Source organism: Bacillus rossius, chromosome 7, assembly GCF_032445375.1.
Source record: "Bacillus rossius redtenbacheri isolate Brsri chromosome 7, Brsri_v3, whole genome shotgun sequence".
NCBI classification, from domain to species: Eukaryota; Metazoa; Arthropoda; class Insecta; order Phasmatodea; family Bacillidae; genus Bacillus; species Bacillus rossius.
In genome coordinates, this window is record NC_086335.1 from 56,421,113 (window position 1) to 56,535,559 (window position 114,447).

At 37.2% G+C, this 114,447-nt stretch overlaps 5 protein-coding genes across 7 annotated transcripts; 3 read left to right on the forward strand and 2 right to left on the reverse strand.

Annotated features, from left to right (window-relative positions):
* Positions 1-7,089: 7,089 nt before the first annotated feature.
* LOC134534080 (uncharacterized) lies at positions 7,090-26,410 on the forward strand. 2 transcript variants are annotated; one of them, XM_063372108.1, is made up of 8 exons: positions 7,090-7,209; positions 12,703-12,924; positions 13,259-13,396; positions 16,061-16,177; positions 17,425-17,538; positions 20,019-20,328; positions 21,723-21,968; positions 22,372-26,410. In XM_063372108.1, the coding sequence occupies exons 2-7, from the start codon at positions 12,781-12,783 to the stop codon at positions 21,965-21,967; spliced, it is 1,068 nt and encodes a 355-aa protein (XP_063228178.1). In that variant the 5' UTR covers positions 7,090-7,209; positions 12,703-12,780; the 3' UTR covers position 21,968; positions 22,372-26,410. The 2 variants fall into 2 exon arrangements, with proteins under 2 accessions (XP_063228178.1, XP_063228177.1); XM_063372107.1 differs by lacking the exon at positions 7,090-7,209 and adding an exon at positions 7,306-7,479 and having other exon boundaries at positions 21,723-26,410.
* Positions 26,411-30,192: 3,782 nt separating this feature from the next.
* Positions 30,193-66,107, reverse strand: LOC134534081 (caspase-2). The gene is made up of 9 exons (XM_063372109.1): positions 65,560-66,107; positions 62,943-63,082; positions 59,529-59,743; positions 57,556-57,736; positions 56,403-56,573; positions 54,392-54,615; positions 50,392-50,534; positions 42,511-42,620; positions 30,193-41,774 (listed from the first exon to the last, which is right to left on the reverse strand). The coding sequence occupies exons 2-9, from the start codon at positions 63,072-63,074 to the stop codon at positions 41,646-41,648; spliced, it is 1,305 nt and encodes a 434-aa protein (XP_063228179.1). The 5' UTR covers positions 63,075-63,082; positions 65,560-66,107; the 3' UTR covers positions 30,193-41,645.
* Positions 66,108-66,394: 287 nt separating this feature from the next.
* LOC134534082 (uncharacterized) lies at positions 66,395-73,940 on the forward strand. Its single transcript, XM_063372111.1, has 2 exons — positions 66,395-66,778; positions 67,034-73,940. The coding sequence occupies exon 2, from the start codon at positions 67,509-67,511 to the stop codon at positions 68,658-68,660; it is 1,152 nt and encodes a 383-aa protein (XP_063228181.1). The 5' UTR covers positions 66,395-66,778; positions 67,034-67,508; the 3' UTR covers positions 68,661-73,940.
* Positions 73,941-74,861: 921 nt separating this feature from the next.
* On the reverse strand, positions 74,862-94,145 carry LOC134534083 (S-adenosylmethionine-dependent nucleotide dehydratase RSAD2-like). Of its 2 annotated transcripts, XM_063372112.1 has the most exons (6): positions 93,759-94,145; positions 92,298-92,459; positions 91,034-91,263; positions 85,255-85,404; positions 83,173-83,205; positions 74,862-81,170 (listed from the first exon to the last, which is right to left on the reverse strand). In XM_063372112.1, the coding sequence occupies exons 1-6, from the start codon at positions 94,036-94,038 to the stop codon at positions 81,006-81,008; spliced, it is 1,020 nt and encodes a 339-aa protein (XP_063228182.1). In that variant the 5' UTR covers positions 94,039-94,145; the 3' UTR covers positions 74,862-81,005. The 2 variants fall into 2 exon arrangements, with proteins under 2 accessions (XP_063228182.1, XP_063228183.1); XM_063372113.1 differs by lacking the exon at positions 92,298-92,459.
* A 500-nt stretch (positions 94,146-94,645) lies between these two features.
* Positions 94,646-101,976, forward strand: LOC134534084 (cytochrome c oxidase assembly factor 8). Its single transcript, XM_063372114.1, has 3 exons — positions 94,646-94,880; positions 100,427-100,639; positions 101,734-101,976. Exons 1-3 carry the CDS (start codon positions 94,842-94,844, stop codon positions 101,974-101,976), a joined length of 495 nt encoding a protein of 164 aa, XP_063228184.1. The 5' UTR covers positions 94,646-94,841.
* The last annotated feature ends 12,471 nt before the right edge of the window (positions 101,977-114,447 follow it).

Consider the following 114,447-nt stretch of genomic DNA (forward strand, 5'->3'; position numbering starts at 1 on the left):
TGGAAATTGTTTCTTGGAACAATAAAGTGTCAAGACATTGCGTGTACCATCGGGCGTGTCACCACAGCAGCGGGACAGACATATAGCCTCAGTCGCCAACATCTTAACGTAACTTCATCCCAGCTATCAACGAGAGGGGGCAATAGCTAGTCTATCTTACGAACATATCACTAGACCACTGGAGTAGCCTGCACTAGGCGCCTGCCCACCGAAACATGTGCAGCCGAGCATCACTCCGCGGAAGGATGGTGTTGTGTCTCAGGTAGTCTCATGTAAAGAGACTGTGTGAGGAATTAATTAAACAAACTGTACCCGAACCTGCAAACTTTTACTGGTAGTGCGGATAGGAGTTGTTTTTTCCCCTGCCACAAGGCCTGAACCCCGACCCTAATACTGAGCTCGGACAAGCATCGTATGGGGGGTTATATCCGCGACTACGACAGCTTCAGTGAAAGACAAAGGTTCAAATGCCATAGTTAGCCGATACAATAAATTATAATGCCTGCCTGAATGTCACAATGGTATGATTCTTATAGAATGATGTAAGTGGGTTTGACCCTGCCACAAAACTCCTGACACCATATGCAGGGAGCCCAAAACATAAATAAGGTTGAATAAAATAATTAAGATCAGTTAAGTAAACAATTTCTGAGGAGCCCTGTGAACTGTGAGGTCGTAAATGCCTTCTCTGGTGGGTCGTGCTGAATTCAAGTAGAGATTACATGGATGCTTTTTTCACTCGTCTGGAGCAGAAATAGCATCATCAATAACTATGCACAAGCTGGTCTCATGCAGAGTGCAGAGGTGTGGCTAACATCCCTCAGTAGCATTATTGTTAGTTGTAATCGACACCAGCTCTTTCAGTAAGAGAACCATCCCACAGGAAAATGTAGACCATTCGTAATTTTGGCTTTCCATGGGATGTTACCCGCACTGTGGATCTGTGCTATGCATCTTAACCTGAACCCTTACTGATCCATGATTTGCAGACCCGTGGATATGCCCTTAGCTAGGCTAGACTCTCTTGGACTTTCAATGGGACAGGTTAATGATTGAGTAATCAGTACTCACACATCGGGTAGTAGTCACGTCCCTCTTTAATGCTGCCGTTGTCCGGGGTCTCGGGCTCGAGTCCCGGTGCGGTTCCTAGCGGAAGTGGCTGCTGTGAATGTAATGTGTTCGGATGGGCGCCAAACTAGCTCTGGTGCTAGTCGGAAGGTGGGTCGTGGGATCGATTGCCCTGCGTGGCCCACTAGGACCGTCGGCGATGTTGCGTGGGTTTAAGGAATTCCCTACTCGGCGGTGGTTGGGGATCGTAGGTTTAAATAATCATACGCTGAAATGAGGCAATAAATGATGTGCGTCATTTATTCAGGCGACTGTGGCCTGGGTGTAACGCTGTTGGTTACACGCCATGTCGTACAACAGGTGACGTCACAAAATACAAAAAACTACACAATTACACACAACTAAGTCTGAAAGTTACTTAATAAACGTGGCACAAGTTTACAAAAGAAATGTTACACGAGGGTGCATTGCACAGGTTTATGAATGTTACGTGGAGGTGCGTTGCACAAGTTGACAAACGAAAATGATCAGTTTCAAGGCGCCGTACAAAGTCACTATTACTTATTAGCATGGCACTATGCGTTTCTGAGCCTGGTTACTCACACGGGGGGTGGGGGTGATTGGAGGCGGCCAATCCCGTAAGTCTACGTATCGAGGCGGTGCTCGCGTCCACGGTAGTGGAGCGCGGACCGCAGCTAAATTCGTTCAAAGTTCCCTTACGGGCGGTGTCAGTGCCGGAGCGACTGATTTTAACTAAAGTTCTGTTCCTCGGGAGACGGCCCGTGCCGGATGCTGAACCTACCCCGCGGACCAGGTGTGGTGCAGGGGTTTTTTAGATTTATGCGGCCGGATTAGGTCCTGGACCGAAAATTGGACCGGGTACGCACGGAGAGATTAGTAAAAAAGAGGTTTTAAGAAGTGACTATATTTACCAGAAGTGAACTCGGTATGGACAAAGGATGATGTCTCTCCGTGGGATGTGCGTCCGCCCCGGTCCACGAATCGCGCTGTACTGTCGTCATGTCATGGCGCCCGGCTGAGGCTCGGTGGCCCTTGCGCCAGGGTTGACCTCATTACGTTAGTTTCTGATGTGACATGTTAATAATAGAATTTAAGGGCGTTAAATTCTTACGTTAATTATTAAAGCTGAATCAAGATCACTCATCCCTTCTACAAATTGCAGTTAGTATGTTTAAGAATTATTATATTTAAATTTTACGTCACACCAGTGACTGTTTGTCTCTTGCCGGATTGCTCTGGTGGGGGTAATAACGTAACACAAGGGGTGCATAATTATGTCACATGGTCTAATTGACTAATTCAGGCGGAAGGCCGCCAGGGGAACACTCACACACGTATCGCCATATTACACACGTGAGTGCCCGGGCACTCCTACGTCGCACTTTCGTTAACCAACTTTAAATTAATACGCAATACTGTTTACTAATCTGTGTTTGTTTTTATAACGTGGTTGGTTGTAATGACGGTCTGTTTAATTGGGGGGGGGGGGGGGCCGAGTTCTACCTTGGTTGCTGGTGGCTCGCCTGACTCGGGTGGGCCATGGCTAGGGGCGCGTTCCGTTAGCGGGGTTTAATACTGGCGGTTGCAGGTCGGGCTTTAGGGTGGCCTTCGGTCGGACGACGTCAATGCAAAACCCACATGCATTTACAAATATGCTGTCCGCCGCGGTCTCGTGTTCGAGGTCGGGCACAGGTCCTAGCGGGGTGGCTAGCTTTCTTAGAGATTTCTGTCCCGGGAGGGCGCCAGGCTAGCTCGGTGTCTAACCGTGTGATGGTCGTGGGTTCGTTGCCCCAGCGTGGGCCGCTAGAACCTTCGGCGGTGATGGAATTTGTTTCCTGATTAGGTTGGGTTGTTTAGGTTAATTTACATACACTGTTCTGGTTGTTCTACGGGTCGCACGTCGCGCACTGGTGGTGCGGGGTGGACGTTTTATTGTTCACGATTTACACTGGTTCATTACATTGGGCGCGAGGTCTACTCGGCGGTACATGACTGCCAATGAGACGTCGGAACACGTAGAAGTTTTGATTACACTATTATTACAATTACACTTGACAAAACGGCACCCTGTGGTGCTCTTACGTACACGATTACACTCCACACGTTATCTGAGAGGGACACCTGCGTGCCTCTACGTGTGTTTACTTATTAAGCCCTCACGCCAGTCGCAGTTGAGGGAGAGCGTTCGATTAGCGTCGGCTAATCTCGTAATCGGTAAATTGCAGCGCGCGGGCCCACCTGTGTGGACCGCGGCTCGCTACTAAATTAAAAACACGTTTAAGCTTGGATGTAGCCTGTACCTGTGCACTGGGCGATTAACTAAAGTTCTGGGGTGGCGGGAGACGGCCCGTACCGTATACTGCACGGCCCCACGTAATGCTTTGTGTGGGGCGTGTTAAATTGACGCAGCTGGGTTAGGCCCTACTTCGGAAAAGGACCGGGCACACACGGGGAGTATTTAAAAAAAGGTTTTGGTTGTGACTATAACTACCAGATGGACGTTCGGTGAAACAAAGAAATGCTGGCTCCCCGTGGAACCTGCGTCCGTCCCGGTCCGCGAGTCATGCTGTACTGGCATCTGGCTCTGGCGCGAGGGGAGGGGTGAGCTCCCTGTCGCGCCAGAGTTTCTAAAGTTCCGTTATTCGTAAAAAATTACCTTAATAATAAAAAGCAAGTGGCTCTAAATTCATACAATAAAACTTAATGATTAACTTAATATCTATATATGTTTTAGAATTGGCATTTAATAAGTTTGTCTAAAATAAGTTTGAATATTAGAGTCAAGCTGGAGACTGTGTGTTTCTTGATAACTACTCCAGTGGCGAATGATAATGCTAATTTGGGGTGGTTTGCGTTATGTCACACGTTTCACTACTGAATTTAGGCTGAAGGCCGCAAGGGTTGCACTCACAGCTGTTTTAGTAGAAAGCTACACGTGAGTGACCCGGGCACTCCTACGTCGCACTCTATTAATTAGGGGCTTTAGTTTGTTTTGACATCGTACCGACCATGGCCTTTAAGCCCGTGCTCCGCACCGCCAGTACCGTATCCCGTTTTCGGAGCGCGCCCCTTGCCTAGCCGGATTGAGTCAGGCGAGCGCCCCGGGCGTGACCTCAATAGACAACAAACCTCATTAACAGTCACCGCGGCCACTGGCCTTAATTAAAATGCCCGTGACTATGTTCGTGTCAGATTAGAAGAAATCCAACTAAAACAGCTAACAGTGAGACAATATGTTGATAAATTTACAGTCGCCAACTTGATGCCACAATTCAAATAATTAAATACTACTATAAAAAAGGCCTTAAGCACACAATTACCAGGTGCTACCTTTTAATTGAGCACCTGGAACGTGTTTTTAGCTTATAATAGAGCAAATTAAGTTAATATAAGTTTTTTGACGCCGACTCACAAAGAAGAGAAAGTTTCACTTCCTTGCGAGGCGGCCATGTCCGGCAGTCTCGAACCACTCCGCGCCGGGAACAGACGTGTGTCCGTGGGCAGCATCCAAGTTTTCTTTCTGTGATCATTTTATTCTGCACTAAATATTTAAATTTAAACCTCTTATTAATTCATAAGCTGCCCACGTCGACTCGGCACGTATTTTACGGAACCGGGCCTATCCCGACCGTCTTCATCGTGATACCGCGCTGCAGATCGTATCACTCACGTAAGTGTTTCGCCGAATTTAGGAGCCCGCTGATAGAGCTCCCCCTGCACCCGTTAATGTTCGGCGCTGGCCGTCTCCAGCGAGCATCGACCCGCGTCCCGCGAGACTGCCGCGGTAACTATTAGTGTCGCATAGTGTTATGTTTTTTCTGTGTTAATTGTGTAACAGCTAGACGTCGCCAAGTGTTGGTGAGAGTGTTTTGTAGCGGGACTAGATTAAAGGTAATTCTCACCAACTCGTGTATACTAATTTTCCGGAGTCTCCCGTCCTCCACACGGCCGTGCGGCCTTCACAATCAAGGGAGAGCCATTTAGGGTAGATTCAAGCCGTGTACCTGGCGGGACACGCGGGGGCAGAGTACCCACGACCCAACACCAACGGCCTAGCAGCCCACTAGCCTGGCGCCCCTCCGGACAACAAGAGCACCGCGACGCCCGTAGCGCCCGTCAGGTACCCCCCGGGCCTTTCACAAAGTGTCGGGTGACGGCAGTTTCTGATTATTTTATTATTGTGTGGGGAATTTTGTAGGCACGGGGAGTGCATTGCATGCGTAATTAAAATGGTTCGCTATTCTCTACCTTGGGCTGCGGTCCGCTCACTTGACTCAGGTGGGCCATGGCTAGGGGTGCTTTCCGTTAGCGGAGCCGAGTACTGGCGGGTGCAGGTCGGGCTTTGGGGTGGCCTTCGGCCGTACAATTTCAAATACAACTGCACAAAATTCCACACAGTAACTTAGTGAACTGAGGATTGTGTGCAAACCAGATCATAATGATGGAAACGAGATGACAAACTACTATTGATCGAAGAATATTGGGCAAAATAGGTAAAAAATTAAAAATCGGAATGGAGCATTTCCCGAGTGTGACTGGCCTCGGTGGTGGCCCGAATAAGACTGCCTGCAAGGATTACAAGGACACTTTTTCTGCTTCCTGGTTGTGGAAGAAGCATCTACACACACCAACAATTATTTATATCTGAATTTTGCAAGTCTGTGCTTGGATGGTTGTAAAAAAACACGAAAACACTGTAAGTAGTGACACTATCTGTCTTGCCAATTATATTCCTAAAACAATATATCTGTTACACAGCACAGATGGTGATCTTTCATGGTCAGGTTTACCAGGAAGAGGAAGATTGTCAGGAGGGAATATCGCTGGAGGGGAGACGTGATAAGTGAGGCCGACAGTTATAAATATCTAGGGGTGGTGCTGCAGGGTAACCTGCGGTGGGGGGAGCATGTAGACAAGGTAATGAAGAAGAGCAGACAGGCCCTGGGCATGCTGGGCCGAGTGCTCAGGGGGGGAAGCAGTAGCATACGTGACAAGGCCTATAAAACTATGGTCCGCCCCATGCTGGAGTATGCTGCAGCAGTTTGGGACCCATACACGGCATACTTGAGAGGGACCTGGAGGGGGTGCAGAGGAGAGCAGCTAGATGGGTGAAGGGCAGGTGGAGGAGAACGGACAGAGAAGGGAAGGGGGAGTGCAGTACCACAGATATGATGATAGGAATCAGATGGGAGAGCCCAAAGGATAGAAGACAGAAGGAGAGATTGGTCAAGATGTACCAGGTGCTGAGTGTAGTGGGATGATGGGGAGAGCTGGGGGGAAAAGTCAAAATGGGAATGCCTAGAAGTAGGAAGGAAAATACTAGGAAGGTTTTCAAAGAGAGTAGGAGAACAGAAAGGGGAAAAAATGCGATGTACGTGAGGACAGTAGGGGAATGGAATAGGCTGGAGGAGTGTGTGTCGGCTGGGAGTGTGGACCAGTTCAGAAGGAGAGTGAGGGGAAAGTAGGGAGAATGCTTGCCACCGGGCACTTTGTACCCAATTGCAGCTATATATATATTAAATAAAGTAAGAATAGCATGTTTCGACTGTGGCGGATTATATAATCAGGGCTGAGTCCCAGGCTTAAAATAAGGACCAAGGAGGTACTACATCAAAAATTATTCAAATTTGAATGCTGCCAGTTTGTATTTGTACAGTTGAAAAAACACATAACCAACTTTTGAATTACTATGCCATTGTTTTTCTTATTATTGTCTTTAAAGAACATATTATGCAGAAAGTAAAGCACAGGCAGTGGTTTATTGCCATGACGCCACAGGGCTCTCTCCGACATGGGTGTATGGTTGAGACAGGATTGGGTCCCGGTCTTAAATTAATGGCGAAGGAGGTTTAAGTATTTTTTTTTCTCATTTATAAAATTCTCAACAAGTTTTAACATACGAAAAAGCAATAATAAGTTTTTTCCTAGTTTCAATGAAAACGTATCTCTTTCTAATACCTATGTTCTATGATGTATTTGTCTTTGTCAATATAAAAAATATTTCATATCATAACAAGAAACATTTGACTATAGCTGACTTTTGATATCTGATATGAATCAATTGATAATGCGGGTGATAGAAGTTTCACTGAATCGTTCTCTGCTGTATAATCAGAACAAGTAAATATTGCATCTTAACTTATGCCTATTTTTTTTTATATTTTCAGACTTATATTGTCAAATTGATAATATTATTAAGTTTAAAATGGTGGTGGTTATAGGAGCTCGTGTGCTTCATGTAAATGTGTAAATAACGGATAATTCCGCTGTGGAAAGATAGTTATTTTTTGGGTGGCTGAGAGAACGATTGATAGAAATGTTCAGAAAACACGTGGTTGAAGCACAAGGAATAGGGGTCAAACTCAGTAGCAATGAGATTTGACTTCTATGGTACGTTGCAGGGTGTGTGAGAAAGTGTGGAGGGGAAAATAGCAGGGAGGGAAATTTGATGGGTGTGGAGTTTGGTTTCACCTGAAATGTGAAGGAATCAGAGCTGAGTACAAGCAGTTGGGAGAGGATACGGGCGAGTGGAAACTTAGAGAAATGTTATGGTGAGGAAAATAAAGAAGGAGGAGGCAGACAAGGGAAAAGTACAGGAAAAGGAGGTGAATGAAAGGAACACAGAAATAAATATGCTTGTTGGGGAAGAGGGTGCTATGTAAGGGCAGGAGATAATGATGTTAGGGGGAGTAGTGAAAACCAACTGGAGGGAGTTTTAATGACTGGCTGAGAGATACTATAAATGGAGAAATTATGGAGGGAGGAAAGGAAATGAGCCAGGATTGGAACAGGGGAAAGGGTAAAGTGGAAAAGGAGCTATCTGGGAGAGAAAGAAATCTTGAGGGGCTGATAAAGGGTATCAGAAGGGAAGTGGACTTGTTGAAAGGGGCAAAGGAACAGTGGGAAAAAAAAAAATGGAGGAGGTTTTGAGAAAGCTAGGGCATATGGTGAAATTGTTAGAGGGTAACTTGGCTGACATCCAGAAACAAGTTCAGGATGAAAACGGAGCAAAGAAACAACAGAAATGTGGGCATGGATGGAAGATGAGTATTTAACACAGTGTTAGACGAGCTGCAGGAGAAGGTAAAGGAGGAAAGACTAAAGAGATTGCAGGCTGGAAGAGACAGAGATAGGGAATGACAGAAACATTTGGAACTTGAGAAACAATTGAAATTGTTGGAGGAAAGGGGGCAAACTAGAGATAGGTTGTATTGCAAAGTGGTTAGGACCTGGCAAAGACAGGGTGAGCAACAAGGGAAGGGGAGGGGGACCAGAGGTGTAGGAGAAGGATGGTGAGTCAGTAATAAGGGGTTGGGCTAATTGGGGGGGGGGGGGGGGGTAGAAAAGGGAGGAGGGAAAGTGACAGAGCAGGAGTAGAGGAGAATAGTAAAGGTGGATCTGAGTTAGTGGGAAGGTGTGTAAGGGGGAGACAAATGGGTGTGAGGTGATTTTCGGGCAGGGGTGTAGGGGAGGGGTGACAGAGGCCTGCAAGAAGGTATGAACATTAGTAATAGGGGTCAGGAAAGAAGGAGGGAAAAACTTGTAGCAGAGCTGGAGAGGAGGGAAGTGTGGGGCTTCCAATAGAGATGAGGGAAACATAGCTGGAGAAGGGAAATTGGAAATTCTAGGAGAAAGGGCAGAAATGAGAGACTGAGGAAAGATATTTATAAAAGAGGGAGAAAGTCCCTAAAATATGGGGTATTGTGGATAAAGTGGAGGCAGAAGCATATCTGAAGAGGGAGTATTGTAGATGGGTAAAGGTTACGGGACTTGATGAAAAATGGGCTGCCTTTGAGAGACTTAACTATAGCAGATGGTGGAGTGTTTTGTGCCTGGATATAGGGTAGGGCAAGGGGGTGATCCTACCTTATGGGAGGGAGATAAGGGTCTTAAAGAGAAAGTGTAGGAGGCTATGTGCAAGGGCCAGGAGGAAAGGAGGGGGAGAAATAAAGTCAGAGATGAAGAAGAACCGGGGAGGAAAACAAGGGAGGCAAGGATGCGTACATGGAAAGGCTAATGGGAAAAGGGAGGAAAGGAAATGGGGCAGACCTTTACAGCGATGTGCAAAGGGTGAAGGTAGAGGAAGGAATAGCGGGGCTCAGGAGAAGAGAGGGGCAGGAATGTACGGAGAACAGGGAGAAGGCAAAATTTGCTACAGGAGCTGTACCTGTGTTTGTAAGGGGAGAGGTATGGGAGTATCGGAAAGTAGCAAATACAGTAAAACAGTGAGGTTTGCACCTGGTCCGAACGAGATAGGGAACAGTCACCTTAAGTTGGGGGTGAGGAGGTATGTAGATACTTACCTGTGATGCTCAAACAAATGCTGGAGGAGGGGAAGTTGCCAAATCAATGGAAAGAAGCAGTAGTGGTACCAATTTACAAGGGGGTAGGGATAAGAGTAACCTGACGAACTACAGACCAGTCAGCCTGACGTCCTGTGTAGGGAAAGTAATGGAAAGGCTGGCGGACAGTTACATGGTGGGAGTAATGATGACCTTGGTTGGGTGGGCAATAGACAGCATGGAGTCAGGAGAGGGTTCTCATGTAAAACCCAGATGGCGGGGCTGCTGGAGGATCTGGTGGAAGTGGTGGATGGGGGGAAGCAGATGGATGCAATTTTCACAGACTTTGAAAAGGCATTCAATAGAGTACCTCACAAGAGGTTAATGGAGAATGTAGAGAGAGATGTTGGTGGAGGATGAGAGGGTAGTTAGTTGGGTAGGAGACTTCTCTAAGTATAGAAGGCAGAGGATTAGGGTGGGTGAGGTAAGTTCTGAAGAGGGGGAGTGACGTCAGGAGTTCCGCAAGGGAGTGTGTTGGGGCCCCTGTTGTTCACTATAATGGTGAATTGGAGAGGGGTTGGAGGCCAGGATGAGAGTATTTGCGGATGATTGCGTAGTGTATGAGGTGTTAGGGGAAGGGTTTCATCTGCAATGTGACTTGAGCAGACTGGAACAATGGACGTTTCAGAATGAGATGGCGCTGAATGTTGAAAAGACGAAGGTGGTTAGGTTAACAAGGAAGAGGATTGTTAATGAGGGAAGTGTATTTGAGGAAGGGGCAGAAGATAAAGGAGGCCAAAGAGTATAAGTACCTGGGGTTGACCTTGGATAGGCAAAACAGGTTGAGCGGGTGGTGAGTAAGGGTAGGAGGGCGCTGGGGTTGTTTGGCAGGGGGCAGGGAGGTGGGTAAGGGACAAGGCATACTCCACATTGGTCAGGCCAGTGATGGAGTATGGGGCTGTGATCTACCTAGTGACTGAGGTAAGGGAGCTGGAGAAGGTGCAGTGTAGAGCAGTGAGGTGGGTGATGGGTATGTGGAAGAGATGGTAAGGGCTCGAGGGGGAAATGCATAGTCTGACTTAGATGATAAGGAGCTAGGGAGGAGAAGGGTGGAAAGCTTAGTGAGACTGTATAAGGTGACTAGGATACACAGTGGTAGGTATAAAGGGCGGAGAGATCACGGGTGGAAGTTCCAGAGGAACTGGAGGCGAACGGAACGGAGTAGGAACGCTTTTCTTGGCTGGACAGGAAGGGGAGGGGAATGGGTTGGAAGAAGAGATGCTAGGGTTGAAAGATGCAAAATATCTGAGAAGAATTGGGGGGGGGGGGGGGTTAATTGAAAAGGGAGGACTCCTTGCAACCGGGTGAAAGCTCAATTGCGAGCGTAATAGTCAATTAATTTCAATTTAATTCAATTCATGGTCAAAGTTTGACAGGTTATTTCACATAATATTATTTATATAATTTCTAACTCAACATACGAATGTTCGTTTACGATAGTAACTACCATCTTCGTTTAGTCATGCATTTTGCTTTTGGTTAATTTTTTAGACTAGTCTTGTCTAGTATAAATTTTTGATTTGATAGTATTTTTTAACTTAACTTGAATTAAACAGTTTAGGGCTTGTGTTATTCTTCCCATAAATGACTTGCAACTTAATTTTGGTACCTATTGATGTATACTCATTATTGCTATCAAGAAGCCACAAAAATTGGTATGTAAATAGGGTAGAAAAAATATTTCTGAAAATGTTATTTTTCGGCAAATATTCCTTGATTGTTCCACAAAACAGCTTCTAGTATGTTTAATGTCGCTAATGCTTATCCAACCTCTTATACCATTTACAGTATTTTTAATGTATAACTTAACCTAACCAACCATCCATGTTATTTGACAGTATTTTAAATTAACTCATTTAACCTAACACAGTTTTAACTGAAAATAACTTTAAATACTGCTATTTTTCTTTAGAGGACTATCAGGATAATTAGGGGAATCATGGAGCAGCCACACTTGCAACAAATTACCAAAAACAGTGTTTACATAACTTGGTAAAGAAAAGCTGGGAGCATTCCTAAAAAAGAGGAAACAAATTTTAAAAGTAATGTTCTTGGTTACTGAAAATGTTGGTTGATTATTCTGCAAAAGTACTTTTGGTATAGTTCCTAAATGGTTATGCACTATTTCACCACATTGTCATTTCCTCAGGAAAAGAAGGATCTACTGAATATGAGAAAGTGAACACGAACCCAAAAGTACCATAAATTTTATCATAAGACAACAAAATAAGTCAGTGGTAGTGCTCAATTGGTTTTTATATTCTTGAAGAAAAAAAAAAGCCTTAATGGTACCGTACTTATCTCCTTTTCATTGTCATTGCCTCAATTGTTATAGTTATGTGAAATGAATGTTAATATTATATTAATTTGTGCTTTTTCTTCAGACTACATTTCCTGTTATTAAATTATTTGACTGTCCAAGCAATGGGCACAAAGAGCAAACATTCAACCAATCAAATTCACATAGGTGTTTGGCTTAACACATTACCGAGTCTGCTGCCTGCAGATAGTGTGGCCTGTATAAGGCATAAGTACTAACACGAAAAATGGCCTTTGGCTCTAAAGTGTTATGTCATCCCTGTTAAAACCATGTGTTGGCTTTAAACTGGACTGCATCTCAGAGTCATCTTGGACTGGATAGTATCAGAATTTACAAGTCTCATACGAAGCAGTGGCTTCTTTGACAAGGCTTCAGAAAAGTATATTAATACTGTGAATATGCTGCATTGTGGCCTGCAAGTTTTTTGTGTGTTATTTTATGTAGAAATTGTGTTATGGTTAATAATTAATTAATTAATTACTAAGCAATGTACTACTATTTTGAGAGTATCTGTTGAAAGTAAAATTACAGTAGATTCGTTGCTGTAATCAGATGTTTTTGCAAGCAGTTGTAGGATAAAGTAAAAATAATTGAAAAATGTAATATGTGCCTAGTTCTTGAATTTGAATCAATCCAGGAATTAATAAAATCCTTATTTTTTTAAAGTAGAATAAAGTAAAAATAATTGAAAAATGTAATATGTGCCTAGTTCTTGAATTTGAATCAATCCAGGAATTAATCAAATCCTTTTTTTTTAAAAAAATAAATAGTTTTATTTTCATTATTTTTGTATAAGAAAAATAGAAAATTATATAACCATCCATGTATTGCATTAGCTAGTAGGCCTTCAAGTGTTCAAGTCATTGTACGCTAGTTGCTAGCTCACGTTAGGCACAATCTCATGACATTCCTAACTTAAAGCTAACGATTGTTTTCTTCTGTGATTTGCAGGCGATTTCTCAGCTTTATTTCTCGATGGTGGGTATAGATTAATTTTTGATACCTACAATCCGGATATGTTACTGACCAATGAGGACCAAAAGTTTTTTCTTGTTCCTGATCATTGTGATAACGACAAGTGTAATTCTTATTCTTGTTGGGAACCAGCGCCCCTCCATCGAGACCATAGTTTCAGAAACACACAAACAGATCAACAACTTAAAATCTTTCAAAGTAAGTATGCATGAGTTATCATAACAGTATCGAGTAGTACCCACTGTGTCTGTGAAATGTTGCAAAGTTGGTCGAAATGCTATTTCTTTAAATATTAAGAAAAAGCCAATGTTTTTCTTAAAATGATTTTATAGTTGTATAATGTAAATATGTATTAATTAGTTATTTTGTATTTATTTTTTGTATGAAAACTTAAAACATAATTATTAATTTCACAGGTTATAACATATGTGTGGATATAGCACAACTTAGGTTTTAAATTTTCTTGTCCTTAAGAAATTTATACAATTTTTATTGTTTCTTTTCTGGTAATAATTGAAGGGTTTTGTTCCAGGAAAATTTGGAGAAGGCAGAAGAAAAGCACTTAGTAGCAGATGACAAGTACCTCAATGTTTTGGGATTTACAACTAAGCCTCGCTTGTACCCATCAGATGTTTGGAAAAACACTTCACTCCCGATTATTGTCACGTATGTGAGTATCAGTGGTTCGTCACTCGAGCAAGCATTTCCACATTTTCCTGTCATGCAGTCAGTTGCCTGACCCGCTTCTGAGACAGCCCGACTTGCAAAATGTGGGTGGTTTTGACCGTGTCATCTCTCCCTCACGCCCGGTTGAACACGGGTGCAGTTCACCGATGTGGCATCTCCCGCCATTTAGGTTCAGACAGTTGCTAATGTTAGTTGTGTTTTAGTCAAGGGAATGAAATACCAGGTGCTTGGTCGCCACAACACTTTTTTACTTGCCTACTTTCTTGCTAGGAAAGCGCTCGTTTTAAATTGTTGAATTGTGATAAAATAATACTTGAAAATTTTCGACCAGTACACTGGTTCTGATTTGCCAATCATAATTTTTTGTACGTTATGCAAAAAAGGCATATGCATACAGATAGATGATGATTTTTATAGTACTTAATGGAATAAATGTTCTGTAGAGTCACAGAGGAAAGGCAAAACTTGTGATAGGCAGACCAATCAAAATTAGTGGACGGCACCACTAAGCACTTGTTATGCACTTCAACTATCAACGGGAAATAAAATATTTCTGTAGGGCCTATGCTGTTTTTAGTGCATTCTATACTGCATTTTATGGACCCATTTAGCATGGGAAGATTTTCCGTCCGCCACATTAGATTTCATAGTGTTAATGGTGTTGTGGTATTGTGCTGGAACAAAGTACGAAGAATAATCTGTTTACACGTGTCTTGTCCATCGTTGCATTGTGACACCAGCTTATGAGCTGTCATTGTACTGAAGCATGGTGAGTATGATTGTAACTAAACCAAAGCCATTAAAATTTTTGGTACTCAATAGTACACACATTATTAGCAAGGTTGTTACATGATTTTATTTAACTACATAAAAATAATATTATTACTGTTTGAAATTAATCTGTTATGAGACGTAGAAAAGACCAGTGGTAATATACTGAGACAAAGTGTGAATGCTTTTGGGTTAACTGAGTAAGACATTTTTAATTCAGAATTTATTGATCTGTGAGATCACATAAATAATAGAAAAGCACAATTTGGAAACAAAAACAGTGAAATATTCCATTCAAATAAAGTAAAAAAGCTTTTGATTCTATTTTAGTTTACCTACCTAATTTAATAGATATTAGTAAAAGCATTTTATTTGGAATCATTGGAAATGTTGAATGGAAATGTATATGTCTGGTAAATATTGAAGGTGTCCATGTTTTATGTCTTACTGTGTTTTATAAAGTCTGTATGTTATTTAATTTATTGTGTTGTGTGGATTTGTTTAGGTTATTAAAATTCTTTTGTTTTTCATGATAATAAATTTAAATGTGATAATTATGTTTTATTTTCCTAATGAATCTTATTCCAGAGGTGTTATATACTAATAAAAATATTGTCATTATAAGATAAAATACTTCAGACTGGCTTAATAATTTGTGGCATAACATAAAATTTAGATGATTGATTATTCAGAATTTTCTTTCACCGTATATTCTGATTTTGATTTTCTTTGGTTTACTGAAATCACTCCAGAAAAATTCTTTAAGTATCCTATTCTATAGGCCCTGGTTGATTGCTTTCCCAATATCCCCGCTCTGTGTTGTGTGTTTAACAGTCTCTAACTACCTCACTATTGACGAGAAGTTAAGCCCAAATAAAATATAAATAAAATACAATAAAGTGTGCAGTTGGCCAGTAAGCATGGCACATAGTATAGCGTGTCTCATCCGTAGTTTGCAGCGTGCATTTAAGTGTGCATTTACTCTTTCCAATTTCTGACATTAGTGCTCTCCTTGTTCCAGTGTCCTACGTTGCCAGTTTTACGCCATAGAGAAAAACAGTTTTAGACAACTTCATGATGTAATGAGAATTTTTATGAAAAGTATCTGCAACATTGTGTTTTGTAAAACCAAATTTGGAATGAAATTTATTGGAAATACATTTTTTTTTTTTTTTTGTATTTCATCAATAGCATAATCTGATGATATTCCATCTTTACTTCTAAGGAGACATAACTGAATGATGCCAACAATTTTTTTTATATTATTTAATATACAAATAGTAACTTCTGCCAGATAATAATTGGTTTTTTGTTTATAGCATTGAATTATTATTTTTTCTTTCATGATGAATGCAACTGGAATAATACCGTCAATAGACACTACTTTATTTATATTAAATTATGTATATTTAAACTTATCACAATTGGTATACAGAATGAGATTTGTAATGTTGACAAGCCAGGCAGGGGCATATCCAGGGGGGGGGGGGGAGGGGGGGGGGTTTAGGGGTTTTCAAACACAACCCCCCCCCCCCCCCCCCGCTTTAGCACCAAATCTTTAATTAATTTCTTATTCATCACTCAAACAAATTTCATATTAAAATTAATAAAAATTTTACCAATTACAATGTTTAAATTTAAGTACCGAAAACTGCTAAAATAGCACTATTTTACACCTTAAAATCCAAATTTTCCCGGGGGAGGACCCCAGGACCCCCCCGCTTTAATGCTTCTTAACACCCCCCCATACACAAATCCAGGCAGCATCAGTCTGGGGCGACAGTGGGCGAACCGACAGCGAGGCACTACAGTAGCACACACGCCTCGGCCCGTGCGATCGGTGATGCGCGAGTGCGTGTCTTGGTCGGAATTGCAGGCGCTGGACGGGCAGGAGCAGCACGCCGCTGCGTTCGCCCGCAACACGGCGCACTTCCTCCCCGGCCACACCACTGTCATCTACGCCCTCGGCCTGGGCCAGTACGGCTTGCAGACGGTGAGTCGCACTCTGCTTCGCCGGTGCGTCCGTACAGGCGAACTAGGCAACCGCCCAGGGCGCCAAGTAGCTGGGGGTGGCGCAGCGCGACACACAACAGCTGATATGATATGTTTAACGATTATTGAAACTAGATGAAAATGGATTTTTTTTTAACAGTTTGGAATGTTTATATTGATATAAGTAATTATTTTAAGTCCACGGTCACCTGTTTATGATTTGTAATAAGTAAAAAAAATAGTAAAAAAAAAACACAAGCCTGCTTATATTTCATTGTTGACAAAATCTTAGGCTTACGTGATGTATTTTGAGGCAAGGAAAATTTTTATGGCGGTGTCCGGCGGGGGTGATGGCAATGAGGGTTTTTCGCCTAGGGCGCCAATTTACCTTGCATCAGCCCTGCGCGCAGAAAATAAAATACTTGACATCATGTACAATTTTACATATTTTCGATATGGATAGCACTAGATCAATGGTTCTCAAAGTGTGCTTCTAGGGTGTGCCCTGTGATAGTGCAGAGAAATGTGTGTCCCGATATAAAAATAAATATAGCTACGCTATTAAACTTATTTCATTACCGATATACCATTCTTCTTATTAACACCACATTGTTATGTGTTATTTGAATGACTACTGATTCATGTTTCTTATAAATACAAGAACGACTAAACTTAAGGTATGTTCATTTTTTTCTGTAAATATATGTCTTAATTATTATAATAACATATTTCTCAGAAATTTATATATAGTGTGCTTACAATTATTTTTAGGATTTTAAATGTGTCCCGAATTCCAAAAGTTTGAAAACCAATGCATTAGAATAATGTTGCATGGCTTTTGGGTGTAACCATGTGGAAGATGACGATTTTGCAGGTTTTTGGTTGGCATTGCCATTGTCATCTTCAAGGTAGCATTGGAAGACCAAAAACCTAATTAGGAAACTGCTACCTTGAAGATGGTGACTTCACAGTCCACCGAAACATCTTGTGAATTCTTCGTCTTCGACGCAGCTAGGACCCACAAGCTAAGCAAACCTCAGACAATGGCTACGAAATCCTGCGATCATATCCTTATTAACTATAGGGTAAAACTTAATAAAAAAATTTTTTGTTTTGTTTTATCAGTATTCATATGTTGAAGAACCAGTGAGGCTACTTTTTCTGTTTGTTGTTGTAGATAGGCTATGTGAGTTTATGAGCATGCAGTTGGTTGCCAAGTGACTAAGATTTACAGTTCATCTGCTGCAGATCCAAAACCACTGCAACAGCAGCCGATGCGTGGTTGTGAACTTTGACCTAAGTGTTTTCCCATCGCATGTCGAAGAGGAGCGACTAAGTGCGTACCGGCCTCTTATTGTTCAGGTAAGTTTACAGCTTTCAGCTCACCCTTGACTTGGAACTCTAATTGAAAGTCTAAGTGCTTGCAAATGTTCCCCCCCCCCTCCCCTCCAAAGGCTGAGCTACAGTTGACACGAACAGAATGGTTTATAATTGAAACAAACAGGATAGTTATAACGATAAGTACTTTGTAAAGCCAACATTACCAATAATTGCCACTTTTGTAAATTGAGCTAGGTGTAGTGACAGTGTATGTATGTGAATGAGAGAAGGAATTTGTAAAAACTTAAATATTGTAAAATGGAGTTATGTGGCACAGTGGTAAGCCACTGACCCTACTGGAAGCAGTGGGTCTGGATTCTGCTCTGGCTGTCCTGAATGTTACTGGTACTTCTGAAAAACATTAACATTCCACAGCCTGTTTTTGCTGTTGTGATTTGCCATTAGGTGGAGACAAGATTTAATGGTTTTATTTTCAGGCTAATTTAGTTTTTAAAACAATAAATTCCTGTTGTTTTTTTTAAAAAATATAAATTATGTTTATTTATAAAGATAGTGTCTTAAAATGTGTTTTAAAAATGGTTTCGACAAAATGATGTAATATTGACTGTGATACATGATTAATTTTTATAATAAAATAATTTTTAATTATTTTGTCAAGGACAGAATTACATACAACAATAAATATAAATTCTCAAGCATTTGCATGTTTGAAAATTTATCAATGTCAGTAATGCAAACATCGGTTGATAAAAGATACCTAGGATAGATCATGAAACAAGGTAAAATAATTTTTTCTTATCCTTTTGATCTTTACATATTGGTGCAGAAGTCTTGTTAAATAAATCAAATTAAGTGTGTCCTTACGGGGGTGGGGGGGTTTCGGATAGACTGAAATTGCGTAACTTGGGCGCCACCACGTGTAGGGGCACGTGGACCCGGCCGTAGACTCCTTGCTCGGGGCCGTGACGTGACCCGTGTGGGGACTAGGCTCGATTCCCCCTTTGCGCAGTAGCACTAGTGGGCTCTTAAGGCGTCCCACACGCCTCGGGACTCAGAAGATTCCACACGCGACTGCTCAGTGAAACTCACAGAAGTCTAGGGAAAGCTCTTTATTGATGTCGAGCAGCACAAAGAAATAAAATGTTACATAATTAATTACATGAAAAGAGTTATTCACTGATACACTGAAATAACATGGCAACAGGAATATTACCCCGGCTTAAAGGCTGAGTAGGTCACCTCGTGGCCTGGCCTCGAAAGTTCGTTACGGATTAAGAAATAAAATATCTAACTAGATTTAAATAATTTTGTTAAAGAGCCATCCTCCCGGGGTAGTCCTCGAGGAAAAGAAAAAGGTTTAAGAAATAATTATGGAGCGACGGATGTTACCAGATCAGTGAAACTAAAATATTGAAGTCGACGAGGCGCGCACAGGCCTTCTACCCCGGGCGGCGAACGGAAGCTGACTGACGATGCCAGGGCATCATGGCTGCCGGGAAGCGTTAAGTTCCCGTTATGTTACCGGGTATCCACCTGGTAACATATTGACATAAAAAACCCTCTTAAACATTAAGCAAAAACTGACCACAGTGATTTACCATTACCAAACTTAACTTATTTTTAATTTATTCGTTAAAGTTCAAAAAAGTAATTGCGGGTAGTTCCGGGGTTGCCCGCCTGGGGCGCTGCACCGTCCTTACTAACTACAACTTAAAACATAAACACTTAGGAATTTAAAAAAGATGAAAATAAAAGGTTTGCATTACAATTACTTATTATTTTAATTACGTTTTTACGGGAACGTGGCACTGAAGCTACTGCCTCTTGCAGGGCCTAGGCTCACACGCACACCTGCACACGGGGCGGGAGGTTTGAAATAGAGGGTGGTGATGGGAGGAGAGGGGTGTCGACTGCGTGAGGCACATCGGGCTTAGGGAGGGCGTAGCCGCGGTCGACGTCAAGTGTATTATTAAATGATTAACTTTTGGTGATGTGAGTGTAGTCGGATTAACTTAATGATTTTAGTTGCTTCTCGGTGCTGATGTTACATTAATTTGTATTTTTGGTGTAATAACAGTGTATTTCGGTTTTGATGCGATTCACCGTAAAATCTTGTTCCTGGACACAGTCAATATCAAGAACCACACAGATGATATGCCAGGAATATTGAAAAGTGTAGGAAATCACATGCAGGGCTGCAACTAGAGTCTCGGGCATCCGGGGCGTGAATGGATTCATGCGCCCCCTTCCCCCCCCTCTTTTTTTTTGCACATACCACACCAATAAAGTGGGCCGGGGGGGGGGGGGGGGGGAAATGGTGCTACGTTGAGACGTTATTTTGTAAATCAGATTAGACATTCTTGGCGTGCAAGTTAAAAAAACTTTTTACCAGTTACCAGATGTAGTAGGAAGGAATTACAATGCCCCCACGGCTTTGCGCCCGGGGCGTGTGGCCCGCTTGCCCCCCCTGATCACGTGTCGACGGGACACCGCGGGCACAGGACGCGCTCAACAAGGCCGGCGCGGTGCTGTTCCTGGAGAGCGACCAGCGGCTGGTGAGCGGGCGCGTGGACTCCCTGGTGGGACGGGCCCGCGAGACGGGCGTGGCCAGCTGGGCAACGCGCCACGCCACCTCGTCGCTCACCCACCCCAAGATGTTCGACTACTTCCGCACCTCGGCCGAGAGCTTCCTCTTCCTGCCCATGGTGGAGGCGGGCCGGCTGCTGCTCTTCAACACGCCCGCCGTGCACTCGGGCGTCATGCTGCCCTGGGTGCAGTGCGCGCTCACGCACGACTGCATCCTGCCCATCGGTAACGCTCGTGTGCTTGTCTCCGTTGCCCAGAGCTGGACGGTCTCCGGGTAACAGGTTACAAGTCACATTTTGGTGATTTTTAGAGAACAAGTCACTTAAACTCTTAAGTACACTTAGAATATGTAATGCATTTTTAATCATTGACAACTATGTTGGTAAATAAAAGACTAATGCAGGAAAAATTTAGTATTTAAATTCAATTTTTATCTTAAGAGTTTTTTTTGATTCTTTCTGCAAAAAAGTGAATTCTTGACTTGTTACCTTTTACCCGGAGACCGTCCATTTATTTCATCACCCGTTCAATTTATTTTCAGTGTGATTTTTGTGGAATTTTTTTTTTACTTGTTTTACCTTTTTTGTTTTCGTTAATCCATATATTTAATTTGTATTCTACGACCGGTAAATGCTCTGCAATGTTGTATCCATTAATTTTTCACCTAAGAATCATTATGTAAAACACATGTTCCTGTTAGAGAGTTTGTAATTTTTTAGCAAATAATTTAAATATGTAATTTTACAGAAAATAATATAACTACAGAGAAAAGTTTTTAATTTGGTATGGCCATGGCAAATTAGGGATTTTGTGGATTATCGAACGTAGAGATTTATCCGTAAAATGTGAAATGTAACCGGCTAGAAAAAACAGAAAATAGAAAACGCTGTGCTGAAATGAAAACCGACAGTAACGATAAACTCTGCACTAAAAAGGCAGGCAGTGCACTAATGCAACCTGGAAGCCAAGGTCAACAGCCACAATTCACCCAAAAATAAAATTCTAGGCAGGCTGTATTTTGGACTGCAGTGACCAGGGGTTTGTTTCACGAATTTCCATCACGATGAATGGGATGGGAATTTTGTGTATGAATTAAATAATTTAACAAAATTGATATTGCTTAATTATTTTTTTTTTACGTAAATTCAGTTAACATCTTACTTGACGGGCGGATGGCCATGCCAGAAAAAATATGACATCAAAAAATTGCTTCTGTTTGGGCAATTTTGCTTATTTTCTTTCTTTTCTCCAACATAACCTGTATTTGCTTAGGCATTTTGCGATTAATTGCTGCAAAACCAATGTTTGTAACTTTATAGTTATTCCACTCAACCAGCACCACTCATCTGCTCTAAGATATATTTACTTCAACTCTGTAGCTTTCATATTTTACGAGTTGTAAGTGGTGTCGAATCCTCATTTGAAGCGACACGCAAACCCGAGATTTAAAGACATTCATATTCGTATTAGAAATTCATGTAAGAAGTCTGAACCTGAGCTGCTCCATGGGTGCTGGATTACATGCAGTGCCGAACATGGAATGTCGGATTGTCAGGGTAGTTCTGGTTGGGAATTTTTGTAAAATCCAAGTGGCACTGATGTCCATGGGTGCCCAACAGGAGCGCAGTCCGGCGGCTGTCGCTTCAACAAGAAGCCGCAGTATCGCTACGCCGGCTGCCACCGCTACGACGAGTCTGCCCTCAACATCGTGCTGGGGCTGCATTTTGACTTCGACGAGAGGCGCTACACGTACCGCGGCACCGAACCGCTGCTGAGGAAGCTCGGTCCAGAGGCGGTGGCCGCGGAGTTCGCCAGCCTGGAGGGGAATGCCACCGAGGCAGCCGACGGCCGGGACGCACCGTGAGGTCCGTGTGTTGTCGATCCTCTTGTGAGAATGTTACCGTTCGTAGCGAATAATTGAGGCGGTCCGCAGGGAAAAAAAAAAGGCATTGCTTGCTCATTAAATGAGTGGGGAAACAGATCATTAATAACAGCACCAATTTCATCTTCTGTAATATCCAGGTTTCATACAAAAAGACCATGGGTATTTAAATGAACCATTCTGTATTAAAAGGCCACATAGGACCCATGTGCTCTTTTTTTTTTCCTATACACCACCTAAATTATGTTTCCCATTATATGTGTGATACGAAAGTTGTTTTTCCTTTGTTGCATCTTCATTGGTGTGTGTTGTAAGTGAACTCTTGTTTATTCCAGTGTGCAGACTAAATTTTTATTTTGTCAATGTACAGTGCTTTGTGATTATAGGGATGGATGGCAACATTTTCAGCCATTGAGCTTCATAGGCTGTAATTTTTCTTGTAGCTGGAATTCATGGTAAGCATTCTTAAATGCTATTGCATTTGAGTAATATCGCTTGCAGCTTCATATTTATGTGCATTAATTCTTTCCGTTGTTCAGGCTGGCAACATTAAATTCTTTATGTATTATATTTTTTGATATTGTCAACACTATTCATTTGTACATAGTATGAATATTCATGCGTGACCATTAGATTTTTAATTGATTAGAGCCTTCGAATTGTTGGGCACCTAGTTTGCTTTGGCCCAGTTATAGTGTCTCTCATCTCGTCACGTGTAAAGTTTCATTTTTAGTCATGCTAGTATGATACAATTTCTTACAAATTAAATTAGCAGTGTATTCATGTGATGGTGCAAGAGGAGAACTAGGCTAAAGAGAATCAAACTGTGTGATTCTATGGATCCTTTATTGTTGTTTTTTAAATACCTGCATTCTTTCAAGAAAATGTATGGTATTTAATTTGAAACTCAATAGTATTGTAGAAAAAATGATATTTTTAAATTGAGAAGTAGAACTTTTGCCATTTGGGAAAAAAGTATCAAATGTAGGAGTAACTCATGTTCACGTACATGCATGATATTAAGAGTCGAGAATTTTCGTTTGAAACCTCAGAGCAACCTATTTCAAAAAGTTAAAATATTAATTATGTTATTTGTGAGTAAATGAAGACTCAGGTTAAGTATTTAAAAAATTGTATATAGTACAATCAATATTGTTGTAATAACCCCCAATTTGAATTCCCATTACTGGTAAAACTACAACTGATAACCATGTAATGAATACAGTAAACTTCAAGAAATTAACATTAATATGAAAGTTACATAATTCCTACCAAACAACATGTTATGTATTGACTGATAAAGAGAAAATATTTGGGTAGCAAGGATGCACATATCACTTGTCTTCTGTCAAGATGATGCAGCATCACACAAATATTTCTCCGAGTACTTCAGTTCCAGTTCACCCATCACGTATATTCCATTAATGCTCCATTTTTAAATTGTCACCTATTGAGTTAATTAAAAATTGGCCTTTTTTATAAACATGAATTGTATGGGTAATTCTCATGGAAACTAGAAATTCCTGTCCTAGCAATTTTTACAATAATCCTAAGCGATTTAGGATGGTATTTTTTTTTCCGGAAAGAATATCATCAAGGCTAAAAATGTTGGTCATAACTTAGGAACCGTACAGGCATTTGTGAAGAATAATAAATATATAGTACTCTGAAAATCATTCCCTCACTATGTCCCAAACTCCAGATTAAAACATTGTCTAAAGTTTTTATCGAAAATTTCTAAAAAAATCTGTTTGCAACTATGGCTTGTCTATTGTAAATACAACAACTTTTCAAAATTTCTCTGAGTTTAGGATCATAAGTCATGAACAAGTTGTCTAATGTTGACTTAACATGTGTCCCATGAAAAATTATCATTCCCTCACATCATTACCAACAGTCGATAAGTATGTATATTCTTGAGGACTTTAGTAGTAGTCTCATTAGTTTTTGATAGTTGGTAGTATGGTCACTTGTTCGAAATGGCAAATTGACTTCAAGCTTGTTAAAGTACTTGTTGGAAGAAGATGTCATTGTAATTTTTTAAAGATTACATTTTAAACAATCATTCCATCACAGCGAAGAATAAAGAAGGTAATTGTAATATTTGAATTTTGATGACGTAGTAAAGTATGTTTATAAGGTAGAAAGCGTAGAGAAAAGTTAGATGGTTACAAAAGGTTATGTTGCGAGATTTTGTAGGTTTTGGTTTATTTTGTCATTACCTCACATTTGATTATTTTCAGTTATATTATAAGTTTGTTCAAAGTAATGTTCAATAATCTCACTAGAGATTTTTAAAATCTCTAAAGAAGTACAACATTTTTGGTAATTTTATATTGATAGTTTATTGTTGTAATTGAACTGTGATTACTACTACGATAAGAAAAAGTTTTGGTTTAAGTATTCTTTTACTCATCTTCAAGTTGCAGTATGAGTTTTAATTCATAATTTTTAAGTTAATGTAACCTAGTAGAATTCTAAAGATATTTAAAAAATAAATAATACGATTTCATATGAGAAATGAATATAAACATCATTCCCTCACATTTGATTATTTTCAGTACTCATAAATTCGTTCAAAACTCATTTATTCTGGGGACCACAATATTTTTCACTTCTAGTAACATGAGTACTACAAATTTAAGAGAAAACGAAGATGAATTTATTTAATTATTTTTCGTTAATTTATTGATAGGTAATTTCGGGATTTCATGAGAATTACCCGTATGCTTTATGGTTCAATCCAATTTTGTTTGTGTCTGCATAATTTACTACCACACTGGCTCTGTGTCTGCTGAAAGGAGCTTGCATGACTCTTAAGTGGGCCAATGAGAATGCAGTTGTTGAACCATGTGACATCTACTACCTGCCCGAAGGATTTGTTTGAAAAGTAAAAGAATTAAATTTGCTGCCTCACCCAAAGAACTTAACAGCGCAACTCAGTTGTACAGGTACTTCGTAGACGCTGATGATGAAACAAGTGATTAGCTTCACACCACTTCATTTCTTAAGATCCACCTCTCATATATTGGAAACATTTCTACTTTTTACACTTAAAAATATATAAAATGGAAGCTAAAACAGCCCCGGGGGGGGGGGGGGGGGGGGGGGGGGGGAAGAGAGAACACGCAACATAATAATGTTCAATTTTTGTATGCTTGAATGAAAAAAAGTAAATTGAGGTTCAAAGGAAGCATGAATTAGGACAGCGGGAGATCACATTGACTGTGTTTTACTATATATAATTTTTTTATATATTTTTAACCAGTATAATTAAATTCTACAGGAAGCAACATTCCTCAGTATTACTGTAACAAAACCAATTAACTATTTTGCTTCTATGTATTATGCTTGAAATAAAACTGTTATAACTTGTTGCAGCTTAATGTAAGCATTCAGATTTTGCGCTTTTGTAAATGCATCATGATGAAGAATAGAATTATCGTTTAAAAGTAGCCCTTAGAGAAAAAATTTAAATCCTCAAATGAGAATAAAGGTTTTGAAACTTTCTTTGTGAAGTACATATTTTACAATGTTTCAAACCACGACTTTATGCTCATTTAAAATGCCAAGCTAATAGTAAATGAATGAGAGTTTTATGTAAAATGAGGTGGAAACATTGATGTGAGTTGGAACTGGTTCTTAAATTAATGTGTGTGTATTTATGTGTAATCAGACATGACAATGCCCTCTCTTATGTTGAGTCAAATGTTTGTGTTCCTTATTGCTGTTTTCTCACCATATTTACTTTAATTTTGTGTTTAATATATTTTGTGTGTAGTAAGGTTGAAGAGCTAAACAGGTGAGAAGGAATCATAAATTGTGTTCATATTTTATTTTGTAATTTGTAGATTTGTAAAATATAGTAGTAATATTATTTGTCAAAATGCCAAACTTTGCCAACCAGTTTTTTTGTTAAAAATTTTATTTTAGATTTACTGTAGGATCTTTATGTAGATGTTTATTGTTATTGTTCTTGTAAGACTTAAAATGACAAAGTTGTGTATTGTGGAGTAATGATAGAAGAAATATGAGAAAGACATCTTTAAGATCTATGAGAACATGATTGTTGTATGAGTGTATAAAAACAGATGTTATGTTAACTTCTATGTTTAACAGTTATACAAGACTGCCTGATCATTAATGGCAAAATTTTGACCAAAGTGATATTGTGGGAACAAGTGTGTTGGGTTAGTTTTATTTCAGGAAGATGTGAGTAGTCTATTGAGAAAGTTGTTATATTATCACAGTAACTTATTTTTTTTCCGGAACTGAAATAGGCATTAACTTTTTTTGTCAGTGTAAGTCAAAGGATTTTTAGGTTGCTGTTTTACTGCAATATGTTTAAAATTATTGCTAATTTGAATTGTACAAGTCCTAGAATACACAGAAACAGCAAAATAAATCCTTAATTATGTTTGTGGACATGCATTTTTCTGTTGAAATCTTGAAATTAAAATATATTTTGTCAGAATATTAAATTACCTAAAAAATGTAAATGTATACCAAAGTAATCTAAAATACTGAAAACTAATTAATTTCATAATTGTATTATTTGAACAGAATTTCTACTATACTATTAGAACAAATTTACAAAATACATATCTATTTACAATCCAAGGGAAGATTGTTTGGACATAAATACATTTCTCTACAAATACTGCCATAGTTATTTCAATAATTAGGTTTTCCACCAATACAGGCTACAAACTGAAACAAATACACCATAGTACATATAGGATAAAAAAAAGTTATGTTCGCGGATTGAGATTTTTTATTTTATAATTCAAGCAAAATTAACTGGCCAAACTTTAGCAGTGACATTAAAAGCATCCATCTATAGAAAATCAAGGTTAAGCTGAATGGTGGAACACACATCAGAATCAATCAACTTGTTTGGTGAAACTGGACCTCAGTAATTAAAATATTTCCAAAAGTTATCAAACACACTTTATGTTGAGATCTGAAATGCACACATTGCTGTTCCATTATTAGGTTTACTTCCAGAGCATTTTCCACAACACCTGGTTTTTAGGATTAAAGTAAATGTTTAATCCACAATTTTTCTCTTCCAATTTTACAAATCCACGAATTTGTGTTTTTGTGTAAAAGTCTTGCGTGTTGTGTTTACACGCTGACCATGAGATGCTACTGTCTGTCTATCATGATTTAAATTCGCAATAGATTTTATAAAGTAAGCTATCAGTCACTGCAAATTTAACATCAATATGAATGTAAGAACAGTGCATTGACTACAACAATTTGTTTATATATGGGCAGCAACATGTTATGCACAAACAATAAATCTTATAATTTAATTTGATGACTTTATAAGCACATAAATCCAATTTCAAACTAACTTCTTTTACATAAGGTACAGAAAATATTATATTTACATGTGAAGAAAGCTGCTACGTTAATCTTCTATTTACGAAATAAAGTTATTATATTGAAATGAGGTTACAATGTTTTCCCACAATACAGAAAATCTAACTGGTTAGTACAGTGTTACAGATTATAGGTGATTGTGGTTGTAACCTAACTGGGGAAAAAAAAAAGAACTACCTTACTTACCCGCAGAAGGGTCACCCCTTTGTATGGGTCACACAATTTTGGGCAAAAAAAAAATCAAACATTTTCATTGTAAGGGTCACCCTCAAATATGATTCACGCAATGTAACTGTCTCCAGTAGAATACAAGGAAAGTCTTTATGGTCAGTGTCTCAACTTACTGGCACTGATGTCTTTCAGCCTTCCTCCCCCTCCCCCTCCCCCCTAAACAACAAATACAAACGAAAAGAATGCTATTTTTTATACCCATGTTTCCCTTCCCATCTTCCCCAAGAGAGAAAAGACAGCAGGCTTTGTCAGTTCCTTCAATAAAAACACATATGCCCGTTACGGCAGTTTAGTCATGAATGAAATGATGCAGTACAAAACAGGAAATCTCATGCAAAACAATGTTTGGACACAGTTGCGTCACAAAAACCTGTCGAGATAGATGTGATAATTGTGTACGGCGTCAGTTCACGAGAGGGGGAGGGAGAACCATAAACACTACTACTTGGCCACACACGCACTCCCTCCACCTTCCTTCTCTCTCTCTCTCTCTCTCTCTCTGGTTTATTATTAGATTCCCCCCCTCTTGCCGAGTGCTGGCTAAGTAGCTTAACGACACAGTCCATGAAGCTTTACACACTCAGCTGAGATATTTTAACTAAACAATTAATATTTACTAGTGACATATTTATTAAAAACCAATATAGGCTAGTTATTTAAGCATGCAGTAAAAAAAAAAAAAAAACTACCTACCCATACATGGGTAAATACTGTACGTATTTTGTATATTAATGCTAGGCGAGTTGTACTAACGTTGTCAGCTTACTGGCAGGAAAATATGGCAATTACCGCAAGAATCAATTTATGTGAATCTATTTTACATCCAAATTATCAACAATTCTTACGACTTACCATACATATGATACGATTCCTTACAGCTTGCGAATCAACGGTTCCGATTCCAGGTAGAATCGGTAGAACAGAAGCATCAAAGAATCAACATGCCCCCATCCCTAATGAATACACAGCACAGAAAATTCCAAAGAAAGGAATTAGAAAAATATCACAGCCAATACGTACACAGTGGGGTTATAAGGATGTTGTAGTAACAATACCCTCTTTTATCGCATAATCGTCGCACGCGCGTAATAGTCGCACCCATATTTTAGGGCGTCAAAATTTAGATAAAAAAACCTCTCGCGTAAACGTCGCATGATGTTTTTGGTCCCGCTATTAGATGCCGAGCGCTTTGTGTAGGGATTTTTTTTCTATATAAAACGATGTATTTTAAAGTATAAATATAATATTTATTCAGAAATTACTGTGTACTTATTTAAATAACGGAAATACGAAGCTGTCTGATGATTAATTTTCTTTTAAAGACTTTTTAAACGTTATAATCTTCATTGCTCGTCTGAGTCGCCGCAGTGTACCGCTTACAAAAATGTAGCCAGCGCTCGTTGCAATCATTAATGTTTGGTTATGTTGCTTTCCCTATAGAGCGCGCACATGTAGTCAAATATCGATATATCGCTGATTGTAGGTATCTTTTCCGTATAAAATGATGTATTTTAAAGTATAAATATAATATTTATTCCGAAATTATGAAGCTGTCTGAAGTGTAAATTTTCTTTCAAAGACTTTTTAAACGTTATAACCTTCATCTGTTCCATCTGCGTCGCTGCGGTGCATCGCTTACAAAAATGTGGCCAGTGCTCGTTGCAATAATTACTATTTGGTTATGTTGCTTCCCGTATAGAGCGCGCACACGTAGTCGAATATCGATATCTCGCCGAGTGCATGCAACGCGCGCTCTCTATCCGGTACAGACTTGACTACATTTGATATCCCGCACACTCGTGGTGTTTACTACGGTAGTTATGCATTCGTACGGCTTGCATTTTGATCACAGATTTTGTTTTTCTATTTAAAGTTGAAGAAAGAGTTTTGTTGCATGAATTATTAAATTAAATTGTTTGGCGTGCTCTTTTATACTTCACTTTGTAAATAAACCTGTTTTCCATGAATGGGTTTTGTGTTTATGAATACTTTATCTAACAAAAAAATTTTTTTCCTGCATAATTGTGGCACCCCTACTTTTCAAACTTGATTTTAGAATAAAATGTGCAACGATTATGCGAGAAAGCACGGTAACAGTAGAATACAGAAAAAGACCTTGGACAACTAGATGGCGCACACACGAACCCCACAATGAAACTGAACAATAATCTGGACAGCACAGATGGACACAGTAGGATTTGAGGTATTTATGTTTCTTGGTGCAACTGTCTTGTCATCGCTGTGATATTTTTCTGTGTGCGTCTATGCATTTACCTAACTTTTGACATTGGCTGATTTTGGCTTGTATTCTGGGTGCTTGTGTATTATTCAATTTGTCAGTTCTTGAGGTTTCTCTATACTATGACATAACAGTGTAAACCAGTAAACAAGTATGTTGCTTAATCTAGTGCAAGCTGTTTAGCCATTTAGTCAATACAACCACCTTGGTTACTCATTTTATGTAGTCATACTCAAGGCACATTAGATTTTGGTTTGTCAATGTGCAACATGATACTTTCCCACATGCATTAAAAGATATCATTCCCAAAATTTAACAAAAAAAATAGGTATTGTAGGTTATGAAGGATTTAGCATAAGAAAAGACACATAAAAATGCTTAACACAAATATTATTAACAAAATTAAAACGAAAAATCCAAAACATAAACATCACATACACAATTAAAATATAAATTTACAATTGGATGTTTAATACTAATACACATATAGTATGCATGTACATAATGTAAATCACATAAAGAGAGCTAAGTCAACCATAAAACTACTACACAGAAAAACCAATCACAAATAAAAAAAAAACTTTTTTTTTACATACGTTTTACGTAACGGAGCCGAAGGAATTTGCAGATTCATGTTACAACAGGCTGAAACACTACAGCCTTTGTGCTGCTGTTGCAACTGGCTCTCAGTTCATACGGAGTTGTCTGCGCTAACAACAAACCTGCAACCTGAGCAGTGCCACATCACTGTGACCAAGTCGGACACACAAGAGCCAACGAGCCCACAATACAGCAACAAACTATGCATAGGACTGTCGAGACTAACTGAAGTTCACTGAACACACGTGGACCCTTAATGGAAATACTGGGTTGGGGGTACGGGAGTACTATGAGGAAACCCACGCCAAGTTTCCCACTGAAGACATGTCCGAGTTTGACCCGGATGGGAACAGAGCCGGAAGGTCTTGGACGGGACCACCTCTTAGCCATCACTTCAACTGCAAAATTAAGTCTCCCATTTCAGGACAATGGAATCTCATAAATTATGTGCTGATGAATATTTTCCTTTCGAAGTTTCCTGAAATTTTCGAGGCAAAAATTTCACTAAGCGAATACTATAATAAACCAGAAAAATAATAATATCGGAAGCACCATTTACGTACCATCAGTGTAAATTACCTGTCTCTTGTGCATAATATTTTTAGGATCCAACATTTTTCTAGCACGTTCAATTTAATCAGTTCTGTTCTTGATGATTCTTGGATTATTACAGAAGCAAAATTTCATGAGCACAATGACATTTTTCACTCGGTTCAGTGTCACACATAACCAAGTAAAAAGACAAAAGAAAGTTCCTACAACCGGAAACCTGCTTCACGATGCTGCACCATTGACGCACCTGGTGGACACATTCATGACCTCAAAAATACTTGCACATTCTGTAACTTGTCGGGAAAACTTACGCTACCATGATTTGAGATCAGAAATTTCACTCTGTTACTTACAATTAAGAATGTCGAACAAATAACACAATGGCGACGGAATACAATACAATATAAAGGACACTGTATCAAAAAAGAAAAATAGGAGCAATGTATAAAGTACTGCAAATTGCACAGAGAGAACATGTCACTTGTGAAACAATGGTAGCATCAGTAGCTGTAAAATAAAACAAACTATAAAAAAGTTAAGTTAAACGCACATTTCAAGTAACGGCAGCCCTCACACAGCATTGAAGTGAGTTGTTTACACGTGATGGGCAGAGACAGTGCTGCAGCGAATGTGCACGAGGAGGTGAAGGATAGAGGGAGGGGTGAGGAACACCTAATAAAGTAGGCACTTTCCTCAGTACTACCAATCATAAAGTAACAGAACACAACCACAAACCTCCACCACTGTCCACACTATGGTGAAGTTAATACAGTAGTTTCCGGCATATAAGACGCGAGGCCACCTGGTATAAGCTTGCTTTATCCACGTGCGATTGAAATACATTTGAGCAGGAGTTTACCAAAGACAAGTTAAAACGATTTTAGAGGAATGCCTAGGACTAGACTGCCGTTACAGATGGAGTGTAGGGAGAGCGTACAAGCAGAATTGCAGGAGGGAGGGTCCGTTAGAACTACCTGAAGAAACCACATGAGATGGTTAGAATCAAAGGTGTGTAAGGGACAGAATATAGATTGTTTAGTTGAATCGTAATATGAAACTGTCTTTAGGCAAAGGGAAATTGTTTGGTCCCAAAGGGATACACGTGTACTCTTGTTTCTGTTGCCATGTAGCAAGTTTTCATAAACTATCTAACAAAATGTTATTGCTTTTTATTTATGAGAAAATAAGCCCGAAAGTCTCCCATCATATATTTACTTATACCCCTTTGACACTGTCCACTCATATCAGAAAGTAAAGTATGACATAAGCTCCTTTCACACAATCCGGTTTTTATGCCGTCTGGTTCCTGGACGGCAGTGAGATGGATACATTGAGGGGCAAGAGTGTGTTCACACAACGAACACCCGGCAGTTTCGTCATCTGACTACCTGATGACTCTCGCCGGAATGCCAGTACAAACGCCCGGTCGCCGGACGGTGAAATAGCCTGATAATTGCTTAGTAGTATACTGCGCAGTATTAGTGCATTCACATTTCCGGCAGTTTACCCGACGGTTCTTCCGGCGACCTTCAACACGAGTGAACTTGACATTGATGTCGACAAATTAATATATGTAGTTTACGAAAGGTCTGACTTGTGGAATAAAACATTGGAGACAGAAATCTTACAAAAGAAGCACAGTGTCAATTTTGAGTCCAGTTTGTTGAAGATTTTAACGGTAAAACACCTACCAAAAATAAGAGTATTTGTAAGTTAAGTTCGCCATTATTATATTTTTAAGAGAGATTGAAAATTAGAAATGAGTAATACGTAGTCTTTAGATATGAAACTTATGTAGCCAACAATGCATTTCTGAAGGTTTTTAAATTTTAACAATTAAGTTTTCTCAATAGTAGTACAAATCTCTTCTGAGCATTGTTGTAGGCAGCATATAATTTTTATAGGCTGGTATTGATGACATCTGATATATTGTAGTTTTTTATTTTAATACAATTAAATTTTAAAATTTAAAATGCTAACTATGTTAAAAAATAACTGTTTACAGTTGATATAATTAATGTGAGGCTAAAATTTGCAATGTATCATTTTTTTAAAATTAAAACAAAGAAATGTTACATAATTAGACATACATGTAAATAAAACTTCTTAAGTATAGTACAGTATGAAAACATATGAGATGTCTCATATAGTCAGTCTATATCTTTTTCATCAGCCACGATAGTGCACCATAATCCATTAGGAAGTAATCAGTCAGAAAGTTTTATAGCATGTTCGTCTTTATTCTCCTCGAACCGGAGCAGATGCAACAACAGAACAGCAAATAAGGCCCACTAAAATAACCAAGCAAAAGCAAAGTAATGCAGGAACTTCTGTAAATGTAGAAACTTCCACGGCTCAAGATAATAAGGAACGAAGAAAAACGAGGCTCAATAAATTTGAAACATGAATGCTAAAGGCTGTAGAAGAAACCCTCAGTCTCGAAGACCCTAATTTAAGTTTTTTTTTTAAAGGATTTTTGCCATCAGTGAAAATGTTAAATGAACAAGTCATTGAATTCCAGATGGAAGTATTACAGGTAATGAAGGCTGTTAGTTCCCAAAATGATACTATGACTGTTCTTCCTCCTAGATAAGTTTTGGACATTCAAGGAGTACCCATTTATCATAACTATACCCATGTGAATCCAACTAATTTCCACCATTACCCTCACTCATCCATTCAGTTTTCCCAGCCTCAAGCACACTTTGAGCCTATCGTCACTCATCTGACCCCTCGGCAGCAAATGTCGCAAACAGTCATTCCAGTACAAACCTCCCGCTTTGTTGACTCGGCAGCTAAAAAGGAGTCCACCACACCTAAATGGCTACATGGTACAGCTTCTTCAGCCTCGAAGACACCTTCACCTGCTGATTCGACTAACAGGTTTGTCATAAATGCAAGATATTGATTTTTATTGTTATTTTTACCTAATTATGCTATGTAATGATAAAAACAGCATTTAAGCAGAAACTTACATCAATATTTTATAAAAACATTATATTTATCTCAAAGTTTTTGAACTAACAATAATAATTAGTTGATATTTTTTTCTACAATTTTTAATTTTTATATAATTATTAAGGTTCTCATAAAATTTTGTTTCCAACTAGTTTTTTTCTCATTCAAATTTACTGAAATTCTTTTTAATGCTTTAAAAAAATATTTTGTTTTCAAATTCCCATTCATTACTTAAAAATTTTTTTTACACAAACATATTTTAGGATTAGTTTGCAACAATACTCACCGGAGTGATACAGCTAGCATTTCTATGGGCTGAATACAGTACCTTAGCTCTGTGTTTTGACGATGCAAATGAACTTAGAGAAGGCCATGAATTTCATTGAAAGCTGTCACTGACACATGAAAATAATTAAAAAATTTCGCTTCACCATGTCCCAGTTCTTGAAACAGATGAAACACTCCTATTTAATTCCTTTTTACTAAAAGAGGATGCACCCAAATCCATTTTTTTTATGCCTTTGGACCAAACTTAGCACAGCGCATAATTTCTTTCTTCTGTCCATGGCTGCAAAAACTATTGAAATCCTGGACAATTATGTTATAGTGCAAAAGAAACAAGAAAATTTTCTTTTGCTGACAATACTTCTGCCCGGTTCCCAGATTGTGTGTGTGTGTGTGTGTGTGGGGGGGGGGGGGGGGGGGGAAGGATAGCGTGAAAGGAGCCGTAGAGATCTCCAAAATGTGGAAGTTGTACAAGTGTGAATATATATATAAAGCCAAAGATAGTCAAATAATTCTAAAAATAGCTCTTCCTTACCTTCCTCCAATGACAGGTGTGCAGACCCTATGTAACAGCAACGTAAGAACCATTACATGAGACACCCTATCATGCAAGACAAGTAGAAATTTTAAGCTCTTCCAATTTGCATTATAAAATTTTCGTCTTATATGCCAGTAAACATTCACATTATACACATCAATAGGAACTTATGTACACTTCTTGTAACTCTATTAAGATAAATGCAAGTAATATTACACACACCCTTTAAAATATAAACAAAAATAATAAAACCCTAGCTACAAATATTTCAGCACCTTTCTATAAACTGGTAGAAAAACATTACAATAACACATTTGTGACTATAATAAAGTTAAAATACATGAATATAATTTTTTTATATTAAAAAACTAGTAACATAAAAATGCAATTTACATCACTTTAGTTTTTGAGCACTTATCTTTAACTACTAATAATACACATCAATAAAAATACACCCTTTGACTGCTGCAGAATGTCAAAATTAAAACCAGGGATGTAAATGGCACACTATCATTGCTATGCGACTTCTAATATTAATACACGACTATCTTCATCTCGGCATTTGTCATATCTTACAACACTTTACAACAGTATTCTAGCATGAAAAGGTACTCAGGCAACCTTGATTAGTGTGAAACAGGTGACTAATGTGCACTGATAATGAGTGACTTGTGATTTGGTAAGCAGTGACTGCAAAAGGTAAATGTGCGAGATATTCATAACTGAATCTTGTCGAGCCATAAAACGTCTGTCGGTAAAACTGCTCGCAGGAAGTTAAGCAGAACAACAAGGTGTGGAACTCACCATAAATCGACGGGCTTCCAAGTAGCTATTCTTGGGAGATTTCCAATCCTAAGTGACATGGAATCAAACCCCGTGACGGAGTGCCAACCGAAACAGTGGCGCTAAGAATGAGAATAACCCGCTGACCCACCTCTGACAAACCTGATACTTGTTCAGCACATCCAGGCTCCAATTTCCAGCCCAAGGGTAAAAACCAAAATACATAAGAAAAATAAGCAAAATTTATTCCATATCATCAAGCTAATCTGGAAAACTTGGAATTGACTTCTAACAGTCATTTCTGTCCAAAAACTATACAAAAGTTCCTGTATCTAACCTATCAAAACATTCAAGATTCAATTTGTGAAGTCTTCTTGACAAAGAAAACAATGGGCAAGAAATGAAATACCAGCATGATTATGTGGAATACAGAATGTGCCCGATTAAAGGCCTTTCACAGTACTGAGTACAGACAGCACTACCGTCTTGATGCGTCCTAAGCTTTTGAAGTGATCATCCTAACACCCCCAACTGTACCATCCACAATATCATTAGTGCCACAAAAACCTGTTTTACCATCCCTTATCTCCACAACTACTCCTCAAATAGAAAATGCTGTTAACCTCATGAAGCAGGCCTAGCGGATGGACAACTGGCAACCCATGACATTGTTTCGATGGCACGCCTCGAGAATCTTACAGAAAAATATTTTTAGCTACTCTCTCATGTATAGCCATCTTAGTTTGCCTAATGTAGGATAATGTATCAGCAGTTACGATTAGGAAGCCATATTATTCGCAAAAATAATTAAGAAAATAAAACTTTACATATTTTTTATAATCTATATTGTAGTATTGCTTTGTGGTAATTCTTCTCAGAAGAAAAAGTTTTTCTTTATTATTATCATCATTATTAATAATTCTATTACTATGTAAAAAAATTATTCCATTATTTACAACTTGCCATGTATTGTATTTATTGGTTACTCTTCTGAATAATATGACAATAAAAGATAGTTGTTAGAATTGTAATATTTATTCATGTGTCTGGCCCTCAGTTTGGTTTGAAGAATATCTGGCCCTTGAAAATAGTGAAGTTGTTGTACCGTTACATGCCTAGACATTTAACGTACAGAATATATTTAGTTATTTTCCATGCTTATGAATAAGAATATTGTATTTTTATTATTTGTTTTAAATATTGTTTCACCCCACAGGACTTGATTACCTGAGTTTGTAACTTAAGTGTTTGTCTACGAGAGCTATGCTCTATGTAGAGGGGAAGACATATGTGGACCGGCAATTAGATATACCCCTCTAAGGACCAATTGAACAAAACGTATAAACTGTCTTATTATACGTGTTATATACGAAAGATGTGGCATTGTTGGAAATTCTGTTTTTAAATTTAATTCAGTTTTGTGTTTCCAACTTTGTTAATACCTTTTGTTTGCAAGATGAGATTTTGTAAATTTCGTTAGCATTCCGGCCCGACCAATCAGAGGCCATGTTTCAAGTAGAAGGCGTCTGGAACGTTTCTATTTGAGAAAGAGTTATGTAATAATTGGTGTCCCAGTAAGATGCAAAGGCGCGGAGCCTGTTAAAAATTCAAAAAGAAAAAAAGATATTAGCTATTTCAGACCATCCGCAACAAAGGATGAGTTTTTTTTCGTCGTGTTGTAAAATGTTTACTAGTTTGTTAGGGCATATTCTGACGAATATGTACCCAGGAGTGATTAGTTTATGTAAGTAAAAATACTCCATACCATGTGAAACAGCGCCATACTAAAGTTGTTATAGCTACGTACTAATTGAAAGAACATTGAGTTTAAATTATATTATAAACATTTTAAAAGACTTTAAATAACCAAAAACAGTAAAGATTATTGTAATTGTAAATAATCTAATTTATCAATTTTAACCCAGAGGTGAAACGAGAGAGATAGTTTTGTGTCCTACCAATCGTAAAAACTGAGCTAAAGCCTAGGTACACGAACTCTACAACAAACTGAAATTATTATTTAAATACTTGATTTTGTGGATTGCTAACTCGTTGATAACGCAAAAGTGCAACATAATATTACGTATTTTTGAATGGACCTAAATGAACTGTTGTATCGTAATCATGTGTGCGACGTAAATATCCAGATGATTAACATAATAGTCATTCCACAACCCAGTTCAGTAATTTATTGACAATAAATTTTATTTAAATATTTTTATTTAATAATTTTTGCAATAAATAAATTTTCAACGTACAGTAAGTCCTCTATTTACAACGTACCGATTTACGTCGTTTCGGATTAACGTCGCTAATGTTTGAGTACTCATGTTTCAGTTTAAGTTGTCGCCGATTCACAATAACGTCGTTTACAATGACCGTAAATCTTTATTTTAACCAAAACACTGTATATAATTAGTTTATAATTCTTTGTTTCCTTCGGTAGTTAATTTATGCTATGTAGCATAAGCTACACGTTCACCGCCTTATCTTATCATACATCATGAGGGACGCTTCCTGCTCTTACGTACAATATGTACTATATATCTGTTTTTATATTTCAATCAATAAAAGTAATAAAGCAGCTGGTTAAATAACCATTCTATAAAGCTGAGAAGTACTAGTTGGACTTGTTTCCCACGCTGTCGGTTGTCATTTGCTGATAAAATTGCCCGTTGTCACGTCTGTATGCCAGCGCTTCCAGCCGACCTTGGGCCGTGGCCGGCCGGTGGCATGAAACATGGCTCATTTTGCGTCGTTTCTATTTACGTCGCGGTTTTCAGGAACTTAACCCCGACGTAAACCGAGGACTTACTGTATGTTAATTTTCCTTACCAATTTCCAGAGTTATGAATGAACCTGTCATATAAACCTATGCTTTGTGTTGGGTCTAATACTCATTTGTGTTAAGTGGGTTAGGCCCTTGTGTAGCAATAGGCGCCGATGTAATAATTGCCACACATGTAATTAAATATTACATATAATTACCAGAACCTGAATAATATGTGTTGTTTGACCTACCCTTATACACTAATACAAATTATATATATATATATATATATATATCGGCAGAAAGTATTAGTAACCAACAGTCAAACCTATCTAGCATAATAATAGTAGAAAGTAGCAGAGTGGGGAAGAGCACATTGTATAGTACAGACGACTGACCAAAATACAACAAACTTGCGCAAGGGGGAAAATAAAAGATTAAGAAGTAGGTGAGAAGAACAGGGTAATGAGAGGATATGAGCAAATCAGGGCAAAGGAAAGAGGAACGGTTGACCAATAGAGCCTAGTTGTAGACTCAAACCAGTATTCTAAGATTTTTACGATCATCAACTACATCTGGTAGTGAATCGAAGCACTTCCTTGTTTCTACTACCCACACCATTCAATACAATAGCGTCCCAGCTCCAGGATTTAACTTATAGATTATGCAACATACTGAAATTTCATTATTTCATGTACATTTCTAAATCAGCAAGCATGTTTGTCAACATATAAAACTTACATTACATACATCCCTTTGACAATGTTAACTAAAATAGATGGTAAACTAACTGTTTCACATTTAAACCAGTTTGCAACACTAAAAGCAGCAGTCAAAAGGTTAAGGCTGGGACTGTCAAATTAAAAATTTCCATAACAGCAACCGTTTACCACAGTCAACCAAAATACGCTAGTTACGTGTTGAAAATTCTGTAATTTTTAGGCTATCTCATGTACATAATTATCGTCCAACCTTCAAATCCATTCATTCATACTTCTATAAGTCACTCCCATTCATCTCAGGGAAAGAAACACACTTAAAATGAACTCTGCTAATATTAAGAGTTTCTGTAGCTTTACACACTGACTTAGGCATTTCATTAATAAATAAAAATCTTTATTAAAATGAATTTACTTCTGTTTCACTGTAATTTTGATAAGAGGTTTGCACGAGGAAAAAAAGCTGCCATTACTTCAGTACAAGATTGCTTTAGTAATGTTTAATGGAATTTTGATGTCTGGAACCTATTCCACTAAACATAAGTTATTTGTAAATGATTCCATAAATTGTAAAAGAAAAAGAAATCATGTTATACTAATGCAAATACTTAACTCTTTCTGAATGTGTGTATTAGCTAATATTGACATTTGTAAAGTTATTTTGCAAGTTCATCCACTTCAAACCATACCATATGAAATTTGTGTTTGTAATGAAATACCTTGTAAGAAGAGCATTATCTTGACAACTATAATTTCAACAGGTATTTGAATAGTAATTTTATATATATATATATATATATATATATATATATATATATATATATATATATATATATATATATAAAATATGTGTGTGGCCCAACCGTTCTCTTTTACCTGCAGGAAAATTCTTAGTTTGTTGCTAAACAAATTACAAACCAAAGAATGAAAACCCAATATGTATTTTTTATAATTTTGAGCCTACTAGGTTGAAAATTTCCACCAATATTCCACTTCTGATGAGCAATAACAAGTGATCTACTGAAATTGGACGGATGCAGTACTGCCAGCTTGGTAACGGGGTGAGGGGGGGGAGAGAGACCTAGATATTTGAATTATTCCAGCCTTAGTTCAGATCTCACATATACATATAGCCACAAAATTTCAATCAAACTATAATTTTATCTATCAATTTAAAAATGCTATTTAAAATTTCACATCATAATAGGGATGATTCCTGTAATTTTTTGTTCCATTAAACTGACCAATAATTTGTAAGGGCGTAATTCTCTTTGCTTACAACCAAGTATAACTTGATAAAAATGAATTTAAAGACATAGTAAAGTTTTGCACATTTAAGAATCCTAACCTTTTTTGTATATTATTAGAAATTTGATTAAAAATAAATAAATTAATAATCATGAATTAACAAAATTATTAGTTACTTCAACATAAATGCTCAGGATATCAATAATTATTCATCAGTCAATAATAAATATTACTCACTGTTGAAATACACCTTAAAAAAAACTGTGCATGTTACTGTTTCTTCAAACAATTCTGCCATTTGGAACATGCCAAATCTCTGAACAAAATATGAAATTCATAACAGGAAGCACTTTCTAAGCGGAAAATGAAGGGACTGTTTTAACAGAGCTCTCCACGCTGCTGGTTGAACAAGGAGGAACACAATCACGCTGGTAGCAAATATAATATTCAAGGCATTCACAGCTGACTGGATATGATACCTAAATCTATCTTCTGTTAAAGTTAATGTGCACACACACCGTCTTATTGTTTTGTTCATCTATCTCTCTCAGGTCTATTTTTTTTTTTTTTTTGGGTGGGGGCACATCATAGCACAAAGAGATCAAAAAAAGCCCAGCATCATATATAAAATTGTGCTCTCTTTATATCTGTTCTGCCCTTTTCATGTCAGAAACATTTCATGACAATGTTTCACGAAAATGTTGCATTAAAATTTGGCTTTGTAATTTTACTCTCATTGTGCCCAAAGAAGTTTCACTTCAAAAATGTTTAATAGGGTAAAATGTATTTCCTTGGATTTTTGCCCTTCATAAATGATGTGATTGTTAAATTTACGGTATGATTAGTATGGAAAAAAGCACATAATTTTATTCATTGACCATCCTTTTCTTTCAGTTCAGATCTGGTGTTAAGTTGTGTTATCGATAGTATAACCTACTTTCCAATGAATATTTACAGAGTATTATTTACCAAAGCACACTTGTATTTTTAAATTCAAAGGCAACAACTTTTTCCACTTGTTATCACTTTACTGCGAGGGTTATGTCTATGCATTCCCAGTCTCAGGCTATACCAAACAAGGATTGCTTAGCTCCAAGCGTTATGATGTCACAAATCTGTAGTTCGCTAGAATGAAATTAATTTACTATGAATCATCCCTATTGCGTGTGAGACACAATACAATGGAAACCATGTCGTTGTGGTAACAATTACCATATTACAAGATATCACAAGTCATTTAAAACGTATCTTCACAAATGATAAAATCCTACATATGTACGTATTTGTTTCTACATATAAAATTTGCTATTAAAAATAAATTATATTACAAAGTATAAAAAAGTTTAGTATCAAACAATTCTTATATCATCCACGTAGAGACCCGGATTGAAGAAAAACTTGCGGAAGCCCCTGTTTTCGTAACAGGAGGTTTGCATGGACTGGTTTTCCGAGAAGCAATCTGCCAGCAACTGATCCACCTGCAAGAACCAACAACCTCCCAGACACAGCCACGATGCCAGGTGGCTGACTTACAATACCTGTTTGGCCACAGGGCCACAGAGAGAAACCTAGGGCCCAGGGACACATAAGTTTGTCGGGCCCTCTCCCTACTACTGAATGTACAACTTTTCAAACACAACAATTCTGAATTATTAAACATAATATAATAATAATAAAAACACCTCAAAATTCAACTGGGGCCAAAGGAAATCTCCCCCCCCCCCCCCCCCCCCCCCCCCGGGGGCCGCCACAAACCAGTCGTCTCCAGTCATTCTTGATTCGGCTGGCCAATTAATTCCTTTCCTGACATCCTTTTGGTTCACAGGAAGGAAAAAGGGAACACATGCACATTTTCACAACATACATATTTATTATACTGATGAGTAATGGTTACTGCAAATACTGGCAAAAATATAAATAAACGAGATCTAATGATTTATTATGGCACTTTAAATTTTTATTAAATTTACGAAAACATGTAAAATTAAGTAAATATTGAGATAGCGAGATAGAGAGATAGAGATATAGAGAGATAGATAGAGAGATAGAGAAAGAGAGGAGAGAGAGAGAAAAAATAAACACTGATTTGTCTCTGATTCAGAAAGAAAGTTCTCCCAACTCTTGCAACTCAAAATTATCAAAAAGAGACTGAGAAAAACAAATCTTGTGTTCTTAACATATATAAATTTTGAATATCTTCTTATTTGAACTTACCATTTTAAGCATATCCTCTATATCTGTGTCATGAGAATGATGCATGAATGTTTTACATATTGCTTGAACGAACCAAGTGCCTTGGTAAATATCTCTGTGGGAAACATAACCTAGAAGAGAACAAAGCAAAGTAACAAATCACCTTTCTCTTATTTGATCTATTATACACTATTTGTTTCCACAGCCATTGTTTCTTTTTCTTTAACTGCAAAGCACAGCAGAATAGTGAGTAAGGATGAGGAACATAGAGTACTTTGTTTCGAATGCTGCAGTCAATGATTAATATCACACCATATAATTAACAAAAAATATCATAAAAGAATTAGATGGTTGATGACAAGTTACGGACAATTTTTAGCTCTATTTCACTTTTAAAATGGTGGTTAAAAAGTTAATGGTGTTATTTATATATATATAAAAAAACTTTCAGTGTTTTCTCGTATAATTGTAGCACATTTTATTCTAAAATCAAGTTTGAAAAGTAGGGGTGCGACGATTATGCGGGAAAATTTTTTTTTTGTTAGGTAAAGTTATTCATAAAAACTAGTGATGGTTCGAATCCCATTTTTCTCGAATCCGAATCCCATTTTTCTCGAATCCGAATCTTGAATCCGAATCCCAAAAAGTACCTCGAATCCACCCCTCGAATCCGAATCCAGTTCTCAAGGGTTAATAATAAAATAATTTATAAGTTAAGAGAAAAAAATTAAACATTATGCAGAATTATTTAACCCTTAAAATTTTTATTTAAAAAAAAAAACAAGGATTTTGACACGGTCTGGATCAAGACGATTCTGTTTTTGTTCACATGTTTCCTGCAGTGCTGAACAAACGTTCAGAGAACACTGTCGCAGGTGGTGAACACAAATATTTTTTGGACAGTTTATGTAGCCTGGGTGAACACGCAGACTGAGTTTTCCAGTATTCGAGAATGTTTATTTCTGGGTTAACTGTAGGATCATGTAAGAATCTGGTCACTTCATCAATTGCTGTAGAATCCGACTTGGTGGATTTAAGGCATTCAGGTATTATCTGTGAGTACAGTGATTCATGTATCCACGGAAATCGGAAAACGAAATTCAACATCCGATGCAACAATATTTTGTAGTTACCAACTTGACATTTGTTTAAAGTCCCAAATGAAGGTAAACGCTTTCCTGAAATATTTAATGGAAAATGAAAGGCGCCATCTTGGCTTCAATGGTTTTAGGCCATAAGAAATATTGTTGTGTGTCTTTTAAAATTAAGCCTCACTAAAGCATAGTGATTAATATGCCCAAAGTTAAAAGTGACGGGGTGTGTTCTCTAGTTTACCCATTAAAATTATTTATATTAAAATTAGTTATTTTTTATGTTGCTCAAAATGATTGGCTAACAAATTCATTTGTTGGCCATCATGGAATTCTCAGATAATACATATTTTAACGTTGGTAGTCTACACAAACCAAACTTGGTCCTAAAAAAATTCATAAATAGAACGTGTATCAGAATATTTAAAATTGAATTGCGATTAAAATAATAATTGTATAATGTATTAATTTTTGTCATTCATTATTTCATTGTTATTACTACATGTGCGACTGTAACTTGTGATGAAAGTCGGCATTATTGTTGTATTACTAAGTAACAGATTTCTCGGTTTAGTTATTTAAAAAAAAAAACAAATGTCATATTTAGTCTAGATCCTAAATGTGCTTTATTTTATTTTTTAGCATATTCTGAGAATACATATGTGATTTATGCCTTATTTAATGCCAATGTAGCGACAATGCATCCATGTTCATGAATATAAAGTAAGTTTCCCAAATCAGTACACGCTTCATAATTTTTTTTATATATAATAACGAATTAAAAGTACCATACAGTAGAACCTCGTTAATCCGTGATGCGCTAATTCGGGAATCGGATAATCCGGGACGATTTAAAAGAGAAGAAAAAAAAGAGAAGTAAAAATTGTCAGCGCTTAAAATTAACGTCACGCGGGCCGGCGGCCGGCAAACACTACAAGCCATGGCGTGTAGGGTTCTGCGAATATTCGAAATTTCCGAATTCGAGTTCGAATTTTTTGATATTCGATTCGTAATTTCGAATCGAATTCATTTTACTATAATTCGACTTGGAAAGTCTGGCCCGGGTACACTAATATAAGACATCCCCCTCCCCCATTTTTAAAAGAAATGTAAATGGGCGATTACATCTTCCACTTACAAAAAATTATACATCGAAACCCCTTATTTACGTCACCGTTATTTACGTTTTCACGTTATTTAACCATTTTATTTCTGTCCCGTTTTAACTTCATTTGATGTAATGCAATGAATTCCCGTTGTTTACAACGCGCCTATTGCTTTACGCAGTTTACGCCGTTCGTTCTGATAAAACTGCTTACTAACTTTATTAATCTTATTACAAAGTAATCTGATGTGTAAATCGTGTTTTAAAGACGTTTTTAAAAGTTAAAAACTTCATCTTTAACGTCTCGGGAGTCACTTTATACCGCTTAAAGAAACGTAAGCAGCGCCAGTTTGGTTGTGTGGATTCCTGTATTACCTTATAGAGAGCGCGCACGTAGTCTAAGATTGATATCGATAGCTCGCAGACTGCATGCACGCGCGCGCTCTGTCAGGAACCGAGTTAACCCGCACGATCGTTATGCGTATAGTTACAAATCACGTTCTTGTTACGGGTTTCTTTTTTTTTTTTACGTTGAATAAAATGGTTTTATTGCATCACTCATTAATTTAAATTATTTAGCTTGCTTTCACAAAGTCTACTTTTTAAATAAACATGCTTTCTATGAATATGTTTTGTTTTTATGGATTACTTTACATTTTTTTTTTGCATAATATAATTCTCCGTTCACATTTACCTGAGTTTTGGAATAAACAAAGCCGCTTGTAAACAAACATTTTCATTGGCTGCCGGCCGCTGCGCACATTATTTGTGCGCACGAAATAGTTCCTTGGTTACGTACCAATTGTAAGTATTTTTACACTACCTTTTTTATAACAATTGATGTTATATAGCATTATAGTGTTTCACCATTAATATCCAATACAGTTTAATGTGTCAGCAAGTATTTACTTACAATTATGTTAGCAGACGCCGCGTGTACAGTTGATGCCCGGCGCAACAACTGTATTTAGGATTCGCGCGCGCACGGTTTGTTATGGCTGACGCCGGACTGAGTTTTTTAAAGCACAGAACGGAAAAGCCTTTGAAAAGTGCACAGAAAACTATTGTGTTGAATGTTTTTAAAACATTTTCAGACAAATATCCGGATTGTTGTGTGAACGATATCGCGAGTTTAACTGCGGAATTTACGAGTGTTTCGAAGAGCAGTGTGCTTCGTGCAAGGAAAGAATTACAGGACACTGGGACATTAACAACTCCCGGGAAGAAAAGGAAACTTGAGTATCCTGTTATCAAAACTTATGATGATTTTGTAAAGACGGCTATTAGGCGTAAAGTGCATAGTTTTTTCTTCGCAAATGAACCACCTACGCTGAACAAAGTGCTACGGTGCTTCCTGTTATATTACTTCTCCGCTATTTTATTAGCACCGACTGTACTGAAGTTAGTGTGTTGCAACTAGTGCTTGGCGCGCAAGATTAATTCAGCCTATCACTTGATGACGCGGCGCAGTGATACGACAGTGTTTGTATATTTCAAAACTCAGCTAAGAGTGAACCCACGGTCTCACCCCTAAATTATAAACTGGATTTTAGAATAAAATGTGCAATGCTTACACGATAAAAACGGTAATTTTTTTTATTTTTGTACCACTTCCTTATGCTGTGAAATTTTTATTAATATTTTTATTTTTTATCCTTGAAAGTCAAACATGCTAAATAAGGTGGCAAGTGAGAGAGTTTTCTCTACAGCAGGCAACATATTTACCAGCCGCAGAGAATTGTTGTTGCCGCACCATGTCGGTGAACTCACCTTTCTCCATGACAATTTGAAATAATTTGCGAAGTGATTTATGTTAGTGCTATAGACATATAATTTTTAATTTTTTTTTTTTAATTTTAGAGAATCTGGTTGTGCACTTCAATATAGTCTCACTTTAATTTTAGTTACTTGATTTAAACTGTGAATTATGTGACAAGTTGGTATGTTAAAAATGTTTTAATGATCTATGTTATTTTAATAAATATTCCCAAATTCGATTTGAAAAAAATTCTAAACTCGTGAATTTTTTTGAAATTTGATTCGAACAGAAAAATCACAATTCGCAGATGTCTAATGGCGTGGGCCGCCAAACTCTGCATCTGCAACGCTGTTTGTACCGACCCTTTGTGTCGCCCCCCCTTTCAGCTGTCACATTTGTCATTCTTTAAACTTGAGGGGGATGTCCTGACTTCTGGTTCCCGTCTCCCTTTGTTTGTTTCCACCAGCCAATGCACGGCAGGCGCCTGGCGAGTGACGTGTCTGGCTGGCATTCGGCTGGACGAAGAGTGGGAGGGGGGTGCAAGGTCAGCACGATCTTATCTTTCTCTCTTAGGCTGTTGTAAATGACCGTGAACTAATGGCTAGGCAGTGCTGTATTTTTTTAAGCCGAGACACTAATTTGAAGACGGCCGGCCCTTACCGTGAACGGCCTTAACCCAGCTGCACGCCTGTGTCTGAGAAGCTTGACAAGACCTTCCGGGCTTTTAATCGCTAGTCCGTGAAATTCGGTAATATGTGATTATCTCGGTCCTGACCATCACGTATTAACGAGGTTCTACTGTACCTCAATAGGATGTGTTCCAAGGAAAACGTAAACAGGCCAAGTAAATTGTAAGCATTTAAGTTTTTAAAGTACTACATTTACATCAATATTTTTCCTCGAATCCCGAATCTTTTCCCTCGAATTTCGAATCTTTCGAATACTAGAGATTCGGTGGGATTCGAGGATTCGACCGGCCCATCCCTAATAAAAACAAAACCCGTTCATGGAAAGTACGTTTATTTAAAAAAAGGTCGAGTATACAAGAGCACGCCAAACAATCTATATTAATAATTCCTTAAACAAAAACCTTTCTTCAACTTTAAATAGAAAAACCAAAACAATAACGCGAACGCAAGCCACTTGAATCTGACGTGAACTAACGAGTCATAGTACACACTTGCCACGAAAGAATGCGGGCTAACAAATGTAGTTAACTCGGCACCTGACAGAGAGCGCGCGTTGCATCCAATCGGCAAGATAACGACATTTGACTACGTGTGCGCACTCTATACGGGAAGCAACATAACCAAACATGAATGATGCGCTGGCTACATTTTTATATGCAGTACGCCGCGGTAATGCAGACAATCATATAAAGGAAATAACGTTTAAAAATGTCTTTATAAGAAAATTTACACGTCAAACAACTTTGTATTTCCGTTAATTAAATAAATAAGTGGTAATGACCGAAATTAAATTTTAGATTATACCTACACCACGGCGACGCAGACGATCAGATAAAGGAAATAACGTTTAAAAACGTCTTTATAAGAAAATTTACACGTCAAACAACTTAGTATTTTTCCGATCATTTATTAAGTAAGTGGTAATGACCGAATAAATATTAAATTTCTACTTTAAAATACATCGTTTTATATGGAAAAGATACCTAAACAAAGCGCTCGGCATCTACTAGCGGGACCAAAAACATCATGCAACGTTTACGCGAGAAGTTTTTTTATCCCAATTTTGACAGCCTAAAATACGGTTGCGACGATTACGCGCGTGCAACGATTATGCGATAAAACACGGTACTACATGAAGATAATGCAATGTTAATGTTCATAAAATGTTTTCTAATACATAATAATTTCACTATAACAGTCATTATGATTGTGATACAATCTCAATTGTTGAAATAAAATATGTCATATTCAGGGCTCGATTTTAGCGCCTGTCCGCCTGCCCGGGACAGGCAAAATCTCGTTCGGGCAGGCAAAATAAAAAAGGCAACTGTCCGGTGGACAGGTGCAACTTGTGACGCCGAGGTTATTCGCACGCATTAATGCAGCAGAGGTGATTAATAACATTTATGCGACCACGACCGCAAATAAAACGTCTTTGACAATATCTATAAATAAACAATAATGGCTGCTCTTTTGTGACGGACGACTCTGGCTATTGTATACCGCGGGAAAAACAAGTAGGTTATGTACAAACCGTACTGAAATCTTCTGAATCATAATTCTTAAAATCTTACGTTCACGTCATGATTTACGTAACATAGTCGTATTCGTATGCTAGAGATGCAATACGTCTCACACCGATGATGTTTGTTTTTGTTGCCATGTTTTAATATTAATTTAGTTTCAGTGCAGCCAACAATTACGTAATTTACCGTTGTTTACTTTCAAAATATAATTTTTTAAATTTATTGTCTTTATAAATCGCGACTTTACTAATTCTTTGCTCTACTTTAACATCGTTTGTTAACAGAAAAGCGTTTTTGCGTGGTTAACATTTCACGGCGTACTCCAGATGCAGCTGACAGTGGCCGCAGTGACTGCGACTGCTTGAAAATTCGCCTGTCAACTGTTGCATCTAAAAATAAACATTACTTGTTTACAGAGGACACTGTAATCTTTTACAGTTTATCTTGTCACGGCGATTGTTAGAGTATTTAATTAACTGCGTTACACAATGTGGAAATTCATTACTGGTACTTCAAAACCACCAGAAAAGAAAAGAAAAACGGACGAGGACAAGTCAGAATATAATGTTAAATATGACAAAATCGCCCGGTCCCGTACCTTTTTAACGTCTTGGTGTTCCGAGTTTCTTTGGCTTCGTTACGACACAGAAACAAAACAAATGTTTTGCAAAGTCTGCGAAACACATTCAAAATCATCTGGATCAATTTTTATTACGGGCTGCTCAAGTCTGTAAAGACTGAAGTCTATAAAAACAGACTGGCGAAACTGTCTAAATGATGATACACTGTCTGCCCTCATGCGTGTTCAAATACAGTCACCTTATGAAAGTGAGTTTGATCCAGCACCAACAATAAATCTCTGGTATCATAATGTTCAGAGAAAACGTTGACCCTTTCAGCCTCCTTATCAAAGATGTTCAAGAGAGAATCAGCAAAGTAATTTGTGCAGTGACTCAAGAGACTCGTCTGAAAATGATGATTAAATAAGGATGTTAAGTGTGTGATAAAAATAGGTGCAAAATATAGCAAAAATCCTTTTTTCTCACTTTTTCAGCGACTTTGAATTTTTTTTTATTTGGGTAAAACAGCGGACAGGCAAATTTTCGATTACACCTGTCCGTTGGGCAGGTTAAAATATTCCTTAAAATTTAGCCCTGGTCATATTAATTTCTATGACAAATTTATCCACAGAAATAATAATAAGTGTGGCCATGTATTTTTAGCGAAAAAGATTTCCAGACCAGGCGTGTTAGAACTTTGTAGCACTGTCTCTGTTTCAGGCTGTTGGATTTATTTCAGGTGCATGTCTACTGTCGGCACACCAATCATAATCATGCAGTGCAAACATACAAAAACTATCAAACCTTAGTATAAATATCAGAACTCCATAACACTTAATTTTTTTTTCTAACTGCATATGGTGTCTCAAAATAGGCAGTGTAAATCACTCTACTGACGAAAGTGAGGTGACACCGGAAAAGTCTCGTGTATATGGAATAATAATAATTTTAATAATTTTTGAGGGTTGTGTACTAGAATTGCAATTTCCATTCCATAACGTCTTTTCTCAAACTCATAATCAAAACGTCGGGGATCATATTTTATTCAGTCACATAATTTTGGGTAATTTTCTTTCTATTCAAAATTATAATAAATGCACCTTCTATGAATACCACCACCCACAAACACGCTGGTGATGGAAGTAATGCCCTCCGTTGCTGTCGCTACAAACCTGGCAGGGTTGAGTGCGCTATGAGCATGTCTGAATACGTGCGCAGTTTCGACATTGCAACCCCATCAGACTGAGTTCTGCCACTGGAGACTCGGTGAAGTCTTCTTATTGCTGGCACAACACCAAAGTCTCTTTCATCACCCCTGCAAGTATTAAAATCACTTTTAAAATTTTGCAATAACTATAATAGCAACACAAATGGCAATTTTAGACTACCCAGCATTAGTCTATGTCATTCATTTGCCCTTGACTTTTATTTATTTGCGTTAGACCAACATTATTTATCTTTTACTCATTTTAGGAAATGAAACACATCTCATTCAAACTAATATTATAGCGAAGACCAGAACTCATAGAAAGCTACAATTTTTTTTTGTGCGAGAAACATTAAAAAACCCTTATTTAACAAGCTTTTTATGCATAGTACATACTACCCATAATACCAAATAAAATCCAGGCAAGTTTGGTCACAATTTGAACTAGCTAGGATCAGTTTCTTCTTTTTTCCTGGTTCTCAGTTCAGTTCCAGATCTTAAAAATCGGTTCCCGGTTCTCAGTTTTAGGTTAACCTCCTCAAAATTTCAAGTCACACCAAAGATATACTATGCCCTAATAAATGGTGTGTTTGTTTAACATGACTCATCAGCACCCCACACTTAACCATAATTAGACCACAAACAAGCCACCCAGCCCCAAGTAGCACAGTTGTTTCTCAAGTCACTAGATATATAAAATAGACATACAGTAAAACCTTTTTGTTGCGACCCCATTTATTGCGACCACCTCTCTATTACAACCCGATTTCGAGGAACCGTGAAAAAATTGCCGAAAATCCGAAGAAAATCGGACAGAAAATAAGTTTCTTGTGGTGAGTAGCATGTTACTGCGTTTCTCTTGCCGAGTGCTGTACTGCTGTAGGCAGCGCATATCTAAAAATAGATACCACTTCCTGTCGACGCAGTCGCTTGACAACCCCCATTCCACGTCCCTTTGCCGGCAGGGTGCAGATAAAGGTTTTTGTGGCAACGTGTTTACGTTTAGCTTTTTGCGAGTGTCTAGTGTGGTACGCAGTTAAGGCAAAGCTATCTGCTGGATTTCTCTTGATTTTGATTACTATCGGTTGACAATGTTTGCTTAGTTCTTGAAGTCCGATTTGGTATATTTTCTGGCTTGAATTTGTGAACTATTGTTGATGACTTATGCAGTTTTTTTTCTCCGATTTTGTGTATTATGACTAGGGGCCTGTTCTTTTCGCGATCGCGATTAAACGACGATAAACGCGAAATCACCGTTAAATACAGTTTTTACGTGAAATCGCCATAACACAGGGTTTTTACACGAAATTTTGTATTAAAACGCGAAATCGCAGTGTTTTTAAGCGAAATTTAAATCTGGGTAAAAGACTTGTCTCGTCAATGGTAAACAAACACCGCAACATGGCCGCTACTGAACATTAATCATAAATGCACTAAAGCAAACAAAAGCTTACACACGCTCACGTTACAATGTTAAACCCAAAAATATACTGTAAAAATACGCAAAACTACTGCGTTTATTTTCCTTTCCGGCATAATGTTTGGATATATAAGACAAAGTTTTAAAGCGTACGCACACCGCTCGGGGCACTGACGTCAGCTTGTAACAGCGACACCGTATAAATACAAAAGCAAACAGATGATTGGGCGAACGGTGTTTGGAACAGCCTTACGTGAGTGGCCATATCACGTCAGCCAAGGGGGCTGGCATATAGTTGGAACAGCGTCGTAGTATCAAGCAGATTATCGGGCGAACCAGGCACAAGCATTTTAAATCGCGCCAAAAAGCGGAAAAATGTAAACAAACATTAATTTTCGAATGGTGTGACGATGATGATTAGTTGGCCAACAGTTTTTTTATAGATTTTGTTGAGTCGTTACCATAACGCCGAATGTCAAAATTGACCACAATGCCGAAATATCATAACGCCGAATGTCAAAATTGACCACAACGCCGAAATATCATAACGCCGAATGTCAAAATTGACCACAACGCCGAAATAACAACTGAATGAATTTGTGTGTGTTTCTTAAATGTACCTTAACGCCGAAATACCACAATCAAACCTAACCTTACCTAACCTAACCTAACCTAACCTTTGTGGCAACCCTGTAATGACTTTTTTCGGCGTTGTGGTACACAGCAGTTTTCTAGCTGTCATCGTTGTGATCAATTCACTATTCAATTTCGGCGTTGCTTTGCGTCCTCGATTTTGTTAAAGGGATTAATAGTTTTCCAGATTAGTTTATGGGAACAACTAATAAACAGTGTCTAAATCAAAAGTTTGTCATAATATATGTAACCTATTTGTTTAGGGTATCCAGTAATGAGTAGGTTCAAGTAAAATTATTTAACTTAAATAATTTCAGATATATTTACGGTAACACACGCTTTTTTTTTTTTTTAGTTTTTAGCACCGCTTTTGTGTTTTTAAGTGAATTTTAGCACCGCTTTTGTGTTTTAAAGTGAATTTTAACACCGCTTGTGGTAATTTTTAATGACGAAATCTGACAATTTTATTTACCACTTTCAGGGGGCCCTAATTATGACTTAATAAATAAAATACCATTAAATATTAATTACTATTAATACATAATACAATGCAGGAAAAACCCTCCGGCCGCAGCGTGTAAACATGGTAGTCGGCCGCTCGCTCACTTTCAGAGAAGCTAACTTTAATATTTGTTTCATAAAACTGAGAAGATATTTATATCCATGAAATAATGAAAAGATCCCTTGTCTTGACAATTTTGTTTGGCTTGAAAGTCAGTGGCCGACTGGCGTAACCAGCAGGGCGAGCATGGTTCTCTTTTTCACGCATCATCGGTATGACGCTTCGCCACTTAAAGCGAGCATGGATTGAAAATCATCTTTTGTTAAAGCACCCATCCTATGACCTTGAAGGCTTTTAGAGCAAGCACAAGTCAACAGAACAAAGGAAGTATTTGTTTTGAATGCTGACTCAGCATGAGGCCTCCAAGATACTTAGTTATCTTTTTTTCTTCCTACTTGAAGGCAACTTCCACCTACACCAGTGATGGAAGTTCATATTGATACACTTTATAAATGTCTTTTTGATAATCTTAACAGGTTTAATTACAATAAAACACAGTGAACAACTAAGCTACATAATTTTTGCAAATGTTGACTTTTTTCCCCCTTGCTTGTCAATTATATTCTTGTAATGATACTGCGTTCAATAAACAGGAATTAGTAAATGTTGAAAAATTAACAATGATCTCAATTCAAAATAACACTATGTATAGTCACACTTCTTTGAATGTGTGGGTCATGGTGTATGTACATTGTAGTCGACATCATACATGTATATTACAAAATAATATAGTAATATTTAGAGACCCGGAAATATCGCGGATTCTTCTGGCCTCAGGATAGAATTCAAAGTTATAGGTGTGCTCGACCCATGTTTACTTTCCCATCGGTTGATTTCTTAGCGAGAACAATTTTATCCTTGTTATTTGGCACTACCCGATTCGCTTACTTCTCTCCTAGCTGGGCATCATTGGCTCACGGTCATAGACGGGCGTGTCCGAACAACTGCGTGCCAATCATGAACACAGTGCGAGAGTGTGAAGGTTTGCATTCTAGCTTGCGACTAAATAAATCCGCGAAATTTCCGGGTCTCTAGTAATATTATACAAACATTTATTATTATTATAGCTTAAATTTTTGTCAAAAAAATATAATAATAATAACCTTGCTATCTCAGAGTGGTAGCTGCAAAAATAAATGAATGAACTAACTACGGCTGAATGTCTCGTCAAAATTGGGATCATTACAAACGATTGAGGGGTGTTTGGATGAGAATGGAACAGTGACCTCACTGCAACGTCTGCCACACGTGTTCGGACGCCGCCGGGGACGGAACCCACGTCACCTCGGGAGGGAGGGAGGCCGCGGCGGGGGCCCCCCCTCGTGTTAACGCTACGGAACGGTCCTGCACCTGCAGCTCTGGAAGATGAATATCTTGGGCTTGTTCTGCAGCTGCGGGCAGGCCTCGTTCTTGAACTGGCTGATGACCCACTCGACGGAGAGGGAGCAGCCGTCGGTGCTCACGAGGTTGGTCTCCATCCCCGCGTGGCCGTGGCTCAGGACCGACACCACGCACGAGTCCACCTTCGAGTGGTCGGGCAGCTGGGCAAACTCGAATATCTGTCTCCTCATCTCCTGCAAACCATCACGCACTTCATCTTAGCTCGATGTCTCGTGAACAGCGAGGTCACTATCCTGCAACACACGGCAGAGACTAGGAACGTCAGGGGAAAGAATCATTCATGGCAGGGACAAGATTATATACTGTACTTCGATAAAACCCAAATAACACAGACATACACCATATAGCACTGAAATACAAGTTATATCACTGAATTGAGTAGCATTCAACCAAAACTTAAGTCAAACCTCAATAAAGAAATCCTTTAATGTTTGAAATTCAAGGTAGTATGTCATTTCAGGACCAAAAAAATTGGACCAAATTGGATGGATCAGAAAAAATAATTTTAAATTTGTTATATTGTGCATCTTTTATTGGAGAACTTTTAAACCCAAAAAATCAATAATTTTTAATTTATTTTTAGTGTTCCGAATGTATCTACTTTAGACCAATTTATTACAAATTACTTTATCATAAAAAGGCAGCATATGAATTGTTAGCACTGCTTTGGTGGAGTAAATATTATAAAAGCTTTTATTATTATTATAAAAAAAAACCTGAATTCTTCTGTTTTAAAAACTAATTTTGACTAAAAATAAAACCATAAAATCTTGCCTCCATTCATGGCTTACGGCAAGGAACCATCCAGCATTTGCTTGGAATGATTTAGGAAGCCCTGGAAAAATGAAAACAGAATGGCAGGACCGGGTTAAAACCAGAGTCCTCTGGAATGCATGTCCTCTGTCTCACCACTAAGCCACCACGCTGCTTAATAATTATAAAATGTTAGGGATACTCAGGTCTCAATAAATCCTGAATTGTACTGAAATAAATAATTATGATTAAAAATAATATAGAGAAAACTTTAGTGGCTGAATAACCAATCCATAAAAATTGTGCTATGGATTATTTCGTTGTCCATAAATTTCAATCCTAGGTTTTGGTATTTTTAAAATTTTACATTTACATAGAAGATGCAGGGTATAAATCTTGTCTTTACCAATTTTCTAATCATCTGTTGTTCTGTACGGCCTCCAATTGACACTCATTTTGTAGATCTGCTAATAACTTGTTTCCCCAAAGTAAAACCTTACAAAGTTTGCAGCCAAAACTGGGAATGATCTACTGAGAGACATATGAAAGCAGGTTTTCACTTTAAACTATAAAAATATTAGAAAAATAAATCACTATCGATAATTTTAATACAAGAAAAAGTATGCACCGGTACAAAAAAAAAAGAAAAGACGTATATTGAACTCTCTCTCTCTCTTTCTTTCTCTCTCTCTTTCTCTCTCTCTCTTGAAAATGAATAAAAAAAAAAAAATAAAGTTTATGAAATTACTGCACTGAATGTGAACATTATTTCAGGTGTACTTGCATACAAGTTAACAATACATTTAAACGGTTAAACGTAACCTCAGATTCAAATTGAGTTCAAATTTAAAACATTCTAAAAAAATGGCAGATCCAAGAGGGCTCAGAGACCCTTCCTTTTAATTCCAATTTTCACTGAATATATAATGTTTTCTAAGGAAACTGAGAAAAATTTAAGTTTATAAACACAACCTCCTTCCCACCACCCTGTCCTAAAAACAGTTACTGGATCAGCCTATGCCATCAATAAACTAGATAACAAACTAAAGAAACAGTTCAAAACATACGTCCATACATGGAATGCAATACTGTAATATGCATTAAAGACATTCATAAACTACTATTAATAGGAAATTAAGTAACTGTTAAAATAAACAAAAGATTGTTAAGCTCAACAGATTAACTAAAATACTGAAGAAATACACACCCTGAGAGTCAAATTTTGATACGCAAATATCTGGTACCCCAACTGCTCAAACAAAGCAGTTAAGTTGTTTTGATCCACTTCCGCCCCTAGTCTCTCGGGCTCTCCGTTATCAAATCTGATGTTATTGATTAATAAGAACAATCCTTTTGGACGTGAGGCCATTCGGTAAACCTGGAAAACAAAACGAAAATGTATCACATTGAATGATTATAAAAACTGAAACAATATTTATATAAGCGATACATTGAGTCGATTCTTAAATAATACACATTTTTTCATTCAGACTTGGTTTCATCCTACATGGTGGGTTATCCTACTCTGTAATGGGTCGTACCACCGAAAGCGTGCTCTCAACCGCTCGTTCTCTTTAAGAAACTACCAAAGAACGATAACTTGTGCCCTGATTGGCCAATTTTTTATAGAGTGTTTAAAGCTTGTATCAGACTGTGTTGGTGGTTACGTGATGTGAGCAATTCCTTCTTGCTTGGGGAAAAAGTCGGTAACCATACTGAAATCCTTATCATGGTACTGAAAAGTAGTTTCAGGCGGTGGTTCACAAATTAATGCAATAACGGAGTGAGGAAGTAAATTTTGCAGCTGTGTGGTCCAAGTGAAACAGATCTGTAAAACATTTTGGAACTTTTTAAATAGAATTTGTTACCTGCAGTCGAGGGCAAAAGCTCATAATGAGGCCTATGTGATTCGTAGTCATTCCAAGGATGGAGTCCTTTAGTTGTACTGTGATTCAAAAGAGACCTCGGAAAATAATTTCGGCAATATATAATCTTTGTTTTATCCACATATCTGTACCATTTTAAAGTAAATAGTTCAAAAGCAGCTAACTCTGTTTTGTGATGTTATATTGTTAATAATGAATAACAGTGTGGCAATAAGTAATAATAATAATAATAATAAAAATAACAATAATAATAAATCTTAAATTAAGAATTTTTTGAAAGATTTTATTTTATTCAAATATCATTTAAAGTAATTTTCAATGGAACTTCCAGTATTTTCAGCACCCAGCAAAAATGTTTTTGAAGTGTTTTATTTATGTAACGGCCTATCTTAGAAATATGTATACCTAAAAAATTGTAATACTACAATTGGAGAAAATTCACTCTTTAGAATGTGGTATTGCATATATACTCACAGCAAGAGCCTTCTTAGAAGGTACGTCCATCCGTTGGGATGCTAGTTTCACCTCTACTTGGAGAGGTTCTCTGCCTACATTTACAACTTCATTTTCCTCTATCGCTAAGTTTTGAAGTCTTGTAGAAACAGCACCCTGGTGAAGGCCTGGAAGGGGGAAAGGCAGGATAAATGGATGGACCCTGAAAATAATAATAAAAAAATTCATGGCCAAAACAAAGAAAGCAAATGCATAATAAATATTGTGCCCAGAACAAGCCAAGCAATCTGTAATAAAGAAAAAGTAACAGTTCTGTAATTAAAAAATAATGATACATGCCAGTGCATATGTTCTTTTAATAAAGTAAGTGTACGCAATGCTAAAACCATCATTACAATAACCACAGAAACACGAGCACAGATTGACAAGATAACTACTGATTAATCTTTATTAGCTTATTACTCACACACAGGTTACTTATTAAAATATTAGAAAGTACTAAATGATTTAAATTTTTTTAGATTCTTACTTGTTTAATTAAATTCATTAAAAGCCCTGCTACAACAGGAAGGTGCCAGCAGACGCTCCTGTGACACTGCCAGTAAGGTTTTGGTCCCAAACAACAGATTTCAGTGTTTGGATTGCCAGTTAATACCAACTCCTAATGTAAATGGTAGGGCGATTGTATTTATATAATATGCTTTATCGCTCGCCATAACACTATAAATTGCAGAGATTAAAAATATCAATGGTAGGCAAGCCATTCAAGAAAACTATCCATACATTCATTACAATTCTGCTCTAGTCAGTACATATCACGAGTTTGTAAATAAAGTAAACATTGGCTATACAAATTTTCATGTGCTCATCAAAATACTTGCATATTTTTATTTGTGAATACAAACATTAGTAAAATTGCACTTTAGTTAACTAATTGTGGCACATTTAATAAATAAATTTTTAATAAGTAGACCTAAAAATCCCACCTATATTAATTTACATAATTAAAGAATAAATAATGAAAAAAATATGTGATATGAAGCCTCTTTTTTTTATGCTCACAAATATATTTTCAGCTAGTCAAATCCTGTCAGATATAGAATGGGCAGAATTACATTAAAAACATTTTTAAACACTAAAATATAAACTGTAGCATACACCATAAAAAAAAATCCTTAATTTTCCACCTTTGTAATCAAGGTCAATAAGTCATCTTCTGATCACAAAATTTTCTAGCACAAATTACAGGTCAGCCGAGTCTTCTCATTGTATAAAAGAAAGGGTTTTAGTAAAATTAATAACATTTTTAGAAATCCACTTTAGCTTTTCATGGTGAATTGTGATACAACCAAAATAACACAAAAATCAATTTAATACACCATATTATACCAAACTGTAGGTAAGTATGCTACTTTTATATATATATATATATATATATATATATATATATATATATATATAAATATAAATATAAAACACAAACATGAAATAATTTATTACATAAAATTCAATTACTGGTAACATAGTTCTAAAAATAAAAATTAAACCATAAAATCTTGTATCTATGAACAAAATAGCAATTACAGGGATGGGGGTTCAATTCAGCACATACTGGACCACGGTCATGTGGGATCAGCGATTCTGCCGGACCATCGAATGTCAACATGGTTTTCGAGATAAAAGCAAAGTAGTAGAATGCAATGTACAGCACAATTTATTTAAAAGTTGTAATACGTTTGTATGTAAAAAAATATACAGATGAACGTAGGTCTTCTTAAAAACAATATAATTACGTAAATGTACCAGTGAAATGTAAACCCTAGAAAAAAGGAAAAACTACGCTGAATTGAAAACAGACTGTAACGATGAACTCTGAGTGAACTAAAAACGCAGGCAAAGCAGTGCTGTGACTCGGAGGCCGGATCGATCGGAGCCGGCGTCGAGAATATTCGACCTATCGCCGTGCAGAGGGTGTCCGGACGGAGCCAACTCACCGATGCTCCACAGCCTCATCGGGCGTGTCGCCGTCTTCCGGCTCCATGGCCACGCCGAGGCGCTGCGGCTGGGGGCGGAGCACCAAGATCCTGGCCACCTGGTACTGGGCCGTCTCCACGAGCGACTGGATCAGGCCCCGGAACGCGCACGGCCCCCTCAGCTGCACGTCGAGGTACAGCTCTCGCTTGCGCTGGTTCGCCGGCAGCTCTGCATCCTGCGTGCGCCACACACCACACACCCGGTGAAAACCAACTGCAGGACTCTTCCAGGACATTCTAATAACATTCCCTGACATTTTATTATCATCACAGCATAAATTTCTTGAAGTGAAACTTCTTTGCCGAGGGGGTACAATTTAAGAGTGTTTACACTGGCAAAAAAATTTCGTCCCAATATTTTGCGCAAAATTGTTGAGCTCATTTTTGTACAACAATATTGAATGGTCTGGACCCCTCACACTACACAAAAATATTGCGCAATATTTTGTCAGCCCCCTGGCACGGCACTCTCGTGCTATAAAATATTGACGGGCCCGCAAAACTTTTCTAAACCTTCAGAAAACTTTTGAACACTCCACAAAATATTGAACACCCCCTTTTTTTTTGCGCAATATATTTCCTCACACTCTCAATATTTTTGTACAAACACGACACCTTCAAAATATTGAGTAAAATTTTTGCCAGTGTGAGGGCCCCTTAAGGCATCGATCTCACTGATGAAGACCCTTGAGTTGATGGATGGATAGGGCAGCAATGGGATCACCTCTGGCCCTTGCGTCGACATGCAGGCATAGATGACCGGCATGGAAGTTCGGCTAAATAAAGCCACAATCCTTAAATTTATGACAGTATAAACGTATTATATATTTTCCGGAAGTGCTTCAAGACAAATTTCTACATGTTGAAGAAACCGGTAACCCTTCTAGTTCCTCGTGCGGGGTCTTGAAAGGGTTCGAGACCGCCCTTCGGCACAGGAGGCATCTTGCCTCGCTGACAGCTAGAGCTCCAACCCCCTTATTGTAAGAATGTTCGAAATTTACACCTGCTAAACACCTAAGTTTTCAACCACTATTTCTATAGGAAGCTATTGCAAAGCAGTAAAATTACAGATGAAAATGTATCTTGTGCGATCACATACAAAAAAGGAATGAAACTGATGAAATGTTACATAGGCCACTATAATACCTCTGAGAACGATGGAAACTGTAAGAAATCTGAATGGCTGGGTTAATACTCATTTACAATAATAAATGTAAGAGATGAATTAATGAAACAAGTAGAATCAATAATGTAAGCTTTCTCAATACTCCATATTTCTTACATAATAATAATAATAATAATAATAATAATAATAATAATAATAATAAAATTAATAATAATAATAATTTGGCAGCAAAATCACTTTACCCAACTTATTTCCGACCTACATTTTTTTGTTGTCAAATCAATGTGACAAGAAGTCAAGTTAAATGATTCCTTACGTATTACTTTCAGCAAGAAATATAATCAACGGAAATTGGTGGTTTGGGATTTATTCGCGTACAATTTACTTTACCGTATGTTTCTTGTTGTCTACATCAACATCCTAGTCCAGCACAATTTTCATAGTCCAAAAGGACATGGTAATATCTTTGTTTTAGTTTCATAACTATAAATACACATTAACATAGTGTATAGACACTTGTACGGTATAAGGATGAAAATAAAATTATAAAATAAATAAATAATGCTGAAAGATATTTAACTTGACAGATGTCTCACGTAAACTAATGATTTTAAAATATAGTTATAGTAATTATATCATAAATATAAAAATGTGATGAAAGGGCATGATTAGTCAATAGAGCACACAATTCTTTAAAAACATATAAATAATGAATGCATGATTATATGTTTCAAATGTAATTGTTATACTGATAACCTCCCAAAGATAAGTGCTATTTAGGTACCTACTTGTGATTATTTAAAGTTTGATATAGAATTGCTTCATGATTAAGATGACATTTACACTTGGAGTTTCTAGAATTTTAAGAAATTAGTTTAAGGTATAATAAATAAATGTAGTGCAGTGAGATATGTACATTAAGTCTAAAGAACTTTTCCTTCACAGCAGAAACAGCACATATTTCAACAATACTTACTTAACACTAGCTATGCTTGCAGTGCTATCTAAGGTGAAATACAGAAACTAGCTAGCAGTGCATGTGCTTCAAACAAATTTCTGATTTTGTCAACTAATACATGCATTTTCTTGATAATTTTTAATTATCTATTGACTTCATTCTTTAAAATTAAATTATTTTTCCTGGCATATGGACATTCTGCAGTTCTTTTGCAAGTTAAAAATAATTATGTGATTACAAAGGAGGTAAGATGGAAGCACATAGTCCATGGCTTTTGATATTATTTCAGGTATCAAGTAAAAATATCTTACACTTTAATTCTATATCCGTGGCAAATACATTTTCACCCTCCCCCCTCCACAATTATAGTTTATTTTTAAATTTTACTGTCAATAAAAAACATAATTGCCACGCAAACAAAGTCACTGGCACAGCTAGTAGTGTGCTAACAGAAAATGAAGCAAAACCCAGTGATCATTCTTCATAAACCTTTACAAGGAGGATATTGCTACTTTTTAGTAAAAGGCCCAATGTATGAATCAGACATGGTTAGACCCTAGTGCACCAAGCTTTCATATTTTTTTTTTTTTAAAAAGCTTTAACTTAAGAGACCCACCTAGTCATGGGTGTATTGGTATTAGTAAGGCGGGATGATAAGTGTGATGCACGCTGATGCTTCTAGTGCAGAATTGCCTTTAAGTGTAATGCTCTGAACTGGCACGCAGTCTTCTCATCATGCATAGGGCAAATATGTCGGAGGAATGAAGATAAAGGTGTACTGCAAGTCCCTTGCGTGCTTTCAAGAATCTGTACCAGATGTTTCACAAACTTAAAATTCTTTTGAAAACACACAAATGAGCTATTTCCACTCTTGTAATAAAAAAAAAGTTTAAAAATGAACTACGGAAACAGAACTATGTACTCATCCGCCCCCAGCGTTTTCTTAAATGCTTTTCGTAAACAAACACCATTAGGATACCTTGAGCAGTTTTCAAATTGCGTTGTTTCCTCTGAACCTCAGCACACTGTATGTGTGCCCAGGTAGGCAGAGCCCTTAAGTGCATACATCTAACAGAAAAGAAAACTGCATCTGAAAGATCTGTTAAACTTAACAACAATAATATAAGACACCAGTAATATGGTAATTTTATGTCAGTGGTTATTTAGGTAGAAAGGTTTCCTCCAAAGGCAATGTACAACTTTGATAGTTTTCTAACTACTTTAAAGACAACAAAGCTACACAATCAAAACAAGACATGTAAAAGTGAAATGGGAATGAAGAGGCACTCACAAGATATTTCTGCACCATTCTTTCAGAGAACACGTTTTTATCAACCAACTTCTGAACTAGGCTGTCCAAATTTGTTAGATGAACTAGAGACAACAAGTTACGTGTGATTGCTTTACGATCTTCTTCGTCCATTGTAGACACTAAAAAATAAAATATATAAATTGTATGGTGAGTACGCATTAAGACACAAACATGACATAAAAACATGTTCACTGGTAACAGAAGCAGCTCAACTATAATGTTATATAGCAATGCTCGTCAAAACAAATTTCAACATATCTAACAAGTTAACTCAAGTCTATTAAACTGGATCTTCCTATTCAAAAATAGGCAATTTTCTAGAGTAATACTTTTTCCAAGGAAAAAATGCTGCTATTTTTTGGTCATTCCAATTATTTTCAAGGTTCTGTTTTATTCTTTGAATTCAGTAATCATTTAATTCTTAATAGGTATTTCGGCATGGAAAAGTTAATTTTTTGAGAGTAACAGGTTGATTAGGTTAGGTCAAACATTTAAAACACTGTAAAAATCATACAAAAAGTTGTTTAGGGTAGATCAGTCACATTTAAATTCAGTATGATAGTGAAAAATGTTGATTAAATATCAGTAATATTAAAATATTTCACAATTTAATAGGAATAAAAAATATTTTTATGCACGATAATAAATGAACAATCTTAATTTAAAAAAGATTTACTCTAGGAAATTACCCATAAATATTTTAGAGTGTAGTAAAGAACATGGGGTTTTCACCTAAAAATATCTGGAATTGATTATGCAAAACTGGTGCTCTTCCAGCACAAATAATTTAGTAGTGAAAAAAAAAAAATCATTACTTAGTAGGTGAGAGAAGGAGGGCTACGGTGGGAATAAAACCCACTGAATGACTAGAAAGACCCATAGTCATACAGCCTGCGACAGAAACTCAGGGATCACACACAAAACCCTCACACAAGCATCCAGACTTACATCTTACAGGGTTTAAACTGGCAATGTCACGGAGGTAGGCTGACCAACTAATAGGATCACCACTAAAGATGTTAAGTTTTCTGGAAAAGTATTTGTTTGGAAAATGGTTTGGTAATTTACCAGAAAATTTATGGCTCATTTAACATTCAAGTTGGGTAGGACATACACTCTACCAACTGCTAGGAACAATTATTTTTGCTTAAACAGTACCTACCAATCTGTAGAAAATAAATTATTGTATGACGTACACAAACCTAGCTTAAATTATGTAAATCCATGCCAGTAATGGAAAAAAAGACCTACTAGAGCTCTTGTCTACAGTCATTGTGTTGCGAGTTGTTCATCTTTCCTACATTCTGCAACATCTTGTTCTCCTCTGACCATCATTCTAGCCTGATACGTTCACCTTGCAGGTGTACCACTTCCTCGTATCCCATACAACTGTCTGCAAACATTCTTTCCTGGCCTCCATTCCATCTCCTATATCATTCATCACTATCGCGAACAAAACGGGTACCAACACACACCCCTGCAGAACACCCGACATCACTACCTTCTCAAACCTTTCCTCTCCCAACCTCTGTTTTATCTCTAAGGAGGTCTCCTACCCAACTTACTACCCTTTCATCCTCTACCAACAGCTCTAAAAATTCTGGCTTCCCCTATCCTCTGCTTCCACCAGATCTTCCAGAAACCCCACCATCTGCGTTTCACACAAAAAACCCCTCCTGAAGCCATGCTGTCTATCGTCCACCCCACCCAAGTCATCATTCCCCCCCCCCCCCCCCGCCTCTCCATTACTTGAAAATAATTGGAATGACCAAAAAATAGCAGCATTTTTTCCTTGGAAAAAGTATTACTCTAGAAAATTGCCTATTTTTGAATAGGAAGATGTAGTGCCAAGCAATAAAAAAAACACAAATAATAATTAATTATTTATATTCAAATCTTTTCCAGAATGCCAAAAGAAAAAAAAAATATACAAAATGTTGGGAGACCAATCCAAAACTTCAAGGTTAGTAAACATGTATTCTTTAAACAGAAATTAAAATCGTACATATATAAAATTGTAGATACTGAATGTTATTTTTCAAAATTATTATGCTCTGTTTGGGCAGAAAAATAAGGAAATGTAAACATGCATAGTCTACATTGAAAGTGTAAAACGAGGTTCAAGTGAAAGTAATTTTAGCTCTCAATCAGGGTGTACAATGAAAACTTTAGGGGTTTTTAATCGACATCTAGGGGGATTTGAAGTTGATCCTAGGGGGAACACTCTGTAGGAGTTGGCATCATTGCCTCCTTGTATGGTCCTTGGTCAGCAGCACAAAACAAGACGTTTCCACTGCGACTGCGTCCCTGATACATTCTAACGTATTTAACAATGCAAAACGAACACAGAACAGACATTTCGCCGGACGAAAACATCAATATCAATTCATTGTTTAGTCCCTAACTACTTGTTCAAATCCTAATTCAGGAATATAGTTTGGAAACGTGAGCTTTTTTTAAAAATCTTTGTGATACTGCCTGCGTAAAATTAATCTGAGGTTGGATTCCTTACAATAAAATTAATTTTATTCGGTGTTTACATCATCTGGAAACAATTAACTATTTAAACTGCAATTGTTTTTATCTTGCAACAAACCTTTCTTGACAGGTAAACAATTCACAGGTGACTAGCATCAGCCCCGTTTCCACTCGTGTAGTTTCTTCATACACAAGCACCAAAACAAAAGCAAACTTTTTCGAATCTCAGCAAACCGCAAATGGACGACTTCACTCGTGACGTCACGCGCAAATTGCTGGCACCTAAAGTTCACTAAACTGTGTCCAATCCTTAACAAAAAAAAAAAAATGAGGACCAAACGTTTAACTTCGCAAGAGTATATAAAAAAATAATTTATCGGTATACATTTATTGGAAATTTCGGGAATGAAACTTAAGTCGAATGAACGAAAATTTGTAACCCATGATGCTGTTATGTGTGGCGCATAGAACAATAAGGCATGGCGCGTACCACAGATCACTAAGCCAAAGGGAAACATTAAAGTATTAACTTTAGCGAAACTTGCCATTTCGATCCGCAAAGGCTGCTATGGCGCATCGCCGCCTTAACAGGACGTATGTAGCTGCGTGTGCAACCAGTATGCACCCTCAGTGCATCACAGGGCAGATTTGTGCATTCTGCGAACGTTCCACGCCAGTCCGACGACACTAGGGATCGATTTCCGTCCGAGCGGCAATCGACTAGTACTTCCAGTTTAATAATTGAATCGGTCATTGTAAAAACGCACTAAGTCAATATTTTACCAAAAATGTTTTTTAATGGTAATGAAGATTTTCGGGTTCGCCGGATTGATTGATGTTGAAAGGAACGTAGTCCCTACTTTTCATACATATAAAACGGGCATATGTGTTATTGCGGTCTCTGTTAAAAAGAACTAAGTCCAAGGACTTAGTTCCTTTTAATGCTGATTATTGATTTGTGGAGTTAGTTCCTTTTATTGATGACAGGCTTGTAGATTGCAGCACATTTCAATCTTGCAGTGCTATATGACGCATTAGTTACACTTTTTTTGTTAGATGACTCTGCCTGTCTAGTTTTTATTTCAAGTTTTATTGAACATCCGTGCAACGGAACATCAAAAGATTTTATGTTTTCCACCTTCTTTGTCTATGGATGTATTGTTTATATTTGGTATTGTGATGTTGAATGTTTGATGATGGAGAAAAAAATGAAAGAAGAGTATTAATACTTCAGATTATAATAGAAATAAAGTTAAAAGTGCTTGTATAAGCGGAGAAGAATACGTCAGTCATGAAAAAAAGGTTGTTGAAGCAAAGAAAACTGGAGATGATTGCAGGTATGTTTATTGATGTGACACGCAAATTTATTCGAAAATGTTTTCATTAAAAATGTTTCTTAATATTTTTTTTGTTAAACACTTGACTAATAATAACTATTGATAACCTAACAGATATTGGTAAAAACTAATTCTTATTAGATTATTTTATTGGTTATAAAAAATCAAACTTAAGAGTTATATGATTATGCTTATGAATACGTAAAGTAGCTGAAAGCACACATAGTTGAATGGATGTGTTTTGTGTTTTGTCAGCTGCAGGCTCCAATGCTTCCAGAAAATAAAAGAAGAAAATCGTATCACTATCCTTTCATCATTCTTGGATCTTGAAAACAAAAACCACCAAGACCTTCATCTACAGCGACTTATAGAGTCAAAACCTATTCAGTGTTGGAAACCAATGATTGTAAGTGATGAAGGAGGGACGAGGAAGCAAAGAAATGGGAGTTTTAAGTTTCATGTCATGAATGGAGATGCAAGACTAATGGTATGTAGAAAGGCTTTCTTAAGTTTGCATGCTGTGTCTCAGAAGAGAGTATTTAGGTTAGCAGCACTGCTGCTGAAAGGAGAGACTCCTAAAGATAAGCGTGGTTTGAATCCCAATCCCAAAAAAATGTCAGACACAGTAAGAAATAACATCCAGTGACATATTGAGTCATTCCCAGTGAAAACTACTCATTACTCAGGCAAAGTGGTGAAGTATCTTGATGGTAAGTTAGATGTAGAGCAAATGCACACCCTTTACGAAGATAAATACCAAAACACAAAGGCGTCTTACAAATATTACCTAAAATATTATAATGAGAATTTTCGGTATCGCTTTGGAAGACCACAAATCGATGTGTGCAGCACGTGCGAAGAACTGACAACAAAACTGAAAAGTCCTCATGTTGCGGAAATTTTAAAACGTGCCGCTGAATCAGAGTTAGTTGTTCATAAACGCAGAAACCAAACATTTTACAAGTCTTTAAAACAAACTGAACAGCTATGCAAGGAAAATCCCCATGTGGCAGGAATAGTTTTTGACTTAATGCAGAATCTACCCTTACCCCACATACCAGTCCAAGAAATATTTTACCTGCGTCAGTTATGGGTAAACTGCTTTTGTGTACACGATTTAAAATCCCACCATTCGTGTTTGTATGTATATCACGAGAGTGTGGCCAAGAAAGGTGCCAATGAAGTATGTTCATTTTTATTGGACTACATAACTCACTGTGTGTCTAAAGATGTAACAGACCTATACTTGTATTCTGATGGCTGTGTTGGCCAATACAAAAATCATTCAATGATCCGCATGTGCTTAGGACTGGTGCAAAATAAAATGTTACAAAATATTGTACATTGTTATCCTGTAAGAGGACATTCATTCCTTCCCTGTGATAGGGATTTTGGGTTATTCAAAAAGAACATTAAGAAATGTGATAGAATCTACACTCCAAAAGAATATGTTAGTCTGTTAGTACACAGTAAGTCAAACGTCAAAGTAAAGATGGTGGAGACTGAAGACATTTTGGACTTCAATACATGGTGGCCTCGTTTCTTCAAGAAAAACTGTGTGGCTATAGAATGTGTGGGAAGAGATACTCCTCATGATTGTAAAGTGAATTTTGCTCCTTCCTCTTTCAAGGAGTTCAGATATTCAGCAGCAAAGCCAGGAGTAGTTGAGGCATGTCCTTTTATTGGTGGGCTTGTTACATACACCTTTCCTTTGGCTCAGCCCAGCATTAATAATCATTTCTCCATGATTATTCCAAAAGCATACCCTGCAGGAAAGGTGCCCATTAATCGTCTAAAGTTGCAGGACATCCAGAAAGTTGTAAAATACGTCGTGGGTGACACGGAAACGCTAGCATTTTATGAATATAACCATTTCTGTTAAGTCTTAAGTCATCATATGGTTCGCACACGACCCGTCAAAATTCACACATGACAATCATAAACCATTCCATTAGTTTACATAGAATCATGTGGTAAGTACACGACTAAGTCTTAAGTCTTAATTCTTAATTCTTAATTTTCAATCGTAAACCCACCTTTATATTTTATATTTTTCGTTAAGACTTAAGGGAAGCGACCAATCACAACAAACCGGAACCTTTCAGCCGGAAGTTTATGTCTTGGTATTGTACCGAGCGAGGCTGTACTTTTGGTTAGAATTCGTATATTTGTAATTTGTAATCATCATCCATTTAGAAAAATAGATATCCCATTTGTCAATAACCTATTTCAAACCTGCTTCTCCATTTCGAACATTGGCCGACCATGTGTTTTGTGCTGTGATTGGTTGGAATTAACGACTTCTATGTCAATAATAAACTGGAAAATGTAGTTTTGACTTAATCGTGTGCTCGATGTTAAGTTATAATTCTTAAGGAAATCAATCGTAAACCCAGCTTAATAGTCTATGGAGTGGAAGTCTGGAAGCAAACATGAAGCAGCAAGCAGACCTTACACCATAGATATGGTATGGTCTAAGAAGTAGACGATGTTGAAAGACCAGGCACAAGGATAGAGCTAGTAGTGGCAAAAACGCGAATGCTTTGCATTGTTTTGAATGGCACCGTTTTAATTTTTCGCTGAATACACGTGATGGTGAAAGCTTGTGCAGCTTTTGGTTGCACTAATAGATTCGGCAGTTGTGGTGGATTAACTTTCCACAGGTAAGAAACTGTTATTTTTTTTTTTTTTTGTAAATGTATAATGTGCGTTCATACAGCGAGAGCTAAATTTGGCTTTTCAATTTTCTTATCCTAATTTTAAGTGCTGGTGGACGACGTAAATAGTATTGTAAATAGTAAATGTATATGTAAGATATTACATTCATGAACATGTAAATATAATGTGCTTTGAACGGCTGTTACTTCAAATATGGCGAGTAAACGGAGCACACGCGTACGATGCAAGGCAGATGCACCTAAACTTAATATTTTACATAAATTTTATTCTGTTGACTACAAGCTTGTCATTGTTTTGTCTGACAATTGATAATGTACCTACAAACTGCAATATCTCGGAAACCAGTAGAAAGTTAGAAACGCCGTTTTCAGGGTTAGTAGAGGAACGTCATTAGTGTTTTAAAAATGTATTATCAGAATTTTATTATTTTATTTACGGAAAAGCCGCGACCCAAGAATTTTACCCTTTGTTTATTGTCACTTGTCAAGTGTTTATATATGATCAAATAGGTAACTTATATTGTGAAATATAACTTTGCTGACGAGTCCTATACTACTTGTACCGTATTTGTGTAAAAGTGTAGTCTCCTGGAAAACAAAGAAATGAATTGAATTCAGTGGCTTCATAAATTATTTGGACTAGTTTAGTTGATTAGCAAAAAAAAATGTGCGCATGAACAGTGTAAAGTATGCATAAAATCATGTTGGCCTACCCTAGGCACTTTCAACTATTGATTTAAATTAAATATTAAGGAATATTAAAACAGCATGTTTTTTTTTATTCACAATGCACGAATCTTGAGAAGTATCTACATGTAAACAGCAACACACACTGTGACTTACTCTACACTTTCGCAACCTTTGTACAATTTTCCCATTAACGGTTTTTAAAAAAATGTTTTATTCGACTACAGTTTGCAGTATAGCATTTCATGGAATCCAAAAACTAGTTTGAATTGAACATTCGTTAATTGTAATCTAAATTATAGTGTCAATATCATAACACTTTGCATCAGTCGTTGCAGTACATCAATAATAATATTCACAGTAAAAAACAATATCAAGACAATGTTAAAAACCAAGTACAGTATTATAGATAATCATTGTATTAAACAAACATGCAGAATAGTAAATACTTGAATATGGTATTGGCAGTTCATACACTCATAGTCTGTAATTAAATCGTTCCTAATTAAGCACTTATAATACAGTTTAAATGTGAAAGCTATGCTAGCCCTCCTACGTGGTTCTTTATTACTAATAATATAAAAAGAATAGTTTCATATTTACCTAAATATTTTGCACGCACATTTCCTTAAGCGTCATACAAATTACATTGCTGTCTGCTATTCTTTTGCCACCCACAATATGGCGTACATGTAAACATTCGTCGTGCACATGCGCAGTCCGAAGATTTTATTTTGGTTACAGGCTTCATTGATTACCCTTGAAAAGTACACCTGCTTCCACTCCAGAGATTAGAGAAAGTTACAGATGGAGCCTGTCACCAATTTCTGCGGGAGGGGTCAGAGGCCCTGGGACGGAAGGGGAATGCTTTCGTCCGCCATATTGGAACGTGAAGAAAGTTGTGTTTTCCTGTAAGAGTTACGTTGCGGCGAATTTTGAAGTGCTTGGATTTAATTAGATTGTTCAGTTTCGAGTTTTATTAATATTTTTGCCAACATATATTTAACTTTCGATTCCACAATCGTGTGATGTTCATTACTTCAGGAAGTTAGTAGATTGTGTAAAAAATTGTGTTGAGGTGACACTCGTATGGGAAATGGCATCCTGTGTAGCCTTTGGGTGTACTAATAGGAATGCAAGGAAAGGAACAAAACAACTGGAATTCGAAAAGGATAATAAAATAACGTTTCACAAGTAAGTAGCAATAAATGGCGGGGCTGGCTTATAGCCTTTCATAATGTTTATCAATGATATAGGTTATCTCCCCATAAACAGAATAATGTGACTGTTGATACGAAATATGGAACATTTACCACCCGAAATATTACAAAATAGAGCTGAAGGAAAACTGGGTAAATGTTCCGTATTGCATATCCAGTATATGTGTTGGTCCTGTTTAAGTATTTTTAATGTCAGTAGTGTTATTAAAACTTTTTAAATTTAATTTATAATATAGGCCTACTGTACTAACCTAACCAACCGTCCAAAATGTTTTCTTTTTTTAAGTATTTTTAATGTAGCTACACTAACCTAAACCGTTCATAATCTTTTTAAGGACTTTAAAACGTTTATGTTGATTTGGTGCACAACTGAATTTTCATGCCGATGGAACCAGTGAACAAACTCAATTCAGCCTGAATAATTGGTTTAAAATAAACACTACGATTTAACAGTAGGCTACATTATCCTACGGACGTGATAGCTTCAAGTACTTACTACAGCAAATTACAACAGATCTGTCCGACATTAGCATTGATAATACCTTATCAAAGTCTAATAATTTTATCATTTACTGTCAGAAGTCATTAATGAGACCGGTAATAGCAGAAATCTACATAATTAATATTTATTACAGCATTTTGCCATCCTAAACATAATCAGCTGACTGAAATTCAAAACAACCACCCGCCATATTGGAACCTGAATGGCGAAACCTACTCGGCCTCACCATAGCTAGTTTATGCTCCATCTGTAACTTTCTCTAATCTCTATTCCACTCCATAGACTATTACCTCCATGATGTTTCGTTCCCGGACTTTCGGCAGTGTATCGTTTGGCGTGGTCATGAGCTTCAGCGACCTCGGACGTTGCCTTGACGACACATGAAATCAACAACATTCGGCCGTGGTTCGAAACAATAACATTATTATTGGTCGCTTGTAATAATGACACCTAACGTCTACGTTTGGATTGGCCGGCTAATACCGACAATGTGAAATTTAAAATATTTAGAAAAAAAGGGCTTTTGACGCCGAGAATTTGGCGTGATTCGGTGATAATTCCAGTGCGGAATTTGGACTTTGAAGCAGACCAGCGTCGTGTTTAACTACAAAGGTGTAGTTAAACGCGAGAACGAATCACTACGGATGTCAGCAAATGAAGGGAGCGCACAGCGACGACTTTGCCGTGAAATATAAGGTTGAGAAATTCCCTTCTACCAGGACTCAGGTATGGCTGGCTGTACCATCATTTAGAGACATTTGCGCCATGAGTCGATAGCTCCGTCACAGTGAACACTATTAATATCACGCACATAATTAGCATTGATGTGTTTTCAATAATTTTATTAGAAACAATGAACTATTTCATCAAACTGTCGCACACAGATCCAGTAGTCCTAGGAGTCCAAGTCTCGTGTCTGACTAGTTGGAGGCAAATAATAAATAGACTTTTGAAAATTAATAAACATGTGCCCAACGTAACTGAACATAGATTTGGACATAGTTTGTTTTCTTTTGGACATATTCGAGAAATCTGTGTTGATGTATATTATTCTTGTCGAGTATTCATTTAAAATAAATTTTATTTTTATTTTATTGTGGTACTAATTATCACTAGGTTATGTTAATCATAACACAAGGCACCCAATCCCATTAAATATTGTATGCTCATGATAGTACAGAACAATTTGGTTACCATAACTTGGGGCATGTTATAGTGAGCTGTATGCTTACAGTGCTTTGTCATCACTCCCTCAACAAACCATCTGGAGGTTTCTGCGGACTCCTGAAGTCTGCTATGTGAAGTGGCATAATGACACCATTGTTCAGGTAGCTTCGGGCGTCGGGTCGGCCCCGATGATGCAACATTTAAAAGAGGTGCAAGACCATTCCAGAAGGGATGCTGAGGGGTATAAATATAGCGATGCCGGCCTCAGAAGCCACGAAGTTAAGAGGGCCAAGAACCCCATTGGAGCGATAACCGCACGACAAGCGACGGGTATCATGTGCGGAGACACAATAGCACCTTTCCGGAGGAGTGAATTAACAAACATTGTATTTTTTAAATTTTATTTTACAAATTACGGTAAGGATTTTTACTTGCAAACATTTTTCCTTTACTTTGGCACAAATAGGTACTCATTAAACATAAGTAATGCCAACAGGTGTTTTAATCTTAGAAAAACTCTCAAACAATAAGCGTGACCATGACTTCAGGTTTTGTACATTCCTCTGTAAATGGGTTTTTTTTTCCTTCAATGGGCTTAACTATTCCCCCCCCCCCCCCCCCCAATACAACTGCAACTTACACAGTACCTATTAAAATAGGGTGTTTTATGAGAGGAAGTATGAAAAAAATTATTAAGTTTATGAATCCAAGCTTTTGGTTCCACAACTGCTTAAAATGGATGGGTGAATGAACTGAATGCAAATAGAGGATGCACAAGAATGACAATTCAAATAAGCCAAATAGGTGGATGTGTAAAGTACCATATTTACCTGAAAATAATGTGACTGAATATAATGCAATCCCAAGTATTTTGATTATGAGATAACAAAACACACAAAAATTAAAAATGAGTAAATTTATAACATATTTCCAACAGATTTTCTGGTGCTATTTTCTGTCAGAAGAGTGATTTGCATGGTCTTTTTTGAAACAGCAAGCAATTAGAAGAAGGAAAAAAAGCAACGATTGTAGTGAAAAGAGTTTTTTGGCTGTAGTGCATAAGCAGTTCGTCAGAGAGCAAAGAATACTGATATATATATATATATATATATATATATATATATATATATATATATATATATATATATATGGTGGTCGCCAGTAAGGATTAAAAAGAGAGGGGGGTGCCGTGGCTGCAGCCACATTCCAAAGTATCATGCCTGCTGACCTACAGGTTCAGAATTCTATAGACAAGAGAGACTAAAGTAGCATAAGTGACACTCATAGGTAGATTGTGTAGTTTTTCAATTAAGCAGAGGTTCATGAGGCAGTAACTACCATCAGTATAAAGTGGCTTACGTGACACAGTTAGGAGGCAAAGGTTTTTTTTTTTTTTTTTTTTCCAACCAAGCTGTTCCCATCGCTGTAAATTCACATCTTTCAGCCACAAGATAAGTTTGCTATTATATTGCCACCCTTACTTTTAGGTTTTGTAGTTTTGGTAAAAACAATGACATTTTATTCAGGTAAATACTGTAGCTTTAGATTAGGACCACATTCTTACTTCAGCTAATTCATTGAGTTTTACCAGTTTCTATGATTTTTTTAAAAATAAATAAAACACATCACAAGAAGAATTTTCCATAAAATATCTTCCTGCCCAATATACAGTTTGTACTGATTCTATTTCCATTATTATTAACACCACCAGTCTGAAAAAGAAAACAAACTTATTTGTTTGAAATTTGAAATGATATATTTTTTGGCAGTGATCAGCCGAAACACTATAATAATTTATTGGCCTTCAAATTAATACCCAGTTGTTTGTATCCTTAAGTTTAATAAATGATATTAAATATCAGATAAAGATTATTAAAGGGTCACAAATTTCTGATTAAAAAGTACTGATTTTAAAACATTAATATTCTACATTCTATGAAAAATTACTATTACTGCCTTGTAAAAAAAAAGTTGTAAATCTCCCTGTGTTTTCCAGGTTTTGAAGAAATCTTTCCAATTCCCTGAATTTTCCCTGTATGCAAGAACCCTGCAAGTGACAGAAACAAACAAATAAATATTTTTTTTTATTTAGTGATTTTCCAAAGTGGGGAGTGTGAAACTCCTGCCATTTTTTTGTGAGCAACTTAATTTTTTCTTCTTCTTTGCATTGTGGTACATTACATTATAATAATGGTACACTGTCACAGTTGTGAAACATTATAGTACTATTGTGGAAAATAGCTTAAGCAAAATGTTAAATATTTTGACAATGCTTTTACTGTATTTTAAATGTAGCTAACCGAACCTAACCAAATCTTTAACTTTTGTTATGATCACAGACAGCTGTGAAAACTTAGGATTTTCCACGGTGGCTAGTCTAGATGATCATAACTAAAGCAAAAGGTTAGAGTAAATTTGGCCTGTAACATTTACAAAAATATTTTACATTTTGTTAAAAATATAATTTTGTATATCCCTACAGAATATATAATAGGAAATTCCATAAGAAAAATATACTAATTTTAAACACGAATAACAACCATATATTATCCATACAGCATTTTCAAAATGGCAATTGCTATGGAAAAATGTAAACAAACCAACATTCAATAATCCACAGGTAAAATAACACTTTAAATAATTCATAACTCTATTCAGCAAATTACACAGTAATAAATCCAAATTATTTTGATTTATGTATCTTGCATCACTACAGTCAGTACCTTCTTTCGACTTTTACAGTTTTTGGGTATAAAATCTCCATTATTTTGATTAAATTAATTTAATAACATTTACTTAGGTACTCTTTAAAGTCTAGTTATATTTAGAAAATCTAACATTTTTAATAGACCTACTTGTTGGTCAATTTCTCTACTTTTTTTTAATTATTGCTAACAGCTAAGTGTAGTCAATGGATTTAAAACATCATGCAGAAAATTTTATCTACTGGCAATACATATACACAAAAAATAAAATAAAAAAGAAGTGATTTAGTTATTCAATATCACAATTGTAGTAGAGTTTCCAAACAAATTTCTGGTATAGTTTCAATATCATTCTTGATTGTTTTGTCCAGTTTCAATATCATTTTTGATTGTTTTGTCCATGCTGAAATTTACACATCAATATTACAGTTATGCTGTACAAACCTTTAAATAAAAACAGTTATATCAAGTTATATTTTTTCAAAACATTTTGCCACTACTCATTGCACATCTTAAGGTATCTAATAAAATACCAAAAAAAAATATCACCCTAGTTCTTAATAAATATCTCTGGAAAATCTCATGCATTAATCTTCAAGCATCACTTAGAAATTTTAAACCATTTAAAATAAGTACAGTACCGATGTTAAAAATAATTCTCAGAAATTTACAATTCACACCAAAATAGTTAAAATACTTAAGGTAGAGCCGGAATTACAATGCAATCGTCATTTGCCTCTGTTTGTCAGCCATGAGACCTGCAGCCAATCAGAAGGCCTGATAAATTTTGTCTGGCCATCAAAAGCTTGCCAAGCTTTAAGCAGTGTCCAAAATTTTCCTGTACATAATCAATATACTTGTCCCTGGAAGTGACATTGCAAGGCTGTCCTAACTAGAAGTGAAGTATGCTGGCCTGGGCATAGATCATGCTTGAAAGGAGGGGGGGGGGGAAAGGGCATTTATTGGAATTAACCTCTTTCATCAGGGAGGATGGTCCACAGTGGAATACAATAATGAACAATAACAAAAGTAAAAAAAAACATCATTTATAAAAATGTTTCCTACAATAGTTTGTGGGAATTAATTACAAATTTTTATGTAACTACAGCTCGTTGCTTCCTCCCCCTTCCCCCAACTGGATATTCCCCTGACTGCTTCCATACCGTGTTTTTAACGTGCATTTGAACACATTTTAAAGTTTGACATTTTAAACTAAAATTGACTGAAGAACAGAAGTAAACTGTTACATGCCATACGTCACATGATTACCAAACTATTCTACTTTTTCAACAGAAATTTTCTCCAAAATTTAAGTTTTCTTGTGAGTTGGCATTATTGAACTGGAAAAGTATGATGGACGTACAGAGAGGTGTAAACCACTGAGCTAGTTGACTGACAAATGGTAGCAGCAAGCCATTGTAATTCCGGTTTAACAAATATTTACATGACATTTATAAAACTATATTATTTTGTCTATAAAAACAATTTTTTTTGTATTATTACATTATTTAAAATCCTGAGTCACGAAATATCATTAGATGGCCTATGTTGAATGTGGAAAGTCCAGCTTATTGGAACTAAGTGAGATATATTATCAAGAGAAATTTTATCGGCATATAGAAACAATTCCACATTGCTAGCTAATGAAAGCATTGAAATATTACGAGTGTTTCTTTTTTCTTACCTGGGAATGTTGCAGAATCGCAGCTTCCAGGAAATGAGTTGAATAATAACTGAGTGAAAGGTTAGTTAGGTTAGGTCCATCACACAATGACATGCATAATTTTTATAAGAATGTAATTTATGTGTTATCAACATGGGCGCAAATCTGTAGGATTTCCAGGGGGGGCCCGTGAATTCTGTGGTTTAAGAATTTTACGCTAGAGGTCAACCGAAACAAGTCTTCTCTGGATGATAAGCTCGTATGTTATACACTTTATTTTTTACGTAAGTGATATTAACAATAAAGCAGTGCAAAATGTTTTAGTAATTATTAATTCATGACTATAAGCAGTGATCTCTCAAACATGTTTGAATAATTTGTTAACCTAAATACATAAAATATCCATGAAAAAAATATATTATAATTATATACGTGAATATAATGCAAATATATAACACCCCACCGATACATTACCATTTTCCAAAAGTGTTTATTCTAATTTAAATTTAAAAATAAATGATTAAATTAAAATAAAACAAATATTTAAGGGGGGCTCCCATACAACAAACGTGAAAACAGAAAAAAAATTCTCAAATGATGTATTTCTGTTGCCGCTATAACAAGAAATACTAAAACAGAATAAAATAAATATTTAAGTGGGGCTCCCATACAACAGACATGATTTTTTTTTTTTTTTTGCCGTTTTTATGGATAATGGTATGGAACCCTTCGTGCGCGAGTTAGACTCGCACTTTGTCTGTTTTTTTTTATGCCACATCACATAATTACTGCGTTTCAAATGCTGTTCGTGAAATTCTTTGTTCACAGTTTTTGATGCGCCCTAAAAACCCAAAGCGCCAAAGCTAATAAACGGATCAACATCAAATGAACGATCGAATCATATTAAAACCCTTAAAGAATATTTTATTTTGTAAAGGCATCAACCAGGTAAAAAAGAAAAAAAACTTAATGATACAAATGAAAAATCTCGGAGATAGAACTATGAAAATTATCCTTCAGCTAATTAAACTACATACATTTCTCGGCTTATATTTAGTATAATCAGTGTTTTGGAAGTGAATTATTTAGTTAAAATATGCCGCTTGATTAGTTATTAAAGAGACGCGTTTGCTTCCTTATTAACTTAAAATACGTATGTGTAACGTTTAAATACTTCTTTCTCACTCTTTCTTCTGTTTACTCGTGCAGTGTTGCAGTTATCAAATAACAAATGTTATAAAGTGATTATCGGCCATGAATTGTGAAAATTATCGTTTGATAATTAAAGAGGAAAGATTTTAAATTCCATATTGACGAGGAAAAAAATTATTCCCTGTATAATTCACATGTAACGTACAGAGCAGCTAGCCTTACAGAATGGAGATGAGCTAAAAAAATTCCAGAAAATGGTATATAAGTTTCAGTTCGTAAATAAACTAAATTCTGCTATAATTACTGTTAAAGTATTAAGTTGTTTATTTACTGGAAAAAATAATGTTACATAATCACTTAAATAAAATATTTTACCTAAATAATAGTCACTACTTATAAAACAATCAAGCTTACCAGGTGAGAATCAGATTCTGTTTTCCGTTTCTTCCGCGTCACGAAATTATCCATGTTGATGTTTGCCAAGAAAGCAGAAGACTGGCGCACACGAGAGCAAAACCACTTTAAAAACAGACTACCTGAAACCTATAATACTGTCGATTCAGAGCACAAGGTAGTGTGGGTAAAAATGGGGAGGAAATGCTAACGGAACCTTACCCTAGCTTCGTCCTTTTGAATGAACGGTTTCTAGGAATTAAGGGTTTCAAAGTTCTCACTGGAAAACTCCATACCATGGCTTTCGCAGAAGGGGTAAGGGAAAATAACTACGGAACTCGAAGGTATGAATGTAAAGCATGTCAAAGTGTCTGTCGTTGTAAATAATAATCTGATATATATGTTGAGTACACCATTAACTTTAAAATCACGAAGTGGGCCCCCCCAAGGGGGGGGCCCGGGCCCCCCTGGCCCCCCCGGGATCTACGCCCATGGTTATCAATGTAGCGTACTTAACCTATTCAACCTTTCACTCTGATTTCCAGAATCCATGACTCTAAAACCTTCTCAGGTAAAAGACTTACAATATTTAATGCCCCTTCAGCAAAATACCTGGTATTAATCCTCAATACCGAAACATTTAATTTGTTAGTTTATTCCACTTGGTTTTAATAAGCCATGACTTTCACCATTTACCTGACATACAATATTGCCAATAAAGCAGTATGTAGATATGTAAATATTCAATTATTAAAGTACTGTATTAGATGAGTCGTAGCTGGTTGTATGAATGTTGACAAAATGGCATTCAGTACAAAATATAGTGCTTAAAATCAGTCTTAGTAATCTGCCACCTTCACAAACACAAACACACTTTCTCTCTCTCTTACACACACTCACACACACACTATGTACAGAATATAATTATTTTGGTATCAACAGTGTATAATTTTAGTTTTAGCATTTTAAATATTTGCAAGAATTTAGTTCTACACATGCTCATCTCAAATTATTAATTTTGGAATATACTACATGTGTTTAACTTGTCTATTGCCCCACCACTACGCTTTTGTTAGACTCACTCGAGTAGTTTTGATTATTTTGTATTAATCAGAAATGTTAAACCACTGTTTTTACCCACGGCCACTTGTGGCAGCATCAGAGCTACGCTCTTAAACCATTGCACTGCTCTTATTTGTTACACAACTTCATGAGAGGCTAGCTTATGGATGTTATCTACCGGGTATCTACCTATTTCATTAAAATTTGAACTTATTAAAGAATAGGCCTGACATCGCAACTTGGGCTAACATTTGGTTCCTGTTTATATATATTTTTAGAAATTAAAACGATGATTAGTATTATATCTTAAAGCAGGGCTACCTACTAAGTTGGATTGGACAAAACTATAACCACACAAAAGTTGACAAATATTGTTGTTTCAAAAAAATAACATTATTGCTTATTTTGACTGCTTAAAGAATTTAGTGGACTTATATGAAATTGTCTTTTATGTTAAGTAATATTCTGCAAAGGTATCAGTGCCTTTTAAATATATTGGGGAATTCTTAAATTTAGTGATCTCGCCATATTTACCTGTGGGAGACAAAACATACTGCAAGGTAGCACGTGTAGCATACATTGTTAGACACTTATGAAACCTTTATATTTTCTCAGAAGTATTACAAAATATTGTATAATTATTTATATCATCCTTATATATTCTCTTAGGATAATTACTCCTGGACTAAAAATTTTCTAGTTTTATGTAATTAATGTATTTAAAAAAATTTTTACCTAATTAATGTATTTAAATTTTTCTTTTTTAAATTTCTTTCTACATGCCACACATTGTAATTATTGGATATCCTACAGAATAATATGATATCTGGTGCGAGCATTGCTTATTTTCTCCTGGTGCCTCAGTCTAGATAATTATTAATATACGTGTATTACAAAGTGTGTCACACCACAGCACAATATTACACTCTTGAATTTATGTGGTAAAGCATTAGCGGCGAAGGCACGCCGGTCTTGTTTGCGTAACGGTGAAGCGCTGTTCACCACTGCAGGTCCATGTCGGCCTTGGACCACCTGTAGACGCCGCCGCGCCGGCGGAACATGGCCTCGTCGAACCCCGAGTGGTCGAGCGCGGCGGCCACGCCCACGTCCAGGATGGACGGCGAGGGCTTCTTCGCCCCCTCGCGGCAGTCCAGGAACCTCATCTGTCGACAGTCACACTTGAGTATGTGTATTTATATAGAACCATACCACCATGTTTATAGTTGTCTTAAATAGATCACGCTACACCTCTATGAAGTATTAAAAAACCTTTAGTGTTCCCAAATGGCTAGCGTAAGAAAAGATTCAATCTCTCCATTTTAACAAGCTAGTTTATTTAGAATCATGTAATAATAATAAATATACACTAAAAAATTATCATTACTATGGTATAACTTCATAAATAAACCAATTCAAACTTGTCTAACACAAATGTGATAAACGAAATTAGATCAGTTAAAAAGAAGCTTTATTGTGAGACAGAATTATGACTATTTCCCTCGCGGGGACAGGATCAGGAATGGGATGGTGCAAGCCAGGGCTGGCGCGTCCATATAGGCGAACTAGGCAACCGCCTAGGACGCCAAGTAGCTGGGGGCAGCGCAGCACGACACATAACAGCTCATATAATATGTTTTTAACGATTATTGAAACTAGATGAAAATGGATTTTTGTAACAGTTTGGAATGTTTATATTGGTATAAGTAATTATTTAAAGTCCACGGTGACCTTGTTTATGATTTGTAATAAGTAAAAAAAGTAAAAAAAAAAAAACAAGCCTCCTTTCATTTGATTGTTGACAAAATATTAGGCTTACGTGATGTATTTTGTGACAAGGAAATTTTGTGTGGGGGGGGGGGGGGGGGGGGGAGGAAGCTATTAAGTTTTTTCGCCTAGGGCGCCAATTTACCTTGCACCGGCCCTGGTGCAAGCAAGAGCAGAGATCTTGGAAAAAGCAAGAACGAGATGACATGGCCATGGGAAAGGCCGCTTAGGGAAATGGAGTTGAAATACACAGGAAGAAGACCCCCAAGGAAGACCAAGCAGAAGTTCGGTATAGCATATAGTTAAAGCAGTGCATGAGAGAGGAGAAGAATGGAACCGAAGTGAAGGATGAGAAATGGTGGGAGGGTCAGAGGAAGATGGAAGCATTTTACTTTGCCGACCCGGCCGCAGCCTGGAAGCCATTGATGATGATAAATGATCCGTGGCACAAATTAACGCACGTGTCCGTTGAAGCATTGACGACCAATGGTTCCATAAAATGTGCAGAGGTTGTGAATAGTGAACATAATAATCAGGCTTAAATCTATAAAACAGGGGAGCAACCTTGTCCAGTGGTCAGATTACTCATCTCCCTACGAGATGATCCGGGTTCAGTTTCCAGTAAGGTCAAACCTTTTATTTATTTATTTATTTTTTTTTTTTTGCAAATGGGAAACGAGGTAAACACAGCAGTGAGTCTGTGGGTTTCCTTGAGTTTTCCCCCACCCATTCACACCACAATCCTCAATTTTGATCTCATAACCTTAATTGACTCTTAACAACCCCCAACGTTGACAATATGTTAATACCCTAGTTTATTTGTTCATCGATAACAGAAGCTAAGATTCTACCTGGCCTACAAGCAGCTAAAATGTTGTGTAAGCTACTGTTTTTGAAACAGTATTATTTCAGATTACCCAAGCACATTTATTTAAAGGATGCATCATAAATTTCAGTGTTAAATATCTGAGGTGAATTACGAATATATGTTGCAACTGTTCATATGTATTTTAAACTTTTTAATTTTTACCTGAACAGCAGGCTTTTAAGAACGACTGAATTGATACGCTCAATTATTACATTGTCTAACAAGATACATGCTAAATTGCTGAAGGTTGCTGATCTAAGCCTTTCAGCCTGATTTCTGTAGGCTGGACTGGTAATTTCAGGTGTTTCCTCCAGAACACAAAAACATTATTGTGAACTTCAACCAAACAAATTGTTCTCTTATACACAGTGGTACATCTTTGTAGTACTGCTAACTATTGGCTTGTAACATTACATAACATCACACTTACTTAAAGACTGTAAGTCACTTTTCCTATGCCAAATTATATGAGGCTTTCATCACATTTGCGATGATTGTTTTAATACATCAAAATAAATTATTTTTAAACTCACATATTCATCCAGAATGAGGTAGCTGTTCTGCATCTAGAACAAGAAGTCATACGTTGCACGGTGACTGAAAACTATTTTTAAGTATTTTAACTCTGCTACCCTTTTAAAACACTCCTGTTCAAAATAAGTTCATTCTTATAGCATTTTAGTATCATAATAACATTCCCAAATAATGTGTAGGATATAAACAATTATTGAATTAGGACAATTTAGGAAAGTTGCAAAAAAAATGTTATGCAGCACATTCTAGTGGCAAGGCCTGATTCTACAGCGTTAGCTATTTGACTAATTTGAAAGTACGTTTTTTTCCAAGTTTTATGCAGATGTGATAATTTTTTATGGCTGGAAAACTTTGTGTTAACTGTTCAAAGTTGTTTTTGAAGTTACACTTCTGTAGGTGCGTTGGTGCTGAAGTCATCTATGTGGCATGAACATCCGGGGACATATCAAGCATACGGGCTTGTCAAATAAATCTTGGTGATAGCAAAACTATTCTGGAATACAGTTTATAAATTTAAATAGTCACAAAAATAAAAAGTCACAAATTTTGAAATACGTTATAATTATGGGATTACATCATTGATACAAGTTTTCAAACGACGAGAGAAAATCTGTGCCAACACTGCCTATTGTAATACACGGAATTTGAATTTCCCAGTCGTTCTTCAGGCTGAGCCGCGCATCACTGCAGTCGGGTGTCGCCAGCATTTGCCATGTTTAAAGACGTGGGTTTCCAATATTGTCCTACTACAATATTTGCTATAAATTTTTATTTTTTACATATTTCCTCTTTTAGTAACCAATAACAGGCCTTAAAAAATGTTAAATTTTTCTTAGTATGCCATACGAAGATTAGCAGCCTATCAAAGAAAACAAAAGACTAACAATATATTTTGGTTCATGAAAGTTTTGCAGTGCAAGTAAGAAAGAATGTAAGTATGTATGTACTAACAATTGAGAACTACATTAAAATAAAAACATTTCTACGTAATGAATATCCTACTATGCAATATTATAAAGAGATTATAAATTAATTTTAATGGTGTAGAAAATTTCAAGAATTATTACCAAAAATTACTTAAAAATATTTTTTTTTGTAAACCTAATTTCATTAAAATTGATTTAATGTTTACATATTACTTGAGGAACATTTTTTTTTTAACTCTGGGGGGAAAACACTATGGCCAACCTGTTTTAACATAAACTTAACAATTTCTAAAGATTAAGTTTTACAGCGATGTTTATTTTTTCATTTTCTCATCATTACTTTAATTTCAGGTCAATTGATAAAATCCTTCAAAACACCTCCATTGCCTTTGTTCTGATTTACAGTGTCATCTTAGCCGGGTACAAGTGTGACTTGTTTACAACGTTTACGATGCATACTAACAATTACCAACTATGTATGCACTATGTTTGACAGCATTTATTGTCTTAAAATAACTGCATAAAATGCTCTGCCACATCAATAGATCACAAAAATCAAAGAAACAAATAGTCAAAAATAATTTTTGTGTTTATGGTTTATTGAAGTGAAATACAACACGTTAACCCGCAAACCAAATAACCCGCACCCGGATAATTGGGAGTCTACTGTATTACACTTAGTGTATATCTGTTGATAATATTTGTGAGAAGACACTAAATTCAAGGCAAATATCATGTAAAATTTTAGTTTTAGCCCTAAATTAAAGTAATAACGATAAAATGAAAAATTCAGTAAGGCGTGTGAGACAGAAACTTAAAGGATTGGTATTTATTAATTTTCTTGTCTATGAAAATTTAGATGCAATATAGAACTTACAACATGAAAACATTAATTTACCAACAAATTACATAAAAATGTAAGTGACCTCATTTCGTATGCAGTATGCATAACAGCCTAGAAGGATAGCACTTTCCAGGGTTGGTATTGTATGTATTTTTGAGATTGTATGTATTTTGAGATCAACTCAGTGATCACGAAAAAATGCCACTTGAACACGAGTAAAATAATATTTTAATTGGAATGAATTTAAATAGAATCAGCAAGTTGTTGAATGTTAAAATGGTGCACCGATGCGGAAAGGTCTGTGCTCTAACCTTGACATTATCCTCGGCAACAAGTGTCGGCACACCTCTGTGGCGATCCAGGAAATCGGCAAACTGTTTGTCGGTGACGTAAAACCTCTCCGCATTGCGCAGGGCGTCTGGGCCAGCATTTTCTCCTTCCAGCAGCAGGCACTGAAACACCTGCATTGACACAGGAGCACTTAAAACGAAAGTGATTATCTCAACACAAGGACAGAACTAGGCTTTTCTTCGCATGGCTGGACCCTAGTACTTACCTGTACCTGGAAGATTTTGTTTTGAATCCATGTTCATTATATTTTCTAAATTAAATTTTAATCAAAACCTGTACAATTACCAGTGTTTAAGTGTATGTGTTTATTCCGCAGTATTTATAGCAATAAAGGGTAAATGGAAAAACAAAAATAATATATTGAGGGCGTACGGTGTTATGGAGAAATTATCGGTACTAAATAGTGGGCGCCACCACGTGAGTGGGCACGTGGACCCGGCGAGAGACTCTAACCCAGGGCGTTACGTGGCCGGTGTGCGGCGAGATATTTGGCCCTCTAGATATTAAATGTGCCGCTCTCGACCCTACCTAAGCCCGCTCTCAGCGTCGGGCACGCTTCTACCACGCAGTGGGCTCTCAGGGCGTCCCACACGCCGCCGACCAGGTTGGGGTCCCACGTGGTCCCCCGAACACAAAGACACGTAACAAAGTTAAATGGTTTATTGTACTCATGATTTATTTCCGTACACGTTCCTTCACTGGTATAACTGAGAAAACGCCCGAGGCACGAATCGGCTTAGGTGAAGAGGCGAACCACGCACGTGGCCGCCCCAAGTCGTTACGTATTACGATGGTGATACTAAAAACTCAGAGGAGTTAATATTAATTATTTAAACAGTCTCTCCGACCGAGAGAGGCCCCGAGGATGAAAGAAAGAGATTCGAATAAATTAAACTATGGAATTATTACTCAGTGACTCAACGGTGATGTCCTCGGGGTGTCGACAGAGACGTCCGCTCTCGGCCGGCTGTAGAAGGAGACTGGGATGAGATCATGGTTTGCAGGTGGCAACATGGCGCCCTTCGCGCCAAACACAATTACCGTTACAACACTCTGCGATTCCGTGCCCCGGCGAAAGTTAAGTAAATAATAGATTACATTAATAATTATATAAAAATTACTGGCAATTTAAAATACATTAATGTTTACGTAGTTATTAAGAATTATTCTAAAACATTTCTACCCTCGTCCAAGTCCGTGCCTATTCGGGTCCGCCCGGGCAACGTCTATAGTTTTATAATTAATTGTAATATTTAAACTGGAGAAACACATGATTACACTGCAACAAGACACTGGGGCAAAAGAATAAAAGAAAAAGGGTTACAATATTAATTAGCATACTTAGGGGTGCGGCGCACTGCGTCTAAGCGCCCTCTTGCTGTAGTTCGTGGCGCGCACACGGCTACGTACGTTACGACACAAATGCCGGGTAGGGAAGGTGTTGGGAAAGGGAACGGAGGATGATCAGGCTCGTGGGGCGAAGCCCCGGCTGACGTCAATATGTACACCAGCCCCTCGAAGTAATGCTTTAATTCGTTCCAGGAAAATAGAGCGCTAATCAAAACAGCGCTAATCAAATACGTTTTTGCCATAAGAGTGCATGTTATTCATAATAATTGGTTCTCCAGCCACTGAAATCCGTTTGTTTACTATTCCTTATATGACATTTATTTCGTTTAAATGTACGTATTTACATACTGTTAACACATCTAAATACAATTTAAGAAAAATATAAATGTATAAATTGCATTTAAAGTTCAAATAACCTAAAAAAAAAAAATACTATATTTAAATCACACGTGGCATAATTGAACTGTACATAGCCTACTAACCTCATATTTCCTTACGAAGCACGTGTATACATCACATTTTTTAGTTAAAAATAATAGTATTTTTAACATATATAAGCTCTGTTTGAATGTTTAAGAATAGATAAGAAGAAATTTTACGTTTTCTATTAACAAAATGCTATCTTAAAACAATAGCGTAAATAAGGGTATAAAACGAGCGCAGCCTCTCATGCAAGATGTGAACTAGCCTCGAAAGCTTCCGGCATTTCCCACTAGAGCTGCTACTGAGTTGCAAGACGGCGTAGTATGTATAAACATTAGCTAAACACACACGTAGGCGTCGGAAAATGTATTTACGAAATATTATTTACTGTGCAATTATAATTAGGCTTTAAAAATATGCGATGGAAGCGAATAACTATTACATAAAAAGGTAATATCTTTTTTGATTAAGTGCCGTCTTATTTTTAATTTGTTGCATTTTGTTTGTTACATTGTGCACGTATGAAAATAAAATAAATTATGTGGACGAGAGAGAGCGCTACTTCGAATATATGACCGCGCTACTTCAAATCATGCCCTAATTAATTGGCGTCGTTACTTCAAAACAGCGCTAATCAAAGAGCGTTACTTCGAGGGGCTGGTGTATATATAAAAATACAGTTTTAATGGTGTTACATTGACAAATTAACCATTTTGAAAATACTGGACTAAGCACAATCTCTACGCACGCATACTACAAATACTCACTAGAAACTGAGTTGTAAAGATACCCATTGAAAACTTTATAACTGATAATGAGTAAAATCTTTTTTTTCACACTTTTTGAAGACTACAAAAAAATTTGTTGGCCCACCCTGCGCCCCTTCCAGCCCAGCGTCCGGGACATGCTCTTTGATCCGTTCCTGTTTCGACAAGACAAGTTTCAGCACACGTCAGTGAGACACAACTTCAAGCCTTAGGCTGGGTTTATAAACTTCACAAGCAACACAAGGAGGCAATGACAACAAATGCAAAAAAAAAATCATAACACATGCAAGTCGCAAGAGATCACCAACACTACAACTTTAACCTGCATCTTCAATAACTTTTCACTACAAATTTAGAAGGTGGAAACTCAAGCTGAAATGCAAGAAGTTGAAACTGGGCCAATGCTTGCGTTTGGCTATTGCGAATCCTTTTTTTTTTTTTTTTTTTTTTTTTAACAAACATGAAAATCTAATTTTTTAGAATCAAAATTAACCATACAGTAAAACATTTTTTTATTTCACAAGTCAGAAAAACATTGATGTAAAATATAGTAAAAATATACACAGACACACACAGAGAGAGAGCCATAATAGAGAAGCGTAAAATGCATGAAAATTAAAAACAAAATCTGGCATTGCATTTTCTTAAACCTGAAAAATTTTAAGTTTTAAAATAGTGTTGACTAAACTAATCGAATACTTAAAAAAAAAAAAAAGCATTTTTAATTATTTTTAATCATTTTCACAGATTAATTGTTATATAAAAATCATGTATGTACTATTTTTAGAAAAGAAATCCAATTTTTGCAATTAATCTTCTTGGTTTCATACATGTTACATTCTTTTCATTTTAAAATCAAATTATACCATGAATATTAACTATTTTCGAATACTTGCACACCACTAGCTTGCGTTACATATATAAAATGCAGATATTTGAAATTGTCACTATGAAAATTTTTGCCTCCTGCCTTTCTTGTGTATTTTATAATCCCAGTCTCAGTAGTAGAGACAAAAAAATTTTGAAGGTTCATTTAACAAGACAAAATCCGAGCACATGTATGTTCCTGTGACGTCTTCAATAGGAATACAGTTATTTTGACATGCCCTAGAGTAGCCCAAGCCGATAACTAACTGATAGCAAATGAAGAGTCGAATGGCATTTAAATCATTCAAGGTTGAGCTATCTTCACTCGAGGATTACGCGCACAGCATTGTCGAGTCGAGCCTGAAGATCATTGACACCACAAATTTTCCTGGTCTCCAACAATGAGCAATGCTGGCAGCTGGTGGACTCAGATTAGAGCCTAATTAGCCAGTGAAAGAGTGCAGTTGGCGATTTACAAACAAACTAAGCACACTGGACTTTGCAATTGCTGGATGCGAGAGTTCCGAATTTCACATTTTTGGTGAAGTTAATTTTTTTAGAAAATGATAGAATTCTGTGTATCGACTGTTGGTATTCACAACTATCCTGTGCATGTTGGCTGCCCGAGGTAACCACATGATGGTAATTGTGTGTCAGCCATCTACCTTACCAGCTATCTGGTAGTGAAGTCACGTTCTACTAATGTGTAGCCCAACACACTCACTAGCAGCCAGTCTCCCTGCCAGCACTGCTCGTTACATGATACGTGGGTCATTGTTATTCATTAATTCTATTTTTGAACTGTAACTGTGGATTTTGAGAATGTCTTTCATTGACAGTGGTCATTGATGGTCTGAGTATACAATAAAAGTATAATCGTACATATTAGCAAAAAAATTGTGTTGTTTTCAAGAGCGTGTTTATGAAGTGTTTCTTTAAATTTACATGTGCGTACTTATGCATTCAGCATAGTAAATATTGTACATGGCTGGTGGTGGCAAAGCCCATGCTACATGCAAAATCTATACCAGCCCACAGAATATAACTTATGTGTTATGTAGTGTTAATTGCAATATTACATAATGAACACATACGAACCCAGGAAATCAAAATCACATTAAAATGTATTATGAGTTTAGTAAATAATGAAGTAAATGTTAAAAATAATAACTATCATCATCATCATCATCATCATCATCATCATCATCATCATCATATTTCATTAGAAAAAAAATTACTTTTAAAATATCAAAGAGGACACAACATATTATAGTTTCTTGCATTAATAAAATTATTCAGTTTAAGTAGCAATACGTTTATATTATTTTATGCAAATAACTAAAGTTTCACTACATGTAAAATATAGTATTTAAGTGAGCTACCCTTGAATGTTTATAAATACTTCAAGATTTAAGTGTGAATTTCTGGATTATATGTATCAACACTCAAATACACTTCCACCACACTAAAGTGCTGCAAAATACTCAGGGTTTGATAGGAGCTGTGAAATCTTCGTTGACAGGAACTCCAGGTGAGCAGCATAGCATACAGGAACGTCAGCTAATAGCGATGTAGAATGAGCTAAAACTACAACTGTAGACATCAGGAACTCAGCTTCAGCAGCTAACAGCTACTCCAGGTTGCTGGAATTTTGGGGCCATCTCAGCAAAGACACTAATCTCGGATCAGGGTGTAGGATGTCATCGGCGATTCGGCCGAACCTTCCAGACTGGAGTCTTGTAAACGCGGAAGTTCACTACGGCTCCGGTGTTACACCCTACGTCTGTCACTATAAATGGTAGACGTCCTGAAATTTAACTTATATAGAAGACAACTAATTGATCTGCGGTCGTCGCAAGATCTTCTTGACTCCTGTGTGGGATCCCGTGGGAATAGGAACCACCCCACACACAGTATACGTCTGGCCTGATGTCCTGCTGAAAAGCGACTCTTTTCTCCACTTCCATAAACTGCATTATTACTAGAAACTTTCAATTCTAACTGAGTAAGACTAGGATAACTTTAGTATGAAACATTACAATAATTAAAATTAATATTTAAAAACAAATATCTGCAAAATAATGAAAATAAACAACATGTAAACATTCTGAATGGTTACTATTTAAAAAATAATTTTTGGTTTTTCCAAAATAGGCTGTATTATTTCACAGTTGATTTTAATGAAAAATTTAATCACCTTAAGCTATATTTGCTTGGATAGAACATGAAGTGAATAAGGCTGTGAAAGTTTCTCATGCAGCAATCATGTAATATTTCCCCAATTTTGATAAAATAAAGAGACTACATATAAACATAATTTTTTTAGGGTTACCTTCCATCTGATTGGATTCAAGTGCATTATGTGGTCAATCATGTCCTCGTCAATGTTGTACGTGTTGATAACAGTGTTGACCTTGAAAGCAACTCGATAGCGGCTGCACCATTGCCGGATCTTCATCAATGACTCAATGTGATTGCGGGTCCCTTGGCCTCGACCAATTGCTTTGTTTGTATCTTCATTGAATGAATCACAGGATATAGCCAAGATGTCTAGATACTTTCCTGCAAGCACACAATGTATTCATATTCAAAAGGTATGAACTACAATTTTTAAATTATGAGATCATTCATTTAATTATTTCTAACATGTGCTATTCTTATGAATTTTATTGATTTGGACAGAATGTCTTGTCGCCAGCGAGGCTGTTACAGAAGGAGTATTCCAGAAGGGGAAGAATCCAGCATTTGCCTGGAGTGATTTCAGGAATGTTAGTTCACAGTGACTGCCCTAGACTATGCGGGACCCTAGCCCATTTACTTTTCCAAGCCCCAATATTTTGGTAATATTTTGGAGTGGGTGCCTTACTGGAGAGTAATGGAATAGCCCCTGGAAAATTTGAAAAATAATGTCTGTAAAACCACAATTTTAAGCCAACCTGGAACTTAAATTTTCGGCAGTGATTTTGCGAATTGATATTCTTTCCTAATAAATTAAACTTGGATTATAAATGCTAATCATTAAATCGCCTCAATATAATGAGGCAATAAAATCTTTGAATGTGTTTTAACACAAAATCGAAAGGCACTTTCAAACAAATCTAATGACAAATTCAATTCCTCCTGTTGGCTCCAGGGCTGGGTAAGGCAAGCCAGACGAATTATCAAGACTCCGCACCTTTCCTTTTATTCCGATATACCTGTCATATCAAAATTTCTTAAGATAAATGAGCAAAACTATTGTCAAAATTTCAGTTTCAGGGGGCTTAAAAACATTTATTCAAAAATTTTAATACCTTGGGGGAACCTCTCTTTTCTTTGGGGTCTATTCCATACTGCCCGGGCTTCACCAGTAAGGCCTTTCTCCAAAACATTAGGGCCCAGTAAAGTCTATGACCACCACTTATTATATAGAATTGTATTTAGTGTACCAACATTGAAACTGTATCATAACAAGTTTCAGTGTACAGACACAGCTACAGTTAGTTCATGAGAACAACAACATCCAAACAGTCAAGCCACAATGTGCTATCCTGTGCCCAGCCTTGTCACAATAAAACATTTTTTACTATTCTCCTTGTGCAAATTGAGAGACTGACCATAGTTCTTGAACCAAGCCTCGCGGATGAGACTGCCATTGCTGACGATAGACACGCTTGGAAGTCTCAGTTCCTCCTTGCAGTACTGGACGAGACTACCCAGGTACCTGCCCCTGTCTGGGAGGAAAGGTTCGCCTCCTGAGAAGTTGATTTTTTCCATTCCTGATTTAAAAAAAAAACAGTTTTGCCCCTGTTACATTGCTATAATGACAATAGTGATTTGAGGTATGTATCTGGTTAGTGAATTATAAACTGAATACATAAAATGAAAATTTAGTCTTTACTAACAATTTTAATAGTTTTCTTCATGGTGGCACATTTAAGCAGTTTGTTTTTGGGGGAGTTTACAATAAGTAGATTGTGAGAGGAAAAAACAAACAAACTAGAACAATTTTATGTACCAATTCAGTGACAGTAAGCAATACAGAAAAGATACAAAATACATTAAAAAAATCAAAACAGTGCAAAAATTATACAATTTTTAACATTAATAACTAGTAGCACCAAAACACAAAATACTACCTTATTCTGATATATGAGGGCAGTGGCATGCCCAGGATTTTGCTCTGGAGGGGGGGGGGGGGGAGTCAGGCAGAAGGCAAGGGTCTTTCCGGGGGGCCTAGGGGGTATGGAATACCCCCCAGCTAGGCGGGTCCGGGGGTCCTCCCCCGGGAAAATTTTGAAAAATACGTGTTCAATATTGCTGATTAAGGCTATCTAAAAATACTGTTTAATGAAACATCTATGCTTGTGTCATTGAATTTATTTTAATATCATACTAAATATTTTTTTTCATTTTATGAATTTAATATTAAAATATTTTAGCCCTGGGGGGGGGGGGGGAGGGGTCCGGTCCCGCTCGTCCCTCCCCCCCACCCCCCTAGGCACGCCCCTGTATGAGGGTGCAGTCCACTGGTTGATTTCACATGGACTGATCTTAATGTGATTCTTTTTTACCAGTTCAAAACAAAATAAAAATAGTGTCAGAAAAATATGTCATTAATATTAGAAACAAAAGTCTACAAAAAGTAATATTTTGTTGATTTATTTTTTAAATCATTAAGGATATTACAGAAGAAAAAGCATTCTTTTATAGCACAGTTACATAAAATAACAACATTAGGCATAAATCTGGAGGAAGAGGGACCTAGAATTTTAAAAGTAATTTACTGTCTGTTACTCTATAATAATAAATAAACTTAACGTTTGATTAAAACCTATGTTTTAGAAGTTTTATTTTAAACTTAGTCATTTGAGGAATTTTTTAAAATTTATTTTATTAAATAAATTTCGATGTTAAAGTAAACTGCATATTTCTCCCATACACCATCAAAGAATTCTAATATCCAACAATTAGAAAACTACAGGATTTCCATCCTTTTATTAGAAAATTTGTACATTAATATTTAAATGTTTGTTAACATATTGTACTTATTTAAAACAGTATTATTTTTAACATACCTTCTTCTTTAAGAAGACGAAGGCCTTCCTTTGCTTCTTCTAACGGCATAACAAACGATGTCTTTGCAGTGTGAAAGCAAAATCCACATTCATAATTACACTGCCTCGTAAAATGATAATTGACACTAAGTACTTTGGAAAAATATCCACCTTCTTGATGAAAACTTGGGCTCACAACTTTTTTCAAAACTGCAACTAATTTAATCCATGTACTATATTGTAAAAGTTGATCCAAAAAAGAATAAATAACTGACATCCACCTTATTATGAAGATCATCATAGTGATAATTAAAATTTAGCCACTTACAATCTTATTCACCTAAAAACTACCTTAAATCTCACAAGCTTAATATTTCAGTACACTACAATACAACAGCAAACGGCAATGAAAGAAAAACGGGGATTTTTAGGATTATTACCAAAGTGGTGATTTTAAAAAGTGTTGCCACACCATGAAAAGTTAACAAATTCAGGTTGGTAATTTTTATTTATAAAGATATGAAACAAAAAACTAAGTGCTTCCATGTTAACAAATATATTAACGAACGAAAATAACACTTCGGTTTCATGTCTTTATTGTAGTATGAGTGAAATATTTTAATATAATTGATGGTGGAAAAATTTCAACATGTATTCATTATAAAAATACTTAAAACATGTCCCTAACCACTACAGCTTAACACCTTATTACATTAGTGATCTATAAATCAAACTAGAATAAAATATTAATTTTGAAGCATACTGTTTTTACCGTGTGGAAACCATATATTTTAAATAATATAATTCGTTTTGAACTTGAAACAAGTCAAGGTCAAGCAGATCTTACGATCACTTGATTTTGGTTTCCCTCCTTGTTCTATGGTCTAAAGGCTGGTTTTACGCTCTGAGACACAGAATAATGTGGGGTTTTGTTTGTTGACCGTGTCATTATTATTAGTTTCTTTACTTTCTTTTTTAAATTGTAACCACAGAGCTGTTTTGACGCTAGTATTTTTATAATTCCACAGTTCGTTGCAAAATCAACAAACATTGCATCAATCTTACAAAGCATTTTTCATGTTGTCTTTGGCATAAAAAGAAAACATGAGGAAAGCAGGACTTATAAGTGCATTTACTCGACGCGTACGTATTATATGTCATTTTTAATTGTGTGTATTAAAAGAAATTACTGAAGAATAGTGACTTATCGGAAATAATACCAATTATAACATAAATGAAAATTTGTTTAGAATATCCCAGTTACAAAAAATAAGTAGTATGTAATTGATGTATCTTACGTACCATTTAGAAAGTGGATATTTTAAAAATGGTGTTTTTCAGTACTAGAGATGTTACTTGTTCGACTATTGACGGTGTTGATAAATTTCTAAGCTTACATTACGTGTGTATTGACACGGCCGCAGTCATTTTTTACTTTAAAAATTTATTTTGCATATTTAACAACATGTGTGTGTGTGTGTGTCTATATATATACACACACACACACACACACACATTTTGTGAGACAGTGGATAAATAAGAATTTTAAAATATCGTTAGTCCCTACTATGCACCAGGGATTGACCCTATATTGACTTTCTAAATCCATCACTGCTGTGCACCAAAACCCAAGCATCAACCCTTGACAGGGATGTTTTTAAGTATTATGGCGGCCGCACGGTTTTTGAAATGCGATAACACGTAATATTAATTATTTTTATTAATATAATACCTCTGTTGACTGTAGTATTTCAAAACACAAAAACACAGACCCACATGAGAAACCTAAGATTCTCAACAGTTTATTCCAAGGCTGCATTTGTGCATGTTCAGGTTTTTTTCTCCTCTGTTTTTTCTCTTTTTACCCAAAATCAACACATTCAAGGATTTTGAATTTTGAATTCCATTTACAGGGTATTTGGTTAGATGGTTTATGCTGATTGGTTAATATAATGGTAATTTTTAAGAAAACCATATTTTTTAAGATAAAAATTAAAAATTACAAGATGTGAGTAGTTTTAAGGTTTGGTGTAAATATTTCAGTTGTGGTTAGGTTAGGTTAGCTACATTGAACAAGTTTGATATAGTGGATAATTGGTTAGGTTAGTATAGCTGCATTATTTTATAGTATTTGTAACTTAACTATTTTTACCTAATTAACCATTTACAATATTTTTATTGTAGCTAACCTAACATAATCAACCATTCACACTATTTAAAAAATTTTTTATGTAGCTCTACAATCCTGTAATTACTCGGTCACTAAAGTCTATGAAAGATGATATAAACATCTTTTCCTCACTTTTTTGTTTTTATCTTGTGTGCTACCGAAGTTGCACGAGCGAGTGGCGAATTTTGGTAAAGTTCAGAATTGTTTAGGCCTTAGAATGGACTGGTGTAAATCTTAGGTTTCTCAAATTACTATGCTAAATTACAATGACAGAGGTCATGTCACTGCACAGGCTTCCTAATATAACCTATAAACTTTAAATTCTCTGAAACTGGTAGAAATTTACAAACACTGTTTTAAATGTAAATAGAGAAATGTCTGTAGTATTGAAAAACACTACGTTCTGAAATTTATTTAATTATTCTTTTATTTATGGAAAAGCTGTTATATTTTAATTTTTACCACACAGTTGAATGGTGATTAAAAGACACAAAGTAAGGAGGTTTGCAGATTTGTATAATTCGAATGATAGAACTGGAACAAAATGAAGCTCTACAACTATGCTACATCTAGCCAGCCAGCACTGACATGACACTGCAAGGATCCAAACAACTTGCTCATTCTTAGTTATGGGAATTTTTTATTTATTTATGAGTGTAATTTAAAATATAGAAACACACACACATGCATGCATGTTGCTGGCAGGGCATTCAAAATGCAATAAGGAGAGGTACAGTATATCAAGCTCAGATGGGCACACACCTGGACTATGTCAATATTAAATTTAAAAAGACTGGAGTGATATTATAAATACGCTTGGAAAATAATACTTAAGAGTTCAATATTAATATAAACACATAATATAGATAAATTATATTTTGTTATGAAATTTTATTAATTTTCTGAATATTTATTCCAAATTATACATACAGGAACATAACCTCACAAACACACTCATGGAAACAGCCAGAAGACTACTAAACTTTCAACAGACACTTCCTGCCTGTAACAATGGAAGCTTACAAGCAACCTCATTTATATAAATACATTTGAAAAAGTTTATAAATACAATTTCTATCACTAATATTCACAATAAATAAAGGTTTTTTTTTTTATATGAACCAGTGTTCAATATCAATCAGTAAAGAATGTTTTAAAGCACATAGGCTACATAATTTTAATTTTTATGTAGCTTTTATTGTATGTAGCTATTATTGTATGTAGCTATTTTTTTTTATCCTGTGAAAATTTTGTTGCATGGTGTGCACGCATAGTAAAAATTCACTCATCATTTTTTCTTAACGTGCCTAAAGAAGTACGTATAACTAAAAAAAAGTATTTGGATCTAGTAAACAGCTAGTCAAAACATCTGTTTGGAGTGTGCTACTCCATGGGACCAATCAGGGGAGCCCTCACCTGCCATTGGCTGTGTTGGGTGAGGAGGTTGAACATATATAAAACCCCTGTTTGTGCTGACTGGCAGCGGAGTGAGTGGTCAGTGCAACCACTCACCACCAGGGGCGCTTGCGTCCCTGGTCACTAAATCCAGCCCTGGATAAGATACAAAGCGAACCACAATTCCAAGTGCCCGACCCCCTAGCACAGTAGAATCTTTTCTGCTCTGTCCAACTCTTCGTCCAGACCATCCTCTGTCCAGTGGCGTAGCCAGGATTTGCGTATGGGGGGTGTTAAGAAGCATGGCCCCCCTCCCCCCGTATTAAAGCGGGGGGTCCGGGGGTCCTCCCCCGGAAAAATTTGGATTTTAAGGTGTAAAATAGTGCTATTTTAGCAGTTTTCGGTGCTTAAATTTAAATATTGTAATGGTAAAAATTTTATTAATTTTAATATGAAATTTGTTTGAGTGATGAGTAAGAAATTAATTAAAGATTTGGTGCTAAGGGGGGGGTTAGAACCCCTAAAACCCCCCCCTGGCTACGCCCCTGCCTCTGTCTCCTGTATTCTCCTACTCTTAATGCGTGCAAATTTGCACCCCGCATGACAGTGCCCAGGGTTTTCCCTGTGTCTATGCAGGTTTTACCTGGGCCCAACCTACCTCTAGTTATAGTCTAGATTTATGAGTGAGGGGAGTTAGTCATGGCATCAATCGCTGCCATGGCTGGCCAATCCCTTCCTAGCACATGATGCATGCAACCCTCTCCCTGCATGGCTAATCCCAGCATGACTAGGCGTATAGGCTTCGGCCTGAGACGCACCTAGGTCCCTCCCTAACCCGGACCCCTCCAAAATACACTTAGTTTTAGTTAGGTTAGGAAAAAAAATCGTTTGGCGCTCATAACGTAATGGTGCGACAGAAAATGTGTGTCGAATCATGGTCAAACCAGCTTATGACTTGAGATCACGCCTGAACTCTGACGGCGCAACTGGTTATCAGCCAGACAGTGTTTTCCGACCCGAAGGCCGGCTTATACTCTACCTCCCCTCCCAAGTATCAGCCATTACAGGGTAGTATGGGAGTCAGCCTACTGCTCCGCCTCGTGACTCTCACCTGATGACTGAGGGGAACAAGTGGATCTTTTAGTTCCAGAAGGTAAATCAATGATTTCGTCTAGGCGTTGGTTTCTCTGTTTTTGACGTGACGTCTAATAAATCAATGAACGCTGACTGCACGCACGAAAAAGTGTCCCATTACGCACATTGTCCCGTTACACACATTGTCCCGTTACGCTCATTGTACGTGTGCGTCGAGGCACATTAAACATGGAACACTTATATTCGTTTCCTAGTTTTCCTATCATCGTCCTATCCTTAACAGAATAACACAGATTGGAAGAAGTTAAATAACAAACATGTATATAAGTTATAGTTAAAATAATCTCTTCGTTAAAGTAATAAACATATTTGAATTAATGAGTGCAAATAAATGTAAATTTATCAATTAAATTGTAGATTTAATTTCACCCCTCCTTTGTATCCATACAAAATAGTAATAATTCAATAAAAATGATTCAATTTTATTCATAACAGTATGCAATCATTTCATCAATGTTTTTTTATGACGTCACGTTAAACTATCGTCCGTAAACCGACTTTACAGACAACAAATTTTTACAACAAACCAAAGTTATTTTACTTTTTGTTAGTTGTAATAATATAGAGTTACAACATGTGATTTAATTAACAGAAAGCATAAACATGGGATTGAGATTACATTAATACAAGAATGGGCCGGGCCGGCGTTTATTATAGAATTCACACAAATTAAAGAAAATTCGTGACAATTAAACATTTTAAATAATCGTAGTGAGCTTCTTGATTTCATGTCGAACAGACGTTGTGTCGGATATCAGTTTGTTTTCGCCTGATGACGGGAACAGATGCCAGTTCCCGAAATGTTTTTTTTGTTGTATTGTCCAGGTTTGGTTGTCTGCCTGCATTTTCTGTTATTGTTGAAACTGAGTCGTCTGTGCTGTTATTATTTTTTTCATGACTAAATTCTTTCCACTGAATTTTTGTGCTGTCTGATGTTTTAGTTTGAATGTGTACATTTGCGCTGTCATCATTGAATTGTCCATGTTTAGGTATATACATATAGTTGGGTTTATATGTTTCACATAGCTCTTTTAGGTTTCTGTGGGTTTATGTTTTTATTTTTTATTTCTTAATTTACATTCTTTTTTTTTTTCCATGACAAACAGTGCAAAACTGCTATATTCAAGAAACTGTGTTCAATAAAAAAAAAATTATTACATGTCAAAGGCTACACACACAATTAGTTTGAAACTCCAGTTATACAACACAATTACATGATCTTAGTTAATGTCAGAGTTGACATAAAAATTGGCCTCCTTGTTCTCAAAAACCATTAAATACATATTAAATTTATTAAAAGTTAATCATACTAGTTTATTTTGAATTTTTTTCAAATTTTGAATTTTTTTCAAAATAATAGGCAAAAAAATGAAGTTACGGAAGCAAAATAATTACATAAGGATACTACCCCGTTAAGGCAATCAGGTTTTTCTATTTTCTGTTTTGTTCCTATACTAATTATGCACTACATCACTCAAACACAGAAATTAAGTACAATAAAAATAACATCACAACAAGACTCCACATAATTATTTAAAAATTACTAACACCAGTAATGATTATTACTGACCACACTGAAATAATTAAACTCCACGTTTTTTTGTGAAAAGAATTAGATTCATAATAACTACCAAAAACAGGTAAATTAAATTACTGTACACTTCAATTAAATAAAAAATGTGCAAATTATGATTTTTAAAAATTTCTTTAATAACTAGTTTAATAAAACATGTGAAATACTAAAGTTATGTATGATAACAATAGTCTGAACTATTGTTAGACATAATTAACTGGTTAGATTTTCACAATATACCACTAGATAACAATAGAAAAACATTCATAAAACATGTACAAATCTTGATTTCATAACTAGGTTGTCACATTTTTGTTTTATTTGTTAGTCTAGGAAATTACAAGATAGCTTTTTTTTTTTTTAATTTTTAATGAAAAAATTATGTTCTTTGTACAGTTCTCACGAGAAGGATCATCAAACACATCACATGTAAAAGTAGGCCAGTGGGATATGATTGGGCCACCGAATCCTGTTTCAAATCTAAGGCCAGTTATTTTTCGAATTAAGCCTAATGAATCCAAAGTTGAAGAAGAATTTCGTCTACGCAGAGGTGAGGTCCAAGAATGGAATGAGAGGTTCTGGCATGGTCACAACACAAGCTTTTTCAAGGTAATATTGTTGTTTAAGTCTTATTGTAATGATATTTTTATGTGAATTAATAAGTAAATACTTATTTTTTTTTCTTTTTCCTCAAAATAGAGTACTGTAGGTTTTTTCCTGAAAAATAAAAAATATGATTTGGAATATATAATTGTACATTAAGGTTAATTTATTCAACTTGTTCAAGTCTTGCATAGATGAAGGATGCATCAGGAATGAAATGGAAATAAAAAAGATTAAATCTAAAATACGTAACAAAAGAGCTATAGTCGTTAAGAGGTCAAATTTAGTTAAAACTCAAGAAACACATAAAAAAGATATAAAAATATTTTGACCCCTTTGGCGTTGCTGCTCAATATGTATATTCTAAAAAAGCTGTGTGTGTGTCTGTTGATAAAAATTATTTAACAAAATTGTTTATAATGAAGAACCTCTTGAAAAACTACAGTGTGTATGGATTGTCTCATTCAATAATCGTTAATAAATACTGTCCACGATATACTCACGTAAATTGATTTTCAGCGATAAATTAAATATTTACTTTCTTTCAAAGTTAGTCAAATTTGGAAGGTAAAGAATGATTCACAAAATTTAAAAATTAATTTTTCTTAAACTTACAGCACTATGAAAAAGCTTGGCTTCTTGGCTGTAGCTGGGTCCTGGGCGAATAATTCACCAACATTTCGGTCGAAATTGCAGTCACCATCATCAGGGAGCAGTTACCTACTGATGATGGCAACTGCAATGTCGACTGAAACGTCGGTGAATTATTTGCCAAGGACGCGGCTACAACCCAGAAGCCAAGCTACTTCAGACAATGGTAGTGAAAGCCTGCGAACATTTCAGCACTATCTTTTGGTGAAAAATTCAAATGTACCGTACTTCTGAACACACACAAAAAAAATATGAAATTGTAAATGTGTGTAAAACGGCAAGTGCTGCTACCTGCAGAATGCCAGCATGCTGCAGGATGTCACCACCTAGGAGTCTGATGCCAGCATTCTGCAGATAGGTGCTGTCTTACAGCATTACAGAGTCAGCCAGTGGGGAGCATCGATATTGTTTAGAGATGGTGATTAGAAAACAATTTTTTTTTGTCACAGGAGCGAGAAGCGTACATCGCTTCACACCTTCCATCAGATTCACCTGGAAAGGAGAAGAGAACATTATCAGCAAAAGAAATGTCTGTATTTTACAAACAGTTCCTCGACAAAAACTGGAAAGTTCATTTGGAGTACAATATTGAATGGTACAGGAAGAATATAGGTCTAGTTTTCTTAGCACTGAAAGTGAAAGTACATCACTGGCTTCACAAAGTTCACTCTTCAACTCCAAGAACTCGATAAGTTGCTGGCTGTTGCATTAGCTAGTGATTGTACATACACTGTATGATATAAGGAGCGACTTGCACAATTAGTTTTAGGAAATGGTCAGTTTGTGAAAGTGATCGGTAAGTTACTTTGCCCTTAGTAATATATTATGCTTCTGTGAATTAATCTGTCCTATAAAGGTTTATTGGGCTGTTTTATTAGCAGGAAGTACTTGAGGTATTGAAATGAGCCATTGAAAATAGCTTACATTAAAATGTGTGTGCATTGCTGCGGCCGTGGCCATTTTTTTTGTCGGTGTGGGTCTGTGTGTTTGAATCAAAGGAGTTAATATGATGACTGTTTTGCAATTATTATAAAATAAATTTTGATGTTTATATTTTATGTTTGTGGTTTTTGTAAATAATTAATTGCATTACGGAAACTTTGTATTCTGACATTTGCATTAAGTCTATTCTGAGTCACGTAGTAACAAACAATTCAAATGGAAGAGAAAAAATTAAAAATCGTAAGAATGGTCAAATATGTTAGGTTAGCTACATTAAAAATACTTAAAAACATTGTGGACAGTTGTTTGGGTTAGAATAGCTACATTAAAAATTCCGTAAAATATTTTTAATGGTTGCTTAAGAATTAACAAATTAAGATGTAGCTATCCTGACTTTAACTACTGTCCACTGTACTAATCCAATCAACCATCCACATTTTAAGTTGCTAACCTAACGTACTCGACCATTTTCACTAATTATTCAATTTCTCCAAATCATATACACACACTAACCCACACGGAAAAGCAAAAAAATTGTGGCGGCTGCTTCAATGCACAAGTATTGTAATCAAATCTATTAACTATGATTTCTCAGAAACCTATAGGAATATAGAAACTGTTTTCAGGGTTAATATAAAAAGTCTCTAGTGTTCAAAAAAGGTACTTTTGTTTTTACTTTACGTAAAAGCCACTTTGTTAGAATATTAACCATATTTTGTTCATATCTTCTATTGGTAAATTGTGCTTCATCATTGATGTAAGGTACATGGTTCACATAAGAAAATTTTAATCTTTAAATTCAGTTTTGATTTATTTGAGATAATTTTTCATTTTGTCATTTCATGACACTCTTTTCGAGCTTACTTAAACTTTTTTTGTCAGTTCCAAGAATTTGTTGGTTAAAAAATGTATTTAATTACTATCTTAGGAGTATACACTATAGTTTTACCTACTATTATCATTGAAACATTTATGTTTAAAACATTGTCATTGCTATTTTTTCGTTTATGACGTAAAACATTTAAAAGTTAACACTACATCATGTTAATTGTGTGTGTTTTTTTTCTGGTAGTTATGTCAAGTGTGGTAATTTACTAATTATGGGAAAGGTTTTATATGTTGTGTTATGGGTTGTTACATGATTGTTATAAAAAGAAAGGTTATATTAGTTACTTACTTTTGATTTATTTTTAAATTGCAGACAAGTATTGAGTTTTGACTCACGTAATGGCAAACTTCGGATAAGTTTGGAACATTTCAAGGATGGAAGTAAGAATAGTAAAATTAAATTTGTTGTTCGCCTATCATTTGGCGTGTTGATTGCTAAGTGAAAACAATAAATAGCTGGGAGCAGAAATGTATGGTCGTTTGTAGAAGCTGTGTTGGTTTTGTACCATTGTATTTTCTGATGTAAGCTTCGCTAATGATTTTGGGAGTGTGGCGTGAAGTGAGTCAAAATGCACCTCAGTATGGTCGGCGAATTCATTACATTGAGTTATTCGCGGAATTCATGTTTTGTCTAAGGTTCTAGACAGTCGCGGACTCTGACATAAGGTACAGAGCCGCTGAGAGAGGAGTAAATGCCAGGGGTACCAAAAGCCTAAAGGGCCTGGAAATCGGCTGGAAAACATTTTCTCCCAGCCAATAAACCATCTTGTAAATTTCACTTTTGGTCTTGTGTGTTTCTAAAACATGTGCTGATCACCAAAAACCTAACAGAACAGCGCTAATAATATTGTTAACCAAAGTGCTTGCAGAATAGCAAAAATCAAAATACCAAGTACAAGCACGCTAGGTCTGTTTGGGCTGATACACCTCTCCCCTTGGCACCAGTATCAGATTCACAAAAGTTTTCCTATTTTGAAAGATTAAAAAAATGGTGACTGAAAGCATGAAATGTTATCTCTATTTATATGTATTTAATTTTTTGCGATGTAATGGAAAGTGACCGACTGAAATTAATTCCACTTATTTTGTTTTTGAGGTACTAGATTAAAAAGTTACTACTTTCAATATATCCTAATATAATATGTAGACTTCTAAAAAAAAAATCATAGTGTTGACTTAATGTATTTTTAGAAGCATTTATATAGTGATGTAATTGCAGATTTTTGTTTGAGAATTTTTTAGATTATTAAATTTATTTTTGCGATTATCAACGTACAGTGCACTGGTGCAACACACACTATGCCTTCTTTTTTTTATTTTTAAGTAGGAAATATTATGAATATATATATAATATGAATATTGTAGCAATCTTACTGTGCATATTCTTGAGTGTTGGTATGCCAAAAAAAAAAGGGGGGGGGGGAAAGGTGCTGCTACTATCAACAGGTACCCAAGGACCCATATATTCTCTCAGAAGCCATGCATGTGATTATGTTCATTGAAGTTTTTTTTTTATATTTAATACCCAGATCCTGCGCATTCGATCCTGTATACATTGATTCTGTGGTACATAATGCTTGGTGTTTTAATTTAGTATGTCGAAAATTCTGTGTCCTGATACCATGATCTTGGAGGAAAACAGCATTTTCAGTTCAAAACAGAATGGGAGGCATTTCCTGAAATCGGAGTTTTCCCAAATTCAACCCGTTTCATGGGGGAGCAGTGTCCATAACAAAAGGAAAAACATTTTTTTATCAAATAAGTTTTTTTGATGAAAATTTTTGAGGATTAATTACAAATTGTATCCAACTACAGGGCCTTGCTCCTTGTTATATTTATTCCCCCTCCCCCCTCATGTTTGTAAAGGAGGCGTGGGGAGAGGTGTCCACATGTTGTAGGACACACGATGGTAGAAAATTCCCTAGAAATCTGCAAAAAAAATTTTTTTAGCAACTTGAAACCTAGCAAAAACTCATGCAACTATATTACATTTGTTTAAATTTTTTTTAGAGATTTTAATATTTTTAAGATCAATATTTTTTTTTCATTTTAAGTGTCTTTCGCCTCACAATTTTCCGCGACTGTATGGTTTACCCACCATTGAAATAGGAAAAAAAAATGTTAACTTCTCTATTCAAGTTCTCAAAGAGAATCAAGGCTCTCAAGGGCTATCTTAAATGTAGGATACAAGCATTCGTGATGGGAATTTGTTGGCAAACGAATTTACGAACTGTGGAGGTGTGGAACTGTGAGGTTACCTCTGGTTCGTAAAAAGGTGACAAGGTAAGTTTTTTTATTTCTGGTGCCAGCACAGTGGTGAGCAGACAAATGCTATTGAGATGGGGTGAAGAATCATTCGGCCCATGTGACTTGCTGGATATGTTACCACTATTCAATGGTCTAAAAAGAAGGTTGAATCGATGAGCTAGTTAGCTTTACGTGTTTAGGACCAATGAGCGCACCTCTACCTAGTCACAGTACCTGTTAGCCTATCCTAACAATGACTGAGTAGGTTGGTGGTTGATGGATGGAATCTCACAATGACTTGGTTCAAATGTAGGTATTATAGTGACACTCATGTTATGGTTGCTCACCTGCTTCAAATTTTGTTAGTCATACTAAGATGACTCTACTCCTGGCTAGACAAATCAGGTGAGTCCACAGATAAGCTGGCAGTATGGGAATTCGTAATACAAATTAATAAATTATCTTAAGCATATGATTTTCATTTGGTAACTAATTCTTTCTTCAATTGCTTGATATATTAGTATCCATATTACCTTAAACAATACTTCACTGCCATTGACTACCAGTGCTATACATATAGCGAAACTTAGTAGGTATATAAAAGTATGTGTTAAAGGGTGCCTTGAAACTACTGACTTGTGAATCAGACAAACGAAAAGGATTCCTTCATACAATTAGTATTTAATCTCGTTTAATTCTCACAGTAATCAACCATATAGTTGAAATTATTCATTTATATTTCCATTATAATTTAATATTACTGTAAGAGTCATAACTTCCTTTAGTACGCCTTTCCTAATTAATAGTATTTACACCTCTGTTTTGTGTGTTTAGTATTGTCTAAATCACGTCAACAGTTTACTGACTAAACTAGTGTCTCGGAGAACATGAGCAGGGTCGGCGCGTCCATATAGGCGAACCAGGCACCCGCCTAGGGCGCCAAGTAGCTGGGGGCGGCACGGCACGACACACAACAGCTGATATAATATGTTTAACGATTATTGAAACTAGATGAAAATGGATTTTTGTAACAGTTCGGAATGTTTATATTGATATAAGTAATTATTTAAAGTCCACTGTGACCTGTTTATAATTTGTAATAAGAAATAAAAAAAACAAGCCTGCTTACATTTGATTGTTGACAAAATCTTAGGCTTACGTGATGTATTTTGAGGCAAGGAAATTTTTTTTTTGTGTGTGTGTTGGGGGGGGGGGGGGGGGGTGGGATAAAGTTTTTCACCTAGGGTGCCAATTTACCTTGCACCGGCCCTGAACATGAGTGATAAACTAGAACTACTGGGTTATTCCTGGATTTGGGTAGACACTGGATTCGAACTGAAAAGAGGGTTCAAAGCTACGGCGAATTCGTCGTCTCTTTCTTCCGCGACTGGACGTCCTTCTGGCTCTGGAAAGTGGTAAAATCAGAAACGGATGGACTACACCAACAGTCTGTTCACCAACAGTCTCATCTGTAGACAGCGTAATGTCGTCACGGCCCAGACTCGTCCTCCGGATGTTCGGAGTCGGCATCGCCAACACTAGCCACTAGGCACGGCTGGTGGTTAATCCCAAACGAACAGAACGACCGACGCGGTTGTATGGTTTTCCAGAAGTTCGGAAATTTCCCTAATTCCCTCACTAAAAGTGCAGAAGTTTCTATCCACTCGTCGTCAGCTAAAAAAAATGAACTCCGCGGTTGTCCCGGATCAATTTATAGTATTACGGGTGAATATAATGGTTCGACCCAAATACATGTCTATTCCCTTCAGAGATCTTTTCTAAAAGCTCTCGAATCCTTCAAACATTTTAAAACAAAACCAAATTATTTTGACAACCATCGACATTAAAACTTTCATAAAACAAAACTAGTAAGGAAAAGAAGAAGCTAACAGCGCTAAATTTGAAATATCAAAATTTATAAATTCCATAGAAGACATGAATGACTAATCAATACTTCCAAAACTGTTTTACCTCCTTAAACCATAAAATAAATAAAATGTAGGCTTCACTCGTACGTCTTCCAGAACTCAAAGGCGTAGGAACCAGGGGGGACGTGTCCCCCTGAACTTTTTGGGTGGAGGGGACTGACCCCCCCCCCCCCCCCCCCCCTTACCAAACAAAAAAAAATTTATAGACCGTGATATTTTTATTTTATAATATTATTCTGCCCAACTTTATTTGTAATTTCTTCACTCTCAAATTTTATCTTAAGGAAACAATAATTTTAACATCGATGTATCCAATGGTTAGATACATAATCTGCTTAAAAAGCACTATTTTGCACTTTTAAAATCAAAATTTTCCGGTGGAGGACCCCCGAACCCCCTGTCTTAGTAAGAGGGGAATGGTTTTACATGACATCAAAATCATTATTTGTCCCCCCCAACTTTATGAACACAGCTACGCCAATGCCAGAACTATAACTCCCGTACATAATTTTTTACATTAATCATATCAAGTTGGTTATCTATAAACGAATTGAGCGTTTATAATGTACTGAAAACTACACATGTTCGACAATGCAAAACAATATTTTGAAACTGATGATACCCGAGTGTGCTCCTTTGATCTGCATAGGCAGATATGACGAATCGCCACTACAACATAATGTGTGCAATGAGATCTACTGCTGGTTTTGGCGCGAAAGTGAAGGATCCACGTGCGCGGGGCTGCTGGCCCTGATGAGTGCTTGATGGCGACTGACTCCGCTCCCTGGCAATCCGGCCAGGGAGGGCTCGATTTCCCGCAGAAAATTACGAAGTGCAGGAAGATGGCGACGGCCAGCGTTGTAACACAAAAGCACCTGGATCGACATGAATTAATTATTTAGAGATTTTAAAGACATAAAAAGTTTTAGTTTTCCTCTGAATTACAATTACATGTGCACTATGTTTTGATGGCACATTGCCACACCCGGCTGGGCGCGTCGCACAACACAGCCAGCCATGACTGGCATCACGCCGTTCGGTGCACTGCCCTAAAACTCTCTCTCCCTGGCCCGTGTGGGCGTGGTCGTTACACTCGTCCTAATCAGGTTGACGCCGACCGCCAATGATCCTCTGTGTCGCATAGCCCGCTATGCCTCATCAACATCTCGCAAAAGCGTGTGCACCGAACAAACCCATGCGCGCAGCAAAGTGTAGTTCGTGCGACGAGGCGCACGCCATGCAACGAGTGCTGCGCCGGCGGAAGGATCCGGCCGGGTGTGGCATATCCCTCCGCCGCACTACAACAAATTATTTTAATTATGTTTTTCCACAGGTCTTATTAAACATTATTTTTCATTAATTAATAATTCAGTCCTGTCAAAATTATGTCTCACTGTCCCCGTTTTCCCCCCTTTCTCGTGTTCGAGGTCGGGCGCAGGTCCTAGCAGGGTGGCTGGCTTTGTTAGAGATTTATGTTCCGGGAGGGCGCCAGGCTAGCTCGGTGTCTAACCGTGTGATGGTCGTGGGTTCGTTGCCCCAGCGTGGTCCGCTAGAACCGTCGGCGGTGATGGAATTTGTTTCCTGATTAGATTGGGTTGTTTAGGTTAATTTACATACACTGTTCTGGTTGTTCTACGGATCGCACGTCGCGCACGGGAGGTGCGGGGTGGACTTTTTATTGTTCACGATTGACACTGGTTCATTACATTGGGCGCGAGGTTTACTCGGCGGTACATGACTGCCAGTGAGGCGTCGGAACACGTAGCAGTTTTGATTACACTATTATTACAATTACACTTGACAAAACGGCACCCTGTGGTGCTCTTACGTACACGATTACACTGCACACGTTATCTGAGAGGGACACCTGCGTGCCTCTACGTGTGTTTACTTATTAAGTCCTCATGCCAGTCGCAGTTGAGGGAGAGCGTTCGATAGGCATCGGCTAATTTCGTAATCGGTAACTTGCGACGCGCGGGCCCACCTGTGTGGACCGCGGCTCGCTACTAAATTAAAAACAAGTTTAAGCTTGGATGTAGCCTGTGCCTGTGCACTGGGCGATTAACTAAAGTTCTGGGGTGGCGGGAGACGGCCCGTACCGTATACTGCACGGCCCCACGTAATGCTTTGTGTGGGGCGTGTTAAATTGACGCGGCTGCATTAGGCCCTACACCGGAAAAGGACCTGGCGCACACGGGGAGTATTTAAAAAAAGGTTTTTGTTGTGACTATAATTACCAGATGGACATTCGGTGAAACAAAGAGATGCTGGCTCCCCGTGGGACGTGCGTCCGTCCCGGTCCGCGAGTCGCGCTGTACTCGCGTCTGGCCCTGGCGCGAGGGGAGGGGTGAGCTCCCTGTCACACCAGAGTTTCTAAAGTTCCGTTATTCGTAAAAATCAATATAATTAACTAATTTTAAGTGGCTCTAAATTCACATAATAAAACTTAATGATTAACTTAATATCTATATATGTTTTAGAATCGACATTTAATAAGTTTGTCTAAAATAAGTTTGAATATTAGAGTCAAGCTGGAGACTGTCTGTTTCTTGATAACTACTCCAGTGGCGAATGATAATGCTAATTTGGAGCGGTTTGCGTTATGTCACACGTTTCACTACTGAATTTAGGCTGAAGGCCGCAAGGGTTGCACTCACAGCTGTTTTAGTAGAAAACTACACATGAGTGACCCGGGCACTCCTACGTCGCACTCTATTAATTAGAGGCTTTTGTTTGTTTCTGATTACTTTATTTTTGTGTGGGGAATTTTGTAGGCACGGGGAGTGCGTTGCATGCGTAATTAAAATGGTTCGCTATTCTCTACCTTGGGCTGCGGTCCGCTCACTTGACTCAGGTGGGCCATGGCTAGGGGTGCTTTCCGTTAGCGGAGCCGAGTACTGGCGGGTGCAGGTCGGGCTTTGGGGTGGCCTTCGGCCATACGATGTCAAAGTGCGTTTTGTCCCGAACCTGGCCGGTTCAGTTTCCCGCGAAATTCACACGTTTGCGCGGGAGGGCTGGCGGGGGAGGGGGGTCGCACGCGGGGACACCAGCAGTGTCCTTCGAGAGCTCAAACAGGCTGGCAGCCTGCGCGCAACGCGGAACCATCAACCTTTGCTTTCACTGACATGTAGTTTTCAATAGTGTAATATCTTTTCAAACTTTTACGTACAGTTCTGCGGTCGGCCTCAATCTACCATGAGGTATTTAACTTAATTAAATCTGTGCTCCAATATGAGTGTTCTACGTCATACGTAAGTACTGTGGGAAGTTTACGTGAATTTACGTCGGCGCTTCACGCCCCAACTTAGCCTACAGGCTACTTAGTTTTGGCCCGCACAGGGCAGCCAGCAGGCGACGCGTGCCGTCGAACATAATAACGATTCAATCCCTGGGACACATCTAGATATCACGTAGAATCGCCGGAGACACGGGCCTACGTGCCACTAGCCCAGTTTATTAAGTGTTAGGTAATAGTGAAGTGTATTGTTCGTCAAGATATCATGCGCCATGTCAGAGTGTATTTTTGTAACTATCGCATCACGTGTACAAGTCCGCCCCTCACGCGCATTAAAATCGTGAGCCGCCACTGAGGAAGTGAACTGCGCGTGTGACTAGTCGCGTCGGGCAAACCGTTACGGCCAGAACAGGCAGCACCATGTATTGGGCTGTGCTGTATTAAATTCACCAAATATCTTCCAGAAACTGTGTTTTTCTTCAGGCGTCCCGAGTGGCCATAACAGCTCGGGGGGCCCTACTGCGTTAACCCCTACCTCTAGCCACAAGGCCGGACCTTCCCTGAGATCACGAACCCGAGCAAAATCACGTCTAAATAGTCAGAGGTAGCGGGGACGGCGTCAAGGTGTTGAGGACACATAACGGCCTGTGCGACCAGGGGGAGCATTGACAGGCGGCGTCACTGTTATGGAAAACACTCTTTCATTCCATTCTTAGCATAGCCCCCTGAGTGGCTTACAGCTCAGGAAATCTCTGTTAAGTATCGAACTTGTTGCCTCCAGCTACATGGCCAGGAAACCACCCCCTGAGGAGTCTTGTGTATTAATGCATGCCACCCCTGCTCCCCTGCTAATTGGTGACCAGGCAAGAACAACCATTGCACCATCTGAGGAAGGCAGGTTGGAATTACCCCTATACTTCTTATTGTGCTCATCTCGTAAGTAACCAGTGGCAGTGGTGGTAAGTGCAGGTTGGTTCATTTATTGTCTTCTTATAGGTGTTTATAAATATTATTAAGATACCAACATGGCAGGAAATTCAGCATATAACTTATTAGGACAAAATGTTGACTCGAACCAGTGAATTACAATTGTTGGTCTTCGGTACACAATTTGTGTGCTTTCTATCAGCCAAGTGTGTCACGCATTAAGTCAGCTGACGTCGACCCAAGTGTATCCTCGGCTCCTTCAGGCCGTTATGCCTCGTCAACGTCCTCCCTTGCGATACTAGTGCACCGACTGTGACGTGCGATGGTCAGGGACGCACCCGTGTGCGCCCTAGTATGCCAGTAGGCTTCTTTTGTGTAAATAATTATGCTTTTTATGTAGTTTTAAACGGTCACGAGCCTCAATAATTGTGTATATTTTGTAATCGTAACTAATTAACTGATGTGTAAATTCGCTTTTTGATTAATGTCTCGCTAAGTTGTGTAAATAATTCTGTGATTTTTCTCAAATGCTTTTGCCGTGCTAGTAATGTAATCGCAGCCTGGCGCGTCGCGGGGCGGGCCTCTCCCACGCCGGCCAATTTCCCCTCCCCTCCTCCGTGGCCCGCGGGCCTCTGTCCGCTGGCGGGCGAGGAAGTGCAGTGGTGTTCTGAGCGCGATCGAGGACAGACGTGCACGCCGCTCCGCGCTGCTCATGAGGCGCGTCTTTTCAGCTCGTAGTCCGACGAAAGTGAAACTTCACGGGTTGTCGCTGCAGCCGAGCTGCATCCGTTGTATCGCTCACCATATTGAGTTTACGAGTTTTCCGGGACGTCACCAGACGACCGTCATAGGCTGCGTACGCGCGGTTACGGACCGCCGAACCTCATAGTCAGTATGAGACTTTTACGTGACGGACCGCACACGCGTTGCGCATCATTACGGAGCAACCTTAATCGGGGCCATTGTTACAGGAGAAACTTCCCAGTTTGTGTCGGGACGTGTTAACGGACGAAACTTTCTTCCGGGAGTCCGGGTCGTAGCGGGGAGGGCGCTCGTTCTGCGACGTGTCCGCCAGGCTGCGGCAGGCTCTCTAAGCGACAGTAAAAGGGGCTCGTGGAACATTTAACACCTAGTTATCCTTGGAACTGCCTATCATTCTTCCTCCTCGCCTAAAACTCCCTCCAGGTCCCGTATTTCCCGGTCCCGGCCACGTTGGCCTGGACCCACACCTCACCGACGAGAGCTGCACGGGCAAGACAGGGCAATTACGCAAACAGGGAATCAGGGACCTAAAGCCGAGGGACGTCACAGCCTTACAATTTTGACGCCGTCCCCGCTACCTCTGATTATTTAGACGTGATTTTGGCTTGGGTTCGTGATCTCAGGGAGGATTCGGCCTTGTGGCTAGAGGTAGGGGTCAACGCAGTAGGGACCCCCGAGCTGTTATGGCCACTCGGGACGCCTGAAGAATAACACAAAATTTAGTTAGTGAATTTAATACAGCACAGCCCAATACATGGTGCTGCCCGTTCTGGCCGTAATGGTTTGCCCGACGCGACTAGTCACACGCGCAGCTCACTTCCTCAGTGGCGGCTCACGATTTTAATGCGCGTGAGGGGCGGACTTGTACACGTGACGCGATAGTTACAAAAATACACTCTGACATGGCACACGGTATCTTGACGAACAATACACTACAATATTACCTAGCTCTTAGTAAACTGGGCTAGCAGCACGTAGGCAGGTGTCTTCGGCGACTCTACGCGATGTCTAGGTGTGTCCCAGGGACTGACTCGTTATTATGTTTGGCGGCGCAATGCCCAGAGGCGAGGCGTCCATGGAAGCTGTGGAAGCGGCGCTTCCCTTCCATTAACCAGTAAACAACAATAAAAATATTTAATTTTTATATTATCTAGAAAATGTAATAAGTAACAAAAAAAATCATGGGCAGTGTAGATGCATGTCACAATCTAACCGTACGAGCAGTCCGCCCATACTAACAACGACCAGCTGCTATCTGCGCGCGCAGCTGGACTGGTGCTTCTATCTAGGAGGGATAAAAGGAACTACGAACTGGGCTTGCGGGAGTTGCCGTTGGCCTGGAAGCGGCCTCGCCTGCAGCTTCCAGTTGTGCAAAAACAGTATAAGAACCACGTGTGAAATATAAAGGATAAAACATTATACGTATGTTTTAACGTTAACTAATGAGTATCGATTATCTTAAAATATGCTTAAACGTTTTGTTTTGTTAAAGTGAATAGTTGTGGTCTATAAATAAACCGTAAACTTTTCTTTCAATACACGAGCTGCGATATGCATGCGTAGTGTGGCGGGCTATAGCGGGCTGGAAGCTGTGGTGAAGAGAGCTTCCACGCCAGAATAATGGCGAGTAGTGAGGTTTCTCAACCTGGATTTTCAGGTAATGCTTTTTTGTTGGACTCAGAGGAATCATGCGTCAATAATTGTAAATGTATTATAGAAAAACTAATAAACAGTCAGTTTAGTGCTTTAACTTTTAAACAAAAAAATTAAATAATCCTCAGTGGCAGACCTATACCTCCGTTAGCTCTGGAGACAAAAGTAAAAGCATTTACTAGGCATTTTCATCCACGCACTTACGAACATATAACCTGGTTATGTGGCTGCAAGAAACTGATGAAACTTTTTTGTTGGCCTTGCTTACTCTTTTCAAAAGAAAATTCAGTGTGGAGTACTTCCGGTTTTTGCGATTTAAATAATCTTCAGAAAGCAGAAAAACGGCACAAATTATCCCACAGCCATATTATGTGTTTGAAAGAACTCAAACAGTTCGGTAAAACACGTATTGAATTCGCGGTAAGCAGTCAGTATCGGCTAGGCATTGAGATGCATAATGAGAAAGTGCGGAAAAACAGACGGATCGTGAGCCATCTGATAAGAGCAACTTGTTTTTTGGCTAAACAAGAACTGGCCTTTCGTGGTCACGATGAGTCTACTTTGTCACTTAACAAGGGTAA

Bases quoted from the DNA above. Each gene is read 5' to 3' on its own strand.
- LOC134534080 (XM_063372108.1), top strand. From the start codon at position 12,781: ATGAGGACCAAAAGTTTTTTCTTGTTCCTGATCATTGTGATAACGACA. The intron at 12,925-13,258 runs GTAAGTATGCAT...GTTTTGTTCCAG, and splicing joins ACAACTTAAAATCTTTCAAA to GAAAATTTGGAGAAGGCAGA. The intron at 16,178-17,424 runs GTGAGTCGCACT...CATCTGCTGCAG, and splicing joins GCCAGTACGGCTTGCAGACG to ATCCAAAACCACTGCAACAG.
- LOC134534081 (XM_063372109.1), bottom strand. From the start codon at position 63,074: ATGGACGAAGAAGATCGTAAAGCAATCACACGTAACTTGTTGTCTCTA. The intron at 57,737-59,528 runs GTGAGTTGGCTC...TATTATTTTCAG, and splicing joins GATGAGGCTGTGGAGCATCG to GGTCCATCCATTTATCCTGC. The intron at 54,616-56,402 runs GTGTGTATTTCT...GATGGTTTGCAG, and splicing joins ATCAAAATTTGACTCTCAGG to GAGATGAGGAGACAGATATT.
- LOC134534082 (XM_063372111.1), top strand. From the start codon at position 67,509: ATGCACACCCTTTACGAAGATAAATACCAAAACACAAAGGCGTCTTAC.
- LOC134534083 (XM_063372112.1), bottom strand. From the start codon at position 94,038: ATGATGATCTTCATAATAAGGTGGATGTCAGTTATTTATTCTTTTTTG. The intron at 92,460-93,758 runs GTATGTTAAAAA...TTTTTAAATCAG, and splicing joins TCGTCTTCTTAAAGAAGAAG to GAATGGAAAAAATCAACTTC. The intron at 83,206-85,254 runs GTTAGAGCACAG...TTCTTGTTCTAG, and splicing joins TTGCCGAGGATAATGTCAAG to ATGCAGAACAGCTACCTCAT.
- LOC134534084 (XM_063372114.1), top strand. From the start codon at position 94,842: ATGAGGAAAGCAGGACTTATAAGTGCATTTACTCGACGC. The intron at 94,881-100,426 runs GTACGTATTATA...TTCTTTGTACAG, and splicing joins TAAGTGCATTTACTCGACGC to TTCTCACGAGAAGGATCATC. The intron at 100,640-101,733 runs GTAATATTGTTG...TTTTTGTCACAG, and splicing joins ACAACACAAGCTTTTTCAAG to GAGCGAGAAGCGTACATCGC.